The sequence below is a fragment of the Arvicola amphibius genome, chromosome 3 (genome assembly GCF_903992535.2).
Source record: "Arvicola amphibius chromosome 3, mArvAmp1.2, whole genome shotgun sequence".
Classification (NCBI taxonomy): Eukaryota; Metazoa; Chordata; class Mammalia; order Rodentia; family Cricetidae; genus Arvicola; species Arvicola amphibius.
Window position 1 is genome coordinate 55,169,422 of NC_052049.1, and position 144,179 is coordinate 55,313,600.

Below are 144,179 nucleotides of genomic sequence, written 5' to 3' on the forward strand. Positions count from 1 at the left end.
ATAGACTGGATGGGAAGAAAGAGGACATAAAGAATTCAGTCTTGTGAATGCTGTGTAGATGTCTCTAGGATCAGCAGGTGGCCTGTCATTTAGTTCAGAGTCTCATCTTTCACTTTGTACAATTTCAGCTGTGGGGACTCTGTTTGTCCTTTTAGGAGATGCTTGGGTGATATGCCTCTGACATTAAGCTTGTAAATCCAGTGGCTCCCTTAGCAAAGGGACAAGCTGTCTGGGACAAATCCCTGCTAACAATCCCCATTGGTAGGAACAACATAATAAAAATGGCAATCTTACCAAAAGCAATCTACAGATTCAATGCAATTCCTATCAAAATCCCAACACAATTCTTCACAGACCTTAAAAGAACAATACTCAACTTCATATGGAAAAATAAAAAACCCAGAATAGCCAAAACACTCCTGTATAATAAAGGAACTTCTGGAGGCATCACTATCCCTGACATTAAGCTCTATTAGAGTTATAGTAATAAAAATAGCTTGGTATTGGCATAAAAACATTTATGGTGGATTAATGGAATTGAAAGACCCTGATATTAATTCACACACTTATAAACACCTGATTTTTGACAAAGAAGCTGAAATTATACAATGGAAAATGGAAAACATCTTCAATAAATGGTGCTAGCATAACTGAGTGTCAACACATAGAAGAACACAAATAGATCCATATCTATCCCATGCACAAAACTCAAGTTCAAATGGATTAAGGAACTCAACATAAATTCATCTACTGAACCTCATAGAAGAGACAGTGGGAAGTAGCCTTGAACTGAAGAAACTAGACATCAAAATACAAAATAATCCAATTAAAAATGGGATATAGATCTAAACAGAGAATTCTCAACAGAATAATCTCAAATGGCTGAAAGACACTTAAGGAATTGTGTAAATGGAGACTGTACTTTTGTTTTCCGGCCACCCAGACCTGAATAATCACACAAAACTATACTAATTAATAACACTGTTTGGCCAATGGCTCAGGCATATTGCTAGCTAGCTCTTGTGTCTTAAATTAACCCATTTCTATCATTTTATATTTTACCATGAGGCTTGTGGTTTGTTACCTCACTTCTTGCTTCTTGGACAGGTACATGCCTGACTATGCCTTTTTTCTCCCTGCATTCCGTTTAGTTTTCCTGCCTAGCTACATTTTGCCCTGCCATAGGCCAAAGCAGTTTCTTTATTAACCAAGAGTAATAAGACATATTCATAGCATACAGAGGGGAATCCCACATTAGAATTGCTCAATATCCTTAGTCATCTGGGAAATGCAAATCAAAATGAGGCTGAGATACTGTCTTATACTAGTCAGAATGACTAAGATAAAAATGCTGGAAAGGTTGCAGAGTAAAGGGAACACTCCTCCATTGCTGGTAAAAGTACAAACTTGTACAGCTGATTTGGAAATCAGTATGGTGGTTTCTCAGAAAATTAGAAATCAATCTACCTCAAGATCCAGCAATACCACTCGGGCATATATCCAAAGGATGCTCAATTGTACCACAAGGACATGTGCTCAACTATGTTCATAGCATCTTTGTTTGTCATAGCCATAACCTGGAAACAACGTAGGTACCCTTCGATCAAAGAATGGATAAAGAAAATGTGGTACATTTATACAATGGAGTACTACTCAGTGGGAAAAAAACAATGACATCCTGAAATTTTCAGGCAAATAGATGGAACTAGAAGAAACCATCCTGAGTGAAGTAACCCAGACCCAAAAAGAAAGCCAAACATGGTACGTACTCACTCATAAGTAGATATTAGACATAAAGTAAAGCGTTACCAGTCTATAATCCATGACCCCAGAGAAGCTTGATAACAAGGAAAACCCTAAGAGAGAAATACATGTATCCCCCTGGGAAGGGGAAATAAGAAGACCTCCTGAGAAAATTAGAGCATGGCTGGGGTGGAGGAAGGAGAGGGGAGAAGGGAAGGAGGAAGGAGAACATGAGTTAACGGGATGGCCAAGATGGGGAAAGGACAGAGAGGGAGAAAAAGGAAAGAGATTACTTGATTGAGGAAGCCATTATGGGGCTAGCAAGAAACCTGACACTAGGGAAATTCCCAGGAACCCACAAGGATGACCCCAGCTAAAACCCTCAGCAATAATGGGGAGGGTACCTAAACTGGCCTTGCCCTGTAATCAGACTGATGACTAAATTGTCATCATAGAAACTTCATCCAGCAACTGATGGAAGCAAATGCACAGATCCACAGCTAAGCACTGAGCCCATTCAAAGAGAGGGAGGAGTAATAATATTTGCAAAGGGGTCAAGACCATGATGGGGACACCCACAGAAACAGCTGACCTGAGCTAGTGGGAGCTCACTGACTCTGGACTGACAGCAGGGGAACCTGCATAGGAACAAATTAGGCCCTCTAAATGTGGATGACAGTTGTGTGACTGGGGTAGCCTGTGGGGCCACTGGCAGTGGGACCAGGACTTATTCTAGTGCTTAAGCTGGCTCTTTGGGAGCCCATTCTTCTTGGGGGGGGGACACCTGGTTCAGCCTAAGTGTAGGGGGGAGGCCTTGGTCTTGCTTCAAAGACTTTGTTGTCTCCCCATGGGAAGTCTTACCCTCTCTGAGTAGTGGGGTGGGGGAAGGTGGAGGAGTGGAAGAAGATGAGGGAGTAGGAACTGGAATTGGTATGTAAAATGAGAAAAGATTGTTTTTTTTTTATAGATAATTAATTAATTTAAAAAACCCTGATTGGTTAATGCCTCAGTTTAGCTGTGGGCTGTTCAAGGATCAGCTCTGACACTGAGTGACATCCCAGTTCTCAGAGGCTGATCCTGGTCTCCATCAGTGTGAGGAGGACACATTTAAAGCTACAGTGTGCTTTCCTCAGACTGCCCGTGAGCCCAGATCCCTGCCAAGCCCCTTCCCTGCATCAGATAATTTAATCTTCCTGTGCGGTTGCCCCCAACTGCCTCTGTACAACGATAGCAACTTCTGATATTGTTGGTACTTACTCTTGGTTAAATGTTATTCCCACAAGTCTTATTCCGAGAATAACAAAGCGAGAGTTCTGAACTGAGGAGTTAACTTTGAAGGTCATGCACCACAGCTAGGATCAAAACAAATTGTTGGATTCCAAAGCATATTTTTAAAAATCATTTATACCATAAATCCATGGAATTTCATTTTTCTTTGGGCTTCTGCCAGCCTGAATACAAAATTGGGATAAGGTTGTCATGGCAACTAAACTTTCTGGTTTCATGCTTCTAATTCCTTTTATTATTATGTAGCGCCAGGGTTGGTAGACAAGATGTGACACACTTATACAAGGTGTGCTTGGAAGTCTCACGGAGAAAGGGATGTTGGGATAAAACATCTGGAGAAAGTGGAAAAGGTGGAGTAGTATATTCGAAGCTGAGGGCAGAGCAAATGAAGCCCCTGGTGCTGCAACAAGAGTAAGCTGTGTGCAGCACAGGGAGCCTCCTGGCTTGAGACGAGTTCATCTAGAGACAGGCTGGGCGTTGCACTCAGAGGAGGAGGGCTAAGGGAGCAGATTATATAACACCCAGTAACTCATCCTATGGGAGTTGCAGTGAGAGAGCTCGTCCAGCAGGTCATCATACTGGCGTCACAGTGAGTGGGCGTCATAATGTGAGGGTTAGGGCTGAGGGTTAACAAGATCAAGAAAACCTTCATCGTCTCCGTGTGTGTAGGTTGGCATGGGGGCCACAGTTTTGGGAAAGGCAGCATAGCCCTCAATCCAAAACATAACACTGAACTTTTGATATGGGGTTTCTCTAATGCCTTTGTTTTTCCCACAGGGAGAAATGTTGTTAGATTCCATGCTAAGAACAAAAACACTTAGTTTACGAAGGATAGTAAACGCTGTACATTTATGTTTTAAGTAAGGTTATGTTTGTCTATTAGTTCATAGTCATTGAGTTTCTGTTTTGCAGCAGATACCATGCTAACTCCCATACGCTGTTATTGCGAGAGCTCAAGGCAAAAGAGTGATTTGCTGGACTGGGACTTAGAAGAGGGATCTGGAAACATTAGTATCTGGTGGTAATGGAAGCTTGGAGTGGATGAAGTCATCTGTGTGGAGATGTGAGGAAGAGAATGACTGAGGGCTGACCCATGAGGAGGTCCATCCTTCTGTGTCCCAAAGGAGGAGCAGCTCCCAAAGGGTCATAAAGAGATTCTGAAACTACACTTAACCTCGTGAAACCCCAAGGGACAAAGAGTTTCAAATTCCCTTTCCATCAGGTGCTGAGAAGTCAAGGGAGATGACAGAAGAACACAGATTCCTTCAGCTTCTTGGGGTCACTGTTGGTCTTCGCAGGAAAGCGGGGTAGAAGAGGCAGAACCCATTTGGTAGAAAGTTGGAGATGAATAGAAGGTGAACCAATGGGGTTGGGGAGAGTAGACGTTTCATGAGAATGGACTTGGTGAGGAGACATTGCGGGTGGGGCAAGGTCATTCTCACTTGACTTCATAGATGAGTGTACTCTGGTTGTGTAATCTTTGATGCTATATTCTGGGAGACTGAAGCAGCAGCTTTATTTGAGATTTGTAACTATTTCACTCAGGTTCAAGCTTTTTGGTAAAATATTCCTATATTTTTTTTTTACAAGAGAGCTCCCTAGGGCACTGTGGTTCTAAAAGAGCATGTGAGAAGCCATTATTTCCTCCTGGTGTGTGTGTGTATGTATGTATGTATGTATGTATGTATACATATATATATATATACATACATACATACATATTTTCCTACCAGAATTTTTCAACTGGGCTGAGGCCCTCCTAAAATAAATACAATTCCAAAGTATGACAGTTAACTGGTGCAGTGACCCGATGTCTCATGCTCTCTGATTGCCGACTGGCACAGTGACCTGATGCCCCACGCTCTCTGATTGCCGACTGGCACAGTGACCCGATGCCCCTCTCTCTCTGATTACCAACTGGCACAGTGACTAGATGCTCCATGCTTCTCCCACCATTTACCACCACTTCTTTTTTGCCATGATGCCACTTTGAAGGAGAACAAGCATTGTTTAAAACACACTTTTTGATTGGCTGAGGTTTTTCACAAAATCTAACCTTTAAAAATACAGAAAAAAATACAAACACCCAAAATAAACCTGCCCTGTGATAGAAACAAGAAACCACTCCTGAAATAAAAGCTCATTCAAAGTTAGGAGAAAATTTGACTTATGAGCAGTACACTGTCAAAGGCTAGAGATCCTGCCCAAGTGTCCTTGTAGAAGGAAGAAAATAGGCATGGAAGTGACCTTAGTTGGAAGAAATGGCAGTATGGTCCCACATCATCCAGTCCCATTATCCACCAGTAGCCCACCACGGCAGACTCTCTGGCAAAGCCTACTCAAGATGTTAGCAGAGGCAGGCGATGCTTCTTTTCCATATTTAGTCTGTACTTTTCTTTAAGGTGTTAGACCATTAGACTTGGCTCTCCTGTGTAAAGGTAAGAAGAGCAACCACAGCTCGAGTTCATCGTTGCTGGTATCTGCACAGCCAGTTAAGCGCAGTTTGAGCTTGAGTTTCATCAGATATCATTATCGATGTGACTAGCCAGTAGAGTGTTCAATCTCATTCCTCTGGTTTAAGTTTTACTTCTCTCTCTAGCTCCTGTTTGCATGCTACTGGCAGTAGAATTAGGTGGCCAAATGGTGGCTCTTCTCTGATTGAATGCCTGGTGATACCAATCCCATCTAGCATTTGAGCTCTGGTGAGTTTCCTTGTGGTAGCTTCTAAACAAGGCTTACACATATGTGCACCAATATGCTGTGTCTATATCTTTGCAACTGTGTATAGAAATTATGACTGTCCTTGAATATAAAATAATATAAAAATAATTAACGGGGGCCGAGTATGGTGACTGAAACCTTTGATCCCCACCCTTAGGAGGAGAGGCAGTTGGAACTCTGTAAGTTAGAGGCCAGCCTGGTCTATATAGCAAGTTCTAGATCATCCATTGCTACGTACCAAACTCCCCCCACAATACACACACACTCAGCAGTTTTGAAAAGGATTCTCATACAGCTTTATGAATTCTAGAAAAGTAAGAAAGCAGAAACCTAACATTAGAGTTATAACTAACTTATAAATTTATTTAAATTTAATTATGATTCTTTTGAACATTTTAATAATTTCCAAAGTTTGTAGCAAAGGATATTATAGTTTTTTTATAGTATCAAACATTCAGAATGGGAAAAAAATATGGTGAAAATTCTTAGATATGTTTACAAAAGTACAAAATCTTGATAAGCAATTTAGCATTATAGATTAGATACACATTTAATTTTTATTTATTATTATGTCTATGTATGTGTATCTATATAAGGTACCTGTAAAGGTCAAAGAGCATCTGATCCTCTGGAACTGGAGGTTCCAGAAGGTTGTGAGCCACCTTGAAGTGTATGCTGGGAACTGAACCTGGGTCCTCCATAAGAACTATAAGTGTTCTTAGCTATTAAGCCATCTCCCCAGCCCACTTTTTTGTGTAAGAGTCTATATACATATAAATATGTACATATACATATTTAAACCAATTACTACACCATTGGTCTTTTACTTTTTAATTAATTAATTAATTATTTTAGTCCAGGATTAAAGGCCTTGAAGTCTATATAGCTATGACTTTGAACTTCCAATCCTTTCTTCTCCACCTCTCAAGTGTTAGACCTTGCTTGGTTTATGTGGTTTTGGGACTCTCAGCTAATGGATCCATATCCCCAGCATGGGTCTTTTTCAGAGGACAAAAGAGAAGACACTTCCTCTTCTGAAACTCTTGGTCAGCAGTTAAGCTTTTCTTCCCCTTCCTATATGAACTCCATTTCTAGAAAACCAAGCAAGTATTGAGGGAGTAAACATGAGTAATGGTGTTGCACACAGGAGTTGTTTTTGCACTGTTATTTCTACTCTGAAAGTTGTCTACCTTTTAACTTTATATTTTAAAAATCTAGCAATGAAAAGATCTGAGAAATGAGACTTGACAATGCTTACACAGCCTATGTGAGCCCTAGACTAGATTCCCAACAACACCCTCAATGAGGGGGGGGGCTATGGGATAGAGATAAAAATGAGATCTATGACCATGAGCTATATGTTGTTGGCACTGAGTGGCAAATACATTGTTATCCAAGTTCATTAAAATAACTATAAAATAACACAAAGTAGAATTTTATCTCTTATTGTGGTACATGCCTATAATCCAAGTACTCAGGATGTAGAGCCAGGTACATCTCTGTGAGTTCAAGACTGGATTGGGTCTACAGAATGAGTTCCAGGACAGCCAGGGCTACACAGAGAAACCCTCTCTCAAAAACAAAAACAAACAAACAAACAAACAAACAAAACATTTCACAGTTCTAGATGCTAGGAGATCCAAGATCAAGGTGTTGGCAGATCTCATGTCTGGAAAGGCCCCTTTCCTTCACAGAGAATCCTCATTGGGTGTTCCCATGATGGAAGGTACTGACTTTTTTTTGAAGGCGAAGCCTTTCTGATCTCACAATGTCATAAAGCTTTCATACCCTAATACCATCAGCCTGGGAAGTAGTACTTCAACATATGAATTGTGAGGGGATCATTCAGAACATAGCATATTTTGACATTTTCTACATGTTTCTATATATGATTAACATATTTACAATAAAATAATTTACCTGTCCCCCTGAGGCATTTCTTTATGATGAAATATATTTGATAAATCATAATGTTTAAAGTATGGAATAATTTACTAGCAGTGGGAAAAAAATCACACCAGTAAACAGTGTTCGCATGCTCTCATGGAGACACTATTATCACACCAGTAAACAGTGTTCACACGCTCTCATGGAGACACTCTCTATCACACCAGTAAACAGTGTTCACATGGTCTCACGGAGACACTATCACACCAGTAAACAGTGTTCACATGCTCTTATGGAGACACTATCTCAGCATAGCCTTCTGAATAGCCACCCACAAGTCTCAGGGAATGCCCCAAAGGTTTAGCTGCTCGCTCCTCTGGGAACATCTAAGCTAAATGTCTGCCATTCAGTGTTTCCCACAGTCCCCGTGGCACAGGACAACAGGCTTGTTTCTTGTGGCAGAGATGCTCTGTTCATCTGGCTCCTGAGGATGCAGCCACAGCGGCTCTCAGCAGCTGTGGGGCTAGAGGGAAAGTAGGTTCTTGATGACTAACTTTGCTGAGTTAACAATACAGCCTAGAAAAGGCACCCAGAATCCTGCTCACAGTTGACTTGTCTGGATCGGTCTTGTGTGTCCTACATAGTCCCAACGGGGCAGGAAGTATGCTGTCATTGCACACCTAGAAGACAGGTCAATCGAAAGCATTTGGCAAAGAACTCCAATGATTTCCTTACTAAGAAGCCCTGTGTCCTGGTGTTGGAGCTGTGTCTTAAGCCTTGGGGGTGACTATGCCTTGTTGCTACCCCTAAGATAGTCATGAGTGCTCTTCCATCCTGTCGGGCTATGTCCTCTGACTCACAGTCATGCAATCACCACTGTCAGAGACTGCGAAACAAACGTGAGGCTTCTGGTAACTTAATTATGAATTCAATAAAGTTCTTTGAATTTCTCTGTTCCTGGGGACTAAATCCAGGGCTGCTTGCATGTGCTTCATCCTTAGTTCTTAGCAATACTTTTTAGAAGTTAATGTTGAAGGCTGAAAGACGGTTTAATGGATAAAGTTCTCACCACACAAACGTGGAGTTCAGATCCTCATAATCCATATTAAAGCCTGGCAGGTATGGTAGCTGTGTTTAATCCCAGCACTTGAGAGACAGTAGATTTCCAAGGCAAGCTGGCTAGATGTGGCAGAATTAGTGAGCTTAGGTTCAGTGGGAGAGCCTGCTCAATAAGTGAAATGGAGAGCAATTGAGGAAGTTATCCAACATAAACTTAGGGCCTCTATACACATTCACTGACTTATGCACAAGCACCTGCACACACATGTGCACCCAAACAAACTTAAACATGCGCACACACACATACATCACATATACATATAGACTTGGTTTAATTAAAAAAGATAGCGTTCCATTGTTAAAATATTAGGCCCCCATTGTAAAGGAAATTAGAAATATGGAAAATTAGAAAAAAAATTGGAAAGTAATGACTCAAGAATTCATCATGCAAAGACAAACACATTTCATATGTCAGTGAATTTCCTTTTAAAACTTCCTATACATCTTTAAAACTTAACTCTCATGGTTGCCAAAATGATAAGTACTTTTGCATTAATAACTGTGGCAGGGGACGAAAAGTATGATTCCTTTCTTGGCCGTCAGAAGGTCCGTGATGGACACCTCTGTAACAAAAGACAGACAATTAGCAAGTGTGTACCACTACACCTGGCTAAAGGTATTAATTTCTTTATGGTCAGCTCCTAGATAGAAAGTCAGAGAAAGTTAGCGTTCCAATTCTCACCTTTACTGTTGGCTTTTGTGATTGTATTGGTTACCTTTCTATTGCTGTGATGAAGCAACATAACCAAGGCAATTTAGGAAGAAAAGCTTATTTGGGCTTGTGGTTGCGGAAGCTTACAGCCCTCAAGGGTGGGGACAGCACTTGGGAGTCTGAGACAGTAGATTTCCAAGGCAAGCTGGCTAGATGTGGCAGAATTAGAATAGCAGCAAGCATGGCAATTGGTGCAACAAGCTGAGAGCTCACATCTTAAACTGCAAGGACAAAGCAGAGAGAACAAGGACTAGAAATGGCATCAGGCTTTGAAACCTCACAACTCATCCCCGTGATATATTTCCTCCAGCAAGGCCATACCTTCTCTGTCTCCTCAAACAGCACCACTGACTAGGGATCACAAAAAGACACTTGATGTGGGATTCCCCTCTGTATGCTGTGAATACCATTGATTAATAAAGAAACTGTCTTGGGCCTGCACAGAAAATAGAGGTAGGCACGGAAAACTAAACTGAATGCTGGGAGAAAGAAGGCACAGTCAGAGAGAAGCCATGTAGCCCCACTGGAGACAGACACTGGAACTTTACCTGGTACACCACAACCATGTGGCAATACACAGCTTACTAGAAATGGGTTAAATTAATATGTAAGAGTTAGCCAATAAAAAGCTAGAGCTAATGGGCTAAGCAGTGATTTAAATAATATGATTTCTCTGTGATTTCAGGGACGAGCAGCTGGAAATGACCAAGCAGCCTTTCCTCCAACAAATTGGCACCAACATGGTTGACTAAATCCACGTAAAACCTAAGAAAGCTTGGAAAGGAATTCTAGACACTAAAAAAACAAAGCTTAGCTGCATCCCCCTAACCTCCGCCCAAATGAGCTTTGCTTGCTGGCAGCATGCTGTAGCTCCTTTAAAAAGAGGTTTTTCTGTTTCAGCAGTAGCAGAAAAACAGCCATGTGCCTTTAAAACAGAGGCTTGACACCCACAGGTTGTGCTGCTGGGACAAACTCCATCTCTTTCAGGGTTGAGCATTTAAATGGGATTTGTGGGCAGAGTGTTACAACTTGCTTAATGGAGACATAGACCCACTGTGTGCCTAAGAAAGGGGGCTGTGAGCAACTGGACATGCAGGTCCCACAGAGAAATTATTGCTGAACTTGCCTAAAGGTGAGATGATCCTTCAGGGTTCCTGCTTCATGAAAGAGTCTCCCAGACATTCTACAGGACACAGAAAAAAGTGACTGACAAACTGCCAATATAGGTGGAACTGTCTTTAAAATTTTCTGCTTCATGGAAAAGTCTGCTGGATACTATGGACCTGTAGGCTGAAGATGGATGACCCAATGATACAGAACTTTGGGTGACTGTCCAGGCAGTGAGATGTCTCTGTCAATTCTAGAGTTTTGGAAGTTGCTTACAATGCACTTTCTGTTTACTTAGATAATATTATATCCTGTGGTCTTTGCTAGAATTGAAGAATTGATAGTTATCCTTAGTTATGATAAAAAGATAAAGTAGGCTGTAACTATAATTCTTGGTTGATACCTGTCTTGTTATATGTAATTTTAATAAATCTTCCTTTTCATTTAAACAGAAAAGGGGAGATGATGTGGGATTCCCCGCTGTATGCTGTGAATACCATTGGTGAATAAAGAAACTGCCTTGGCCTCTTGATAGGGCAGAACTTAGGTAGGTGGGAAAAGCTAAACTGAATTCTGGGAGAAAAAAGGTGGAGTCAGAGGAGAAGCCATGTAGCCCCACTGGAGACAGACACCAGAACTTTAGCCAGTAAGCCACAACCATGTGGCAATACACAGATTAAAAGAGATGGGTTAAGTTAATATGTAAGAGTTAGCCAATAAGAAGCTAGAGCTAATGGGCCAAGCAGTGATTTAAATAATATGGTTTCTGTGTGATTATTTCAGGCTGAGCAGCCAGAAATGACCAAGCGACCTTTCCTCCAACAGGCACTGGGGGACATTCCCATTCAAAGCAACACAAGAATTCACTCCTGGGGAAGAGGAGATGTGAGAGACAAAAGCAAGGAGAAAGTCAGAAAGTTGCTTCTGAGTCCTTGACCTTGGAAAATATCTTCTAGGTTGTAGCACTATCTTACTCCTTTGGTGCTATTATGACAGAATGCATAGAGACTGGATAATTTATAAATAACAGAAATTTATTTTCTCAGTAGGGTGCAGTAATACATACCTGTAATCCCAACACTTGGGAGGCTGAGGCAGGAGGAACACAAGTTCAAGACATACCTAGATCCCACAGCAAAAACCAGTTTCACAACCATAGTTTGAATCCAAACTTACCATAAATACTTTTCAAATGATGTTTTATTTAATGTTGCATTTCATGTGTTAGGTTTCCTTTTCCTTTTAATTAATGAAGTCACAAAAAATTTGACTGACCATAGTGAGAGGCTGTCTAAAGACAAGATGCTAGCAGGTTCAGTTTTTGGTGAAGGCCTTCTTCTCAGAAGTGACGCTATCTTGATGTACTTACATGGCAGAAGGAAGAAGAGAATGAACTCAAGCATTAAAAGCAATGTGTGTGTACAGGCTAACTTTACCCATGAGATCTGTCTTCATGACTCAATCATATTGTGACACTCCTACTTTTTAATGCTATTACTAAATTATAACACACGCACACTTTTGCCATACTAACATACACAGTGCCTATCAACAGATGAATAGCTATATAGAAAATGGATACATAGAGATAGTTCAGAAAATTAAAGCTTCTTCCACCAAGGCTGATAACTTGAGTTTAATCCATGGAATCCCCATGGGAGAAGCAGAGAGCAGGGTGCACAAGTTGTCCTCTGACATGCATGTCTTCTTCTAACATGCCTGCCATGTCACACATGCTTACACATACACAAAAATATACAAAATAAATAAACATAATAAAAATTTTAAAGGAAAATGGATGTGTAGAAAATGTGGTACCTTGACAAGATGGGAATTTTAGTCAGTCATGAAAAAAGAACAAAATTCTGCCACTTTCAGAAAAATTCATGGAACTAAAAATTAACATGTTAAGCTCAAAAAAAGCCAGACTCAGAGAGAGAAGTTTTACATTTTGAAATGTAAATCTAATTAATCTTTATCAATAAAAATCAGGAGTCAGATAGCAGGGTAAAAACCTGAAGGATCAGAGAAGCAGCAGAGCAGCCACCAGTAACTGGCTACATCTTCCATTCCTCCATCCAAAAGGGCAAGATCCTGTCTCTCTCCCACCTTGTCACTTCCTGTCTCCTCTCTATATAGACCTCCAGACCTCTAAGGTTAGCTAGTGGCTTGTTCTGCCCTCTGACTTCAAACAAGCTTTATTTTACAACACAAACAAAATATCACACAATGTTTCCCTCTTTTTGTCTAAATGAAAAGTAAATGATTAACTAACATAGAAAAACTATATATAATGAGTACAATAACTATATACAAATATAAACTGGCAAGAATTACATTAACAATGCCCAGTTCATTTGCATTTGACAAATGCAGAGAAAATACTCCGTTATCTATCCTATCTTGGCGAGTCCAAAGTGTTGTACCTAATTCAATCTTTATCTGAACTTGTATTGTCAAGACAAAATGATCTTTTTTAAATATTTATTTATTTGTTTATTATATATACAATAGTCTCTTAACCTTATACATTATACACCACTTTTGTGAGTTGCTTTTCTGAATTTTTTGACAAGGAGAACAATAACTAAAATTATCTAGTCTTCAACTCCATCAGAGACCTGAGGAGGTTATAATATTACCTGAGTAAACAAAAAAGCAGAGCAAACTTCCAAAACTAAGAAATGACAGAAACACCTGGCTGCCTAGACTCAATGTTCCTCTGTAACATTAGGGCATCCATTTTGAGCCCACAGGCCTTGAATAGCTGATAGACTTTTTATGAAGCAGAATTTTTGAAGGACTGTCCTTCTTGTCTTGGCAAAGTTCAGCAGTCACTTTCTTTTGTGTCCAGTTTGGACAGCATACTGTCAACAGTCAACACAAGAACATTTTCTTGCCCAGTGTCTAACTTTTGCCACAAAGAAAGAAAACTCTATATGGAATTTATTTGATGCCCATCATCTCCAAAGTAGCTTGATGCTGCTACAAGAGCAGACATGTCTCATTGTCATAAGAAAAACCTTATGTTATTAAAACATCTTTAATGCCATATTCTGTAGATCTCTTAAGTGTTTGAGGTCTGCCTGTCTACCTAATATAAATCTGTTTGACCTTGAAAACATACCTAACATAACTACAAGTTTGATTGTAATAAGTGACTGAGTAATTTATATTTCTTTATTGTCCTAAATAGTTTGTAATAATAACTTTCAAGGACTAGAAATTTTAATTACATGTTAAATGAGCTGTATAGGCACAATACCTTTAACAAGAATAGAAATGTGTGTACAGTATGTTCTAACAAAAATAATCTCATATTTCAATATACAAAAATATCTTAAACAAGAGTAGAAACATATCCAGTATAACAAAAATAACCTCAAATTTGTAACAATATACAAAAATCCATAGCAATATAAAATGTTTAAGAGTAGTAGTTGCTTTTTTTGGTTTAAAAATAGATTCAATAACCTACCCTTTTATCCTAGCATCTCTATCATCTCTATTACCCCTTTTTTTCTTTTCAGAACAAGATCCCTGAATCTAATCTCCTTTGATCATTTTTTTCTGACCATTACTACTAACAACTTGTAACCAACCCTCCAAAAGATGACAAACATTCATAACCCACTGAATAACCAAAAATCACCCACTCTACCTCTTGGGAATATGGACATCACGTTCTTAAAATTACTTCCTACTGTCTGGAGGTGACAATATTTTTAGGGGGCCCCGAAAAAATGGGGTAAGTGTCAAGTCCTGGAAGAGCTAACTGTATCATTTGTTGTCCAGTCTCTGTGTAATGGGAAAATGCAGGGCTTCTCCCAAGTCCTGGCTAGGCTGTAAGGCTGGACCATCTTAGCTGGCCACCTTGAAATTGTCCTGAGCAATTGTAACATGAGGGGTCAGGCCTGTTTGTTTGTTGGTTTCTGTCCAGCCCAGTACCTCACAACCAGCAATCCCCAAAGAAATAACACAGAGATCTCTATAAGTTACAAAGCTGATTGGCCCATTAGCTCTAGCCTCTCACTGGCTAACTCTCACATCTTGATTAACCCATTTTTCTGATCTATGTTAGCCATGTGGCTCAGTACCATTTTTCAGTGGTGCAGATCACATCCTTCTGCTTCGGTGATCTGGACAGGAGTGGGAGGAATCAACTTCCTCCTTTCCAGAGTTCTCCTGTTCTCATTACATCATTTCTACTTCCTGTCTGGTTTTTCTACCTATACTTTCTGCTTGGCCAATCAGCGTTTTATTTAAAACATGATTGACAGATTACAGACAATTCTCCCACACCAAGCAATTAGTAGTCCAAAGCCAATCTTTGGGTGGTGTTTGACAGTTTAGTGGCATTACCATAGTCCCAGTGGAATCATTGTGGGTCCCCATCTTCCTTTTGGAAACTTCAAAGGTCTGTGTTAAGCATGGTCATGGTTCACTATAGAGGCAAAGTTTCTCTGTAGCTTTGGTGCCTGTCCTGGAACTAGATCTTGTAGACCAGGCTGTCCTCAAACTCACAGAGATTCACCTGCCTCTGCCTCCTCCAAGTGCTGGAATTAAAGGCATGTGCCACTACTGCCCTAGAATACTTAAATATTTTTAAATGTCATAGGCAGCAAATCTCAAAGATGTTAAAGGACTGCAATTCATGATGTACATCCAGAGTGCAAAAACTTAATTCCTAGTTATCTGATAGAGACTCAACCCCAAAATCATGTACAGGAAGCTAGATGAAGTCTTTTCTGGAATTAATTAGAACTCTGTATGGTCACTAATATCATGACAAAAAGGTTAAAATTGTGTTCAATGTCTAGGTTAAAAAATTAAAAATAGAGGGGACTGTTTGGTGAGAGGAAGGGAGCCAATGGGAAGGGGTGAGAAGGTGGATAAGAGAAGGCAGTTGGGAAATAAATATAATAAAAATGAATTATACACATGCAGTGTACATGAATTATTCACATGCATGTTTACATGAATTATAGCCATCTTAAATAAAACATTACTGTCCATGCCCCACATTGGCTGAAACTTGTGCTACAGCTAACATAAGCTAACAGAAGTGAATGGGATGCTGACAGTAGCTGCTCTCTGATTGGATTTGAGACCTACTCTGGATGTGAGAGCTATCTGGTGCTGTAATCCTGCCGGAAAGTCTGTGACTTAGGGCTCATAGGCCCTAGCATAGAGCCTGCTGTTATAATTTTGCTAAATGGCCATGCTGTCAAACTGCCCTCTAAATCTTTATGTTGATACCCACAGACCTAGGCTGTGCTCAGCTTTGGTCAGAAAAGCTCCTTTTGCAGCAGGTGACAGCCAATGACAAAATGCACAAGTGGCTGAAGGGCAGAGAACGAGAGGCCGAGTGCTCAGCTCTAAATGAGATATTTTTCTCACTCTCCCCCCCCCCTCCACCACCACCAAGGCTCAGGGAGCACTGAAGGAGAAAGGAAGAATGGAAGAGCGAGGTGATGGTAAGGGATGCTGTCAAATGCAAACTTCTGGCGCAACATGGATGCTGCATTCATGATCTCACAGCAGCTGTGACTACCTGTGTAAGACCAGCAGAAGATCAGTCTAACCAGACTTCCAGCATGGACTGCAGAGGTGTTGCCCAGCCCTGTCTCGTACTGAGGAGCTATTGGTAGCTGGGATCGGCTTGGGGAGGGAGAATCATGCATGTTTGAAAGTGTTGCACCCATGCTCATCCTGGCGATACTTTCTTTCTTTCTTTCTTTCTTTCTTTCTTTCTTTCTTTCTTTCTTTCTTTCTTTCCTTCCTTCCTTCCTTCCTTCCTCCTTCCTTCCTTCCTTCCTTCCTTCCTTCCTTCCTTCCTTCCTTCCTTCTTTCCTTCCTCCTCCTCCTCCTCCTTCTCTTCTTCTTCTTCTTCTTCTTCTTCTTCTTCTTCTTCTTCTTCTTCTTCTTCTTCTTCTTCCTCTTCCTCTTCTTCTTCTTCTTCTTCCTCTTCTTCCTCCTCCTCCTCCTTTCCTCCTCCTCCTCCTCCTCCTCCTCCTTCTCCTCCTCCTCCTCCTCCTTCTTTTGTGACAAGGTTTCTCTGTGTAATAGCTCTGGCCGCCCTGGAACTCACTTTGTAGACCAGGCTTGCCTCAAACTCACAGTTTGCCTGCCTCTGCCTCTTGAGTGCTGGGATTAAAAGTGTGCACCACTCCCATACAGAGTATTATTTTCTAAAAGAGAATATGGTGTTGGGAGGGCCATGTAGGAGGCCGAGTTGAGAAGAGTTGACTAGAGAAAGTTGGGGATGGATTTGATCATGTTTCATGTATACATGTATGAGAGTCTCAAGAATAAAGACAAAATTAATATCACAAAATTAGGAACTGTTAATAAAGCATTCTAAAACTAACAAATAAAATACTAGGTTCATTAAAAAAATATGATGGGTGTTTGTGGGACACACCTTTAATCCCAGCACTTGAGAGGCAGAGCCAGGTTGATCTCTGAGTTTGAAACCAGCCTGATCTACATCTTGAGTTCAGGGCAGTCAGGGCTACAGAGAGAAATCCTGTCTCAGAAAAAAAAGAAATGGCATTGGCAGTAATATTAATGTAGAATGTTGCTCTCCCTGCTCTTCTTCATTATAGAGTTTCTGTTTGTCTCCCAAATGACTATGCTGGTAAGTAAAAGAATGGCAGGGTGGATTGTGAACTTCTTCCATGTTAAAGTCATGATCAGTCATGTTTGTAATTCTTGTAACTTCTATAATAATGTACTACACAGAGAAAATACCTAAGAGCAAAAAGTGATACAAAGTACAACTGCACTTGTATGGGAATGGCCTTTAAGTTTTTCATAACATGTGTGCTTTCCTTATTATTCTGGAAGTCACAAGTTAACAAAGCTGTCAATTTTGACCTTAATGTTTTAGAACACTATGACTGGGCAAACAAAAACAGAGCCACATGTTACATAACAACTGAAGCCACAAAGTACCATTGCCATGGTCTTCTTTAAAACTTTGCCGTTAACAAAGTAAGACAATCTATTATAAAATATATTTGTTTTATTTAAGTAAGTCGTTCTGGGCCCAAAATCACTACTTAAAAAAATCTAAGGTATATGTCTAATCATTTGTTTTAGTTTACTTAGTACATATGTAGGAACTGAGGAGACTAGGATATCTAAATAAACTGCCATTTAATAAACTAGGTAAAGAAATCACTTCTTTAGTATAATACAACATGACAGATTATAAAGAAACCCATACAAGTTTCTCTTCCTTTGTCATTTAAAAAGCACTACAAAAGTTGGGTGTGGTGGTACCTATCAGTAACCCTAGCACTTGCATGTGCTTGGTTCTGTTTTACTCTCTGCTCTGTGTGGGCCTGCCTCCCAGCTCCCAAATAAATACAGAGTCTTATTCTTACTTATGAATGCCTTGTCTTAGCTTGGCTTACTTCTAGCCACCTTTTCTTAAACTATCCCATCTATCTTTTGCCTTTGGGCTTTTGCCTTTCTATGTACCTTTCTTTACTTCTTACTCCGTGGCTTTCTGTGTAGCTGGGTGACGGATTCCTGGAGATCCCACCCATTTTGATCGTTTCTTCTCTATTTTATTCTCTCTGTATGCCAGTCCTGCCTAACTGTTTTCCTGCCTAGCTACTAGCTCTTTATTAGACCATCAGGTGTTTTAGACAGGCACAGTGACACAGCTTCACAGAGTTAAACAAATGCAACATAGAGAATGCAGCACATTTTTGCATCATTAACTATTCCGTAGGAGAAACAAAATGTAGCACACCTTCAACTAATATTCCACAGCACTTGGGAGGCTGAGGCAGAAGTATCGTTAGTCTAGACTACATAGTGCTGACCTTGTCAAAACATAAACAAATCATTCAGTCAATAAATAGATAATAACAGCACTGAAGGATTTTCTAATGAGTCTGTCATTGATAGGAAATATAGTGTAATTATGGCAAACAAGCAAGAATTTGTGTTGATGTCAAAAATACAGATGTTTTTATCAGCAAATCTTCATGTTATTCTTACTCATTTCTTTGTTGATTTCAAAGCACACGCAAAGGAAATTTTGGATGTTTGAATTGTCTTGTAGGTGTAATAATTATACTTTTCCCTTCAAGAATTGAAAAGCTGTTTTCCCAATAGTTAATGCTCTAGCATAAAGAAAGACAGATTGTTATCGGAGGGGGGGGGGGTTCAGTGAGTTGCAAAGATAAAGGCCTCTGCAGGTGAGTTCTGCTGTGCACAGCTGAGCATTTCCAACACCAGGGAGGATTCTAGAACTCTAGTCTATTTTACAGAGGAGCCAAACTGTTTATCCTAGGGAATGTTTGTCTCACTCATTAGGTAAGGGCTAAAGAGCAGTTGGGGGTCAATAAATGGCGCCTGTTTGTAAAGCATTCTTGATAAGTGACTGTAGGCTGCCTCCTGGGATGAAGCAGTAGGTGTGAAAGTTGCTCTGTGTGCTCTGTAAACAGCTGCTCTAGACTTCTCTCTCCTTAACTGCCTGCATATCGCTGCTTGGTACAAAGTTTAGTCTGCCTTGGTGAAGAAACTCTGAACTCAGATCTGTGCTTGCAGTCACCAGAGAAAAAGGGACTATTGAGCAGAAATTGGAAGTACTGGTTTTAAACTAGCTGGTTACATCAACCCTGGCGCTATAGATATTTTAGATCAGGCCTTGAAAAAACAGCAACAACAAAAAGAACCAAAACAAAACAAGAAACCCAGGTCTTTCTGAGGTGGCAGTCACAGATATTCACTGTTAAGACTTGTTCTTGGTTAAGAGAGTTGGTGTTTTAAACATTCATTTTTTTTTTAAATATGTATGTTGCCTGTATATATGTCTGTGAACCACTTGTGTGCCCAAGGTGTTGCCCCCATCCCCAGAACTGGCAAGTGTTATTCTTTTGGTCCCTGCCCCTTTGCAAGCCACGCCCACTCCTGCTACCTCTAACCTCTGGTCACCATCTTGGTTCTCCCTCGTCTCACTGTCCCTTTGGCCTGTGCACACGTGTCTTTTTCTCTCCCCCCCCCCTTCTCTCTTTTCCTCTCTTCTTTAATAAAGCTTTATGCCTATTTTGTGCTTATGTGCCTTTAACCTGCCGCCACCGCCTGGTCACATGTGCCTTTAAACTGCCACCGGCTTGGCCACCCGCCAGCCCGGGATGGGCTACCGCCCGCTACCGCCTGGGCCGCCAACGGGAACATTTTGGCCGCTAGGGCCCCGCGAGTCGCTCGCTTGGCTCTCCCAGCAGGCGCCCACCCGCTGATGGGAACCCAAGGCCGCTTGGCCCGGCCCTCCAGGCTGCTTTGGGGACTGGCCGCTCGGGATCCGCGAGTCTCTGCGTGGCTCCGCCAGCCCGCCACCACCCGCTACCGCCCGGGGATCTTGCAGGGACCCACAACCGTCTCTGCTGGGCTGACAGCTGCCCCGCTGCCACAGGAGTGCTGGACATTGAATTTGGGTCCTCTGAAAGAGCTGACAGTGCTGCTAACTAATGAGCCATCTCTCCAGCCCCAGAAAGTCAGTTTTGAAATCTGTTTGAAGACGTTGATGTGCCATAATCTTAGGGCATGACTAGAATCCAACAACTCACAGAAAGAATAAAGTCACCGGGAACAGGGATGATTCATTTGAGTTCCCCATTTAAATGGTGCTACGTGGATATTTCACGCTATGCATTATTTCTATCACAATCTGACTAAGTCACAGTCTGACTAATTTCTGTCACACAGCTAATGAGTGATAGGACTAGAATTCAAATTCAGGCGTGAAAAGGAGAGGAGGGATTAGGGGCTGGAGTCTTAGTTTCTGTGATCGAGAACACACTCCTACTCATGAGAGTGAGGCAGGAGAGAAAGAGGAAAAATGGTGGGGGCCGGGGACCCGGAAAGCATCCTGGCCTATGAGTGTCTCAAGTTCTCCTGTCTTCATCTCCTTTCTCCTTACAGGTTAAGGATTAAACCTGTGCCACTGCACCTGGCTACTAAGCCGGTTCTGAGGATTCAAACTTAGGTCTCAGATTTGCATGGCAAACACTTAAGTCCACTGTGCCATCTCATTAGTCCTCTTGTCAATTAAAAAGCTACGGTAAGTATTTTTTGCATACAAATATCTCTGTTCTAAAGTACATCTTTAGATATTTTCAAATGGGAGATCATTTAATTAGGTCATATGAAAATTGTAAGGTCCTTGATAGGATTTGACAACTTCCAAAAGATCTACTTTATATCCGAAATTTTTCTTAACTTATATCCACACCAGTGTATGAGAGTATCTGCATCATTTTCACCAATGGAATTCATCCATAAGTTAAGCAAATTGGCAAATCAGATTTATAGAGAATACACTACTTCTGTCTTTGTTATTATTGAGTTTGAGTATGAATAAAATGTGGTAGCAATTTATGCAATTTTGTGAATTGATGTACATACACTATTAAGTCCTGATGTTTTATTTATTTTTTAAATGTCTCTTATTGGTCTTTACGTTATTACTATATACTTTGTCCCTAATATGAATTTGTATAAATGGGTTCCTGATTCTGAATTGAGGTTCCGAAAAGGCGAGGGACCCATTTTATCCGTGAACAGTGTTCAAAGTAGAGAATTAGAGAAAAGTCATACTGAAATGGATTAATTAAAATACTGCGGATCCCCGAAGGCTGCAGCTGCAGAAATGTTACAGGTCCCGCCCGAGTGGCGGCAGGCAGTGGAGGAATAGGCAGGCCACGAGACCATGGTGGGAGGGAAGGAGGGAGACGGAAAAGGGGGTGAGACTCAGGCTGCATGCAGGTAGGAAGATCTGCCTGCCTCAGCAGAAGGGAGTGGGCGTGGCATGTCTCTTAAGAGACAGAACACACTGTATTTTGTGGAATTATTCTTAAAATTAATTAGGTAATGTAAGCAAAACATCTCTTATGCATTATCAGTCATAGAACATATCACGCAACCAAAAGATTTACTGGAGCTAAAATCACACAATTCCATCTCAAGAGTTTAGGAAAATGAAAACTGGAGAATCAAAATCTCTGAAGGATCAAAGACTATAGCTGCAAATCGCCGACTGAGGATGTAGAGTCTCTGAGAGCATATCGCAGCGGAAAGGCAATCTTGAAAGCAGAGGCTCGCCAGCTGTCCCCGAGAAGGTCCGGATCCCAGTTTTCTCTTCTTCCGCTTTGAACTTTAGAAAACTTGGGGTGAAAATAACGAAGGCCGAAGCAGGCAGTAGTGTCAGCTTCTCCTTCGGAGATGTCAGCTGGTCTGTTTTTTTAGACAGCAGCCGCTCTAAAGGCCACAACCGGATGGCAAGGCAGAAGTACAGCCAAAGGGCAGGGCGCGGTCAGAGGCGCCGGCCGAGTCCACTCGGTCTCGGGGACGACTTCTGGGAGCCCCCGGGGGTGAGACACGGTGTGAGCCGCTGGTGTGGCGGTGTAAACCGGAGCTAGGCTGTGGATCGAGTCGCCTCCGAGCCCAGGGGCACACAGTCCTGTGGACCACGACACAGCGACGAAATCCCAGCCTGCAGCAGAGCCACTCAGCCACTTCCGGCGCGCCAGCTCGGACCCCAGCAGCGCGCATGCGCAGACGCCTAGCCTCCCAGAGGGGGCGTGGCAGCTGGGAACCTTCTCCGCGCCTGCGCGCCGCTGTGCTGGGTCGGCAGGGGACGGGCACTGGGTCGGCGTCGCGCAGCCCCGGGTGTCCTGATCGGGTCTCTCTTCACGCCTCACTGCGGCGTCGCGACGAGTCCCCGAGAGCTCGGCGGGGTGTGGGGAGGTAAGCGCCCCGGAGCCGCCGCCGGCCTCTCCTCAGCGTCCTGCGGGCGGAGGGGCGGGGTGGCCGCGGGCTCGCCGGGCTCCGACGGCCGGGCCTTGCCTTCCTCGGGGACCCGCCGGCCGCCCTGGGCGCTGTGCAGCCGGGATACCCGACCCCACCGCAGGCCCGGCCCGGAGTGCACTGGCCCCCGCGAGTCCGCCGCCGGTTGTCGCCGCCGCCGCCTCCGTGGCCTCTGCCGCAGGGATGCACCAGTGTCCGCTCCCGCTGCCCTTTCTTTAGTGCCTCTGAAGTCAGAGATGGCCTGACTTTTAGCCGTTAGCCTGTTTGTACGACCGTGATTGCAAATGACTACATTTTAGACTCACGTTCTTGGTTGGACAGGTCAGAAAGCCGGCCCGTGAATTTAACATTACGTTCATCTTTTTGTTCAGTGAATAATTTAGTGATGTCATGTCATCCGGTTCAGTCGTTTACTTATCTGAGTTTGGCATTTCGTGAGTTGGCAAAAGTTTAGTGGTTTGATTCAGCAGAGCTCTGATTTTTCACCTAACTTCTTTCTTTCTCTCTCTCTCTTGGGTATTAAACTACATATTTAGTTGTAAGCTATTTTAAAATTACAGCAAGGAATAAGGAATGAGAGCGTTCTAGCATGCAAAAGTAACCAGCCGCTGAACATTTTGACATTTTTCTTTGTCCTTTTTGCCTTCGTTGCATTTGAGACTTAAGAATCAGATTGCTTGGCCTTCCCATGTTTTTAAAAGCATTCCACATATACCGATCACCCTTTTACTATACACATATAAGCAAAAGCATCTTTTGAAGTTGCTACCTCGCAGATAAAACTAAACTTTTATCCCCAGTCATAATATTGTGTTACACATAGTACCCTATGATTGAGAGTGATAACAATTGAAAAATGTTAAGGAAAAAATAATTGTTCATGCAGTATAGTTGCCATTTGGAAATTAAAACTCAGAAAATTCTTTCTTTTACATATTCACCTAAAAATAGTATTATAATGAAGCATGTGGATCATGACTATAATCCCAGCAAGTAACTGTAGAGAGGCAGGAGGATTGAGCTACAGACTATCCTGGTGTACACAGTAAATTACTGTCTCAAAAATAAAGGTAGATATAAGTAAGAACATTATTGTACTTGCTAAGTATCTCTATTAAAAATCAACTATCTTTCCAAAACTAAGTTTAGGGGCCAGGTGGTATCGTTTTACCTGGAGGCGTTACTTTAATATCTGGCTTCATAGAAGACAGCTGAATCTTGTATTTCTTAGTTTGTCCTGGTGTGCTGACTTGTTTAGATTAAGGTACAGGAAGAAAATCTGTCTTCGTGTAGTTACATGATTAGAAAAGAGACGATCTGGAAGCATGAGAAAACTGGTTTAAGATTTCTTCTATTAAATAACCTATTATCTTGTGCTTCTCACCTGCAAACTCTGCAGCATTCAAAGTTTCTTGTGTTCGGGGCACAGGTGCTGGTGTTTTTCTGCAGGTTGAATGGCTAGGTCATAGACTCCTCCCCGCCGCTGCCCCCCCCCACCCCCTTTGTATTGTGATAGACATAGTAATTAATTTGGATGATTTTCAAAATTTTCTGTTGTGTTCCCATGTCATTTATTTGAATGATTTCACCTAATGATTGACAAAGTGTGCATATTTTTCAGTAGTTTTGAGTTATTTTCTTGAATTTAAAGAGAGAATTGGGATTTCCCCCCCCCGACTGTTTCTACATATTGTTGCATCTTTTGCCTGAGAGCAATATCACTTTCTGTCAGTAGCAGTTGAGATTCTTTCTTAAACCTCACACCTCGCCAACATCAAGTATTTTATTATATTAATGAAACTTCGTTTCAACTTAGTAAGCAACCAATGGTGTTTTTAAATCTTAATTATTTAATGTACATTAAACTTTTTTATGATATTACTGTTTTCCATATAATTTGTTTTACCCACTTACAGTCTAGTGTTCAAGTGCCTTCTAACAGATGTTTTATATTGTAAGGCTGCATTATATCACTTTTAAGGAAAATAAATTTTATCTTTTTCTACCTTGTTTACAAAAGTGTATGCCTTTTTCTTTTTAGAAACTCTTTATCCCTGAAAGACTCACATAAATACCTGTGCTAGATTTTGTTTGGTGTTTATTTCTCCATATTCCTCTTAACTACTTATTTGTAGAGAATAGTTTTATATTGTACAGAGTTTTGTAATTTTTTTTCCTCCAACACTGCATATTGGATATTTTCTACAGAAGCATGTGTAACCCAGGGCATAGTTTTATCCAGGTAGGTCTGGGGGATCATTAGTTGTCTGAGTCAGACTCCTATAGTCTCATATTCTTTTCCTAGGTCACTTCCTTTAGCAGCTGTATTTGCCAGTTTTCAAATCTCTGTCTCAGACTCTTCTCTACATTCACCAGCCTCGGGACATCTCCCCAGGATGTTCTCAAGGTACTTGACACGGTAGTCCAAAGTGTCTCCAAAGTGTCTCGAGTCTTCTGCTTGTCTTGAATTACCTGTGATAGTCAGTGCATCTCCATTGGTCTACCCAGTCACTCACAGTGGGCGCCTCTTGTTAGTTCCAGCCTTCTCCTTTGCTTCAGTCTCCAAAGGTTCAGATCCTTTAGCTGTTTTCTGTTCTTTTCGTCATCATGTCCTTGTCGTGTCTCACATTAGCAATTTTAGTGTTACTTTTTTCTTATTACTCTTCCCTGTTACTACCAATTTTTTGTATACAGTGGTTTTTTGTGTGTGTGTGTGTGGTTTTTTTTTTTTGGTTTTTTTTTTTGGTTTTTCGAGACAGGGTTTCTCTGCAGCCTTTTTTAGAGCCCGTCCTGGACCTAGTTCTTGTAGACCAGGCTGGCCTCAAACTCACAGAGATCCGCCTGCCTCTGCCTCCCGAGTGCTGGGATTAAAGGCGTGCTCCACCACCGCCCGGCTACTACCAATTTTATAAAACCATGAAGAGACTTTTAAAACCATTTTTAAAAGTGAGTATTATAAATTTGTTTTTGGAAATCTGAGAGTATATAAATGGGTAAGTTAATGAAATATCTCAAGTCATTGTTGGACAGGCAAAATGGCCTAGTGGGTAAAGGTTTGTGCAGCCACAGCCTGACAGCCTGAGGCGTTTGCTTCCAGGACACATGATGGAAGAACAGAATTATTCTGCTTCTTAAAGTTTTCATCTGACTTCCACACCCACACAAATAAATAAAAAAGAGTAAACAAGCAGCTTGTTCTCATGTACAGGAGATTTAAAAATAGTCTTGTCAGTGCTTCTACACATAAACTTTAAAATATAGAGCATATTGTACATTTTGTTTCTTCTAGTTATATTAGATTGCTAGACCAGAAGTACCTTCTGTTTGGTTGAAATGAGTAAATCCACACTTCAGTAGTACTTCGTGTTAAAAAGTATCAATGTAAAGTATTTGCATTGTCATACTTTTTACAAATTGTTGAATTATATTGTTTCCTGTACTTTTTCACTTTAAATAATATAATGCTTAGCAGTGTGTTACTATGTTGAGATGCTCTGTAAATAGATGTTCTTTAATGCAGTCTTTGTTTCGTTTTGTTTTGTTTTTTTAAACCCTCTGGATTTTACTAGTGAGAAACTGTTTTTAGAACTTTTGGTGATAGTTTTTATTTGTTTGTTTGGTTTTGATGTTTGAGACAGGGTTTTACTGAGTAGCCCTGGCTGTCCTGGACTCACTCTGTAGGCCAGGCTGGCCTCAAACTCAGATTCCCTGCCTATGCCTCTCAAGTGCTAGGTGTGTGCCACCACCACCCAGCTGGTAGTAGTTTTTTGTTTGTTTTTTTGTTTTTTAATACATTCTGTATTCAGAGATCCTTTACTCTTTTAAATATGTATGTACTTATTCACTTTGGTTTGTGACACATTGTATAACTCTGCAGTGCTGGCTGGACTAGAATTTACTATGTAGATTAGATTGGCTGCTCTCAAATTTATGACAATCCTCCTGTTTCTGTTTCCTAAGTGCTGGCATTACAAGCATATGTCACCACTCCTGGCCTATTTTTTAACCACTATGTTTAATTTTAATTTTTCAATTTTTGTTAAAGGGATAATTGGCATGATGCATTTACCTTTAATCCTACTACTCAAGAGGCAGAGGCAGACAGTTCTCTATAAGTCAAGGCTAGCCTGGTCTACATAGCAAGGCTAGCTAGAGCTACATAGTGAGATCCTATCTCAGAAAGGGGGTAGGGTAACCATACCCTACTTAAAGATTTAGATGATACTAAAGATGTATAATGAAAAGCCCAGTTACCCTTTCTTGTTCTTCTTACCCAGAATTCTACTCTCCAGAGAAACCATCTTAGTCTAGGCTCCCTCCGTGAATCATAGAACATAGAAAATGGTTTCAGCAACTATTTCCCAATCCTTCCATGGATAATACAAATAATAATAATACTTTACATGCCCATGAATGGAGTTAATTTGTTACTAGATGTAGATACCTTAGGGCAGTAAAGACCAATTCTCTCACAAAACCGAGACAGGTTGCTTGAGTGCCAATGACTTCAGATTTTTTTTTTTTAGCTGCCAGATGTTTAAGTAGCATATTCAGCTACCTAGTTATCTCCCCTCCTCACTCCCACCCTATTCTAGTTTAGGAACCATTTTGTGTCATAGTTTATAGGAGTTAGATTTGCTGCTTCCACTCTTCTTTTTGAACACTGCAATACAACATTCTTTCCCTGGTATTCTCTAGCTAGTTACTTGTTAACTTTGAGCTACTTTGTGTTTATATCACTATGTAATTACTGCTTTCCTAGAGTTACAAGTGACCTTATTTTTTTGTATCTACCTCTCATCCTCTCATGCATCTCATGAATGTATTTTATATACACTTTAACCCTGTGTAACTCTGACTGTCCTGGAACTTACTCTGTTGATCAGTCTGGCTTTGAATTCAGAGCTCTACGTGCCTCTGCTTCCTGAGTGCTGGAAGTAAAAGTGTGTGCCACCATGCATTATATTTTTTTAATGTGTAGTTTATATTCTTTGGGATTTTAACCCCTCAGACAAGATATGATATTCCCCTATGAGTAGGTTCCAGTGTATTCAATAATGTCTTTACTTTGCAGTCTCTCTCATCAGAGGTTGGGTGCTTAGCTTCTGTCTCTGGTCCTCAATATAGCAGTTTTCCTAGGCTACCGTCTATGTCTCGTATGAGTTCCATTTCTCTCTCTCACATGGAATAGCTTGTTTCCTAGACTCAAGCTTTTATCTTTCTTGGAGTCTCCATCATATTTGTAGACCATACGTTTAGGTATATCTAATCGATAGTCCAACCATCACACTTGGTTGATAGCGTCAGTTGTTACTTCTAGAATTTTAGAGGCATGGCTCCAGTGTTCTTTGTTCTGTTGTTACTGTTGAGAAGTATAATGCCAAATGAGAACCAATTCTGTTACTTCTCTCTAGAAACTTTTATATTTACTTCACAACACACTTTATATGATGGGTACTGATAACAACACTGAATATCGGGCTAGAGAGATGACTCATCAGTTAAGAGTGCTGGATACTCTTTAAGAGGACCTGGGTTCAATTCCCAGCACATGTGTGGCTCACAACTGCCTATAACTCCAATTCCAGGGGATCTGATACCTCTTCAGTTATTCATGTGTAATACTCATAGGCAAATCACCTATATATGTAAAATAACAAAAAAATGTGAAAAAAGACACTGAATATATGTGTGAACAAAGTACCAGACCCTATCCTTTGTATGTTTAAATTTCAGGGGAAAGTTACTCCAGATGGTAACAACAAATGTAGTAACTTCTATAATGCCCTACAGTGGCATAAAGTGAGTAGTTGCTATAGGAAATGGAAGAGTCCCGTGCTTGTGTTCCTTTTGCTGTTAAACACTTCCACAAGTCAGTACCTTTCCCCTTTCCCTCTGTTCCAGGTAGTGGCATCAGCATTTCATTCTGGGATCCCTTACCTTAAAGATCTTTTGGTTTTTGTCAGGTCTTACTCTCTAGCCCTGGCCTAGAACTTACTGTGCATCCTAGCCAGACCTTGAATATGCTGCAATCCTCCTGCTATAATTCAGTCCCTAGCGCTAGGATTATAGGCGTGAGCCACTATTCCTGGCTAGTAAATGTTGTCATTATGTGCATTGCGGTGTGTTCTTTGTGGTGTAAAGTTCTATGGGTATGTCCAGTTAGCCATTGCCGTATCACACAATAGCTTTATTCCCATGAAACATCTACTGGATCCACCCCTCTCTAGCCCTCCAGACCATTGGCACTCACTGGCATGTTCATTATCTCTGTAGTCTCACTTTCCCAGAATGATATGTGATGGGATCATAGAGTAAGTATAGATTCTTCTATTTAGCAGTATGTGTTTAGAGATAATTCCTATGCTTTTGTGGCTTGGTTAGCACATTTCATTAATATTATTCGTGTGGCAATCAAAGACATATGGTTGTGGTTGCTTCCACCTTTTGGTAGTTGTGAATGAAGTCACTCAATACATTCTCTTCCAAATGGTGATGTACACCTGTAGCAGAAGCACTGGAGAAGTGGCGGCAAGAGGGTCAGGAGTTCCAGGTCATCCTTGGGAAATATGACCTTGGTATATATCTATGTCTATGTCTCTGTCTCTGTCTGTCTGTCTGTCTGTCTGTCTGTCTGTCTATCTACCTGTCTATCTATCTACCTGTCTGTCTGTCTATCTATCTATCTATCTATCTATCTATCTATCTATCTATCTATCTATCTATCTATCTATCTATCTATCTATCTGTCGTGTTAAAGGCATGCTGGGCTAGATGAGACCCTGTCAAAAACCTAAAAAAATATAAACAATTTTTAGAAAGAGCAAAGCACTTGTGAGTACACCACAATGCATACACGAGTGCAGGTTGGGTGGTCTATACCTTAGACCCAGCACTCTTTAGTTTTCATTTTTCTTCTCATTTAGGGTAAGCTGGTTTTCCAATATAGTTTCCCAAATTGGAAGTTTAAACTGTTGATTTCAAATTTTGCTTTCTTTTTAATAAGTTCAGTTAATCCTGTTACTGTGTCTGATGAAAGAGCTGTTTTTCCTGGGTCCCTCCAGCCCCTAAGATTTCTGCCGTTGACTTATGATCAGCTGTTGTTCCCCTTATGTTCCTTCCTTATGGTTTTGTGTTCCTGTTTCACAGTTGTGTGGATGCTTCTTTCTCTCAGAATATGCTTTGCTGTTTTCTTAGTTCCTGCATTGTTTCTTCCCCCTCCCCCCTTTTATTGGCTTAATATCTGTGTTTTAGTGTACATTTCTGTGTATATTGGAAACAAGAGCTAACGGGCTTTATTGAATTGGGATGTGTCATATGTTTTTTGTTTTTTGTTTTTTGAGACAAGGTTTCTCTGTAGCTTTGGTGCCAGTCCTAGAACTAGCTCTTGTAGACCAGGCTGGCCTCAAACTCAGAGATTCGCCTGCCTCTGCTTCCCGAGTGCTGGGATTAAAGGCATGCGCCACCACCGCCCGGCTTATTGAAAATACTTCTGAAGTGTACCTTGCTTTAAGCTTGTGAGGATACTTGCAACTCTGAAATGACCATTTCTGTTTGGAATTTTGTTGTTTCCCTGTAATGTGCTTAAAAGTGTAAATTTCTGTTTTATTGTGATATAAAGTATTATTTTTTTATCTGTTCGATTTTTCATGAACTCTGAAAAAAATTCCTGGCATTTGCCTTCAAAGGCAATGTTCCCGTACTGCCCTCCCCTATGGAACGCTGTTCTCATCCTGATGTTGGATTTCTGAGCTTCTGTTTTATATTCATCTGTTTCTCGTTTCTCTGGGCTTCGTTTAGGCGAAATCTCTCATTGTGCTCTGCACTTCTGAATCATTTGAGGCTTAGTTTGTCTTTCAGTCATAACCAGTTCTCAAAAACCCTTATCTCACTCCTGTTCATTCTCTATTCCGGCAACATTTGAATGTTTTTAATTATCCTATACCTTTGTTTATATGTATTCTTAAAAATTTTGCATAGCTTTACTTTGTTTTACAAAAATGATAGTTGGCAACACTTTGGAAGTTTTTTTTGGTTTTTTTGTTTGTTTGTTTTTTAAAACAAACTAGTCATACATGATAGACAGCTTGAAGAACATAGTCTTCTACTTTCTGGGTTGATTTACATAGTTGCTTTTTAAAAATGTCATTTAGCTGTCTTTAGATGATTGGATTTCCTGCAGACAGTTAGCTTTCAATTTTGATTAGATCCAGACCCATGTTCTGTGTGCTGGTGTTCTTCCACACGATTGACGGTAAGCTGATGACTGGTTGCAGTTGCTGACCCGGTCCTAGCATCATGAGTTCCCATCAGACTTTTCCTCTAAAGTTCTAACATTTGTTGGTAACAATTGCTTAGTCCACTTATTGCGCTAGGAGCTATGAAAAGATTTTTTTTTTTTTTTTTTGGTTTTTTGAGACAGGGTTTCTCTGTGACTTTGGAGCCTGTCCTGGAACTAGCTCTTGTAGACCAGGCTGGTCTCGAACTCACAGAGATCCGCCTGCCTCTGCCTCCCGAGTGCTGGGATTAAAGGCGTGCGCCACCACCGCCCGGCCGAAAAGATTTTTTTTAAAGTTTAAATCCTTCTGCACATTTTTTACTGGAATTCTTACATAAAGAGCGTTCTCTTGGTAACTACTCTATTACCTGGAAGTGTATTCTGTAAATAAGTTAAGGATTAATTCTCCGCTAATTCTCCTTAATTCACTAATTTTCAGATTACTATTACCCTAGCAGCCCTCCCGAAGGTGGGGTTCTTTGGTTTTGAGCTTAATGTAATGTTCTGATTGCTTGGTTTTTAAGTTTTATTTGATTTGTTTTCAGTTCTGTGTGTTCTTCATTGTTTTGATGTTCACTCATCCCATTTAAGTGAGAAAGAACCCCTTAGCTTGGGTTCTTTCCTTCTGATGTTGGTCACTGGTAGAGTCTTGTCATGTCTTAAGCTCATTTGGTTTCTGCATCAGCTACTCACAGATCTTTTCATAAAGCCCATTCTAGTTTGCTGTGCTATATTTTTGTTTGTATATAGTATATATTACTTGACTTTTAACATTTAAGTATTTGTACCGTTTCATTGTTAATTATTCTTTGACTTGTGAATTATTTAGATAAGTGTTTTAAAATTCATAATACTAGATTGGAGAGAAGTCCAGTCAGTGAGAAAGATTGCATGTCATGCAGGGTTAGGACTTGAGTTTGAAGTTATTGAAGTCATAGTAAAGCCAGACATGGCTATGTATACCCGTGACCCCAATATTTTGGGACAGGTAGCTCCTCAGAGCTCGCTGGCCAGCCCACTTGGCTGAAATGATGGACTTCTAGTCAGCGAGAGACCTGTCTTAAGTCAGTGACGAGAGCGTGACGGAGGAAGATGTGCACGGTCCCCCTGGTCTCCGCTTGTATACTTATGTGCATGCAAGACACTCTCATGCAGTAGCTTATGTGCAGAGGTTGTGTGTAGAAGTTGGCTTTCTTTTTTTTTTTTTTTTTTTGGTTTTTCGAGACAGGGTTTCTCTGCAGCTTTTTTAGAGCCTGTCCTGGAACTAGCTCTTGTAGACCAGGCTGGCCTCGAACTCACAGAGATCCGCCTGCCTCTGCCTCCCGAGTGCTGGGATTAAAGGCGTGCGCCACCACTGCCCGGCAGAAGTTGGCTTTCTTGTCACTTTCATGAAGAGAGCATTTCCTACCTGTGTTATGGAAAAGAAGTAATTTCATTTAATTTTAGTAAATTAATTATTTTAAAATTAAATTACTTTAATTTTACTTATTTTAACTAATTAATTAATTAATTAGGTTTTTCAAGGCAGGGTTTCTCTGTATAACAGTCCTGGCTGTCCTGGAACACACTTTGTAGACCAGACTGACTTCAAACAGAGATCTGCCTACCTCCACCTTCTGAGTGCTAGGATTAAAGGTGTGAGCCACAGCGCTCAGCTTTAATTTTATTTTTTGTTTCTACTTGGATAGTTGTATTGGCGCAGAATAGATAGCATAATATTTGCCTGGTAGAAAATTAAATATAATATTGTACGTTTTATTTTCTAGACATACAAGAATTAAATTCTGAGTAAGCCTACAGGTAGAATGGACAGTTACTTTAAAGCAGCTGTCAGTGACCTGGACAAACTTCTTGATGATTTTGAGCAGAACCCAGGTTTGTTGGTTTTTCTACTTTTCCACTAAAATCTAAAATGTCCCTTTAACAAAATTTTATTTCAATCTTGGTCACATTGTTGTATTCTTTAAAAAGTTTGTCTATTTCATTATAACATATTAGTTTATTCTTATACCAGTAGGATTAATAGCCAGAAATAAAAGTTATTGTGTAGATACAAACTTAGAAGAAAACCTCTATAAGGAAGATCAAAGCAATTTGGTAGAACTCTGTAAGTTATGATGTCATTACTGTAAGAGATATTTCCTTAGAATGAAGTTAGGAAACGGGAGAGCTATACTAGCCAGATTTCTGTTGCTTTGATAAACACCATGACCAAAAGTGACTTGAGGGGGAAAGGGTTTGCTTCACCTTACAGTATATAGTCCACCATGAAGGGAAGTCAGGGTAGGAACTCAAGGCAGGAACTGAAGCAGAGCCCATGGAAGAGTGCCACCTAATGACTTGTTCCTTAGGGCTTGTGCCTTGCTCCTTTATACAGCCCAGAACCACCTGGCCAGGAGTCGCCCCACCACAGTGGGCTGAACCCCCTCACATCTACCCATTAATCAAGGTAATGCTCCACAGACTGGCCTATAGGCCACATGGTGGAAGCATTTTCTTAATTGAGGTTCCTCTTCCCAGATGACTCTGGCTGGTGCCAAGTTTACAAAAAGCCAATCAGGACAATGACAGAACAAAAGTAGCTAAAGATAAGATACCTCATCAGCCTTTCCGGTTTGGTTTATAACGTAGCTAAGTTATTGACAGCATTTCTGTCAACTTTTTTTTTCCTGAGACAGGGTTTTTCTGTGTAGCTTTAGAGCCTGTCCTGGAACTCACTGTGTAGACCAGGCTGGCCTCAAACTCACAGAGATCTGCCTGCCTCTGCCTCTCAAGTGCTGGGATTAAAGGTGTGTGCCACCACCACCCAGTACATTTCTGTTGTCTTACGACTGTATTAAGTAAAAACTAGAACAGTTCAGGGCAAATAAAAAGTTGATTGAAAGTCCTAGATAGCATATTTTTGTAATCTTTACTTGATTTGGGTCTTCTGAATAACCTTGTGTTTCTATTTTTCACTAGATAAACAAGATTATCTCCAAGATGCACAGAATGTATATATTTCTAACCACTGTACGGTTTCTTCAGAGTTGGCCTCTCCACAGTTAGCTTTCCTCTTGCCAAAGGACCAAAGATGTGTTGGTAGTTGTATCTCATCAGAAACGTGCTATGAAACAAATGAGACTTTCCTCAGCGAGAAAGCACACGAGGGGTTAACTTCTAGACAGAATGAAAAAAATGTAACAGGACTCGATCTTCTTTCTTCTGTAGATGCTAGTGCTTCAGATGAAATCCAGCCTTCATGTATGAGAAGATGTAGTAAGCCTGTCTGTGACCTGATAAGTGACACGGGTAACTTAGTACATGCCACCAACAGTGAAGAAGACATTAAAACGTTATTGCCAGACGATTCTAAGTCTAGTGTAGATGCTTTAATTGCATTGGATTCGTCTTCAGTTTCAGATATTCTCACTGTTTCTTCAGCCGACCATGGTAGCAATGCTGTTGGAGAAAAACAGAATGTCTCCAGCCCACAAAGCAGAGATTGTAGTAGGATTAAAGAATTGGATGTGAAGGTAGACACAGCACTTTCTGATTCTTGTAAATATAGTGGAACAGAAAATTTAAAGGATGAAAAGATCCCTAATGAGTTAGAAACAATTGATTTTGACATGTCATTTGCTTTGACTGAACAAAATTCTGAAACATCTAATGCCAAAGATAACCCACAGTATAAGAGGCTACCATGTGAGTCTTTAAAAGGTGATGGCTCTTTAGCAGAAGAGGGAGTAGGTGTGGCAGTCATAAATACAGAGTGTTCAGAAGAAGGAGGTAAGACAATTGCTTTGCCTTGTAATCTTCCAAAAAATGAAGGGATATGTCTAAGTGACACAGATTCAAAAGATGAAAATTTCAGGTTACCTGGCCCTCCCTTTCTGGAAAACAAGACTGCTGTATTCATGAAACAGTCTATAAACGAAGACTCAAGAAATGCAGGCCTTAAAGATAATAATGATATAGTCCAGGTTTCCTCTCCATCTTCACATGTTTCAGAGGAAGGTGCACCCTCTTCCCTGTCCTGTCTCTCATCATCTGGGTTTTTGTGTGGACCGTCAATTGACGATGATATGCATGGTGATTGTTTACCTCCTGATGAGTCTGAAGATCAGAAAGATGATGTGATGACTGTACATGAAGAAATACAGAAGAGTGCTGTTTTAGATGGGGAACTCTTTAGGGAGACAGAGCTTTCGAAAAAGGAGAAGTGTAAGGGCATATTTCTTCAGCCAGTAACTGAAAAGAAAGTGAATGGGAAGTTTGAACCTGAGCAGATGGTAATCAGTGGTGAATCTTTGGAATACCCTGAGGATACCAGCTCTTCCTCAGCTGCAGAGTCTCAAATGGCACTCTGTGCTTCAAATGCTCCAGAGTCTCCTGATGGATGTGAAGGTCTCACCTTTGCCAGCAGTGACATGGATGGGCAGGAGTTAGATTACTTTAATATTGATGGAAGCATGAGAAGTGGCACACTAATTAGTGATGCTGAACTTGATGCTTTCCTGAATGAACAGTGTCTTCAGAACTCTAACACAATGTCTTTTGAAGAAAGCGTAAGTGATTCACAGTCTCAGCTGAATCAGACAGATGTTAAAGGGTTAAAGGATGAAAATGCAGGCAATACATATTTCAATGCTGAAGCAGGAGCTGCTGGGGAAAATGGACGTGCTGTGATTTGTGAAACAGTTGATAAAGAAAACACCGAAGTGAATGGTGGTCTTTCTGTAGAAGGAAGCACAGTTCCAACTGAAAGAGGAATATCTACCAGTAAGTCTGACGTAGTGAATGAATTCCCAGTGCCCAGTATTAACACCCAAGCTGTTGGAGGGGCCAGACCTAAGCAGCTGCTTAGCCTTCCACCAGGACCAAGGAGTTCAAAGGAACTGAATAAGCCAGATGTTCCAGATGTTCCAGATGTTCCAGAAAGTGAGGCAAGCGTAGCAAATGCTATTGCTGCATCTGTTTGCTCTGCCGACCATATACCTGATTCTCAGGTTAGCTTCAATTCCAATTACATTGACATAGAAAGTAATTTTGAAGGTGGATCCAGCTTTGTAACTGCAAACAAGGATTCTCTGCCTGAAAACATTTGCAAAGAAGGCTTGGTTTTGGGCCAGAAACAACCTACTTGGGTTCCTGATTCAGAAGCTCCAAACTGTATGAATTGCCAAGTCAAATTCACTTTCACAAAACGGCGACACCACTGCCGAGCATGTGGGAAAGTAAGTTATAAAAATGTTGGCTTTTTATTATTCTTCCATGGTCCTGTGGATTAAAACTAGGTCTTCTCACATAAGGCAAATTCTGAGTTACTTCTCTGCCCTGTTAAGTCAGTGATTCAAAGTCAACCATCATAGTGCTGTGATCCTTTAATACAGTTCCTTATGCTGTGGTGACCCTCAGTCACTAAATTATTTTATTGTTACTTCATAGCTATAATTTTGTACTGTTAATGACTGTAATGTAGCTATCTGATATGTAGGTTGTCTGATAATGTGACCCCAGAGGTTCACAACCTACAGTTGAGAACTGCTACTCCAAGTGTTTATGCTCTCTAATATTCATAAATCAGGTGCTCTAAGCTTAGTGGATCCTCCTTTGTCCTCAAATACTTAATTTTAAGACCATTATGTAGCCAGTTTCCTGATCACTGCCTAAGAGAACACCAGAAAGCCAGTTGGCTTGTATAAAATGCCATACCTGACCTTGTTTGTGTTCTTATTGATGATAAAGGTGCTGTCTGCACACTCCAAGGAAACTGTCTTTAAACACTAGTGTGCTTTTTATTTAGCACTTTGTAGTAATATGTTGGGTTCAGATCAAACTACTATATCGTAGCAAAATAAAATATAAAAATCAGGTCTGTGTGAATTGTAGGCAAGCTCATTATCACTAGGATATATATTTAACTGCTACAGGAAGCTTTTTAAATCGTAGACATATTTATTAAAGTTTTATTGCCTTTTAGTGAACATAATGGATTCAAAAATATTAGAAATTTGATTATAAAATATAAAGTATTTCTTGTATTAGAGTTCTTTAGAAAAACAATTATATCTCTATATTCATTGATAAATATGTATATATGTGTATAATTATAAAGGGATTTATTAGATTTGATGATAGGAGGCTCATTAGTCCAACAGTGGTTATCTGTTGGATAGAGGCAGATAGTACAGTCACTGCCTCGTTCAAGACACCAGAAGCCCCTGAGAAAAAGCGGTGTGAAGGCCTGGGGTCTCTGGAGAACCGTCAGTGTGGCTGAAGAAGTTGGAGTCTGTTGTCCACCAATGATGGCAGCAGCGTAGACTCAGGAGGAATGCAGTTTGTCCTCCCTGCTGCCTTGCCCTTCCACCCTTACGCTTGCCAGGCCTCAAGTCTGTCAGGCAGTGCTGCTCACGTCCAGAGTTTGTCTGTCCCTCTGAGTTATCATTGTACTTGCCGATCATGTCTGAAAACACCCTTGCAGACATACCCACAGCTCCTGGATGTCTCTCACTCCACCTAATAGCGACAGTCAAGATTAACTATCATTTAAGTTAAAGAACGTTAAATAATTCTATTTATGATTATGGGGATTAGGAAAATGAATCATATAATAAAGAAAGTAGGTTTTGGCTTATTAGGTTTTGAGCTTCTATCCCTCTGCTTCTAATAAATATATTTGAGACAAAAACAAATTTAATATTTTGTATTTTATAGGTATTTTGTGGTGTCTGTTGTAACAGGAAATGTAAGCTTCAGTATCTAGAAAAGGAAGCAAGAGTGTGTGTAATCTGCTATGAGACTATCAATAAAGGTGAGTACTGACCTGGCATGTTGTCTTCCACTAAATGAATTATTACTAAGAGTAACTGGATTGTGACAGAGATAAACTTCTTTATTTTCTTAAGGCAAGGACCTAGTGTTGACTTATCTGGCTTAGGTGGGACATCCCAAGGCTTGGTTTCTCTTTTTGTTCCACTCTCACAATTAACACTACCAGTCTGGAAAGGAAGCGTTCAGGTTCTGGAGTGGCATTCATTACCTTTAACAGGTACCAAGTCCTTCGTGCCACATTTCACCCGCCTGCTGTCTCGTCGTCACTGTCATCCTCATCACCTTAGTTGAAACATTCATACAGGTCGTGCCAGTGCTATATTAATGTCATAAGGCAAGGTAGTAGTTCTTGTTCTTTAGACAATTGCTTGAAATGAGAGTGAAAGATAAGATATCATATATGATTTTATAAACTCATAGGGCCCCCATTCTGTTTGCACATTTTGGTCTCATCTTTTTCCATTCTTAGTTTTAGAATGTTACATGTGTGTGTTTCCCATTGTTTCTTGACTCTCTAGCTAGTTTCCATTTTCAGCAATGGTCTTGGTGTTCTTCTTTGAATTCCCACAGGTTTTGTGTGTGTGTATGTGTGCTTATATGTGTGTGTGTGTGTGTGTGTGTGTGTGTGTGTATGTGTGTGTTATGCTGTGCTTTTACCCCTAGATACATGTCTGATCTTTTGAGTAGTTCTTCATTTTCAAAGATTTGTTGATCATTTCATTCCCAACAAAATACTTGACCCTTTTTTGACCAGGCCAATGAACTAGCTCCTATTAGCCAGGAGAATAAATACCTGATAATAATTTGTTTTTCTCTTTTGAATGAAGATAAATTTTTTCAGCAATTCTCCAAAAAGCTCTGATGTGAGTCTGTTAGCCTCAGGTAAGCTGTTCTACTCCCTGCTGTTGACCTATACTCTGGAAGATAATAGAATATAATTAAAAGAAATATTTTTATGTTATCACCATTGTTTATGAAGAAGCTACATGCTTATAATTGTTTTTCTTCTTGCAGTGTATCTATAGCCTAGACAACAACTGCCGGGGCATTAGCCCAAGTAGTTTACAGAATTCAAATTAGAGCGAGTTCCCACATGAAAGCTCCTAATTAAAAAGCCATGGAAATTTGAGTTGATAGGTCAGATTTTGGAAAGACTATAGAGAAAGAAAGATATGCTCATTAAAGAGACTTAATAGAATAATGAGATAAAATTTTGGTCTATCAAAGATACAATGTAGAGGGATAGAAATGTAGATCAATGTTAGAGTTTTTGTCTCACATGTACAAAACCATGAGTTTAATTCTCATCAACACACACACACACGCACACACACACAAATGTGTTCTGGGATGAATTTATTTAGATGCCTGTTTTTGTTCTGTTTCAGTATCTTACGTAGTTTTGTTTAGGGAGCTATTAATGGTTTTATATATATTACAATAAAATATCAACTATAAGCTAGAAAATCATGGAAGTAATCATTTAAGCAATGTTATCAGATAAAAAGATGGCTCAAAGACTGTGAGGTAAATTCAGTGAAGGCCTGGAAGAATAGGTTGAATAGAGATGTTAGAAAGCTGCTGAGATCGTGTGCATTTCAGCATTGTGTGAATGCTGTCAGGTAGATTTGGAGTCTAGAATGTAGTAAGCACGTGCTGATTTTCCTGGTTAGCCGAAGCAGTTTCCAAGAGCGCTGTCATTTGGTGATATTAAGAAGACTGTAGCAGTGATAACCACTTATGAGCATTCAGTTTGCAGAAGTGCTGAAGATATCATTGTCTGAAAAAGTGTTCAGTGCTATTCAGACTCTATTCTGTATTCTGGAGCTCCAGCAGAGAACAAAATAGATGTTCTGCTGATGTGGAGTTTTGAATGTGGAGATAAGGAATAGTAAACAGAGAAGCCATCAGATGGTACAAGACAGACAGAAACAGGACAGTGGCCATAATGCTTTATGATAGTATGATAGGGACTTCAGTGGGAACTTGAAGGAAATAGACTGGATCTGTGTGAGAACAGTCTAGGCAGAGGGCAGCATAGACTTGCTTAACCTGAAGAACAAGAAGGCACAGGTCCCTGGCTCATGATGAGTCAGTGGGTTGTACTGAGAGATGAGGCCAGGGGTGTAGAGCCCACGTGGTCTGTCATTCAGACAACTTAAAGTTTTACTCCAATTAGAAAGCCATAAAGGATTTAAACTGAGTATTAAGGAAATATTACTTAGGACTTAAAGAATAACTCTGGAGTATGTTGCTAGTAGAGCCTAGGAGTAAAAGGGCCACTCATACTCAATGAAGATGATTTTTCTGTAGTAGATATCAGTATACACTAATTAAAAACATTGAAATACTTCGTCTGCTACTTACCAGAGTGGAGTGCTGCTACCTAGAGGAGCCTGTGCTAGTCACTCGACATCTTTGCCAAGTACACTTTCTCTTGATTGGCCATTTATTTCTTTACCTTACAACTTAAAAAATCAAATATTTATTATAGCTTACCTGGAAATTTAAAAACATGAGTTTTTAATACTCTTCTTTCCCCTTTATAGCTCAGGCATTTGAAAGGATGATGAGTCCAGTTGGTTCTTGTCTTAAGTCTAATCATTCTAATGATTGTGCCACCACCCAGCCACTTCAGGAGACCCAGACAACCAGTATTCTTTCACCTACAACTGTGCCCACCTCAGCACTGAAACAGCCGAATGCTGAAGGTAACCAGAGCAAACTGCTGTACTTTACACCTAAGATAAGTTATTCTAATGGAAATGCTCTCGCAGTCAGGGTCTAGACAGGAAAGAGAAACCAGCTCAGCATCAGGAGGGATTTATACAGGGGATTGGCTAAACATGTATGGGTGGAGGCTGGAAACTTGCTCAGGAGTCTACCAGACAAGTAACTACAGGAAGCAGCTGCCACCACTAGAACTGGGGGGACAAAAGGGGAGAAGGCAGTAAGTAGTAGCTCTCAGAGAAGGGGTGCCTGGTGGAGCCTAGCTCTCAGACCTGGGGGTTGGGAGTTAAAGCACCATGTGACAATCTGTGATCTCTGGGAAAATGCCATATGATAAATACTGGAAGCATCAAGGGGGTCTCTTATGTCTAGTTCTCTGGCAACAGAGAGAGTCTAGATTTGATGTTCAGTGTGATAAAGTTACGGGATATGCAACATTTCTTCTTTTTCTCCTCCTCCTACTGCTTCTACTGCTACTGCAGGGATACTGCAACAAGGAAACAGGACAGAACGAATCCCTTCCCTTCCCTTCCTTCCCTTCCCACATTTGCTCTCCCTCTCCCACCACTCCCTGCCTCTGGCAGTGATCCCAGCCGGTTAGCAAGCAGACCAAGAAGGCTAGGATTTCTGCTTGCCTCACTTCCAAGCATAGCACCCAAGAGCTCAGTGTAGTATGGGGGACTTGAGGTCTAGGGATAACAAATGAATAGCTCTTTAAAAACTTCTCCTTAATTGTATATCTTACGGCAATAGCAAGCTATTATCTATTTATTGTCTTTAGTTTTTAAGACTCAAGCTAGTGTCAAGGTTCTGAACTCAAGCAACCTTCCATGAGTCATAGGTTACAGACATGCACTACCACAAAAATATATTTAAAACCTTTGAATTATCTGCTATTGTTCTAGCTGTGTCCATTTTCAGTCTTATATAGGGCCAGTATATATTTACAGACATTTGTTTTGGAAGCAAAGGCTGTGACATTTTATAAAGTACCAGAAATATCAGTTAAAGATAAATTTGATTCTTTTTGACATTGTGTGTGTTGGGGGGAGGTTAGATTATCATTCAATCGCTATTTTTTATTTATAATCATATCTGAGCAGAGATATAGTTATGAAATTGTGTATTTTAACCCTAAAGATAATAAATTTGTGTTTAAAATGATTTGTATGTTCTCAAATCAACAACCTAAATTATCAAACTTTCATAAATGTAAGAAAGGTATCTTGTTTAATACACCCATTAATTTAATAAACTCATGTTGCAAATACATATACATAATTCCAACTTTTTCCATGTTTTCTCCATTTTGAAAAGTAGACATAAAACTACTTGTGTTTTTATATTGTTCTAAAATCATCTGACTTTAATTCTCTTAACCTTTCTGTCTGGATACTTTCTAACGACAACAAAAACAAGTATTCCTGCTTATAATAGACATTTTTCCCAGATTTGAGAAGAAGCAGTAATGAGTGTTAGGAAGGCTTTTAGTTAGTTCTAAGAACTAGCTTTTGGCCTATATTCTAAGAACTACAGTGTTACTGTTTGCATATTAAGTGAAATACAAAAGTCTCTTGAATACCTAAGTGGTCCACTTTCCTTTCCTTCGCTTTTCTTTTTGTTATCTGTATGATTTTCTTTGCTTATCTGTTATGCTCTGATACCTGCTTTTCATCCCTGCACCTTACTCAGCCCTTAAGTTGTCTTCAGTCACTGCTTGCTATGGTATGGATGTGACATGTCCCCAAAGATGATGTGTTGAGGGCTTGGTCCCCCAGTACATTGTTTAGATGCCAGGCATTAGGGAAGTGATTGGGTTCTAGGGTTCCGAGCTAATCAGTGAGTGGGACTAAAGGTGGGGCTTCGCTGGAGGAAGTAGAGCACTAGGGGTACCTCTGGGAAATCCGCATCTTGTCCTTTCCTTGTTTTGTGTCTTTCTCTGCTTCCTGGCCACCAGGGTGGGACCAGCTCTGCTCTGCTGCATCTTTTCCACCATGGTATTCTACCTTGTCAAAAGCCCATGGAAACAGAGCTAAGCCACCTTGGACTAAAACTTTGAAACTACGAGTCAGAAAACTCCCTGTTAAGTCATTTTCTCAGTGGTTTCTTTTGTCGGTGGAAAGCTGAGTTAGCATGCTATGCCATGCATCCCTTCAATAATAGAGGGCTTGTGTCTGCCCCACTGTCCATAAAGTATAATACTTCTCCTTTCCTTTCAGAGCAGGTGACTTCCGGGGCCACAGCTGGTCTAGGGCTCTTTCTTGAAGTGAATTAGATAGGCATGGACTTTGCTCAGGGTCCATGAATTATGGAATCTATTTTTTGTAGGATTCTGCAACCCTGAGAATATAGGACTTGTCATGAATAGCAGAAGGATTCTGAAAACACTAACTGACCTGTCTGGAAACGTGTCACTGCAGTGTTGCCAAACTAAAACAGTTCATCTTTCCAACTCATTTTAGGACCGTGTTCCAAAGAGCAGAAGCGAGTGTGGTTCGCAGACGGCATACTGCCTAATGGTGAGGTTGCTGACACAACCAAACTGTCATCTGGAAGTACAAGATGTCCTGATGACTGTAGTCCTGTGTTACCTGGTGTACCCACAGTAAGGATCTAAATAGCTTATGCTACATAAATTTTATTTTGTAGATGCTTTCTCGTGTGATTATTAGTGTGCTTATCCTCTGGATGCCTTGAATTTGCCTAGAGATCTGTGTGCGCATGTTTTGGTGTATTGTGCTTCCCACATAGCACTTTGCAAACGGCATTAGTTATGAGCTGAAGACTGTGGGCAGTGTTGATGGAGCAGGCCTGTCAGCCTCATTTATCCAACAGCTCAAAGTGGTCATTAGCCTTTTTTAGGAGTAAAGTGTTTCTAATGCTTTTCTTTAGATACTGTGTTATTGCATACCTAGTAAATTACGCTACAGTGTAAACATAACTTATGTACTCAGACTTGCTTTACTATGGAACCTGGATTCCCTAAGTCTGAGATATGCTTGGATTAATGTTGTTAATAGAGTTTTTACCCTTTGAAATACTTATTTTAGTTTTAAATTATGTGTCTGTGTGGGTATGTACATGTATGTACAGGCGCCCACAGAGGCCAGAAGAGGTTATCAGATTCCCTGGAGCTGGGGCTACAGATGGTTGTGAACCACCCAGTGTGGGTGCTGGTAATCAAACTCTGGTCCTCCTCAAGAATAGCAAGCTCTCTTGACTGCTAGCGATTTCTCCAGTCCCGGTTTTACCCTTTTTAATATTGTTTTGGCAGTGATTCTCAATTTTTAAACAAAAATCTCAGAACCTCTTTGTAAGCTTTAAATGTTACAGAGAACCTCCAAGATTATAAAATTATGTAGGTTATATGTAATTATAATTATTGTTTTTAAAACTAAGATGGAGAAAACTAAAATATTTATTAATTAAACATAATAGACCTATTTATAAATTATATAATATATAAGCCAATAGGATATACTATTTTAAGAAAAAGAATATTTTAAAAGCCAGATCCCTTCAGTAGGGAGTGGCACTGTTTCAGTTTGTACTCTTCCTGTGTAGTGTAATGTAGTGTAGTGTAGTGTAGTGTAGTGTAGTGTACTCTTCCCTGTGTAGTGTAGTGTACTCTTCCCTGTGTAGTGTAGGGTAGTGTACTCTTCCCTGTGTAGTGTAGTGTAGTGTACTCTTCCCTGTGTAGTGTAGTGTAGTGTAGTGTAGTGTAGTGTACTCTTTGGGTTCTGTCTCTCTGAAGGATGTTGTGGACTTCAGCAGTCCCTGGACTGCACTTTGAGAGTCATAATTTATTTTAGATTGATACTAATTTAATGTTTTCCGTTCATACAAGAAAGTGTTTGTTGGTGATAGTTCTGCTTCCATTCGCACTCTGTACCAGGTGTAGTAGAAGGTAGACACCATCTGCAAGTAACAGTTCTTCAGCAGACACAGCTAGTTACCAAAGATGTGTATTCTCAATCTTGTTCCAACAGAATGGAAGTTTGAAACAGACTATAAATGTCACTCAAGTCCATGACCTCTTAATACTTATTTTGCAAGGTTTAAAAGAGGAAGAGGTTCTGGTGAAGATGACCAGCAGCTTTTTCTGGGTGGTTGCTAGTGTGGACTCTGCTTCCCAGCCATTCCTCTGTGGGCCCCCTCCATCCCTCCAGGCTGTTTTAACTGCTACAAGAGGGAGGAAGCCTTGAGCTGAGCTAAGTTAGTCACTATGTAAGGGGGCACAGCCAATTAACTAAGCCCTGTGCTCCTTAATGTGGTATACCCCTGAACTCAATCAAGGAAGCCAAATGGAAATTTAACTTAAGAATTTGGGAGCCTATATTAGTTTCTTTTATTTTTATTAAAATATGTTTGGGTATAGAGGTCAACCTTGCACTCTTGAACAGAGAATATGGACTGATTTCTTTTCCCCCCTATTTTACAGGTTGTAAATAAAGTGGATCATACCCATTCTGTGGTGGAAAAGCCGAACAATGAAATAGGAGATCTCACGAGAACTGAGATAACCCACAGTCCTGTTTCTCAGGTTGTACCTGTGGAAAAACTGCCTCTGAGAACAGGCACTGAAGGCTTGCCTATGCCTGGCCCTTTCACACTAGAAGATGATGTTTTTGTGGACAGCGAGGAGCCATCTACTTCTGCTGCTGTGCCTGCTCACCCTGGTTCGCCTGTGGCTAATGTCTCAGATTACAGATTACTGTGTAGCATTGCCACGCACGTCTGCACTAAGATTAGTCTTCTACCTGAAGACGAGGTTGGTCTGCCACCCCTTCTGACCACATCTGGAGAAGAGGGACCAGGTAGGATAGTGGCTGCTTAAAACTGGGCAGGAATCCTTGGTTTTGGTTTGTCGAGAAAAGGTCTGTGTAGCTGTGGCTGTTGTGAAATTTGCTGTGTAGCCCAGGCCTGTGAGAGGACAGGGAGCTACTATATCCATCCTGGGGAAATAACCTTTCTCAAAGAACACATTAATTCTGTTTGTAGTACAAGAAATGCATTTTAAAACTTTTTTTATGATATATAAAAGGGTGATAACTTTAGTTTATAGAAAGTCTTATTTATACAAAACAAATAGAAAACTTTTTATTGCATATGGGTCTCTGACTTAGGATGAATTAAAATCTAATACAGTGGGTAAACTCATCAGAAATGTTTCTCTTTGGGGTTTTAACTCTAGCTTGTGTGTGTGTGTGTGTGTGTGTGTGTGTGTGTGTGTGTGTGTGTGTGAGTGTGTGTGTGTGTGTGTGTGTGTGTTAAGAAGGATTGTTTCCAAAGAAATAGCATTAAATTCAATGGCAAAAATAGGAATTTTAGGCCATCATTTGCTACCTATTTCATGTATGACTTTAAGCATGTTATTTAGTTTCATTGGGTCTCCATTTTTCTTGTAAGAAGAGAAATGAGCTGAGCTGAAGATACTGTGGTTAACTCCCACCTCAGAGTCGCTCCCTAGGGAGATGCCCGTTGCCTCAAGCTTTATATGACATTTGAAACACAAGCTTGTGGGTTGTTGTTCACAAGCTAATGTAGAGAGATGAAGCTTGCTAGTGTTGTGTTGCCTGTAAGAGACATTCTGTAAGCTGACCTCTGCAGAGACAAGAGTGTTTTAAGCTCTGTTTTTGAAATACTGTGCATGTTTTCTGGTGGCTGTCGTTTTGTTTAGCTATGGCTACCTGTCACTGATATCATGCATATGGCAGCAAGCAGCATATGAAACACGAGTGTAGACTCTTCAGAAATTAGAATCCACTGTGATGTGTGATGTGTGTGAGTGCCAGTGTAGGCCACAGCATGTGTGCAGAGTCTGAGGACAACTTGGTGGGCGAGGCTGTCTCCTCCGCCGAAGGTTCTAGGGAATCAAACTTGCATAGCCAAGAAATTCAACCTACTACGCACTTTGGCAGGCCCTAGAATCCAGTTTTGATAAAGATGTTTTATTTTATCTTGAAAGTACACAAAAAGTATATGCATATATATCTGAGGTATAGCTATTTGTTATGTTAGGAAGGTAAAATGAGTATGTAATTATGGAACAGAGTGGTAATTGGTTTCAAGAAACATGTTTGTTTTGTTTAAATTTAATCAGTCTTTTATAGATTTATATACTTTTCATCATACGCATATTTGAGAGAATAATTATCCTGATTAATATATGTCTGCTGTTTAGTGCCTGTGATACAAGAACATCCATCTCATGAGCAGATCATTTTGCTTCTTGAAGGTGAAGGATTTCCTCCTGCCACATTTGTTCTCAATGCTAACCTACTTGTGAATGTCAAGTTCGTATTTTGTAAGTAGAAATTCAGTTTTCTGATTATTTTTCAGTAAAGATATCTAAAGTAATTATATTTTCATGTTACATTTTTATTGACAATAGTGAAAAATAAATAGATTGAATTTTTTTCCAGTCAAATGTGACTATATATAATTTTAGCTAATGGTGTTTGGCCTCCAACTTGAGGCTCTTCTGACTCTACCTCTGGAGTGCTGGGATTACAGGCATGCTCAGCTTAGTCGAGGCGTTTTGTTTTGTTCATTTCCTTCTCCCTCTCTCCCTATTATACCTCTCTCCCTTCCCCTCTCCCCATCTCCCATGGTTAGTCAGCCTAGGGCATCATGTATGGGAGCTAAGCATTCTGCTGCTCTGTTGCCTCTGCAGTCTAGCTGAAGGGCATTTGGATGTTTACTGTTAGCTGTTATCCTTTTAAATAAATTCCACTATGGTAAATGGAATCATGGCTTGGTAGCAATAAAGACTTTTTCCTCTTTTCTTCTCGACACAGAGAATCTCTACATATCCCTGACTGGCCTGGAATTCACTGTATTGATCAGGCAGGCCTTAGACTTAACAGCAATCTTCTTTCCTCTGTCTCTCAAATGCTGGGCCACCACATTTAAGGCATTTTAAAGTCAATGATGTGACTTAATTAAAATAAGTTAAGTAAATAAATTATCCTCAATAATAAATAATTTTTACTACTCAATAATGCATTAATCTATTTTTCCCTCTGAAACAAATACAACTCTGGCATTTTAGTGCATCTTTTACATTAAAGTTTCTTACTGTTATTTCTTGACTCCTACAATAATCTTTGGTCTTTTCTTACATGGATCCTAAAACACTTAAAGTTTTTATCAAGAGAATTTTAAAAATTTGATAAATTGTATGTTTTCAAAAGTTTTAATTTTTAAATTTAAATATGATGTTTATAATCGTATGTCATTTTTCCTCAAGATGCCTCAGATAAATATTGGTACTTCTCAACCAATGGATTGCACGGCTTGGGACAGGCAGAAATTATTATCCTGTTGCTATGTTTGCCAAACGAGGATACAGTTCCTAAGGACATCTTTAGACTGTTCATCACCATATACAAGGATGCTTTAAAAGGTACACTGTTTTATTTTGAACTGCTGAGACTAGGGGATGGAGGAAGTAGTTAAAGGCATTTATATTTCAGTTATGCTAATTGTACCAAAGATGTATTTTGTGAAGAAATTAAAGAGCTTAATCCCCATTAATTTCCTTAAATCTAGACTTTTATGTGATTAATGTCTCCACATAGATTTTTTTTCATTTTAAAAATGGAAATACCTTTTGCTTCCTTGATTTTTTTAATGTATCTATATTCTTATCATCTGTACTAGATGTAGGGGATGATTTTTCTCATTGCTGTGCACAAAGGAGAAAAACAATTAGGAATGGAAACATTTTCAAATTTTTAATTACAGCCCCCAACCCAATCTCCAGGAGTGGCTCAACTCTGTGCATAGGTTTCACCAGGTTCTTCTCTTCCTCCCACTCCTTTTTAATGTTTTCATGGTGCCATATATTAAATCTCTAGGGCCTTGAGGTAAGTCATTCTACCAAAGAGCTATACCCCAATCTAAATACAGGCTTTATGAGTAAAAATACAAACAAAACAAAAGCATATTGCTTTTACTTAAGATTTATATTAGGGCATTCAATCTCAGAATGTTTCATCAAAATAATAATTTAACAATTTAAAATATTTTTATTAATAATATTATTTCCAGGAAAGTACATAGAAAACTTGGACAACCTGACCTTTACTGAGAGTTTTCTCAATAGTAAGGATCATGGAGGGTTCCTGTTTATTACACCTACCTTTCAGAAACTTGATGATCTCCCAGTACCAAGGAGTCCTTTTCTCTGCGGCATTCTCATCCAGAAACTGGAGATTCCTTGGGCAAAGGTTTTTCCTATGCGCTTAATGTTGAGACTGGGAGCAGAATACAAAGGTAAGTTTGAGAATAATAAGATATCATATCTTCAGATATACTGATGATGAAACAATAGATTCAGGAAAATTATTGAAGTAATTTTTACTAAATTACTAGAACTACTTTGACTTGGTGGATTTTTAAATTTTCAAGACAGTCTGGCTGTATCAGGTTAGTGCGATAAAGCCTGTGTGCTGTGAGCTTTCAGGATGCTCATAAATTTTATGTAACTTAGCTCACAATTTAGATTTTTTCAGGATGCTCATAATTTATATATAACTTAGCTCACAATTTAGATTTTTTTCAGGATGCTCATAAATTATATATAACCTAGCTCACAATTTAGATCTAATTTTTTTGAGACAGTCTCATTTAGATGAGGCCGCTCTAGGCCCTCAGACCACTTGAAGGTGATAATGCTCTTGAACTCCTGATTCTTCAGCTTCTCTTCCCAAGTGCTGAGGCCACAGGCCCACACCGGCATGCTTGATTGTACTTTTCTATTTCAAAAGAAAGCAAAGTTCTTTACATTGTTACCTTTGTTGAAGTTTTCTTAAGACCATATATTATTGAGAGTTTATCTATGCATTAGGTAAATTAGTGTGTGTGTTGTTGTCGTTGTTGTCTGTCGCGCCCCCCCCCCATGTCTGCATCATCAGTACAAGCAGTGTTTCTTAGATGGAGTACTGTTGTGTACTTGCTGATGTAGTCAAAGGTTTCAGAGATAGTGGTTAGAGATGGTGGCTGCCTTTTCCTCTCTTGATTTTTATATTCCCAATGGTTAGCTAATTATTCAAAAGTGCTATAGAATATATCACTTAAATACATGCTTTTGTGTGTATTTACATGCCTGCTTTTGAAATAACTACAGACTTTTGTATATGGTTATTTTTGTAATTTCCAAATTGTTTCTAATGTTAAACTTTAAACATTCCTTTGTTTCTTTATTTCTGGATTTTCTAAAGAAGTAATTTTTGTTAATCTACAACATATTATATCTAACTACGAGGCATGTGATTTAAATAATTTAGTAGTTTTATATTGGAGACAATTTTGTTTTGGGAAAAATAAAAGTTATTTCTATTTCAGAATGGGCAGTTCTGAAAGATAATTTGTTTTAATCCTCTGTTTGAAAAACTGTTAAATTCTAACTTTGATGATAGGCATTTCTTATTATTTATTTAAGAGTTAAGCATTTGATTCTGTTATGAAGAAAGTTAGCTTTAATCTCAGGTTTTGAATATAATTCCAAGAATTTGCAGCATTTTACTGAGCCAGCATTTTCTTCATCCGGTTCAGTTTTTGTTGCTGATAAAAGTATTTGGATGCTGTCTTTTTTGAAGATTAGGGCAATATACTAGTTAATCATCAGTCTGTAGGCTTGGCCAGTAGCTTGGCCAGTAGCACTGAAAAATGGTAAGACTAGTTTCCCTACAGCGATGTTTATTGTGTGGTAACATGAGGAACTTCTCAAAAGATCACAGCGCTAAAACTCAAAGCTGTGTGATAGTGAAGGGAAGAATTGTCAGTGGAGATTAACTAGCCTCAACAGTGCCCTGTATGTGTTCTGTTGTCCTAGACCTTAGGGAGACTGACACCGAGGCTAATGAAGCTAATGCCTGTTTACATATGACTTGGAATTTTTTAATGGAATATATATGTGGGAAATTCAGTAACAAAAGTTAAAGTCCCAAGATTAAGGATGAAAATCGCTTTCTCTGATCAGTGACTACCTGTTTAAACATTATTCGTAAGACGGTAACACGGATAGCATGTCATTCTAAGCAATAACCTATTCAGTGTCTCAAGTAAAATGACCTCTAATCATTACAGGATGCACCTCATTCATGAAAAGATAGGTGAAATCGAAGCACTTTTATTAGTCATGTCTTTTAACACTAATCATGTTTTTACAAGTCTAGACCTTCTATTGTCCAAATAACTTTGGAGTTTTTTTTTAAAGATTACAAAATATATTTGTACTAGCAAGGATGTGGTGCTCTGACTCAAGGTTATAAAATAGTGCCAGATGTGCAGTGTCTCTTAGAAGTTGAAGGAAGAATGTTTGTACAGTAGATATCAGAAATATTAGATCTTATATCAGAAATATTAGATTGCTTATCTTAAAAGCTGAGAGCCTAATGTTAAAAACGTGTCAATTCTTTGTCATCATAGAAAAAGTCTACCCCTTTTGTCAGCGTAAGGGTCCTTCTGTGTTGGCTGCAAGATGTCTTCTTTTTAGTCTTCTTTGTTTATAGTGTGCACCCTAACGAGAGAGTAGACATTCAACAAGGTGCTTGTTTGCTTCCTTCTTCTGCCCTGGATCCTTTGACTATTTATGTTCTTTTTATCATCGTGACCTAAGAACTATAAAAATATATGATCATTTTTTGAATTACCACAAAATAATATCGACTGTAATTATCTTTAAAGTCTCTAATTTGGGCACTAGGATTATAATTGAGTGGTGTAGTGCTGACCTAGTATGTATAAGACTCAGGATTCAGTCCCCAACATTACAGAAGAAAACATCAAAATGCCAAGTTTTTTCAATTTCTCATTAAATTAGAAAAATTTTATAGAGGTCAAAGCAATTATTGTACTTTTTTCCATTGAAAAGTTTATGGAAATAAAGCATTAAATGCCTCAGAATCAGAAAAGCATACTTTCAAGTCTTTTTCCACAGTTAAATGAGCATGTTTCTTTGTCTCAATTTTCTTACCTGTAAGTAGGTGTCAACACCCATGTTGTAGGATTTGAGTCAGGCAGTCCATGAAAGGTTACCAGTAAGTGTAACATCTAGCAGATGCACAGGCATCTTTTACTTTTCTCTGATAACTGACTGAGTGGTATTTATATGTATTGTTTGTTTGAAATTAAAAATAAAATAAGTGGAGGACTTTCTGTTATTGTTGATAGTGACCAACTATTCTTTGTTATGTGCAGCATATCCTGCTCCTCTAACAAGTGTCAGAGGCAGGAAGCCTCTTTTTGGAGAAATAGGACACACTATTATGAACTTACTTGTTGTAAGTAACTGAACTATTGTGTTGTTTTTAAATACTGTTTCTTTAAACTTTTATTTAGAATATTTCACCTAGTTTTATTTGTTCATTTTAATTTGGAGCATTTGGTATTTGAAGACTTAACTATAATAAGAACACATAATGGAAAGGAACTCTGCTTCATTTTAGAATACAGTGTCTCGTGATCTATGTGTCCCTAATTCTGAGTGCTCTTTGCTTAGCTCTGCTGCTGTTCTTATGTACTGGGGGCAATGGGAAACTTCTATATACACCTCTGAAATTGATGGAGCTTTAGGGGAAGTGTTAGAAAAGTAAATCAGCTTTGTGAGTGTGAACAGTTTATGACCTTGGTGTCTTCATTTGTAGTAGGAAAACCTGGATAAGGTGATATCTGAGGCTCCCTTCTACCCAGAACTTTGTCATTTTATATTTGCTGAAGTATTTAGCAAACCTACTTTTATTTTTTTAAAATATTTATTTATTATGTATACAATATTCTGTCTGTGTGTATGACTGCAGGCCAGAAGAGGGCACCAGACCTCATCACAAATGGTTGTGAGCCACCATGTGGTTGCTGGGAATTGAACTCAGGACCTTTGGAAGAGCAGGCAATGCTCTTAACCTCTGAGCCATCTCTCCAGCCCCAGCAAACCTACTTTTAATTTCCCATCTCTAGCTTGAAGGCTCTCAGTTTTCTGTTACATTTTCAAAATATGGGTGATAATCTTTGTAAAGAGAGTAGTTTACTGTTGCTTATGACTTCAGAAGATTTAGTCCAGGGTCACTTGGCTCTGTTGTTTTGGGCATGTGGCAGCATCACAAGGAGTACTTGATGGAGGAAGCCATTCGTCTTATAGTGCCTGGGCAGCAAAGAAAGATATAGAAGGGACTTAAATCCTACTATTCTCTGCAGAGGCATGCCTCCAGAACCCTAGGCCTCACCCCATCCCAGTAGCACCACAAGATATGAGCAAGCCTTTAAACATATGAGCCTTTGAGAACACTTGTAAAAGTAACTTTGCTGTTTGGGAAGAACTGTGAAAGGAGAGGAGAGTGTTCTTCAAACACTGTAGCCCCTCTTTCTGAGAATATTCTTTATTATTTTGAGTTGTGGTTTTTTTTTATGGGTGGGCATTTTGTTTTTCAAGTTGGGACTGATTCTGGGTAACATTTTGATAGAATTGTGTCAGAAGGCTTAAACTGCAGTTACGGATGAAAATGTTTAGTGGATGGGCAAATGTTGATGGAACTGTGATCATTCTATGTAGGATCTTCGGAATTACCAGTATACCTTGCATAACATTGATCAGCTGTTGATTCATATGGAAATGGGAAAAAGCTGTATAAAAATACCTCGGAAAAAGTACAGTGATGTAAGTATACTCGCTCAGTCCAGATCTAAAGATAGTAGAAGAGCGGAGTTCCTGAGACTAGACTTTTTGTTGTTGTTTTGAATGAAGATACCTTTTGAATAGCAATGTTTTTACATTTTTACAATTGGTTTGTTAATAGAGAATTTGCTTGATCCAGCTATTCAACCCTTTATTGTTTTATCTGTTAATTGAGATTTTTTTTTGTATTGTTTGTCACATTCCCAAGAAGTTGTTCAGACCAAAGCTTGGTAATTATGAAGCTGATCAATAATATGACTTCCAGACTAGATACAAATGTTGAAAATGTTTCTTAACAAATATGGTGGTTTTTGTTCCTTAGGTAATGAAGGTAATAAATTCTTCTAACGAGCATGTCATCAGCATTGGAGCTAGTTTTAGTACAGAAGCAGATTCTCATCTGGTATGTGTACAGAGTGATGGAGTTTATCAAACTCAGGCCAATAGTGCCACTGGCCAGCCCAGAAAAGGTAATTTATGAAACCCCACTTAAGAGATCCCTCCAGAAAGAAATAAATACCTTAACATATTTCCTGAATTAATGATAGAGTGGTATGCTTAAAATTTCTGTTTTATAAAGAACAGATTAAAAATATTGTTTTATTTTGTGTTTTTATTTCTGGCTACATTAGATGTAAAGATTTGGAAGTCTATTCTTTAGTGTATCCCATAGTGTGAGAAACCTATTTTCCGTAGTTTCTTTTTGAATGGGATGCTTTTCATTTGTTCAGTCTCTACTCAGCTCCTGTTACTTAGGAGGGCACAAGGTAGGCAAGGGTGAAGGATAATGGACAAATGAAGACAGTGGAGTGGGCAGCCTCTGTGACATCGTCCTCAGCTCTGCCTGCTGCCATTGCTAGACTCGCAGTGACAGGGTGACAGACGAACAGTGCAGTGGAAGTGAAGTGGTTCGTGAGATTAACACACTGTCGCAGGGTGGCACTGAAGTAGCCTGATGCTTTCACTACTCATATTTGTTCTTTCAGTTGTAAAGATAATGTTTTGAAAAGCAGTGAAAAAGTGGGGGCAAGAGAAATGGCTTGTAGTTAAGAATGTGCATTGCTCTTATAGAGGACTGAGTTTGGTTCTCAGCACCCACATGCTTACAATCACGTGTAACTACAACTCCATGGGATCTGATGCTTTCTTTTCCTTCTGTGGGCAACTACATTCATGTGCACATATACCTAATTAGATATGAATAAATCTTTTAGGGCTGGAAAGGGACTTCATCAGTTAAGAATGTGTACTGTTCTTGCAGAGGACCCAGTTTGGTTACCAGTACACATGTCAGGCCACTTGTAACTGCCTATCACTCCAGCTTCAGGTTATGTGATGCCCTCTTCTGGATTCTGAGGGTATCTGCATCACACATATAACACACACATGCACATACAAAAACACACACTCAACAGAGAGAGCCCAAAATAAGGCCATCGTTGACATTTTACTGTATTTTTATGTTTCTTAATACATAGGTTGAATAGATAGTTTTATACTTGATGTTTATACTTTTATACTTTGCTTTTTTACTTACCATTAACTGACATTTTTGTCATTGCAATTTAAGAATGTATGCATGTGGAGGACAGAGATTGACATAGATGTTTTCAACTCTCGCCAACTAGCTAGGTTCTTGCTGAACCTGAGCCATTTAGACTTACCTATAATAGTAGTAGTTTCTCATTGGCCACCAGCCTCTCTTCCATCTTGTACCTCCTGTTTCCTCTTTGTATCTCCTGGCATTCCTGTGCTCCTAGATTCCTCCTCCTCTTCCTTTCTTTCCCCAGAAATGGTGCCTCTACATCCTGCCTAGCTAATGGTTGTCCAGCTTTTTATTACACCAATCACAGCAATACACCTTCACACATGTACAAATATCCCATAACATTTCCCTCTTTTGTCTAAATAAAAAGGAAAGGTTATAATTCTATATAGTAGAGTTTAACATAGTAAAACTATATATTGTAAGAACAATTATCAGGTAAGAATTACATTCACAATGTCCAGTCCATTTGTATTTGGCAATTTTGGAGAAAGTACTTTATTATCTGTCCTATCTTACTGAGTCCATAGTTTTATACCTAAACCTCTTTTATCATAACTTGTATTACCATCAAAAAAATATCATTTTAGATCCTAAAATATCTTAGATAAACAACTTAAGTTTCTATGTCTTAAAGGGTTAATAAACCTCACATCTCTCATGTTCATTTCATTTTTGAATTTGGTATCAAGGAAAACTGTAATTATAACTATCTAGTCTTTAACCCCATTAAAGATCTGAGGAGCATATAATATTACCTGAATAAACCGGAAGAGCAGAGCAAACAACTTCTAAAACTATAGAAATGACATAGACAACTGGCTACCTGGACAGTCACCCAGGATTTCTCTGTAACTGCGGAGCATCCGTCTTTTGCATGCATGAGTAGAATATCTGATAGGTTTTTCTGTGAAGCAGCAATTTTGAAAGACTGTCCTATCTTGTCTTGACAAAGTTTGACACTTTTTTGTGTGTTCTGCTTGTCCAGTTTGGACAATATACTGTCAGCAGTCGAGCCAAGGGCAGTTTCTTGCCCAGATGACTAGCTTTTGACATAAAGCAAACTCCATACTGGAAGTTCTTCGATGCCTATCATCTTTTTTGAAGTAGATTGGTGATGCCATGAGCAGACACATCTCACTGTCATGAAAAGCCGTATGTTATTAAAACATTTTAAATGCCATATTCTGTAGGTCTTTGAAGTGTTTGAAGATCATCCATCTATTTAAAATACATCTCAGTTTGATCTTGAAAACATACCTAACATGACTACAAGTTTGATTGTTACATGACTTAACTACTAAACTACATTTTGTAATTATCCTAAACAGTTTGTAATCATAGCCTTTAAGGACTAGAACTTTACATTGTGCTTTGAAATGAGCTGTTTAGGTAAAATAAACACTTAAACAAAAGTAGAACATATATACAGTATAAATAACCTTGAATTTGTATCAGTATACAAAAATCTACACCAATGTAAAATATTTAAGACTAGTTGGTTTTCTTTAGTTTAAAAGTAGAGTCAATAATCTACCCTTTTATCCTATCATTCCTATATCCTCTTTTTTTCCTTCCTGTAACCAGGAACAACTTGTAACGAACCCCCCTAAACAATGGCAAACATCTATAACCCACTGAATGACTAAAACCCACTCACCCTGCCTCTATGGGTGTTGTATTCTATAAACTGCTTCTTGTTGTTTGGAGATGACAGCATCTTTAGGGAACCTTAAGAAAACTGGGATAATGGTCGTGTCTTGGAAGAGCTAGCTGTATTTTTGTTTGTTTGTTTAGTCTCTGTGTGATGGGAAAGTGTAGAGCTTATCTGAAGTCTTGGCTGGAGTAGTATGTGAAACTGGGCCATCTCAGCTAGAATCTTTGAAGTTGTTCTGGGTGCAAAATTTTGAGGAAACTGCAGCAGAGGCACTTGGAGAGGCTGGATCCCTTGGGGGTACTTTATTGTTGTCTAGTCCTTTTTTTCTGAAAATACGCCAGCTTTTAAAGTTAACATGTCAGTATTAACTCAGGTATTGGATATGTGGTGTGTCCAAGTCAACTGAAGATGATATTTTGTTTTATGTTTGAGCAGGTAAAAGGCATCTGCCAGCTTTATAAGTCCATTTGTGCTACCTAACCAAGCATAATATAAATCTCTATCCATGCCATGTGAAAGGATGGCATGTAATAATGAGTCCTGTCTCATCTGGTGTCAGCGCTGTTCCCAAGCAGAGGGATCCGCATATCCATCACCTGTCTTGTAGTCTGTCTGTCCTCAGCACAGTCCGCTTAGCACATGGCAATGGCAGCTGGCTCAAGCATGAGTCCACCTAAGAAACTGTGGACCAGGAAGTCACATCAACTCCTTGTCCAAAACTTTTCTTAGCTTCCTCAGGCCCTATGTTTGGATATTCAGACCTTTATGTTGGATACCATATGTAGCATTAGTTTCTCGTCGGCTGGCTACCTCTCTTCCATCTTGCATGTTTCCTCTCGTGTCTCCTGGCATCCCTGTGTGCCTAGATTCCTTCCCTTCCTCCCTTTTCTCCCCAGAAATCTTGCCTTTACCACCTGCCTAGCTGTTGGCCGTTCAGCTTTTTATTATACCAGTTACAACAATGCACCTTCACACAGTGTACAAATATCTCACAACACTTACTGACTAGCAAGCTCCCAGGGTCCTCCTTTCTCCACCTCCACAATGCTGGGATTATAGTCGCGGCCACCACATTCCATCTTTTACCTGAAGGCTGCGGAACCTGAACTCATGTTCTGATTCCTCTACAGCAAGAACTTCACTGACTAAACTATCTTCATGATCCCTAAAATGATGGAGTTTTAAGTATTTTTTTAAGTATTTATTTGTTAATCGGGACATGTATATGTGGTAAGATTCAGACTATTTGTATTCATATTGTGGTGAAAGGTATTCTCTTAAGCATCTAGCCATTCTCTTACAGAGCAACAAATCAGTTTACTTTCTTGTGTATCTCTCCAGAGACTAGTTTTAATGTATGTAATCAAGCATGTGAATGGGCATGCATACACTCAGGACATGTCTTTCTCCCATGATCAGCTTGTAACATGTTTCATTGTGCACCTTGTTTTTAACACTCTTTGTAGATTATTCTATATTAGTAAAGAATTTTGTAATTGTTCATTTAACTGTCTATTAGTGTCATAAATGACTTTTATTCCTCAGATATTTGTAAAAATGCTGTTATGAATAACCTTATATACATACATGTTTTTATTCCTAGAAGTAAAATTAGTATCAAAGGTTGTATTTGTTTTTTCTTTTTTCTTCTCATTTGTGTGTGGTGTTGATGTTTATGTGCATGTATGTTTTTACATGTCTTTAGGTGCACATGTGTAGCTGTGCTTGTGGAGACCTGAGTTTGATTTTGGGAATCGTGCTTCATTGCTCTTCCACTCTACTCTTTGAGGCAGGGTCTCTCAGTAAAACTCAGAGCTCGTTGATATGGCTAGTCTTTCCAGCCAGCTTGATCTGAAGAGTCCACCTCTTCATGCTGCACAGACTGGCATCCAGGCAGGCCACCACCCCGCCCCCAGGGCCACCACCCCGCCCCCAGGATTTACATGCGCCCTAGGGATCTTAGCTTTGGCGCTGAATGGGAAAGCACTTCACACTCCCCCAGCCCCTAAGGTTACGTTCGGTTTAACTTTGTCAAGTGGGGGTTCCACAGAGACTTTCACACTGTGTGTTCACCTTCAGTGAGTTTGATTCATGGCACCCTCATTAACAAAAGCACAAACATCATTAGTTATAAATACTATTTTATACAATATTTTAATCTTTTTTATCATATTTCAGATGTATTATGAGCATAAAATTTATTGACTACTTAAAATGTGCAACCTCAACATTTTGAGTAATAAATATAGCATAAGATAAACAGATTAAAATATAATTTATTATACATTATCAGTGACAGGAGCAAGTTTCGTGGTATTCAACGGTGCTCTGAAAACATCTTCAGGATTTCTTGCCAAGTCCAGCATAGTTGAAGGTATGACTTTATCTTTGATTGTTTTAATGTAAAGTTATTTTTCCTTTGCCTTTAAGAAATATATTTTCAAAATATTGCACCTGGGAGGCAAAGGTGGGCTGATTTCTGTGAGTTAGAGGGCAGCATGGTCTACATAGTGAGACCTCAGAAAAACAAAACAGAAACCAACCAACCAAAAAATGAAATGACCAAAGAATATATTTGATTCTGACAAAAAAATAGTGAAAGTTGTTAAGAACAGTCAGAATCACAAATTTATGTAAAATAATCCCCAGCCAAGCACGCTCTAACGTGACATTATTGGCTCTACTTACGTCTTCTTTCTCCTCTCCTCAAGAGTTAGCTACTAGACTGACTGCTGTGAGTATTATTGTCTTAGAGTATAATTACACAATATATTACATAGTTATGCTCTTAAGAATAGAGTTACAGCTAGGCGGTGGGAGCGCACACCTTTAATCCCAGCACTCAGGAGGCAGAGGCAGAGGCAGGCGGATCTCTGAGTTCGAGGCCAACCTAGTCTAAAGAGCTAGTTCCAGGACAGGTTCCAAAGCTACAGAGAAACTTTGTCTTGAAAACAAAGCAAAAGAATAATATATACATATGCACATTGTTTATGTTTCTGGTTTATGCATATTGGCAACTATAATTTGCTCAGCTTCGGTGCTATTAAATACTTGTGAATACGTAATAATTTATGAACTTCTAGATTGTTCATTTCTGTTATGACAACCAGTAGTGCTAATACATATCTAAGATTGGAATTCCTTAATCAATTATATTGGTAAATGTATATTTGCCAGAATATTTCCAAATTGTTTTGCAAAGTGATTGTACCAATCCTTATTGCCATTAGGCTGTTAAGTTCCTCTCTAATCTACATATTCTCCACACATGGTGTTATTAGTCTACTTATTTTTGTTAATCTTTCAATTGTTTCTGAATATGGTCATTGTTATATGCATATTTCTTATTTATTATTGAATAGAATGTCCTATTTCATATTTATAGAACACGTTATTTTATTTGTGAGATATTCATTTACAGCTTTTGCCTATTTTCTATTGGTTGTCTTATTTTAAACTGCTTTGTAGTTTTTATGTTGCATATTACACATTTCCCCCTTCTTCATGTTTAGCAAATAATAGTTTAGAATGTATAGTGATCAAATCAGAGTAATTACCATTTCACTCTGTTTAAACCCTTATTTCTTTGTGTTGACAAATTCCAAATTCCTCTGCATGTTCTTTATAAAGTGTAAATTGTGAGTTTTAGTTGCCTTTCTGAATTTGTAACGTTCTTGATACGTAGCTGCATTATGGAAACCATCATACAGTCTCTTTTTCTGTCCTACATTTATGCTCCCTAACTTGCAGGAACCACTATTTTATTTTTTATATGACTGAAACAGAGTGGTGTTCGACTCTGTGACTGTGCACGTAATCTCATGTCTGACCTCCAGTGCCATCCATGTTGCTGTAAAAGACAGGGTTTCAGTTTTTCATCTGGCTGAGTAATATTCCATTATGTCTTTATGCCACATTTTAATTCATTCCTCTGTTGATAAGCACCTCTTGATTTAATATTGTGGCTATTAGCAATAGTGCTACAATAAGAGGATGAGGAAGTCTCTTTTTTCTTTGTTTGTATTATTTCTTTTGCTGGGGAACATCAGAGGGCATTCTTGCTATCTTAGGCTCCCTTGGGCTCACTGTGTAGCTCTGGCTGAGTTTAAATTCTCAACTCTCCTGCCTATGCCTCCTAGTGCTTGGGTCACAGACCTTAACTGTCATGCCTAGCTTATCTCTGATTAATTATTTAATTTCATTTGAGGTACACCCAGTAGGCGAATAGTTGGATCATAAAGTAGTTGTAATTTTGGCTTACTGAGGACTCCTGTACTGTTTTCCGTCATGACTGCACTAAGTTATTTTCCTGTCAGCAGTGTCTAAGTCTCCCTGTGTCTGGTTGGGAATGTAGCTCAGTGCTAGAGCACTGGCTTGGCTGTGCTCAGCCCTGGCCCATACCCAGCACCACAGCGTAAATGAGAAAGTGAATAAATAAATAGAATGGTTACATAAGTACAGGACAAATTCCCGTTTCTCTGCCTCCTTAATATCATTGATTTTAATATGTAGTTAAGATTTATTTACTTATATATATATTGATGTTTTGCCTGCATGTGTCTGTCCACCACAGGCATGCAGTGTCCATGGAGGCCAGAAGAGGGTATAGGATCCCCTGGAACTGGAGTTGCAGAGGGTTGTGAACAGCCATGTGGGTGCTGGGACTTGAGCCTGGGTCTTCTGGAAGACCAGCCTACTGGTCTAAATGTCTCTCTGGTCCCTGTGTTTTTTATTATTACAGCATTCTGACTAGAAGGAGAAAAATAATGGTGGTTAGATTTGCATTTCACTGTAGTGATATTAAGTATTTTTTCTCATATATTTCTTGGACATTTATAAAACCTCTTTAAAGAAATGTCTTGAGAACGTCTGTGAATTTATTAGCCAGATTTTGATTTTGTGAGACAAAGTCTCAGTCTATAGTCCAAGCTAGCCTAAAGCTTGTTATTCCCCAGTATTTCCTCCAGAATGCTGGGATTAATTGCTTCCATCATCGGGGGCTGGATTTGTTGTTGTTACTGTTTTCACTTTTGTTTTTAAACAAACTAACCCAGTGTCAAACTGTTGAGATTTCTCCGTTCCCATCTACTCCTTGTCGGAAAATATTTATTTTCCAATGTTTTCTCCTGTTCTCCATGTTTCAGTCTGCACTCTTCTTTCCTTTGTTATATAGGAGAGGCTTAATTTGATGGACATTTTGAACCAAAGATGCTTTGGGTTCATCTTTTTACATTTATTTTCCCTTTCTGTCCCTAGGATTACAGGCATAAGTGGCCACACCCAGCTGTGCTTTCATTTCTTATAAGAAATGCAAAAAGAAAGATCTATCTATGCATACATTTTAAATACTTTTCCTGCGTTTTTTTCCGTAGTAGGCTTATATTTTCAGGTCTTTTTTAAAGATTAATTATTAATTATGTATACAGTGTTCTGCCTGCATGTATGCCTGCAGACCAGAAGAGGGCACCAGATCTTATTACAGATGGTTGTGAGCCACTATGTGGTTGCTGGGAATTGAACTCAGGACCTCTGGAGGGACAGTAAGTGCTCTTAACCTCAACCATCTCTTCAGCCCATATTTTCAGGTCGTGCATTTGGCCTTTGTTTCATTTTGAGGAGATTTTGTTCATGGTGAGAGATAGGGATGTAGTGTTCATTCTTCTTTGTACTGACTGGGTAATCATTTTCTAGTACCATTTATTGAGACTTGTTTTTTCTACAGTTAATGTTTTGACCCTTTTGTTGAAAATCAAGTGGCCTAAATGGGTGAATTTATTTTGGGGTTTTCTCTTCTGCTGTTGGTTGTGGTGTGTGTGTGTGTGTGTGTGTGTGTGTGTGTGTGTGTCTTATGGTATGTGTATGTGGTATGTGTGTGGGGTGTGTGTGTGTGTGGTGGTGGTTAATGTTCATATTGTGCTGTTCAGATTACCATAGTTTCGTAGTGTGTAGGGGGTAATGAGGTAGTAAGATGCCTCAGCCTCCCTCCTCCAGGGTGTTGTTTTTGTGCTTTCCTGAGAGTTTTAGAATTGGTAATTTGTTTTCCTTTGTGAAGAATGCCCTTGTTATCTAGATTAAGCATATTTTGAATATGTAATTTCTCTGGATAGCATCACTGTTTTGACCATATTAGTCCTTCTAATTCATGAATATGGCATGTCCGCAAGTCGTTCATGGGGTTTTGTCATGTTCACTGTAGAAATCATCTGGTTTCCTCCATTAAGTTTACTCCTTTTTGTTGTTGTTATGAGAGAGATTGCAGTCTTGATTTCTTTGAAAGCATGTTATCTACATAAGCATGTTCCTTGATTTGTATTCAGTTTTAACCAATTTCTGCCAGACTCATACAATTGTAAACAAGAGCAGTTTTACTTCCCTTTTCTCTGCTTGAATGCCCATTCTTGCTTCTGTCCAACTCAGCGTCTGGGTAGCTATAGTAGTGTGTTCAGAATAGGCTGTTCCTTGTCTTGTTCCCCTTTTATTGTGATATTAGCCATGTGTTTGTCCTATATTGCCTTTTTTTTTATTTTAAGGCATGTTCCTTCTAAACTTAATTTATTGCGTTTTTTTTTAATGAACAGATGTTTTTTTCCAGTGTTTTCTTCTGTAAGATGATTGATGCATAATTTTTGTACTTCAGTTGGCGTGATGTTTATTGATTTGTGTATGTCAAATCATCTTTGCATCCTAGGATGAATCCTACTTAACTATGGTGCATGATATTTTTGTTGTGCTGTAAGAAGCATAACTTACTGTCTTTACATAACCTTAAAAATAATTCACAACAAAATGGTTTGATTTTCCTAGTGAAAACTAAACATTTAAATGATTAACAGGTGACTATTTAAAACTTGTATCTTTAATAATAAATTCTGTTACTTGGCACACATACTGAAATTTGGCAAACTCAATATGAAGTATAACTGATTTCTAGATGGGTTAATGGTACAAATAACTCCAGAGACCATGGATGGCTTACGGCTGGCTTTACGAGAACAAAAGGACTTTAAAATCCCTTGTGGGAAAGCTGATGCAGTAGACCTGAGAGAGTATGTGGACATCTGCTGGGTGGACTCGGAAGAAAAGAAGAATAAAGGGTAGGTATTTCTTGTTACTAAAGTGCATTTGATTTGATGGCGGGAGCGGGAGTATAAAACATCCCTTTAATACAATGAAATATTTTTGAATGAATACAGATTTATGCCAATAATTTAAATATTTCTATCCCAATTAATACAATATTTTTCTCAAACATAACTAACCAGACCGTAAGTTTTCCTGAGCAAGAAGCAATAATGAATAGTCAGCTGGGGAGATACTAATTATAAAACATCAATTAGGTAGTTTTCTGCAAGGGCTAAGAAAAGGCAAAATGAGGCCGTGCGGTGGTGGCAAACGCCTTTAATCTCAGCACTTGGGAGGCAGAGGCAGGCGAATCTCTGTGAGTTTGAAGCCAGCCTGGTCTACAAGAGCTAGTTCCAGGACAGGCACCAAAGCTACAGAGAAACCCTGTCTCAAAAAAAAAAAGAAAGAAAGAAAGGAAAAAAAGAAAGAGAAAGAAAGAAAGAAAGAAAGAAAGAAAGAAAGAAAGAAAGAAAGAAAGAAGGAAAGGGCAAAATGCCTTTTCTGATATATGGTATACATTTTTGTTAAGTAAATAAGGGTTTCCTTTTGATTATTGAATTTTATTAATTCCCTGTTAGTATAAGCTCAATTTAATGATGTATGTTAGAGGCCCCACCAGTTACCACTGCAAGCCATTCTTTTCAGTTGTCCATCCCCTCTCTTTTCTGGAGATGGGTTAAACAGTCTAGAAGAAAGAAAGAGGAAAGGATTCCAAAGTAGACTTTTAAAATAAGGTCTTGCCATATAGACCAGGTTGGACTTGAACTTAGTATGTGATCCAGCATGGCTTTAGACTTGAAATCCTCCTGTTTTGGCTTCCTGAGTGCTAGGGTTAAAGGCCCTTAGTGTTGGGGATCAGACTCAGAGCTGCCTGTATGCTAGGCAGGCTCTCTATCCAATGAGCTACATCCCCAACCCCAGAAAATAATTCTTTTAATTTGTGATAAACTTTACTGTTAAGAAACTAAAGTAATTGAAACCTGTGTCTGAATTGGATATATGAAAAAGGAGATATAATTTATTAAACAAAAGTTTGTTACACAATGAAGAAATCATGATTAATGATTATTTATATACAAATGATATTTGTTGCTGCTTTAAATGTAAAACTTTGAGTTTTCTCATCTCATTTTCCAAATTCAGTAATCATAGAAAGCACTGTGATACTAACATATTGTGTTCTACTTTATTGCATAGTGTCATCAGTTCAGTAGATGGAATATCATTAGAAGAATTTCCAAGTGAAAAAATAAAACTGGAAGCAGACTTTGAAACTGAAGAGAAAACCTTGAAGTGCACTGAGGTATGGAGAAAGGTCTTTTTCCTTCACATGCTGTGTTTGGATAGTCTTTGTGTGTGTACTTGGGAATACTGCATACTTAGCCTATGAATATTTAGGTATACTATGCCTTCCACTTTCCACACTGAAACAGATTCCCATTCAGAATCTCTCACACTCCAGATTTGAATTTGCATATACTTATTTTAAGCCCTCATCTTGATAGTACTTCCTGACAGCTAATAGTTACATTTTGAAAGATTGCCCTTTTATACTCTTATTTTACTATACTGTTTTATGTTATAATAAAAGAGTTTATTAACACCAGCTTATAATCATCACCCATGTGAAAACCATTTTTACACAGCTACGCTTTTTAAAATAAGAGACTGTGAAGGTACAAAGCCACAGCGTCCCAACCCAGCAGTCCCATGTCCTCTTTTCAGTCAGTTAGGAAGTTCTATGTCATCTTGGTGGTTTCACTTGTGCAGAATGAGCAGATTGTAGAGGATGTAGCAACCACAGAACACTGTTCTTTGTCTGAGCTGATTCCATACAGATGGTCCTGTAGTATGGGCTCTGAACTGAGTTAACAAGGAATTCACTGATACAAGTGCAAAAATAGCTGAGCCATTCCCATAATCTGATCTTTGGTTTTAAACTTTGGTTTATCATACAAATTTAGGCTATCGATACAGAATGCTCTCAACTAGAGATTTCAAAGATCTAATGTTGGAATTTTATTAAAGTTGATTTGAAAGCAGTAATTGTTGCCTTTGTAATCATAACCATGATTTCTTTTTTAATTTAACTTATTTTCCAGGTGTTCTACTTCCTAAAGAACCAAGATATATCTGTTTTATCAACTAGTTATCAGTTTGCAAAAGAAATAGCCACGGCTTGTAGTGCCGCCCTGTGCCCTCACCTGAGGACGCTGAAGAGTAAGAGGATGAGCAGAATTGGACTCCGAGTTTCCGTCGACACTGACATGGTGAGACACATCTTTGTGATATACTTCTGGAATTTATCTGAGTATAAAGATGTCTACGTGTGGGGCACGTGTGCCAGGGTGCATATGTAGAGGTTAAAAATAACTCCTAGGAGTCAGTTCTCTCTCCAAGCATGTGAGGCCTTGGGACTAAGCTCAGATTTTCAGACTTGTCCACAGCACTTCTACTCACTGAGCCAAATTGCTGGTCCTGAAATTGATAGAATTTATACTTAAAATATCAAGATTTTTATCTAACCCTTTGAGAAAATCTTCTGTTTTGGTTGTTGCTTTTTTGTTGTTGTTGGTGGTGGTGGTGGTGGTTTTTAGTGCTGGTAACGGAACCCAAGGCTCCCCGCTAGACAAGTATTCTACCACTGAGCTAGCCTCCCAGCCCTGAGCCAGAAACTGCTGCACCCGTCACCTGCAGCACCTCTGATAGCTCCAGCTGAAGTCAGGCTTCTGTGTAAAAGGTCAGAGGGTAAAAGGTCAGAGGGTGGCTGCTTTGGGCACTGCAGTCTGTAGGGTTTCCCCCACAATTCACCTGTCACAGTGTGAAGCTGCGGGTGTGACTGAATGAGGGTGGCTCTGATGTAGCGAACATGGTGGCCTGCAGACTGGAGTCTGCTGATCTCTAATTGTCCCATTTGATAGGCTTTGAAATTTCGTCTAATTAGATTTACATGACTCAAAAATTAAAAAAATCAAAAAGTGTGTGTGTGCGTGCATACACACACACACACACACACACACACACACACATTTCATGAAATGTTTCCAAGGAGCAGCTGTCGTGCTGTATAATAGGAATGGGTGGGCCTTGGAGATGTCAGCTCTAGACTGCAAAGTTAATGTTTCCCAGCAGAGCTAGGCCATCGCCCCGGAAAGATGTCCTCTTATCCTTACCTTCCAAGCACTACTTCATCCAGATTCTCCTTAATTTTCATTTCCCTCATCAGGCAATTAGTAGTCTATATTTCTTGTGATTGTATGTGTGTACAAGCAAGTGTGTGTGTGTGTGTATGTGTGTGTGTGTGTGTGTGTGTCATAGAAACCTTTATCCTCTTCAAAATGTTTTGACATGCTTTTTTAATATATTAGAGATTGTATATTAGTATATATTCTTTTTAAGACTTATTTATTTTTTGCATATGAGTGCTCTATCTACATTTATGCCGTTATGAAAGAAGAGGGCATCAGATCCTACTAGAGATGGTTGTGAGCCACCATGTGGTTGCTAGGAATTGAACTCAGGACCCCTGGAAGAGCAGCCAGTGCTCTTAACTACTAAGTCTTCTCTCTAGCCCCAGTACATATTCTTTTTAATTGTTGTATATTAGTCATATTTGATTAAATAAGTGGGTGACAATTAGATATTATTTGGTATATTTTGATGGAAATTTAGTTTGACAGTATTTTGCATTTGCATATGTATGTATGTATGTATAAAAATGAGTTCCTAGATATAGTGTCTATATCCAAGTACACATTCAATGGATATCAACATATTGCCCCAAATATGCACTGAGAACGTGAACCCAGGTCCCATATATGCAGGGCAGATATTCCATCTTAGAGCTGTCTTTTTCTAGCCTGTCGTTTTCTATTTGAAGGCAGAGTCTGACCTTGACCTCACCCTGCAGCCCAGATGAACCTTGCAGTTATGATCCTTTTGTCTCCGCCTAAGTAACTGGATTACAGGCCTGTTTCCACCAGGCCTGGCTACTGTCAGCCAATTCTGAGACAGTTTATTATTCACACCCTTGTACTTAGTGTGTGATCAAAGCTAGGCTTTACATGCTAGGCAAGTGCTCTGCTAGTCTGCCGTACCTCAAGCCCAGTTGAACATTTGAACTTTGACAGTTTGATAGGTGCAGTATGAAGCCCAGTGTTGCCTCAATATACATCTTTACTGGCAATGAATAGTGCTCTTCTTACATGGGAAAAGCCATTTATTTTTCCCCAAAGTGACTAGTGTATATCTGTTGGGTATATTGATTTTGTAACTCTTGCCAAAACATTCAGTAGAGTATTTCAAGGCAGATTCTTCACTAGAATCTGGCTTTCTAAACAGCATTCATAGGTTAGTTTGCTTCTCCAGCAAGATGTGTTTTCTCATGCTTCCTAGTGGGAAGAGGAGTTTTGTTTTCATGACTTTATAGTAAGATCCCTTTTCAAGGAAGCTCCTGATGAGTATTGGGTGAACAAGCACTGTATCCTTTTATAGTTAAATATATAAAACAAAAATTTCATCAATAATATTAAATCTTAAGTAGTGTTGCAGGGCCTGAGGGATGGCTCAGTGGGTAAAGTACATGCCGTACAAACATGACAACCTGAGTGTGGACCCCCAACACCTGCATCAAAGCTGGGTCTGATGGCACAGCCTATAGCCCTAGTGCTGTGGGGACAGAAGCAAGAAGATCCTGGGGCTTGCTGATTAGTCAGTCTAGCTGAGACAGTGAGAGACCCTGTATAAGTAAGGTGGAGAGCCATCGTGGAAGATACGCAAGTCAGCCTCTGAACTTGACTTGTACACACAGATGAATGCAGCTGCACCACTGCACACACACGCATGTGCAAACAGACAGTGCACATACACCTCACACAGAACACAGTATTACAACTTGAAACATGGTAAATTGATTTTTCAGTTAATTTTTAATTTAAGTTACACTGCTAATTATTAAAAAAGCTTCATACTTTTTTATTTTATTCAATTGAAATAAAGTATAAAGCAGTGACAATATTTAATACATGTTATAATTTATTTAGTAAAGAGATGAAAGAAATGGGAGAATATACTTTTGAAACTAACATTATTATATTAATATCATTAAGCTGAATACTCAAATATTCTGTATAGTCATCTACTGAGCAACACAAGAGGGCTAATTTTCTAGGATTACCTTATCAAGATTTCTTTTTTTCCAGGTTGAATTTCAGGCAGGCTGTGAAGGCCAACTTCTGCCTCAGCATTACCTAAACGACCTCGATAGTGCTCTGATACCTGTGATCCACGGTGGGACCTCCAACTCTAGTGTGCCCTTAGAAATAGAGCTAGCGTTTTTCATTTTAGAGAACCTTTCTGAGTGAAAGAATGTGCTATGTTATATGTTGCAAACTGACCTGTTAAAATAAATCCCAGCACTAAAACTGAAATGTTACAAACACTAAATGTTTGATAATTGAAATACATAATTTTGCTTTTTAGGCAGGAATGATTTTTCAAAATCATTAGCACAATATTTAAATGTCTAAAAATTTAAGGAATCCATCATTTTATAGCTTTATGTTTAATGTAAGAACTAAGAAGAAAAATAGATCTTCTGACTTAAAATTTATAGTATTTACTGTGTGACTTAAATGTTAAGCCAAAGTATCTGCGCTTACTTATACCTCTTTCTGCCAAGGATGGTTTATGAAGGACACCTGTTTTGTGTGTACACTAGTGAGAGCATGATTTGGAGTCTTTCAAATGTATTTCAGTAGTAAAGACCAGTAAGACTCTAGACTTCTAGTTCTTTAAATAAAGCCGATAACTTATTTGTATAAATGGAATGGAGCCCTACCTCCATGATGAGATAAACTGATTAAACTAGAATTTTGCCTTTATTTCTTCCCAAATTACTATATATATACATACATACATAAATTATATATATATATAATTTTTCCTGATTAAAATAATTGTGGGTGCTTCAGGACTTTGTGCTTCTCTATTTAAGTCTGTTGTTTCCATAGCAACATATGATTTGAAATGTGTTTTATAAATCTTTGCTAATATACATAGGTAATATTTTTGTATCACAGTGCTTTTGCTTTCTCCTTCTTTACAAAATTACACCACTGTATTTGACACTCTTCAGAGGACAACAGGCCAGATGACCCATGAGGTGGTGATTGTGTAGCAATAACTGAAGCCTGAAACAGGTTTCTATTATTCCATGTTAATCCTTAAGTATTTCTTGATTGGCTTCAATGTATGAAGTATAAATTTTAACAAACTTTTGCATATTTTTAATTCTTTCTATGGCAGTTATTTTTTTAATGGGATATTTAACATAAAGTTAAAGGTTGTGATAGAGCTTTCTTGTTTAATTCAAATAGCAGGAGAAAGAAAAGTGTTTCGTTTAACTTATATAAAATGTAATCATTGTTTTGATGCTTTTTTATTATGTGGAATATATTTTTTGTATCAAAAACACTCACTGTATATATAAAGAAAAAGAAACCACACTAAATAACCCTGTTTTAAGAAGGATATTTATAAAGCCGTGCAACTTAGAGATCCAGTCATGTCTGTAACTCAGGAGCGAAGGTCTTAGGACCAGAGCTTTCATCTGAGTCACACTTGGACCAGCCAAAGACATATTTGAGGATAATCTCCACAAACAATGTGAAGTGTTACAAATAGTAAATAAAATGTCAACATAAAACTCTCAACATTTATTGAAATGATGTGATATAAAGATAATATAAAAGTGACTGCTTATCAAGCTCATTTTGTTTTCTTTACATAATGCGTTTATTTTTCAGGATATTATATACTTACTTTGTTGTGTAACTGCACAATTTATGAATATTGAATTTACAAAATAGTGGAAAGCTCTTCTCTGATGAAGTAACTTTGAATTTGTTTTCAAGCTGTCTACAATTGGTGAAAACGGGAATTCTAACCTAAATGTTAGGGCACATTGTACAGCATTTGGAGATGGATTTTCTAAATGCATTTGCCACCTGCTTGGTCATAGTCTTCACATTGGCACTTAAGTCAGTGGCTCCTTGTAGTCAGTCCACAGCATTTGTTTATGGTCTTAAGACTTAATGCAACTGGGTCTCTGCATTTTGAAACATGAGGTAAAATATCTTGCTTTATGCAACAAGCTGTGTGCCTGTGTGTGCTACATATAAAAATATACCATATCGAGTTTCATCAGTTGAAAAGTTATTTCTCTTTTGGAACTAGACATATGGAACAGGTAATTAACATAGGAAGGCTTTCATTGCCGCAGTGAAGAAATGACTCTAGAGCGGTGCAGGGAGCAGACTGGAGGACGCCATGATACTCAGAGGAGCTTGCAGCATACTGGGTGTTTGAGCTAGAAGTCGGAAACATCCAGATTGCTGTAGAGAGACTGAATATTGCACCTTATAATTGATAATAAGTCTTACTCAGATGGTTGTGTAGGTTCCTGACAGCTTAGCTTTCTGTATTGTTTCATAAAATAAAGCACAGAAGTTTTTTAATAGGAAGAATAATTTTGATAATGTAATTCAAGTTTCAAAAGACTGTCTTGGAATAAAACAGAAACTTCTGACTTATTCTAGGTTTTATATATTTTGTTGAGTGACTTTATAATGTTTGACAATATATACAATATGCACAACTCAGCAAAAAGAAACATGAAAACTTAACAGTGTTAACTTTGCCTCCCACCTGCACGTCTCCCCATTCTTCCACCACATCCTCTCAACAGACGGTCCTATTTTCTTGTGTACCATTCCAAGGCGCAGAAGTCATAACAGTAGTGGCCCTATTTTCTGTTTCTTCAAGTGCACGATATATTGGGATTTTTATAGTTATTGTAGTTGTACAAGAGAACACTTGAATTTATTTTACCTACCTGAAATTTTGTGTCCTGACCAACATCTCCCCAGCGTCTTCCTTTCCTCTGCCAGCTCTGCCTCTTCAGCCTCAGCACTCACCATGCAGCATTGGTCTTCCTGTGCCGGGCTGGCTTCACCTGGCATCTGTCAGTTCACCCTTGTTAAAATGATGGTATCTCCTGTATGGACCCTGACTTCATTGTGTGCCTACGCCACATATCCATCCCTTGGTGGACCTTACGTTGGTTTTGTGTCTTGCTTTTGTTAATAAAGCTGCAGTGAGCACACAGTCCAGCTGCTTGTTTGACAGGGACTTCCTTTACACACACGCCCAGTAGTAGATTAGTGACTCATAATTTTTAATTTGCCAGAGCCGAGCACACTATTTTTCATAGTGACATTTCTTACATAAAATGTAGCACATTAAGTTTTCCCACTTCAGTTCCCTGGGCTATGTAGCTTTATACCTAGGGCCATAAAGGTTTCGTTGCTTCTGTCAGAACACTTTTTACTCAGTGACTTTGTTCCGTTCTTAATTGCAGAACAGAACAAAAAAATCCTTTAGAAATCTAGCCTGTGTTCTTAGTATTCTCATCATAACAATTTTATTACACACCTACATGCAGATTTTTATTTGAATTTTTTTCTGCTGGGCACTAAGCCTTACCATCTAAATTTATCTTTTTCCACTTAATTTATACATTAGTCTTCCACATTTATGTTAATGTATATTAACTGTAAAAACTAATGGTTGGCTTCTTTTTAAGACAAGGTCTAGCTGTGTGGCTTAGGCTGGCCTCCATCTCAACCTCCCAACTGCTGGAATTCCAGGTGTGTATGACCAGACCCAGAAAAAGAATAGATTTCATTGCGACATTTTCATGGATGCCTATTAAGTACTTTGGTAATATTCATCCCCATTACTCTCTCTTACTTTTTGCACTCCAGGATTTTTGGTAGTTTAAAACTGTGTTCTTAATATTCTATTTTGGCTTAGAATGGAATGCCATTTCATATGAATGCCTTTGGGCAAGTATTTTTTTTTTTGCATCGGTAGAAACAAAATTCAGCTTTATTCCCATGCTTATACAGGTAAGTTGTAGTTCAGGTGCTCCAATAAAGGTCCTTTAAAAAATAGTGTTAAACATCTATTAATTTTTCATAAGATTAAAAATAAGCTGAAGTATCTGTTCTTAACCTGGAGGTCATGACTTCTTTGGGGTCAAGCCATTCTTTCACAGGAGTTGCCTAAGACCACTGGAAAACACAGACATTTACATTGCGATTTATAACAATAGCAACATTACAGCTATGAAGTAGCAATGAACTAATTTTACAGCTAATTTACAGCTGTGTTGAGGGCCACAGCACTGCTCTAGAGGTACAGCGGTCCCCACCCCCTTCCCTCCCTTCTGCTGTTCCTGCTATCCACTGATGACAACAGACTGTGGCCGAAGGGAGAACCCGAGAGACTCTTCACCACCAACACACATTTCCCTCCTCTGTTACCCCTCTCTGCTCCTCTCTCAGGGTTCTCAACCGTCCTAATGCTGTGACCCTTTACTACAGTTCTCATGCTTAGTGACACCCCCGTCCACACAATTCCTTTCATTGCTACTTCATAACTGTAATTTTGTTGCTGTTATGAGTCATCATGCAAATATCTGACATGCATGATGGTTGGTATGTGACCCTTATGAAATGGTCCTGACCCACATGTGGACAACTGCCATTCTATCCAGTACTAGTGTTGGGGGAACCACTTGCAGTCTTTGGCTACTGCAAAAACATCTATTTGATAAGTACCTGAAGCTTCCTGACAACACAGCTTGAATGGAAAGTGGATCGAAGCCCAGCCAAACTTTTAAACCAGCCTCTGAAGCAGCTTGGACTGGGCTCACCTTCAGAGACTTGCCCTCTGAAGCTTCTGACAACTGACCCTCACGGGTAAAGCCAGCTCATACAAGACTCTTCTGTAAGCTTAAGTTTCGAGGGATTTGTTCTTTGTAGCATCTAGTATCTCATGATCGACACACACTAATGTTTTCAGGAGTCAGTAAAAAGAGCTACAGGCTTTTCTAGTAAAATTATACAGTTCAAGATTTGTGGAGTCCTTGCCACAAGTAGTAAGTGTGAAATGCGAAGAGTACACAAATGTGCAAATACAAGAAGCTGTGTTTCTGGAAAATGCACGATAGGATCCATGTTTGTGCTGAAAACAAAGCTGACTAAATGGCAGCTTCATCCTAAAACATCACAACAATTTAAGAAGGGTTGCCTAGTTACAAGATAAAAGCCAGCGGTACCTCTTGGGGCAATCACCCGCATGTATGGGGCAGCAATCAGTTCAGGCTCCACATAAGGCGGTATGCAGAACTGAAGGCCCTTGCTTAAGTAGGCAAACTCTGAGGGTTTCACCTTTATTGGGGTGAAACACCACAAGGAAAAACCTAAGGGGAATAGCTACATTATCCGGAAAAACCTCACATACTGAAAGTGTAAAAATCCTGTCTGTTGTCGGACTCGGGCAAGCTGCTATCATCTCCTAACAGTACAAAATAAGTAGATACACAAGGAAACTATATTTCAGCAACAGGGAATAAAAGCAGAATCATGTAGATGTGCTAACTAAAGGTAAGTGGTAAAGGCAGCTGTGATAAAAAGGTCCTGCAATGCTGAGGTCAGAACTTCCCAGTTGTGGAGCGTTGGTATGTTGACGATCCAGAGACAACCATCTTTCGCTATTATGCTCCCTTAACAGCCTTGGCCACTTTTGTCCTGACATCCTTGTGACTAAGGGAAACCTTTTGGAGTGTGTTAACAGCACACCACTAATCTCCATCAGCCTAAAAGCTAAGAATCCTCTGATAGCAACTGAACCCTGACAACATAAACCGAGATGTCCTCATTTGCTGCAAACCGTACGCCTAATGTTTCCACCCGAGTATTTGGGAAATTCCACGATGGGTGACTTTCTTAAACAGCAAAAACTCCATGAAACCGCAAGATATTTGGGGCAGCTAATTTGGTGTTCTTGGACCATGGGCACTCACACTTGGTCCTATAATAAATTCGGGGTGTGTGGTTTGTGCTTTCTGTAAAGAAGTAATTAAATGTGTAAAAAGGAAAACTAAATTTAAATGCCAAGATACAGGCAGAAACGAAAAACTATAAAGCGGTAGGGCTAATGTGTTTTCTGAGATGGAAAATTCTGGCTGAGCTGGAAAGAGACTACGGAGGTCTGGTTGAGGCTAAAAATAATTGTCATTTTAGTCAAAGCGACTTTCAAATCATTACCCTCTGAAGGGCTGAGCCAGAACCGAGGCCACTCGTGCTGTTACGTGATGTCTTCTAGCTTTGCAGCCCGCAGCCCCCTGGGACAAGTAGTTCAGCGATGCAACTGGACGTAGCGTCCCTGCCAACCCAGCTGCTACAATGCGCGTGCGCACCAATTCCGCACGGCGCCGAGGTTCCGGTCATCTGGCTTCCGCCACCCGAGACCACGCCCACATGTGCCAACCCTCAGCGCCTGCGCAGACAGTGGCGTCCGTCCATCACCATGGCAGCATGCGCTGGGGGCCCAGGTAAGCGCAGAGAGCTGGGCGGGTGCCGCCTACTCCTTTCCCTGTTCTAGTATTCCGGAACTAAACGCCTGTGTCAGCTGGATGTGGAAGGTTCGAGAATGCTAAACGCGTGAAGGAGGCGTGGTGGCGGATTTTATAGAGACCGGAGTGAGTGTCTTCATATCACAAGGGGCTTTAGGAACAATTTAGGGTAACTGAGTTGTTTCAAATACAAACTGAAAATTCATTCTTGATATAAAAAGCTCAAAATAGTCCCGGAAGGGCTATGCTCCCTGTCTTTCAACCCGTTTTCCCCTCAAGCTTCTGCTGTTGGTTCCTTGGTGGATCCTTCCGGAGACAGCTTACTTACCACATTTTAACGTGCATATACATGTTAGATAGTATTTTATATTAACCCTTTGAGGATCTTTATACAATGTATTTTGATCCTATTCACCCTTGCCCTTCCCACATCTCCTCTCAGCCAATCTAACCTCCCTACAACTTCATTTCCTTTTTGTCTGTTCCTCTTTCTGTCAAACTCCGAAGAGAAAATAAGACTGGGTTTTCCCCAGGTTGAAGGCCTCCCTCTGGTTTGGGGCTGTGGATTTTAAGGAAGTCTTTGTGGATGTTTATGATACATATATATGGGTTAAGGTGACCCTTTTCACCTTCCAAACCCTAGTGAACCTGATATCTCTTAGGTGTGTTGTCTCATGGTCCCCACAAGAGAGAGGGGTATCAAAATCCCAGTGGAGGTGCTGGAGAGAGATCTCATTTGATAAACTACTTGCTTTGCAAGTGGGAAGAGCAGAGTTTCATCCACAGAACACATGTGAAAACCAGTTACCCCAGTACAGGTCACTCTGGAGAGGTGGAAACAGCTCCCCGGGGGTAGCTAGCAAGCCAACCAGACTTATCTATTTAGTGCACCCCAGGCAAGCAAGCCTCTTCTTCTCAAAACACAAGGTGGAGGCTTTCAAAGAATACCTATTCTTCATGAGCATGTGACATGCACACACAGGCACATACTTATTCTTCAGGAGCATGTGACATGCACACACAGGCACACACCTATTCTTCAGGAGCATGTGACATGCACACACAGGCACACACCTATCCTTCAGGAGCATGTGACATGCACACAAAGGCACCCACTTTACAACATGATGACAATGGGTCTTTTGAGCCTGCAGATCCTTAGAGCACAGTGTGGAGAAGATGCCTTAGTTTCTGATCAAGCGGGAACAGCCTAACTGTGCCCTAAGGACATTTAACCACAGAGGGGCATTATGACAGGAGACGCAGCTCCCACCACGCAGCTGCAGTTTTCCAGTTCCCTTGTGTCCAACGCTTTGCCCAAGTGGTATCGGAAGTCTGAGCCAGTGTTATCAGGAGTGCTCTTCTCCAAGAGGTGTGGGGTGGCAGTGTTCTTGCCTTTCTGGCTCCTTGGCTCATAGGAGCTGTTCCTGCATTTCTCAAGCCAGAAAGGACTGGTGGGCTTCCCCTCACTCCATCACCTCAGCTTTCACTGGCCTTCCCCCCTCTAGACTTAAGAGGACTCTGTTGTTGACATTTATACACTCAAACATCCTCCCATTTCAGAGGCATCTGAATAGCAACCCAATGCCATTTGGAACTAAAATGTCTCATGCCCTCACTTACACGAAATAAAACAAAAATCCTGAATTCACATAGGCACCTGGCTGGCAGCCGTAACTACTTCTTTACTGTGTAACATATTGGTTGGTACCCATTTTTTTCTCCTGCACCATTGCTCCTAACACTTTCTTTACTGCTGTCCTGGGAATCCTTTTGTACATAGATAGTTGCCTTGTTCATTTGAAGGGCTGCAGAATGGTCCAAATTTAGTGCCAGCACACTTTCGAAGTTTCACTCTCTTGCTATTCTGAACAGTTTATTAAGTTTCCTGAATGAAATGCATCCTCCCAAATGAATTATCTGTCTATGGAATAAATCCAAAGAGTAGAATTTATCAAAGAACAGATATAAGAATTGCCCCCCCATGGAGTCCTGTGTTCCAGTGCTAGGTCCCTAGTTGGAACTGTTTGGGAGGGATCAGGAGGTGTGGCCTGTTGGAGGAGGTGTGTCACCAGGGTGGGCTTTGTTTCAAAAAACTTCATGACAGGCTCAACCCCACCTTGCCTTCAACTTTCAAATAAGATATAAGCTTTTAGCTATGGCTCCAGCACCTTGCCTGCCTGCCAGCTGCCATTCTGCGAGTGTTGTGGACTCACCCTCTCAAACTGTCAGCAAGCCCCCAACTAAGTGGCTTCTAAAGTTACCTTGGTCACTTCTAAGAGACCAAATTCACATGTTTCAAACATTTTAAAATAGACTGAGCTGAGCTGTGATGCTCAGTAGGTACGTTGAATGTCTTTTGAGTTAGGATATTCTAACCCAACAATTAGTTTATCTGGACATCACCCCATCGTAAGTCCCTGAGTACAGAGCAGCAATCTACCCAAAGAAAAGGCATTCGACTTACAAGTCCTGCATCATTGTGTCTTGTTGCTGATTTGTAAGGTGCCTTTATAAAAACTCCACATGCAGTATAAATGGCTTTGTTTGTTCTGGCACCCTGTGTGCCAGGAAAGAATGACCAACGTTCTTAGTCAATCGATCTCTATCTGTCCCTCCTCACCTCATTTTAGGCAGTTCTACTGTGTAGTCCAGGCTAGCTTTGAACTCATAATCTTCCTGTCTTAGGCTTCTGAGCTGTGGGATTCAAGTGTCCAGTACCATACCTATTATGTTTCTATTATGGTATATACTGTGATGTAATTGTTTTCTTCTTTGTTGGTATTTGTCACAACTAAGAATTAATGTGCTTTCTAAAATGACTAACTCAGATATTTAAAAAAAATGATGGTCATGCGTACTCTTGCATTTGTGAACAGGGCCCTGTGTTTGAGGGGACTGCTGGGAGCAGTACAGGCTGCTGGAGGTAGTTGGGGGAGCTGTTGGGGCAGTGGGGGGAACTCTGGGGGCAGTGGGGGAACTCTGGGGGCAGTGGGAGAACTCTGGGGGCAGTGGGGGAATTCTGGGGCAGTGGGGGAACTCTGGGGGCAGTGGGGGGATTCTGGGGCAGTGGGGGGACTCTGGGGGCTGTGGGGGGATTCTGGGGCAGTGGGGGATTCTGGGGCAGTGGGGGGAACTCTGGGGGCAGTGGGGGGCCACTAGGGACAATGGGGGGCACTGGGGAATCCCCATTTTTTTCCAGAGTGCTTGCTAAGCCACAGGCTGGCAGGTGCTATCTTTCCAACTCCTCAGTTTTAGGACTAAAGGAGTGGTTTGTAATTTGGTATGTAAAAGTCTCACATGCTGGAGCTGGGAAGAAAACCACTGGCTGCTGTGGCGGAGGACCTGGGTTCAGTTCCCAGCACATGTGTGCACATGCACCAACAACAAAATTTAAACACAGTTGCTAGGGAGAAGATGGGCATGCTTATTCGCCTCAGCATAGAAACTATTTTACTTGACACGTGTATCTCACGACATCATGTTGTCTACCTTAAATATATACCCCATCAAAAACAATATTCTTTTTCCTGTAAATGTTATTTCAGGATCCTGGAGTGAAAATATACTGGATTATTTTCTCAGAAACAATCAGATCACAACAAAAGATGGCGCTGAGATCGTCTGGTGTCACGCAGCCAACCACAAGTCCCAGATGCATGAGGCATTGAGGAGTAAGTGGCTTCTGCTATTTCTGCTAAAAAATATTTTCTTATTCCTATTTTTTTGAAGCAGTCTTTGGTATGCAACCCAGGCTGGCCTTAAACTTGTGATCCTCCTGCCTCAGCATTCCAAGTCCTGGGCATCCAAGTGAAATGTCTTGAGCTGGGAGTTCTCTGGATTGGGAGCCAGTCTGCCAGAATCAGTGGACAGGAGAGTGCACAGCTCCCCTGAACAGTGGGCAGCAGCCATGTGCCAGGCAGTGGGCAAGAGAGTGTGCGGCTCCCCTGGAGAGTGGGCAGCAGCTGTGTGGCCGCAGGTGGACTTGGCTCTGGAGACAGACTCCCTTCCAGAATTTGAGCACAGGTCGATTGCTGCAGTTAGACATTGTCAGGCTCATCCCCCTCAACTAGGTTGTGCCCTTTGTCCTAGCGTCACGGTGATACCCATCTGCTAACCTGCTGCCTCGTCTCCTGCCGTCCGTGTAGAGGATGCTTTCTGTTTACTGGTGCTCCATACCATCACAGTCACCTGAAAACCCTGCACAAGCTAGACTTCAGATCTGCCTGCTGTGGTTCCTCTATTCCCTCTTTGCTGGCCTTCCATATCCTCGCATGGCTGAGCCCCTGCTGTCCTCATAGCGGCTGCTTTCTTTCCAGGAACATGTGCTTTGTGATACTGATGTTGACCCCAGACCCTGGAACACCCTGGGCAAGCACTACCACTAATCTATGCCCTAGAATTCCTTTTCCTTTTCTTGCTTGTCTGTGTTTTTCAGTTTATTTGTTTTATGTATCTGGGTGTTTTGCTTGCATGTATGTCTGTGCACCGTGAGTGTACCTTGTGCTCAGAGGCCAGAAGACTGCATCAAACTCCCTGGGACTGGAGCTACAGATGATCATGAGCCACCATGTGGGTGCTTGGAATTGAACTCAAACTGCTGAATGGTCTCTCTAGCTGCTCTTTTTATTCTTCATTGAACGTTCTCTGTAGTCTAGGCAGGGCTTGATTGAACTCTATCTCACCCCCAGTGGGAGTTACAGAACTCTATCACCCCGCTGGGCCTGTTCCTGAACCCCGACTTGAACACTCCCCTCCACTAAGGTTCTTCCGCATCTTCTTGCCTTGTACCTTCCTTGTTGCTCCTTAGTGAGTGTGTTTTTGAGGTTTGCTCAGGTCCTGGCGTGGGTTGCTGATGGATTCCTTTTTGCACACAAAGGAGTACATTGTATCCACAGAGCATGTTTTATCACTCCACAATTAAAATGCAAACTATTGTTTGCATTTTAGGCTGCTACAAACCCTGTTACTGTCTGCCCTGTGTACTGTATATAGGAGGCCAGCAGCACACATGCTAAAAAGAAGTCAGCAGATGTGGACACAGAGAAATGGTGTTAAAATACACTGAAGAGAAGCAGTAGTGAATTCCCAGAAATGGGATGGCACTCCCGGAAGGGAGGGGATAAAAATCCTCCTTGCAAGAGAGACCAGGAGACAGTCTCACTGTGGGATGCCCAACAGGCTTGAACCTGATGGCACAGTCTCCCATAATCTTGTTAAGGAGTTAATTTTGCTATGTAAGTTGTTTTTCTCGAGACTGACCATCTGTGCAAGGTTCCTTGGGCTGAGAAGTTAGACATGGGTTACTAGAAGCCAGGCTACAGGTGCTCATGGCTTCAATGATTGTACCTCTTTTCTCTTCCTACTAGTAGTGAGGAGAGGGTTTAAATCTTCACATCTTTGGCCAGCACCCCAGTCTGTACAAATTGGTATATGTCACTGCAATTTAGATTTGTGTTTCCTAAAAGCTTAAATACCCTTGATGGGCTGGCAAAGGCGGTTGCCCCCAGTCCTGACAGCACGAGTGGAATCCCAGAGACACACATGGCAATGGCAGGAGGGAACCAACTCTCACACGCTGTTCTCTGCCCTCCACAGCACAGCATGGCATGTGTGTGACTCCATAAACAAATGCAATATGTAATAATTTTTTGTTTTGTTTTGTTTTGTTTTGTTTTGTTTTGTTTTGTTTTGTGTATTGAGACAGAGTTTCTCTGTAGCTTTGAAGCTGTCCTGGAACTGGGTCTTGTAGACCAGGCTAGGCTCGAACTCACAGAGATCTGCCTGCCTCTGCCTCCCGGGTGCTGGGATTAAAGGCATGTGCCACCACCACCTGGTTCAAAATATGTAATAATTTTTTAAAAAGAGAAATACCCTGGAGCCTCTGGTGGTGTCTTTGGGGAAGTTGTCCCATCTGCTACTGACTGCTCAGACCTGATTGTGAACTTTGGGAACCCACAAACTTTCATTTTAATCTCTATTTGAACTATCACTCTTCATTTTGATTCAATTGTATGTATCTCCTATAACCATGTGAGCTTTAGTTTTAAGATTTATTTACTAAGTCTCTGTGTCTGAGTGTTTTGTCTGCATGTATGTCTGTCTACCATGCATGAATATTGTCTGTAGAGGACAGGAGATGGCATTAGATCCCTGGAACTGGAGTTACAGACAGTTGTGAGTTATCATGTAGATGCTGGGAACTGAACCCAGGTCCTCTGCAAGAGTAGCCAGGGTGGCAACCACTGAGCCATCTCTCTAGCCCCAGCTTGTGGGTTTATTACACTCCTCTAGTCAAAAGCCACATACCCAGATTGCTTTGTGGTGGTCTTCACTCTGACTTGGTTGGTCTGCAGGTTTGGTTACTATGGACAGATACTCTTAGTATTCTAAATTCTCTTCATCCACTTGTGTGGGAGTGGGTGCTGTCCTGAGGTTTATAAAGGCCTTGCAGCTGCCCTCTTGGCTGTGTTGGCACTGGGATTATATTTTATTGTAGTGCTCTGATTTGAAGGTTTTTCTCCAAACTCATCTAATTTAATTAATGTAATTGCCAGTGGAATTGTATGGAAGATGGAAGTCTCTAGAAAGATATTTGGGGCTAAGTTGGAAATCCTTCCTTAGTATACTACTAAAAATCCCAACAATTAACTATTTATCTTCTTTCTTCTCATTATTAATGTAAGTTGTTCAAAGAAATCAGTTGACACTTGAAGTGTCTCCTGGAAACCACGTACATCAGCTCCACAAATTCACTGGTGTCCTCTCCTCTCCATCTTCTGCCGTGACTACAAATGATGGTGTTGCCAAGTTTACTGTTGTCTAAAACAGATAGCTCAGTAGGTAAAGATGCTCACTACCAAGCCTGTCAACTTCAGTTCAATACCCAAACCCTCAGGATAGAAGAACACCAGCTCTTGTACATTGTCTTCTGACTTCCATGTGCATACTGCGTGTACGTGCATGCACACAGACACATATATACACAAAATAAAGAAATAACTCTAAAAATTAAGACAGATGTCTGTTCTCAAGTCAGTTTCCATGAACTATTCCTTCCTTACCTGCTAAGGCTTCCCCGGGTCCCAGGGCTGGTACTTTATGTCAGGGTTTTGTTCGGACAGCAGCCGCTTTCAGATGTCTGTTCTGTTAATCTCCTGATAGCAGGCATCCAGAACTAGGGTGGTGGCAAATGCCTGCAATCCCAGCATTTGGGAGGATAGAGTAGCACAGCGACAAGTTTGAGGCCAGTTTGAACTATGTGGTGATAGTCTGTCCCACCTAACAGGCCACTTTGAAAAAGTAGCTAAGTTTTAAATCAAAGACAATAATTTTTGTGTAGCATTTCAGGTATGAACAATGAATGTCCTTAGATTCTAATTTGAATATCAAGAAGATAATACATGCAGCTGTCTATGTATCTGTGTGTATATGTGTGTCTGTGTATTTGTATGTGTGCATGCATGTGTGTATATCTCTGTGTATCTCTGTGTGTAAATGTGAATGTATATGTCTGTATCTATGTGTATGTGCATATGTGTGCATTTTTATATGTATGTGAGGGTGTGTATGTGTGCGTCTATATATCTCTGTGTATGTGCAGGTATGTGTGTATGCATGTGTCTGTATCTGTGTATATACAGGTGTTTATGCATGTGTCTGTATCTGTGTGTACATGTGTCTGTCTATGTGCTTGTATGCATGTGTCTGCATATTTGTGTGTGTGCGTGTCTCTGTATTTGTGTGGTGTGCAGGTTTGTATAGGTCTGTGTGGTACCAGAGGTAGAACCAGAGTCTTGCTCATACTATTAGGCAAGCAGCACCTTTGAGGGATACTCTCAACTCAAATAAACTATCTTTGCTACTAAAAACTCCAACAATACTTAACAGGCTTCCCTTCCCTTCTGTACTCCCTTTACCAGAAAGGATTCGTAGGTAGGGTTATTCCTTCCCTTCTTCCTCTCTTTACCAGAAAGGATTTGTAGGTAGGGTGATTCCTTCCCTCTTCCTTCCATGGGTACTGACATGCTGCTTCTGTAGTTTCCTCCTACATAGCTCAGCAGTAACATAGCTCTCTTACTTGGGCAGGTGCTGCCCACATGATAGAGGCTGATGTCCTTCTTCCTAGTGATGGATCAGAGCATGGCCAGCCAATCATGGCCCATCCTCCTGAGACATACAGTGATAACACTCTGCAGGAGTGGCTGGCTGAGGTCATCAAGAGCAACAAGGGCATCAAGCTTGATTTCAAGAGGTATTTGTACAAACATGCTTCTTACTGTTACAGAATTCGCTTGCAAGAAAAACCAACACATGCATCTCTGTCTTTGATGTACCTAAGGTATACCTATCTTTACACCTTAGTCAACTGAAAATGAAATTTTAGGTCTTTATGTGTTTCCAGAATAGACTTAAAAATGTTGATTGGTAAGATTGTTTTTTTTAAGACTGAAGTCAGTTTTTATATAGGAATGTCTTCCTTTCCTCTGTAGATGGAAAACAAAGTGCTTTTCTCTACCAGTTTGACTGCTTTGCATTAGTAGAGAGGCTTTTCTGAAGTCTTCAGTAATCACGGTACCCTTTACAATACTATTTTTCAGGAATTGTTCTCATTTCCCTCCCAATGGCCATCACAGGAGATTTGCCGTCTATTGTTTTTGGCAGAAATTTTTAATTTTAATTTTGACAGAAACTTTAATGCCCGGAGTTGCTGGGAGGCAGAGTGGCTTCCCACAAGCCCCCAGCAGCCACTGTCATTCAAATGCAGAAATGATGGCAACCCGACCTGTCTCTGAATCATACATACCTCAAGTTATCTCTGGGCTGGTGAGGCAGCTCAGCAGTTAGGAGCACTTGCTGATCTTCCAGAGGACCCAAGTACGTCTCCCAGCATCCGTGTCTGGCAGCTCAGAGCAGCCTGTAACTCCAGCCTGGGGATCCAACACCCTCTTCTGACTTCTGCAGGCACCTGCACCCGCGTGTCACACTCATAAATATAAAAAATTTTAAAAATCTGTAAAATCAAATTATCTCAGGATGTGAGTAAGGATTTGAAAAGCTTGTTGGGTTGTTAAGATGACTGTCACCGTTTGTGAGTGAATGCCCAGCAAACCTTGCCACTCTGTTGTAGCGAGTAGCTGTATAGATGGACAGGAGTCGGGATTGACAGGGATGGGTGAGTTAAATAAACATCTGGGAACCAGAGAGATTTGTGGGCGGTTTTGGTCCATCAGCTTTATGGGCAGTCTTAGTCCCGGCGGGCATCACTGAGGGAGTCACCTGAGGACGAGCGTTGAGCCGACCTCAGATCCCAGGGCCAGTCAGTAGCACTGGGCAGTTTAAACACTTAGCCTGCTCCTCTTCCACGTGTACAGTGTTTCAAGTGTTTGCTGTTGTCTGTGAGGCCATCGTTGGTGCCCATAGATTAGCTTGTGCGCTTGTGAGTTTTAGCTGCTATTTTAGTGGCCCACAGAAGGGCCAAGCCACTAACATAAATGAATGAATGAATGAATGAATAAATAAATAAATGTAAATTTAAAAATGTATCTTGTAAGCTTTATTTTATTTTAAATTGTGTATATGTGTGTGTACATACAATATTTTATTTTAAATTAAGTGTGTATATGTCTGTGTGTGTGTGTACATACATGGCAGCTCCTTCAGAGGCAGTTTGAGGACATCAGTCTCCCTGGACCTTGCTTACAAGTGATTGTGAGCCCCCAGCATGGGTGCTGGGAACCAAACTTGGATCCTCTGCAAGAGCAGCATACAGCATGCTGATCAGGGCTGCAGAGGTGGCTCAGCAACTCCGAGTGTGTGCTGCTCTACAGAGTAAGAGAAGAAACAAGTGTTACATGGTTCTGAAAGCTGTGTGTGTTTTATATACGGTCCCCATAAAAATCCCAAGAGCTTCTATTCTCACCTGCATAAGAAGAAGTGGAGGCTGAGGGGTAAATACTCTACTTCTGCCTAGATGCTTGGTAGTGAAGAGCATCAGCCTGGGTAGACATGGGGAGCTCACTTCTCTGTTCCTGTCTGTGGTGCTGGGGACCAAGTATAGGGCCTTGTGTATGCTAAGTGCATGCTCCAGAGCACACGTTCTTCTTTTCGTGTGTGTGTGTGTGTGTGTGTGTATACACTCCACAGCAGGCTCGTGGGGGTCCAAGGACACAATCGGGTCCATCCTTCCACAATCAGGTCATTAGACTTAGCACCTTTACCAGATGAACCCTGCAGCCAGCCTGAGTGTTAAGCAAACCCCTGAACTATCTCTGGAAGTGGAGCTGAATAGTATTTTAGTGGATCTTGCTTTATGCTTCTAGGTTATTTTATATAGCGTACAAATGCTATTACATGATTACAATATGGCATTATGATTGCCGTGTAGTAATATATGGTGATGTTTTGATTTCATTTGGAGTTTTAGCTGGCTCTGGGGTTTTAAAAGATTTTCATCTAAAATACAATGTTAAGTTCCTTCTTATAAATTAGGGATGGTTTTTATTCTGTTGCCTTAGATTTGTAAGAAGGCCAGGTAAGGTAAGATGCTCGGCGTTATCAGTTTACTTTCGCATCACTGTGACCGAACTGTTTGGCAGAGACAGCAGTAGAATCTTGGCTCGGGGTTTCAGAGGCGTTTCGGTTGGTCCACTTTCCTGGAGAGGGCAGGTGCCATCTGGGGCAAGGCTCTTGTGAGATGAATCGGTTCCCTTGGCGGCAGACCAAGAAGCAAGCTGGGACCAGGTGCAGGGAGATCTCCCAGGCCTGCCCCTTGAGGTCTATTCTAGCAGCCTAAAGAAAGCCTTCCACGGCCTCTGAAATAGTACCACAGGCTGGGATCTGAGTGCTTAGCGCGTCTCAGAAGCGGGTCAGAGTCCGAATGTATGCTGCTGTGTTTACTAGAGCTTTGCTGCGTCTTGTTATTATCTGGTTAGTTGGTTGGTTTTGTTTTGGGAGTTAAGATCTTAAACTTTAACCTTGAACTGTCTCCATAGTCGAGGCAGCCCCCGTCACCCACCACCTCAGCCTCTGGTGCACCTAGCTTTGTTATCTTGTTTTGTTTTTTGGACAGGGTTTCTCTGTGTAGCCCTGGCTGTCCTGGAACTCACTCTGTAGGCCATACTGGCCTTGAATTTAAAGATCCAGCTGCCTCTGCCTCCCAAGTGTAGGATTAAAGGTGTATGCCACCATGACCCGCTAGTTTTGCTGTTTTTTGTTGGATTTTCTGCTGATTTGGGGTCTTCTGTGGTTCCCTGTGGATTTTAGAATTTGGGTTTCAACAGACATCCATGTAATAGAAGTCAGGAACCATTACAGATAAATAAAATCATCTAAATTAGGACCTACAAGGTCCTGCCTAAGACTTACTTATTAATCCACTAAAATCTAGGGTGTCCATTTCAAAGACAGTGGGGAGACTATGAAAGGTACAGGAGCCTGAGGCTGAGTGTCACATGTCTCCAGCTTTAGCACACGATTTAATAAAATTTCTCTCCTTAAAGAGTAGGAGTGACAGAACAAAAATGCAGATGGACATGCCTGTCCTCAGGAAGAGTGGCTGTCTCTCCAGCCATAGGGTCTCAGCCTTCACCGCAGTGGCACGGGAGCCGTTTCTCCTGGGAAACCTTTCGAAAGGCTCAGGAGGGGTCATCTTTAAGGTTGGAAGAACTTTTAGAGGTAGTGAGGTTTCCCAGCTAAGTTGGTTTGTGTGTGGATTTGAGAACAGTAAGACACACACACACAGTAAAGTAAATGTGATAAACTAACCTTACCATTTTGTAAGCTGAGTGTGGTGGCATACACCTTTAATTCCAGGACTTGGAAGCAGAGGCAGGCAATCTCTGAGTTTGAGGTCAGCCTGATCTACAGAGTGAGTTCCGGGCCAGCCAGAGCTACGTAGTGAGACCTTGTCTCAAAAACCAACAGATAAAGAAGTCAAAACAACAGCAAGAGCTGATGTGAAGTCTGTGAGCATAGCCATGAAGTGGGAGAAGACAGGCATTGTTGACTTGGCACTGACACCTCCTCTCTCGTTTCCACAGAAGGTGCTCAGAGCACAGAAGAGCCGTATTAGCTTCAGGAAATGCTTTCCAGGCATTTTATAAAATGTGTTCATGTATCCAGACTCACCCAATCATGCATGATGGAGAAACCTTGTCTCCCGCAGGATGTCAGCTGTCAAGAGTTGCTCTTACCAGAGACTGAGATGTGGCGTGGACCACTCTCAGAGCATGCCCAGCTGTAACTGGCATTCCCTGGGGTGACTGGAATGTGAACATGTCTATCTTTTCTTATATAATTTCACATTTAGTGACATGAATGGGAATTTTGAAGCCCCCATTTGGGTCATAGGTACTGGTATCAGTCATATAGCGGTAAAATCTATAAGTCCCTTTCATGAAATAGAAGCATAAGTATTTTGAGGTAAGTTGTATGGGTTACTCTTCCTCTCTTGTCCCATAGGACATTTTACATTTGCATTTTGAACCTGAGAGAAGTTAGACATTCTCAGAGCAGGGCGATTCACTGGTCACCAACTCTCTTTGTCAGTCTGACAGCCGTCAGAGCGTCCATGCTGATCCTGGAGAATGTGAAGCATCTCCTTCAGCGTCCCGTGTGGATTAATGCAGATATTCTTCCTGGGCCAAATGGAAGCAGCAAAGTCGTGGATGCCAAAGCCTTTCTAGACACCGTGACGTCTTCCTTTCCAGATGTGACCTTCTCTTTGGGTTGGACAACAGGCTGGCATCCTGAGAAAGTCAATGAAGGTGGTAATTCTGATCAGGTGTTTTGTGTTGGTTGAGTTAAAGTATCCTCCAGTTGTAAAAGCAGCACACGCTTTCATACAGAGCTAAAAAGTCCATCCCACACAGCCTGAGGGCCTAAAGGAAAGATGTGACCCTGTGGGGGAGGGAGGAGGGCGCCGGGTATGTGTGTGTGTGTCCTCCCTTCAGTTACCCCTCATAGGCCCTGATGACATCTGTTCACACGCTTCCCTGGGAACGTTTATTTGTGAGCTGTAGTAGAACAAAGATGTGTCTGCACCCTCTGTGAGCAATCCCACGTCGGTCTGCAGATGAGTAACGGCCTCTGCGCTCGTTTTCCCACGCCGTGTATAGCAAACTCAGTGTCAGCTGAAGTTCACACATGCTGCTTTCCAGGCAGTTGGGGCCAGAAGAGAGTGGCTGAGGACACAGCTCTGGCCCTGAACATTTCCCTGTTGTTGGGCGGCTTAATGATGGAGGACTTGATTAGCAAGAGCCAGGGCTTCACCCAGCACCATTAGAATCATAAATAAAAGCAATCTTTTCCTTGCATTGCTATGTTTTAATTTACTGTGAAGTCAGTGGAGACTTCATGAACTTTCTAGGATCTCATCTATAAATTAGTGACAGAGTGGTCTTTTTCTGAGTAATTTGGTCTTTTAGTTAATTGACTTCCAAGATTCCAATCCGAAACTTACCATTCCTTCCTTCTCACTTCAGGCTACAGCTGGACAATGGTGAAAGAGATGGCCTACATATGCCGTGGACTGACCCAGCCTGTCACGTTTCCTGTCAGGGCAGCTTTGGTCCGGCAGTCTTGTTCTCAGTTGCTGTGGCTGTTGAAGAAATCAAACAGGTATGAATTATCATCATACCAGCCTGAGGTGTGGGTATGAATTACTATCATACCAGCCTCAGGTGTGGGTATGAATTATCATCATACCAGCCTGAGGTGTGGGTATGAATTACCATCATACCAGCCTCAGGTGTGGGTATGAATTACCATCATACCAGCCTGAGGTGTGGGTGTGCAGAAACTAAAGCTAGAGGAGTGTGCTAGTACATGCCTGCAATCCCAGCCCTTGAGCACTGGAAGCAGAAGGATTAGGAATTCAAGGTAATGATCAACTGCAGAGGGAACTGGAGGCTAACCCAATACAGAGCCTCTATCTAAAAGGAAAAAACCATGACATAATAAATATTAAAGGACAGTGTGTAAGAAAGTGAAGGAATGAAAACTGGTGCGCTCAGCACACAGTTTCCCTTCTCAGCAGACCTGAAGAGCAGGCTTTACCCCACTGTTTCTGCATGTAGTACTTCCAGATAAATGTCACCTTTTAGTTATAAGCTAAAAATGTAGTTTGTCTTTGAATATTAACATTACATAAATATTTTTCATACAAAACTTTAATCTTTTGATATACAATGAAAAAAATTAGTTGGGGCTGGCAATATGGCTCAGCAAGTACACGTTTGCTACAAAGGCCTGTTGACCTGATTTCATTCCCTGGGACCCATGTAATGTAGAAAGGGAACTGACTCCACAGTGTGGTCTTCTGACCTTCATACATGAGCACATTCATGAGTGTACACACACACACACACACACACACACACAAATAATAATATAATAAAATACAACAATAATAATGATATAAATATACATTTTGAGGACCGGCGAGATGGCTCAGTGGTTAAGAGCCAGTGCTGCTCTTACAGACTGAGTACAGTCCCAGGCCCTGCGTCAGATGACTCTCAGCTGTCTGTGGCCCCAGCACTAGTGAGATCCTGCCTCCAAAGGGCACCTACACTCACCTGCACAAACTTACACACAGACATGCATACGTATACATAATTAAAAATAAAGTCTTAAAGAAATATAATAAATAAATAAATTTAACTTAACTGTACCATATATTAAATGTTAAAGTATACTCTAAAGGTACAAATATTAAAACAGCATGGATACTACTTTTTTTGGGCCAGTAGAAACCCAGAAGTCAACCCAAAGCTGTCCCAGAACTTAGTGTGGTTATTTGATGGCAATGCAGCCATCAAAGCAATGGTCTAATAATTAGGATAGTATCAGTTAACTATCTAGAAAAAGCTATGTTTACAGTATTCCTTAGTCTTTTTGTGAAATATATCCCCATTGAATTAACACTTGAATATTAAATTGACAGCGCATGAAGAATAGACAAGGATGGCTTTAAAGAAGATTTACTTATTTTATGTGTGTGTTTCACTTGTGTGTCTGTGTGTGTGCTGTGTGCCGGCCTGATGCTCACAGAAGCCATTAAAGAGCATCAGGTCCCCTGGAACTGGAGTTACATGGTGTGAGCCTCCTGTAGGTGCTGGGAACTAAACTCGGGGCTTTACAAGAGCAGCAAACGTTCTTTACCACTGAGCCATTTCCCTCCAGCCCCAAGGTCAGCTTCTTAGTGTAGTTTCAGATGGCGTTAGAGGAACCAAGTGCAGAAACCATGAAATAAAATTTTGAACACATAAAGAGTAAGAAACTCTAGAAAAAAATGGTATTGTAATACATGTCAGTCAGAGAGCTTATAGCTAACACATAAAAAAATTACAACTATCTAGCAAAAGACTCAATTTAATAGCTCACCATGTCGAAGAGAGTAGAGGAATCAGGCATACATTTATCATAGATGTAATCTGATCAATTTCTTTGAAGAATAATTTGGCATGTACTGTGGATTTAATCAATAAGGACGTATCTTCCTAGAAGTTTATGCACACACAGAGGAGGTACTAGCACATTTCAAAGCATTGCTTGTAATTATAAAGGATGTGAAACATTCCGACTGTCCTCCAGGCAGATACTGGCTGAGTATGCTGTGGTGGACCCTCATGGTGGAGTAGGAAATGCTTGCTGTAGGCCATGCCGTAGGCTCCTGTTTTACTATGAATGAATCTCTAAGATAATTCTGTTAAGTGAAAAACATTAAAGTTCAAAATGACCTGGGTATTATGAGTCCACTTGCATAGAAAAACTGAATTATAAAATATTTATAGATGACTTAAAGTTCAAATTGTCTGAGCAGCGGTAGCCAACACTATGGTGGAAGAGAAACGTTAGTTGTTACCAGACAACAGACTAACCGGGGTCTTCACTGCAAACAACTGGAACCAAGGCTGACTGACTAGTAGAAGAGATATGTATTGAGTGAATGAGGAGTTTGTTATTTTAATAGTCTGCAATGCTTTAGACATCCTCTTGGGACAAGCATGTCATTTATTAACTCTTATTATTATTAACTCTGCTTCTAGTTTAGTTTTGATTGGTGTTGGATAATTACTCTAAAGTCAGCTAGCATACTATATTAATTTTTAAATATTACTATTTAAATTATGGTGCTCAATTAAATTATAAAACTTAGATTCTCCTACAGAACTCTAATATCTGTCTCCACATAGTCCTGTTTGAGAAACCTTCCCAGGATAAAGAGATTATTTTCATGGATACAGAGTACTTAGTGGTCATGCGTAAGCACCTGAGGTTAGAGCTCAGCTGGGAGCACCCGGCAAAGGCCGCACTCCAATCGTGTGCCGTGTGCAGCATTTCCACTGAATGCTCACGATGATTTTGAAAGGCCATGTCTGATCCTGAAAATTTTGTGGCTCACAGAGGCACCTGCTAGTCTAAGAGCCCTTAATCAGAAACAATTCTTTCAAATATAATCCTGATGGGCCTCATAAAAATGCAGAAGGCAACCGCCAGCAGACATAGCTGGGCTGGGGGCTGTGGCCAAGTCTAGGAGCTAGAAGGGTTGGTTTTCTGTGAGGCAGAAATTGCACATTTTTAGATATCTGCTCTCAGGCCTTTCAGACTGAAAGTGGTGGACTATACCTAATGATTTTTCTATGGTTTTACACGTGGGGGAGATGACGACAGGAAGCTATTTCAGTGACCGTTCTGTGCAGTAAGTTAACAGTAATTTTTTATAGCTTTGCTCTCTTTTCCTTAGTAAACAGTCTCACAAAATATAGAGAGATGACTGATTATTTTTATCCTTTGTTCTGAATTTGTATAGCAATGTTAGTGAATTATTAGTAGCTAATTAATCCATGAGTCATTTTTTTTCACAAGAAGGATGTTTGAGAAATATTTTTTAAAGCAATGAGTTCTAGTGTCACAAACAGTATAAATTACCAACATTTAAAATATTGCTCTCAACTCATATGTAAATATGCATATGAACACACACTCCTCTAGAGATCATAGGGAAGTGTCGGGACCACATTACACCTTAGGTTGTCGTTAAAGATACCAGTTGTTGTGACACCATGCCTCATGAATCACACTGTATTTCATTTTTGTTCATATTTATGAACTAAACGCTGTTTTCATTATGACATTTTTATTAAGACATTGTCTTGATTTTGCATGTGTATGTGTGTGCAGTGCACACATGTGTGTGGGAAACCCTTTTCTGAATGCCAGTGCTATGTATGAAGTTGCCTGAGGCTTAAAAGATTGGGAGCTAAGCCTCTTTTTATTATTCTGATACAAACAGTCTTTCTTCTTCAATTTATCCCCTAAATACATGTCAAAGGAAGTAGTTGAAAATGAGTAGCTAAACGGACACTAATCATTAGTAAAAAAAGACAATTTAGAATTCATTTCAGTATCATTTTATTAATGTATAAAGACAAACATGTTTTCATTTTAATACTTCACCTCTTAAGTTGGTATTAAAATATATACTTCAGCCTCACAATAGTAGCAGATACTTAATGTTAGGTATATATGTGCACACACACACGCACACACACATACATACACACACACACGAATGTGTTTGCATGAAAGGGGAGCGCTGGGTATTTCATCAATGCCAGACAAAGCACTTCTCCAATGAACTGTATTCTCGGGCCTTGAAGTTTTCTGTTTTGAAAAATGAATAGCTATGGAAGGGCATATTTTCTTCAGTAGCCATAATGAAAGTCTAATACAAAATAAGTTTAATTAAACTTTAGATATATGTAGCAAACTGTCATTGTATTAGACCCAAAATAAGTACGGTTAAACTTTGGAGCAGTGGTTTTCAACCTTCCTAATACTGTGGCCTTTTAACGCAATTCCTCATATCGTGGTGGCCCCTGCCTGCCATTAAATAATTTGGCTGTTATCTCATCACTGTGACTCTGCTACTGCTGTGATAAACATCTGATGTCTGATGTGCCGCCCACAGTTGAGATCCCTGCTTTAGACACAGCAGTGGCTGTCATTGTACCAGCTAATAGAACTGTTACAAAACTTAAGAGTTTTGTTTTTAATTCTTCTGTAGAAAAAAACACCCTTATAAACCCCATTGTCCTTATAGCTCTAATGCCTTACACTGCTTGAGATAGGAAGAAGTCAGGGGTTTATTATGTATTTTAAATTAAAGCAAAAGCCCTAAGATGTTTATCTAAGTTGACTGACAGAAACAAATCTGATCAAGATTCTACCTTAGAAGACTAAAGTTTGGGCTGGGAATGCAGTCAGTGGGAAGGGTTGACCAGCATGCGGGGCCCTTAGCGCACTGGCCAGCACCAAATAAATGATGACAACAAGCCCCATCGCTAGTTAGATGCACATTGCTCATGGTCTGTGTGGCTACACTGTATTCATGATGTATTGCTATTTTTAAAGATTTTTTTAAAAGTTTTAAGTGTGTGCGCGTGTGCATGCGTGTGTGTTTGTGTGTTTGTTCATACAGGCACACATGTCAGCACATACCTGTCACTTCAGCCGCTTGAGTTACTATTGTGAATTAGTTCTTTATACCCTGAATTGGTTGATATGCATATTATCTATATATAATATGCACATGTAATGTTCACATGCTATGTGTATGAAGGTCACTTTTTTTACTCACTTACATTATGTTCAAATCTTCTAATAATTTTATCATTTTAAATGGTTTTCAGTTGATTTTTGAGTCTTTGAAGCAAAATCTTTTTAAACAATGATATTTTTATCTTTTGAAATTTGATAGCTTTCACCACTTTTCCCTTTTTCAGGTTTGTTGGTTAGTGTTTCCAGAACAAGGGTTCACAGCTAGGGTAGCCTGGCTCTCTGGCAGATAATGCCTGAGGACATTTTGGTTCTGGGACCTTCTGTGTGTGGCAGGGATCCTGGTGACTCATGTGCCAGAATCCATGAGTATGTTCTAGGACACCACCCCCTCCCCACCGGGGAAGAATTCTCTCACATGGATGTCATAATGTCCTTATAGAGAATTCTAGAAAAGTGTCCAATTGTTGGTAATTATGGGCATTGTCAGTGTGAAAGCTTTTCAGAGCTTGCAAAGATGCCAGTATAAACAAGCGTTTAAATTCCTATGTGTGTTCAGTTTACCCAAATGCTTTTTCTGTTCCCATGAAAGCCATCTTGGCTGGGTGTGGTGGGCACACATTTAATCCCAGCGGACCAGCAAAGGCAGGTGAATCTCTGAGACCAGCCTGGTCTATATTGCAAGTTCTATCCAGGTCAGCCAAAAAGAGAATCCCCCCCCATGCCTATTTATTGTGCTGTTTTGCAGCCTTTCACCCACCCCTCATTTCTCTATTGTATTTGTCTTGTGCTTCTCACTTCTGATTCTATGTCGATCTGCATGATTTTCCTTCACAATTTGAGGTCTGAGCATTTCGTACAATGACCTGCACTTTCTTATGTACTCGAGGACATCAGAAATGACATTTCAGTGGCCTACATGTGAAACCTTTTAAAGTGGAGGCTTTGGGGAAAGCTGAACTTGAACAACCTTTCTGTTTATGATTTAATAAATGATTTATTTCTTTTTAATGGCCTTAGAAGCCAAGTCTCATAAATTATATTTTCTTAGAAAATTGTTCAATCCATGTTTTTAAATTTATTTAGATATAGCTGACTAAAGTAGTTTATTACTATCTTATTTTCTTACAAGCCTTTAGTTCCTTGATGTACCTTTTCCATTAATTTTTGACTAAATATTTTGTATGCATGGTGTATGGATGTGTATATGTTCATATTGTATACATGTGCATGCAGATGCACTCACAACCCAGAGACTGGTGTCAGGTGTGCTCCTCAATCACCCTTCTGTGGACATAAGTTTCTGTCCTGCCCGGTCCCACAACTGTTCAGTCCCAACAAAATACATAAAGGCTTATATTAATTATAAACTGTTGGCCTATTAGCTCAGACTTATTATTAACTAGTTCTTACAACTTAAGTTAACCCATAATTCTTATCTATGTTTAATCATGTGGTTTGGTACTTTTTACCACTGAGGCATTCTCATCTTGCTTTCTCTGAGTCTAGCTGGCAACTACAGACTGAGCCTTTCCTCTTCCGAGAATTTTCCTAGTCTGATTGCCCCACCTATACTTCCTGCCTGGCTACTGGACAATCAGTGTTTTATTAAACCATTAGAAGTGACAAATCTTTACAGGGTACAGGAGCATTGTCACACAGCACTTTCCCTTTTTTTCTTTTTAAAACTAGAACTCTGAATCTAATCTCCTTTGTTTAGCCTTTTCTTAACCATTATCCATAACAACTTGTAACCAACATTCTAAACAAAGACAAACATTCATAATCCATTTTTGCGGGAATGTGGGTGTAGTTTTTTAGTCTACTTCCTGCTGGTTCGGGGGTGCTGATAATCTTATGAGGACCCAAAGAAAATTTAGGATTGTGCCAAGTTCTGACAAAAGTATTCATTGAGGCTGGATCATCTCAGCAGCAGTCTTGTGGCTCTTCTGGATGTAGAACTCAGAGAACTGCATCAGAGGTCCTCTGAAACATTGGATCATCAGGGCCATCCATTCCTATCAGAGATTTTTCAGGGGGGTCATCCTCTAACAAACCTTATTTTTCTTAACCCAGAATGAATTCACAACTTCTCGTTTCCTGTGGAAACAAAAGCAAAACCTCTTCTCCAAAATAACATATTTTTTACTTAAATTTTGAAGTCAAGACATTTTTAAAATATATATGTTGGATTAATCCAGCAGCATTAATAATCAAATGTCTTTTAGCAACTGTTGCTCTTTCCTCAGCAGTCAAACAATTCAAAGACAACACAGTAACATACAGTATCCAGCAACCATATGGTGGCTCACAACCATCTATAATTTGATTGGGTTCCCTCTTCTGGCATGCAGAGAAAATACTGTATACCTAATAAATAAATAAGTAATAAATAAGCAAGCGAACATTATCTCACAGTGCACGCCACCATAGTTTTTATCCCCTACCCCATGTGGAAGGTACAGATGTGTGCTCATGCCATCACACCCTTCTTTGTGAGCCCTGGGCATCCCTACTCAGGTCTTAGTTCCAGGACAGCCATTACTCAGGCAAACCCTGTCTCAAAAAACAAAACAAAACAAAAAGTATTACCCACAGGCGCATCTCCCTGCTCCTAGACTAGATGATGATTCTTTAGTAAGCTCTTGGGTTGGATTTATTTTTCTAGATTATGACTTAGTGATTCCTTCCCTTTCTTCCTTGGGATATTGATTTCCTTTCATTGCTCTGGTTGGATTCTTCACTGCTGGTTTTCACCTTTGCATAAGCCAAGGACAATGGTTCTGGGCTCTGATTCTTCTGCATGGACGGGCTCTGTGGGAGCCTTCTCAGCTTGGTCGATCACCTTCCTGGACCTGGGGGGAGTTGGGAGGACCTTGGTCTTAACATAGAGTAGGGAACCCTGATGGCTCCTTGGCCTGGAGAGGGAGGGGGGTTTTTGGGTGGAGAGGAGGGAGGGAAGGGGGAGGAGGAGGGAAGGAGATGGAAATTTTTAAATATAAAAAAATAAACCATAAAAAAGATAGCTTTGAATTACTTATACTAATATAGATTTTGGAGACTGCTCCCTTTCTCTGCCCTGTGCTTGAAATGTATCCTGTCGGTCTTCCAGAGCTTCTGACACTGCTGATCTGAACTAGTCTGCAGCTGTTAGTCATCCAAGTGGTGGATTTTGTTTTGTTTTGTTTTTACCAGTTTGACTTTAATAATATTTTCAGCCTTTATTGACATGTAAACGGATAATGACTGTATTTCTACTTTGTGGGTTTATAATTGAAAAACATTTGATGGTAAATCTGTTGACTTATTTCTAGGTGATCTGTTCTGTTTCATGGTTCTGTGTGTCTGTTTTTATGCCAATACCATGTGGTTTTTTATTACTATGGTTTTGTAATTTGACTTTACAAATGTGATACTTCCAATATTTTTCTTCCTTCTCAAGAGTCTTTAGATATTTAAATTTTCCATAGTTCCATATCAACTTCAGGATATGATTTCTATTAAAAATCCCATTCTTGTTATGGTGGTTTGAAAGAGAATGTCCCTTATAGCCTCAGGTATTAGAACACTTGGTTTCCATTGGTGGTGCTGTTTGGTGAGGTTTAGGCGGTGCGGCCTTGCTGGAAGTATGTCTCTGGAGTTGGGCATCGATAGTACTCTCAGCTTCCTGTTCCTGTCACCATGCCTGCCCCTTGCTGCCATGCCTTCCCACCATGCACTTTTGTCCCTCTGGAACTGTAAGCTAAATAGACATACTTTCCATAAATTACTGTTGGCCATGGTATTTTATCACAGCAACATAAAAGGAACTAACTCATGAGTAGGTACTCAAACTAGACTGTTGCTCTGAAGAACCTGAGCATCCCCTCCCCTAAGGAGTATGGAAGGCTCTGGAATTTAGGACTAGAAAAGTGGTTGAATGCTGAGAGCAGAGCCTGACGGGCCAGCCTGGCAGGGTCCTGAATGACAGCAGTGCTGGAGCTAGGCCAGCTGTGAAGGGCACCTGATTCAAGAGGTTTAGAGGAAAGCAGGGACTTTAACGGCAGCTTGGACTGAAACCATTCCTGGGATATTTTAGCAAAGACTGGTTGCCTTTTGTCCCTGTAAGAACTTGCTTGAGGCTAAATTAAAAAATAAAGGAGTAATTTCTTTAGTGGAAGAAATTTCAAGACTACCTAATGTTGAGTTTATGGTTTGGTTATTATTGACAACACTTCTGCAAGTGTACGGTGGAAAGAGCAAGGGGGCAAAAGGAAATGCAGAGGTCCTGCTCGGAGAGAAAACGAGCTCCAGCAAGTTCATGCTTTTATAATATTAATTACGTCAGTGCCTAGCGCGACTCCAAGTATAGTTCTGAGTTGTTGAAGAACTTGATCCTTTATGAGGTGACTGACCATTAACTTGCTTGTCTTAATTATCTTTACCAGTTTGCAATGTTAGTAGTTTTTATAAGATTAGGATTTGCAGCTTTATCTCTGTTAAGTTTGGCCCTTAAAAAATAACAATTTCTGAACGGAAGCTTTTAGTATCAAGATGAAACTTCAAATAATGAATACGGTCCACAGAGAGACTAGCAACTTTACCTTCCTGCCTCCTTCATGATGCATCCCTACAGAATATCACAGTTTCTTGTTTGACTCGGTGACCACAAGAGGAGGCTAGACATACATTCTTCAGCCTGAATAGACGTAAGGTGAGGCGAGACATTCTCTCAGCCAGTGGTTCTCCACCTTCCTAATGCTGTGATCCTTCATCACAGTTCCCCATGTTGTGGTGATCCCCAACCATAAAATTCTTTCATTGCTACTTCATAACTGCAATTTTGCCACTGTTATGAATTGTAATACAAACATCTACTTGCAGACGGCCCTAGGGCACCCCTGTGAAAGGGTCTTTGACCCCTAAGGGATAGCAACCTTGTTGATCTTTGAGAACCATGCTCCAAGCTCTTTGCTGGTCTGCTTTAGTCTTTGTCTTGCTACATCGTAAGATAGGAATTCCCCAGTTTCTTGTGTTTCACATTTGGTACTCAGTGCCGTGGCCCTGGCTCCGTAGCCTTTTATTTATTTTTATTATATTAATAATATAAAATGTTTTATGAACTTAAAATGTCCCATAGCCTTATAAATTTAAACATTTTCAAAGCTGTTCTTTTTTTAAAAAAAAAACTAGTTTTTTTTTAATTTTTCTGTAAAACTACAAAATTTTCTCTTAAGAAAGTTTAAAATCTCTCAACTGTGTGCTCTTGCAATATCAAAAAATAAAGAATCATTTTACTTCAGGAGGGAGCAAACATAATCTGCATAGGCAAAACCAAGCTCGAGAAATGCAAGCTTTGACTGTTTTATTTGTTTAAATTAGCATATATTGTTATAGATTTATTTTGTTATGGTGTTTTGTGCATTCTTTTGTTGGTCACTTCCTAGGTCTTAAGAAGCTGTCTTGGGAGACAGAATGCTTCAATTCAGAGAAAATTATCTTTCTGACCATGAGATAATTTATTATAATTTTCAGCTCCTTTTTCCTACTAATATGATTTCATTTTTGTTTATGGCTGAATAAAAAAATCCCATTGTGTATATGCTCCGCGTTTTCTTTAGGCATCTGGTAGTGGGCTTTTAGGATGGCTCCACTCCTTGCTGTTGTGAATAGTGTCGCAGTGAACATGCATGCTAGGACTTGGAAGCCTTCGGGCGTTTGCCCAGGAGTGTCATAGCTAGGCCTTATGGTAGTTTTATCTTCAGTCATGGGAGCAGTCTCTACACTAGCTTCCTTAGTGGCTGTGCGGTTTTACATTCCCACCAATGATTTATCTCTTATTACATCCTCTTCAGAATTTGTTATTTGTTTTCTGTGGTAAGATGGAACCTCAAAAATTTTATGTGCATTTCTTTGCTGACTAAAAATGTTGAAGTGTTTTAAAAGTAGTATTGGCTGTTTATGTTCTTTTGAGAAATCTCTATTGAGTTCATTAGCCCATTTATTGATTGGAAGATTTAGGGCTTGAGTGTTTATTTATTTATTTTTGCAGTTCTTTCTGTATTTTAAATGTTAACTTTGAAATGCAGGTGGCTCAGACTTCCTCACATCCTGTGGGCTATGTGTTCACTCTGTTGGTGGTTTCTTTTGCTGGGTAGGAACTTTCTAATTTCATGTAATCCATTGTCAGTTCTTGGAGGCTTTTCCTGTGCTATTAGAGCTCTTTTTAAAGGTCCTTGCCTGTTTCTGTATCCCCTGTGTTTTTCTCTGGCAGTTTTAGAGGCAGCTTTCCTGTTAGAACTGCCTTAACTATAGCCCAGGGTTCAGTGAATTGTGCTGTCTTCTCATTTGACTCTAGGAATTTTAAGAATCCCCTTTCTGCTTTATTCAGTGGCTCACTGTTGATTGAAAAGTGCTTTCAGGGGCTATGTATGTTGGTAGAGTGCTGGACTGCTACACAAAACCCCTGGGTTTCTTTCTCAGAAATAAATAATTAAGTAACAAGTGCATCATCATTCGGGCTTTGGATACTGGCTTAGTTCTGTGGTTTCTCTTGCTGTTGACTTATAGTTTTAGCTCAGTACAGGTAATATGATACATTATTAGGAAGTATTTCAGTTTTATTAAGGCTTGTTTTGTGGCCTGCAATTTAATTGATTTTAGAGATTTTATCTGCCACTGAGAAGTATTTGTTCCCTGCCAGTTGGCTGAGATGTTCTGCAGCTGTGACTGATCTGAAGTCCCCCTACTAGTATGGTTAGGGTGATTATGATCTTGCATGCCCTTTAGTGTTTGTTACGTAAAACTGGGAGTCCTAAATTCGGTGCATAGACACTTCCGATCCTTTTCTCCCTTCTCGGTGAGTTGTTCCTTTGTGAATATGTAGGCTTTTCCACCTGCTTTGGTGAGGTTTGGTTTCCATGGGCAGGCAAGGCTGGGGACTGTTGGGCAGTGTTGCAGTAACATGTCTTCCTTTGTAGTCACCTACTGTCACAGTCTGTGCCTGCTCTCAGCAGCAGGGAAGTCCGGGAAGTGTGGCTCTTGTTTGTGTAACTGTGTAGACAGAATGAAGAGGTTTGTTACATAAGAAAAGCAGGAATTTAAACAGAGCCAGCGCTGTCTGTCATGCAGTCTCATGTAGTGTTTAACTCCTGCTTTCTATTTTCCCCTGGGTGACTTTAAATTTAATTTCTCAATCATTAATGCATGAGTTAAAAAACTAGATAGAACCAAAGGGTTGCTGTGAAAAGTCCACCCGTCTACACCTCCCTACCCACAGTCACCAACGTCTCCCCGTCTACACAGTCCTCCCTAACCACAGTCTCTAACGTCTCCCCGTCTACACAGTCCTCCCTAACCACCACCACTAATATCTCACTATCAGCTCTCGGCTTCTGTGTGGAAACATGAGTAAAGATAAATATGCATTCTTCCTCTTCCTCCTCTCAAAGCATCTGCCTTATGTACCTTGGTCGTGAAGTAGAGCGGGTAGAGGAGGGGTCTGAGGACAGGTGTGATAGAGCAGGGACGCACAGGTACCCTGAGGTACTGCCCACCCTGTGTCTTGCTTTGTGCTGGTTACACTGACATTCCCTTCATAACGAGTGGTTTAAACAACATTTGAGATTTACACACCATCTTACGGTTTTCCACAGTGAGAATGTTTTAAAATGGATCCTGAGAATCGGTTTAGGTGAATCATTTAAGATAACCTCTAACAGTTTTTTGTTTATCCCATTTCTGCTTTAATAAAATGCAGAGCTATTTAATGAGGCAGAAATGGCCTGGAAAGTTCTTTTCTTAACCTAAACGATCATATCTGTGTCTCCTTGTAAGGTCCATTACCATGATTCTCAGATAAATTAATAGATTCCATCTCAGAAAGAATATATAGAGTTAAAAGCTAATGTTCACTGTTGTCTTTTTTTGTGGCCTATACTGTAATTCAGAATTCTTTTCAGTGTGTCACATATCACTTCTAGTAACTAAATCTGAGCTGTTTCTCGCTGTTTCTTTACTCTCGTTTCTCATCAGGACGGCAGCCTAACAAAAGCGTGCTCCTCACTAACCTTGTGTCTTCGTTAGTAGCAGGAGCGCTTTGGAGGTCTCTATGGATTTCGATGAGTTTTATGGGGGGAGGGGAATGTGGCTACTGAAGAGTGTGGTGTCCCAAAGCATGGCGCAGCAGCCACATCAATAGAAAAGAAAACAGAGCAAAGAATACCCAGACTCTGGCATGTCTTCATATGTAAAATTTTACATTAGCTCTTATTTTAAAAAAAATTGTTATTTTTCCACTTTATTTATGTGTTTAATGTGTGATGGGGGACACACGTGTCTCACAGTGTGCATGCGGAGGTCAGAGGACAATTTGCAGGACCTGGTTCTCTCCTTCCACCAGCTGGGTCTCCAGGGTTGAGCTCAGGTCAGCCGGCTTGGCAGTAGCCTTTTCCCCGACACGTTTGCTCTGTTAACAGCTTCACCCTTAAGAAAACCTCGGAGGCAATCATTAGTGACTGAGTGTTGGGGTGACAGTGACACTTGATCACTTCACAGTCTCTTCCATCGGGCTTTCTATTTCATGACCAGACAACTGAGCAGACCCAGGTATCCAGTTGTAATTTCGTTTGAACAGTAGAGTCTTTGATCTGCTCCTCTTACAGAATGAGGCTCATTTCCAGCGCGACTGTGTGGTTTCCAAGCCACGGAGCAGTCTCGTGATTGAAACTCAGAAGCTGCATGATGTATGCGGAGCAGTGGGGGTCTGCTCGCCTCGGGCCGCCCTTCTGCTGATGAAGGAATGAAGCTGGGCGGGGATTAGACTGGGAGACTGGGGAAATTTTCACCAGTTTCTTATCTTCTACTTTATCTGTACACTCTGTTTTAATACAGGTACAGCCTGACTGTTTGGACTGGAAAAGATGACAATTATTCCACTGAAGATTTACTTTATATTCGAGACTACTTTAATAAAGCCCAAGTTTTCTATGATATTTTGGATCCACAAAACCAGGAATTTAAACAAGCCATTGGGATCCGAGTCCCTCTTTAAGAATACAAGAATTTACTTCTTGTAAATCATTTTCTCTTTTGGCTTCATCGTCCTTCTCTGCTTTGTCAAAAGTAATTACTGTATTGTGATTATTGGTTTGTGCTAAATTTATCCAATCAAAATGTTTATTGTGTACTTACTCTACCTTTATAATGTCATAGGGCTGTGCATATGAAAGATTTCCCAACTGCAGTAAAACTGTTTTAAAATTATAGCAAAAAATGTCCAAGCTGAGTGTGGTAGAACATGCTTTTAACCCTAGGACTTGGGGGACTGAGGCAGGAAAATCAAGAGTTCAAGGCCAGCCTGGACAACATTGTGATACCCTATCTCAAAAACAATTTTTATAAATTCTCCGTAATCACCAGACAGTAATTTTGTAAAATAAAATTAAATTAATGAATTGACTACTTTTTGATGAAATTAGAAGCACGATATATTTGTCCAGAATGAAACACTTCCTATCTAGCCCTTAACAATTTTCTTGAAAGGTTTTCCTATGTTTATTTATTTATTTATTGTATGCATTTGTGTGTGTGTCATGGTGCATATGTAGCAGTCAGAGGAAAGTCTCTAGGCACAGGTTCTCTTCTTCACCTGTGTGTTCCTGGAGATGACACTCAGGTTGCTAGGCTCGGCAGCAAGCACCTTTACTGCTGAGCTATATGTCTGGCCTTATAGTCTGAAGACAATAGTATATTCTGACTAAGTGACATTCAGAAAGCCCACTTAGATTTAGATATAAAGGAATTAAGCTGTTCTAAGAAACAAAAGTGCTTAGAAAGAATCATGAGATTTATTCTACTGTAAAGTAGATTCTGAATGTTACTTGTGGGGTAAATACCTGCGCTCGGGTCTTCACACCACACACGACTGAAGGGCACCTTTGGCCTAAACACAAAGCCAAGCTTAGAAGGCATTTGGCAGTGAGTGTAAAGACCTCCTGGCTTCTGAGGCAGGCAGAAAGCACTAACTCTAAAAGAAAATACAGATAAATGGATTTGAACAAGTGTCTTATCAAAAGATACCATTGAGACGGCTCAGTAGTTAAAGGCATTGGCAGCTTTTCCACAAGACTCGAAGTTCAGTTCTTAACACCCACATGGTGTCTTACCACCATCTGAAACTCCAAATCTACAGGATGGAATGTCCCCTGCTGGTCTCCTTGAGTACTGCACAGACACACATGCAGGCAAAATACCTAAACACATAAAATAAAATTAAATCCTTAAAAAAAAACAGCACTGGGGCGTATCTGACAAAAGACTGCTATTTTATGTCATGTACACCTATGAAGTGGTAAAAAGTCAAAATCTTGAATTAAAAATGAGGAAAAATTAACAGCTACATCATGAAATAATATATCCACACTCCCAAAGAAAGTTTTGCAGAAAAGGTTCTGAACAGTATTACCATTCATCCAGGAAAGGCAGTTTAGGCCACAGTGAGATACCAGTGCATACATCCCAGAACAGCTAACACTAGAAGAACTGGCAGCTTGTAGGGGGCAAAGGAAACATTCCTACAGTTTTCAATAAAGATAATATCTCTGACTAGGATCCAACCATTGTATCCATAAGCATGAAGTCAGGGGAGTTCCCATGCTCACAGAGAAGATTTGTGATAGAATGCTGGTAGCCGTTGTATTCTGAGCCCTAGTTAGAAACAACACATTTTCACCAACAAGATGTAGACAGGGGTTTCTGTCTCATCCGGTCCTGCAGCCGTTTGGTCCCAAAGAAATACATAGAGGTCTACTACATTAATTATAAACTGGTTGACCTATTAGCTCAGGCCTCTTGTTAACTAATTCTTACATCTTACTTACATTAACCCATTATTCTTGTCTATGTTAGCCACATGGCTTGGTACCTTTGTCAGCAAGGCATTCTCATGTTGCTTCCTCTGTGACTGGGTGACGCCTGCTGACTGAATCTTTCCTCTTTTCCGAATTCTCCTGTTCTCATCGCCCCACCTCTACTTCCTGCCTGGTCTCCCTGCCTATACTTCCTGCCTGGCTACTGGCCAAGCAGAGTTTTATTAAAAATAATACAAGTGACAGGATAAAAGACCATTGTCCCACAGCAGCAAGACAACTGCTAAATATAATTAACTTACTACACAGTGTTAAAAAAGAAGTCTGAACTGCTCAATTCATGTTGTATGGATAATAGTAAACAGTGCAGAAGGACTGGGGACAACTGAGTACATATTATATGGATCCACTTGTACAAAGTCAAGGACACTGTCTTAGTTAGGGTTTCTATTGTGAAGACACACAATGACCACAGCTACTCTTATAAAGAAAAATATTTAATTTGGTGGACTACAGTTTCAGAGATTATCATCATGGTAGGAAGCAGGCTAGTGTACAGGCAGACATGATGCTGGAGGTACCTGAGAGTTCTACAACTTGATCTGTAGGCAACAGGAAGTGAACTATATGCCCCACTAAGTATAGCTTGAGCATAGGAGACCTCAAAGCCCACCCCGACAGGGACACACTTTCTCCAACAAGGCCACACCTCCTCCAACAAAGCCACATCTCCCAATAGTGCCACTCCCTATGGGGGCCATTTTCTTTCAAATCACCATATGCACCCAAAAGTAATTTATAGCAACAGAGGTGCGAATGGTGGTTACTCATAGGATTAGGCAGAGTATTGGATGGGCAGTAGAACAATTTGAAGAAGAGATGAAAATGTCTGTAACTGTGCCAACATTTTTTAAAAGAATATTTGGGAAGAAATTACCGAGATGTACATTTTACTATGTTGTAAGTAATACATATCAATCTTTTATAGTATTTTCACAGACCTTGATGTATATAAATTCATAGAATGCTAACAGACACTGAAAAGCCAGCTTCTGTTAATGTGGAAAGATATTGTAGTTGCAAAACAGCACTACGGGATGGTTGTATATGCAAAGCTGATGTATTCACAAGTACAGAGAATTTTTAAAAGAAGCTCAAACACAAAATACTTGACGCTTCCACATTCCCAAGCCTAAGGTGTTGGTGTTGTCATCCCATAGCATTTGAATTTTGCTCCCGTGACTCACAAGATCTTCCCGCCTCAGAAGAGACACTGGTAAGAGATTTGATTGTTCCGAATTTCAGAGCCTTCCAGATGTACAATTACTTTTGGTACCATGAGAATGGCGTGGCTCTCATTAGATATTATGTGTTGACTTCTCTGTGGGAAATTATTAAAATAATTCAGAACAGTTAGTTGATTTGCTTGGATCTTAGTTCTCTGGGCATTTCACCCCCCTGTAATTTGAACGGTCGCATGATTTTTTGAAGAACCCCATTAAGTTTCCTGAGGCTCAGGGGGTAGGAAACGGAGCAGACATTCCCTGTGCTGAGACTCTGCAAGTGTGTCTCTGGGACCCTATGCTGGGACTCCATCCAGGCTGAGGTGACGGTCACGGACGCCAGAGAGGAAGCTTTGAGATACTGATAAGGTGTTCGGCTGCTCCAGGGACCATGACCCACCATAAGAAGGGGAGGACTGTGGGAATCCAGGGACCACAACCCCCACCATAGGCAGAGAAACCTCCATCCACTCAATTCTGGACCTAGTTTCCTCTCCAAGAAAGACGTTCTTTCCCTCAAGTCATCCTGTTTCCTAAGGACTCCACCTCATCCTACTCCCACAGTGATTTTGACTTTACTCCATATTTAAATTATTTCATAACATAGACAATAAAACTTCCCACACAGTTCAGTTACAATAGCAAGAGAGCAGGGACTGTGGGAGGCTGGCCAGTCTCCTGGCTTCTCCCCATTGCTTTGTCCCAGTGCCTAGGAGGCTCACTGGAGCACCGGTCCAGTGACATCTGGTGCCTGAGCCATCTGGGTTTCATTGCTGCTGTATTCACTCTCTTTCTTTCTTTGGAGTGAAAGAACATAACAAAAGTCCAAATTTTTAATTAAGGTATTTGGCTGTGAAAGTCTTGCTTCTTTGTCAGCCCAAGGGCTAATTACGAAAGCACAGAAACTCTGAGGCTCAGAGCAGAGCGCTCTTCTAATGTGCACTGGTTACGCATCTGCGGCTGTGATTAGGCACCATGAATGAAGGTAGTTTTAGGAAGGGTCTATTTTGGCTTATCATTCCAGAGGGATAAGAGTCCATCACGGTGATGCTGAGGCATGGGGGCAGAGCCGGAGCAGGAAGCCGGGAGCTCGTATCTTCAATGGCAAATGTGAAGCAGACACAGCAAAGGAGAAGCGAGAAGCGGGGTCAAGGCTATGTAATCTCAAAGAACCCTGCAGTGACAGGCTTCCACCAGCAAGGCTACAGCATCTAACCACTCCCAAACAGAACCACCAGCCAGGAGGAAAGTGCTCAAATACTGTGCCTAGGGGGTATTTCTCGTTAAACTACCGGAGTATGTAAAAAGCTCTGGGTTCAATCCCTGCCCCCCCTCACACATACACACACACACACACACACACACACACACACACACAGAGTTCCTGTTGTACCCTCAACATTGTACTCTCAAGGGTTTGGAGGCCTTGGTGGTCCCACCTGCTGTATGGGACTATAACCACTTACTTTTATTACTGACCATGGTAACTTAAGAGCTTTGCCCAGTGAGGTCCTTGTGTTTAGCTGATTTTGTATTTCTGAGACTTGCTCCATCATGGCTACATGCTGTAGCCATGTTAAAGTGCCACCTCAGCTTCCACTTGGTAAGGCGTTTCCATGTGTCTCTCGGTGGAAGTGATTTCTTCCCTTTGTTCCAGGTTCTTGATCCCAGTAAGGAGCATCATTGCAGGAGTCAGCTAGTAAGTGGTTTTCAATTTGAGAAAATTGATTTGAATCGAAATGTTTTGCTCAGCAATTAAAATCTGCGCCATCATAACCAACACTGGGTGAACATGAAAACAACGCAGAATGCTGTGTGCGTGTGAGATTCCAAACCTGCTCTTGACTTTTCCTACTTAGTTCATAAGTGATAACAAAGACATTTCAAAGAACCTTCTGGGGGGGGGGGGGCTGGAGAGATGGCTCAGTGGTTAAGAGCACTGGCTATTCTTCCAGAAGACCTGGGTTCAATTCTCAGCACCCACATGGCAGTTCACAGCTGTCTGTAACTCCAGTTCCAGGGGATCTGACACCTTCGCACATAAGATAAATATGTTAAATAAACTTTTTTTTAAAAAAAAGAACCTTCTGGCTGAAACAGTTTCAGAGATCATTAAGTGAGAGGCACCCTTCTCGAATATCTGATCACAGCCAACTCCTATGTGTGTTTCCAGGAATGGTACCCTATGTCCCCCTAATGCAAGCTTCTCCCTGGACTGGCAGCCCTAGTGCAAATATTCCAGCAGCTTCATTTTCTAGTCATGTTTGACTTCATTTGAAAGACTCTGGGCTCAGTCATTTCATCATTCCTTTCAATATTTAAGGCCCGCCATCTAAGCTCAGTTGAGTCTATCTGAACTAAACACTACCTACTTTTAAATATTTTCCAAACTCGATTATCTTTTCCATCTTCTTGCATTGGTTAATTTTGAGTCATTGTGACAGAATCACCTACAGAACACCTTAAGGAACCAGTTTTAGTCTGTCATGGTGGGACGCATGGCCTTGAAAGCATGTGGCAGGGTCTGCTCACTGTACAGTAGAGAGGGTGCAGAAAGTGACTCAGAGCCCTGCAAAAATACACCCCAGGTGTCTTCTCTGCCAGCCAGGCTCCACCTCCAAAAAGTTCCAGTCTCACAAAATAGTGCCACCAGCCTGGGGAACAAGTGCTCAGAACGGGAGGCCATGGGAGACATTTTCAATACAAACCACAACTTTTCTCCTGTGTAATCCTGACGTCAATGGCTTCCCCAGACTCGGATCTTCCACAGTTGATTAAGGAGGGCTGGATCAGTAGTGGACACAGATTAATCTTCCAGCAGCGTGATCTGGCCCCGTTGGCAGTTCCAGCACACACAGATGCCCCTAGACCGGTGATTAACCAAAGCTGCCCATTTCCCTCACCAGCCATTGTTCGTCCTAACCCCGTGCCGCTGAACCCACGGCCTCACAACTGCTAAGCTTCTCACTCCGGGTTTGATCCTGCAGCCCGGCAGACTGGAGTCCTTGCGCAGTTCCCGATATCTGCAGGACATCCTTCCTAGCCTTCTTTTTTCTTTCCCTTCCCTTTAATTGTAGACTCTGAGAGAAGGTTTGCAGAGATAGGTTGTCCACTTGGGAGGCAGGCAGGTGAGTCTCCTGTATCTGACAGATTTGCTATGCTCTGACTCTCCTAGGAACGTGGACTTGCGATCCAAGAGTCTGCTGTGGGTAGATGATATACATTGTGTATATGCATGAAATTACCAAAGAATAAATAATAGCCAGGTATGGTGGTACTTGCCCATAATTCCATCATTCAGAAGCCAAGGCAAGAGCATTTTCAGTTCAAGGCCAGCCTGAACTATATAGTGACACTCAATCGCAACAAAACAAGAAAATATGACCCAGAGAACACTGCAACTAGACAAGACTTTATAAACACAATTTTTAATCTACTAAGAATTATGGCTTCCGATTGAATTAAGCCTTGTGTTAAAATAGATTTCAAGGCAAGCACAGAGGTGTTGCCTACAATTCCAGCTCCTAGCCTAGGTAGGCGCCTCACATAAATCCTGTGGGCCCAGAAGTTCTAGGTCAGTCTGGAAAATGTAGACAGACTCACAGGAAGTGTGGGGGAAAAGAAGGAGAGATGGAGAAAGAGAAAAAAAAGATAGATAGGGGATAGGAATGAAAAGTTGATTTTGAAATCTACTGTTGGGCAATGGTGGCACACCCCTTTAATCCCAGTATTCAGAAGACAGAGGCAGCCATATCTCTGAGTTCAAAGCCAGCCTGGTCTACAGAGCTAGTTCCAGGACAGCCAGGGATATACAGAGAAACCGTATCTCAAAACAAAACAAACAAAACAAAAAAGGGAAAAAAGCAAAACTAAAAACCAAAACTGCCGTTTCCTAAAAGAATATGATGTAGCCCATACCATTATCACCACCCAGGGCAACGTCAGGTTCCCTGGAGACAGAAAGAGCAAGGGGGAAGAGGAATGAGAGATGCTCTTAAAATTTTAAATAATTAATTAGCATATATTCATCATACAAAATGAATGTCATAATGTAACAGGCCCTGAGATCTTAGCACAACTGACACGATGTTAGAGGTGTCATTCTGACCTTACAACCCAGCACATAAACCCCTACAACTGCCAAGATGGGAACAAAGACCTAATTCATCAACAATAGACCAGAGTTTCAGAATCCAGCAAAGCCCCTAACTGTGTTAACCTTGCTTTTTGACTTCTGTAGTTTCACTTCTCACTAACTGTTCTGGCTGACCAAAGTGTGCCAACCAGGATGTGGTTTTTGTGCATAAAATGCAAAGAATGGTGTGGCTTGGGGCTGCATGATTTGGGCAAGTTCCCCGTGCAGTTGCCAGCTGGCAATACAGACTTTCTGTTTGGCTTTACAAGTGTAGATGTGTTTCTTGGTGGAATTACCTTACAGTTGTGACATCCATGTGTTGTATGCACAGGTGTGTGTGTGTCTGTAAAAATGTGTGTGTGTGTGTGTGTGTGTGTGTGTGTATGTGTGTGTAAGCCAGAGGTCAACCTTGGGTGTCTTTCTTTATTGTTCTCTATTTTGTTTTCTGAGACGTGGTCTCTTACTAAGCCTGGAACTTGTGTGATTGGTTAGCCACAACCCCCTCCCCCGACTCCTGCCTCTGCCTCCTGGGGTTAGGCAAGCTCATAGCCATAGTTAGTTTATGTGAATCCTGAAGATCTGAACTCATGTCTCCATGCTTCCATAGTAACTTCACCCCCCGAACTATCTCTGTAGCTTCATTTTAATATATTCATGCAGATAACATCATACGTTGTGTTCATATCTAACCGCCGCACCTCCTCTTGTTCCCCTTCCACCTGTTTCCTTTCCTCCCCCAAATAGTTTCCATATCATAGCCATATTTAATTCTATATATTTAAAATAGTTTCCATATGACAAAATACATGTAGTTACCCAAGTCTGGCATGTTTTGCTTAACATGATGGTAGCTATTTCTATCCATTTTCCTGCAAGTGATGTCATCGTGTTCTTTATGACTGACTGACCTGCCTGTACTTGGCAAAGCTGGTGAGCAAGTCCATTGCCACCGGCTGATTTGCTATCTCTGGCACTCCTAGAAACCTCACCGTCACCCTCAAAAGTGCCATCTCTCTTTTAAGTGAATAATTAGAGAGCAGAACGAGATTTGCCAAGGGTTCTGTGACTAGATGCCTGGCCTGTGCATCTCTACTGAGGATACACTACGCAGGTGTAGATGCCTTCTTTGGATAGGCCGTGTCAAGCTCGTCTTAGTAACAAGGCCTGCCCTGTCCCCTCTGAATGACTGTTTCCCTGGGTCTGTATTAGTTATGATCCAGGAAATTCTGCACACCCGGAACTAAGAATGGTGCCTGCAACGCCAGTGTGTGAAGTGTTATTTGACCTCTAAGTTAAATCCAACTCTACATGAAATTCAAATATAAACATAAAATAAATATATATGTGCATGTGCGTGCGCACACACACACACAGATTCTTGTAGGAGACATTGGTGACTCATCATGGGCTCCCAGTGATAACCATTTAGTGCAGTAAAAAGCCTCATGAAATGGCTTTAGAACCAGACGCTTACAGCCTGAGTATTTACAATGTTCTTAGGAGCGCTAGAAGGCTAAAACTCTGATGATGGTCAACCACATTCTCATGTTATTCTTATCTTTTTGCTGTTTAAGTTACATGTGTGGCACAATTTCTCTTGAAATCATGTTGCAGTGTTTACTATTAGTATTTGATGGAGAAATAAAACTTGGTCAGAATGCTATTTTAAGCCTTTATTGATAGCATCTTGATAATGAATTACCCTATTTACATTCTCTCCCGAACTGCGTCCTTGCAGTGTGAGCTTAAGTGCTTTCTGCGATAATAAAACTCATGAAAGGAATCCAGCTACTTAGAAACATCAGTACAATTTTGATTTCTGAATAAAAATATTTTCTAATGTAATTAATATTTTCTTTAAAACATTAAATGGAAAAACCTGCAATTAGTTTTTAAAATAAAAGCCACCGATAATTACATAATTTTTATGTACATTTCAAATTGCTGATATCAAATTACCAAGAAAGGCATCGTGCCACCTGTTGGGCGAGGAACTGAAGCTGTAGATGATGTCATCGGACTCACACCCCTGGGTTTCTGTTTCTGTCAGTCTTTGCTTCAGAACTGCTGCAAGGAAGAAGACTTTGAACACCAGACTTTGAAGTCATGTAGGTAATACTGTCATTTTTAGAATATCTTATAATAATGTGTATTTTGTTAAAAGTTCTTCATCGATCCTAAGATACTAGATGATCCAAATGTCACACCAAGGGCATTATATATCTTTATATGACTGTCTAATATCTACATATTAGAAATAAAGATACTGCTTAGTAGTGACCCAGTAGTATGTTTTATGATTAAAGTTCTACTTGGCTTTTGTACTTTTAGCTAAAAAACTAATCTGTTAATCAGCTTTTCTGTTTTTAGAATGAAGCAAGCTTTTAATTTCCATTTATGCTCAATCCCAATTTTGCAGCCCACCCCCATCCCTGCCCTGTTTTGGGTGTTTCTTTTGGAAAGACAAGGATAATGTAAGTCAAGGGGAATCCTATTTCTTTTGGGAAGAAAAGAATAATGCAAATCAAGGGAACCAAATATTATCTTTGTGTTGGAAACCTATGGGCAAGAGACTCAAAAAAACACACGAGGAATAATACCATAAGATAACATGATTGGTAAGTTCGTTTGAAAGCAATACACAGTGCAAAGACAACAGAATTTGGCATATGGCTTGCTGCCCTGCCTTGCCAGTGTGGGGGGAGGGGTGTGTGGCTGTCAGAGGACTACCTTGGGGGGTCAGTCATCCCTTGTCCCCTTGTTTGAGGCAGGGTCTCACCACCTCAGAGTCAGTCAGATTAACTGAGCCATGAGCCTCTGGGGATTCTCCTGGCTCTGCCCAACGCCGGGATTGCGCAAACTTGCACTACTGGGTCTAGCAGTTCTGTGGATTCTAGGAATCCCCACTCAGGACATCAGGCTTGCACTGCCAGTGAGCTGTCTCCTCGGCCCCCTTGCCTGCCATTCTGATGCAGGTATAGCAGAGCAGCCATTATGAGCAGTGGTTGCTCTCTCTAACTAGTTTTTCATGTTTACCTTTTTAAGTAAGACTTTTACCTGTCTGAGTCAACATTTTTAAAGAATCTGTTTATCCTTCCCTTATAGTTTAGCTTCACTGATGTCAGGGTTTCTTTGGTGATTTTGACATCATGGAAAATTACAACCTTGTGACTTGAACACATTGTTTCATAATAGAACATGAAGCCAATCTGAAACTTTAAAAATGGTTTCTAGCATAGGTGCCTATCTTTCTTGGAGCACTTTTGTTTACATGGAAAACTTGGACCACATGAAAGTCGATAAACACTGGAGGTTTTGAGAAAAAACGGCTTTCATTTTGTTAGAATTTCCTCGGAAGCTATATATTATGGTGTGCTCACTGTACCTAACACAAAATACACTATATTTTGATCTGCCTAGCCGTGGTGCACTAGCTAAAACTTGAAAGGATACAGTTAAGATTTCTTCTCTAAGTCTATGTTTTTCTGATACAGACGTTTGAACATGATGTGTTTTCTAGCCATCTCTTAAAAATTTACTAACTGCTTAATTTGTTCTGTCTGCAGAGACTGTCGTCTTAACAACATCTTTTTGTTTTTGAATTCCTTCGGGAAACTAGGAACAGTTGGCATAAGCGCTTTTTGGCCACAAGAAAGCAGGCTGCAGATCTTGCTGTTGACACCGACGTCTGTTATAGGAGGGTGAGGATTTACATTTAAGGGCGGCAGAAAGCCGGGTCTACTCTGCCCGAGGCTGTGATCCATGGGGAACGCTCCAGAACCCCGCCTTTCTAAAACCGCGTGGTTCCTCCTGCTCAGGGGGCCCGGAGGGCCAGTCTCCATTAATTCTTTGGGCAAGGAAGGAGATGGCGCAAAGATCTTTTTCTTTCCAGCTTTGCCTTCCTCTGTGTTCGGAGGCGGAACACCGTCTGAGAGCTGAGAATCGGAGCTGTAGTGACTGGCCCCCGAGTTTCGCTTTTGAACTATACTTCTTAAAGTGGAGGCGAAGAGGGTCTGGTTAGGGTCTGGGTCCTGGTCCGCGGGAACTTCCGTGCATGGCTGGTTTCCTTCCGGAAACAAAGAGTGGTAATTTAGTTCATCATATGACGTCTTCCTTGAGTTGACCTGGTCAAAGGCCCTGAGCAAGTGTGCGGTGTCTTTAACATCGATGCTCTGATGCCTGGTGATAAAGCGCTTGGACAGCGCCAGCGCGTTGGTCTTGTAAGCTATTTCTTCCTCTGGTGTGATATCTTGGAGCTCCTCTTGCAAGGAGGCCACTCGGGCCTGGTGCTTTAATGATGGGGGATTCTTGATCCAGGCTGGCCCAACTTGGGATAGCTTGGGCCCGTTAGGGGTCATCACAGACTTCCGTCGAGGAGAGTCCGGGTCCCAGGTATTATCACTGTTTCCAGAAAACTCCTTATCTTTAAAACCAAAAAGTGTCAGGTCTGTCTCCGAAGAATATGAGAGTGGCATCGAGGCAGTTTTGATGTCAATTTCTGATGGTGTGACTGGCGGATGGCTCCCATCCATGTCTGCAGGAGGCATGTTGAGGTACTGCTGAGTGGTGTGCCTCCCAGAGGGTGACTTTGCTGTCGTTATGATGATGACCTCTTTCCCTTTAGCCTGGCAAGCACTAAGAAGGACTTTCAGGGTATCTCTGTCTTCTGCATTTATAGCATAAACCAGAGCTGAAAAACCAGAATGGTCCTGCAAGCTGAGGTCCGCCCCACTCTTGAGGAGCAAGGAAACCACCTCCGGGCCAGCTCTTTCTAAGCATGCGTGCATCAGAGCGCTTTTCCCAGATTTGTCCTGGATGTTGGGGTCAGCACTGTTCTCTAGAAGGTATTTAACCATCTTGGCTCTACCGACGCTCTGCTGGTCGATGTGCTTGGTCTTACAAGCAATCATTAAAGGTGTTTCTCCACGGTCATTGCTCTCATTGATGTAGGCACCTCCTTCTAGCAAAAGTCTGGTGAGGCGAAGCCGGCTCTGATGCACAGCCTTGATCAAGGAATTTCCATCAGTCGAAACTTCTGTGCCTTCATCCATCTTCAAAAGTCAGAAATCGATACCTGGTTATCAAAGAAGTTGAAGATTAATCAGACTCGATGTCCAATTCATTTTGCCTATTTCTGAAGTATGTATGCAGGGGACATAGATGGGATTGTGTTGTTAATGGAAGCAGAGCAGAATCACGAACTGGGACCAGGGCAATGAGTGAGCTGTGCAAGCCCGAGGGCTCGAGTTTGACTCTCGAGCACCCCACTTAGACTCCAAGAATGGCCACGTGACCCTGTGACTCAAGCATTGGGGTCGGAGAAAACAGTAGATTATAGGATCTCCCTCACCAGCTAGCCCCGCTGCAAAGGTGGGTTTTAGGTCTAGTGAGAGACCCTGTCTCAAGGGTCTAAGACAGAATAGCAGAGACCCTCCTCTGTCCCTCATGTGATTGCACTAGTCCAAGCACATGGGTGTGTGTACATCGCCCCACCCCAGTGCGTACACCTCACACATGCACGCACATCTAAATAAAAGTAAATTGTTTCAGAGCATCCAGGTTCCATTCCCAACAGCCACATGGTAGCTCAAAACTGTAGCACCAGTTTCAGTGGGTCTGATACCTTCTTCTGCCCCCACCCCCGCACCAGGTAGACAAGCCGTACTCAGACATACATGCAGGCAAAACTAGCATATAGATAATACATAAAATAAGAATAATGAAGTTAAAAGAAACTTTAAAAGGAGCCACGCAGGCTTTATAAACATTTGATTTTTTCTATTGACACTAAAAATACATGTTCAATTTATTTAAATGCCTCCGACCCCTCAATAGGTAATTTCATTATGGGGGTAATGATGGTCACTTTATATTGAGCTAAGAGAAAATTTGTCTTTCAGTTGTGCTCACAGTAGGAGACAAAGGTCAGATTGTTCTATAAATGTGATATGTAGAACATGTAGACATAATCTGAATGATTGTTTGAAAAATATTCTTTCTACTAGTCACTGGCTTTTTTCATTAGTTAGAGCATATTTTATTAATTGTTGTAATCAAACCCACATAGATAAGACTATCCCTATTTCACACAGTGCATTATCCTTGTAAAGATGAAAACTAGGAACATTTCTAGGCAAATATGGCTGTTCATTTCTATACAGTGTCAACCTAGCACAGTAAACTGACCAATCGCTCATTTTTAAATGTAAGATTATGACTACCAGCATGGTGGAGCACTCTTGTAATCCTGGTATTTGAGAGGCTTAGGCAGGAGGATCACCGTGAGTTTGAGATCAACCTGGTCTACATATGTTTAAGGTCGGTGTGGAAACTACAGAGAGACCCTATCTCAAAAATAAACAAGTGAGGATTAAGATTATAGGACATGAATTTCCGTTTGATGATAAACAAGCAATTAACACACTTGTCTCTTACCAGAAGGAAGAGAGCAGAAAGTGGAGGGAACAAGATGAAGTAAGCATGCACAGAAATGAATTCAATGCAGACATCTGTCAGTTCCTCATAGACACTGGGCAGAGCCACAGGGACACCAGCCCATCCCTGGGAGTTCCTGAGGGCTGCACATGGAGACTGCAGAAAATGCTGCACAGGGCTGGTCTCAGTAAGATTCATGAGATGTAAACAGCGGTAGGAATTTAGGGACACGAATGGGCTTCGCAGAAACCAGACACCCGAGCTTCTTTTTGTAGACTGTGTAAGAATTTAGCAGGGTGGACTAGGAATGTAGTTAAAGCACTGAAAGGCTTCAGCTCTGTCCCCATCACCAATCAATCAATCAATCAATCAATCAATTGATAAAAGAAGGGGGGCTGGAGAGATGGCTCAGAGGTTAAGAGCATTGCCTGCTCTACCAAAGGTCCTGAGTTCAATTCCCAGCAACCACATGGTGGCTCACAACCATCTGAAATGGGGTCTGGTGCCCTCTTCTGGCCTGCAGGCATACACACAGACAGAATATTGTATATATAATAAATAAACATTAAAAAAAGGGGGCCAGTGAGAAGGCTTAGTAGGTAAACGTGCTTGCTGTGTAAGCTTGATGACCTGGGTTCAATCCCAGAACCTACAGAAATGGAGAGAGAGAGAACCGACTCCAGAAAGTTGTCCTCTGACCTCCACATCTGCATCTTGCCTTGTGTCTACTCACATATCATACACACAATGATAGCAAATACGTTTTAAATTAACAGTAAGTTTTTAAGAAGGAGACTTTTGCAGGCAGACAGAGGCGAAAGGGAGATGCCAAAGCCTTAACTGCAATTATCCGTGACGCCAGACTCTGCTTACAGGGGCAGAACCAAACTCAGGAAATATTGTTGAAGATGCTAGGGTAAGGGCTAACATAGAAACGTGCTCACAACCCATTTGGCTCCCTCCTGAAACTTCCCAAAACAAACTAGTTTTTCCAAAGATGCACACTCACAGAGCCAGAGAGAAGACAAAGGAAAACAACAACATCATGGAAGCCCGAAAGAAGAAGGGCCAGCCCGAGAAAGCTAAGACCTTAGCCCAGGACAACACAGATTCTTTAAAGCAGGGAGGTTTAGAACTGGGATTCCCGGATAAGGAGGGGCGGGTCAAAAGATGTTCACTGGTTGGACAGCAGCCTTCCCACCACATATTCTGATATTCCATCCCCAGTCAGTCCCGCCCTCACCCAGATCCCTGAGCGATGGTGGCATGCGAAAGCTTGGGAAATGCAGACAATGGGTAGTGCCTCTAACTCCAGACTACCAGGGATAGTCCAGCACCCTGCTTCCACCCTGGGGCCATCCAGAGGTCTGTTCTCTGAAAATGGTAAAGCACTGGGTCTTTAGACTGAAGACAAGTGAGTGATTGTTTAATGACCACTGTTTGAAAAGAGCTGGTCCATCCCGCCCTCCTGATGAGCTAATGGTCGGTCGGCAGCACCCGATCCCTCAGGAGAAAACCGCTCAAGTCTGCATTCAACAGCTGGACTTGCCTGAGCCAATACCATGGGATTTCACATGCCGCCAGCATTCCACAGTGAGGCTCACAGTTGGCAAGTGTCACCTCTATGCTCAAGCTTCTCACTGGTCTTTCCTTCTAGCCCTTCAGTCATGAGAAAATAATTAGGAGACAGAGGCCAGGACAAACTGGAGGGAAAAGACAGTAGTCAGGAAAATTCAAACTTCAAAAACTCAGTATCCTCGAAGAAATAAGAGACGTCCTAAGTATGAGGTAAGTCTGTGAAGAATAGTTGGCGATCATGAAATCACTAAAGAACACAAAAGAAGCCTGCCAAAGTCAATAGAAGCGGGCTCGAGAGATGGCTCAGTAGTTAAGAGCACTGACTGCTCTTCCATAGGATTGGGTTCAATTCCCAGAACCCACATGGCAGCTAACAACTGTCTGTAACTCCAAGATCTCATACCCTCACACCCTCACACAGACATACGTGCAGGCAAAACACCAATACACATTTTTTTAAAGGCAATAAAAATGTGGATGGCAGCTGTGGTAAGAATCTCAAACACGGTGAAGTGAAAAGAAAAGAAAAAGGTTGGGCTTTCATGGCACCCGCCTGTAATCCCAGCACTTGGGAAGTAGAAGCAGGAGGGTTGGGAATGGCCTCACAGAGAGACTCCATCTCACGAAACAAAAAACAACAAACAAAACAGGAAAAGAAAGAAAAAGAGAACAAAAAAACTAGCAAAACAAAAAATAAAATGAGAAAAACAAATAATATTTGTACCAAGAAAAAGTGGTGGAATAGTGTCCTAGTTAGCATCAGCTTGACAACCTAGAGTCGCCTGGGAAGAAAGACTTGATTTAGGACCTGTCTAGGTCAGTCCGGCCTGTGGGCATGTCTCTGGGTAAATGTCTTGATTAGTAACTGACGCAGAAGGTCCTAGCCCTCTGTGGACCACACCATTGCTAAGAAGCTGGTCCTGGGATGTAGGAGAAAGCTACCCTACATGAACCTGCGAGCCAACCAGAGAGGGAGCCAGCAGGTCATTCCTCCACACTTCCTGCCTTCCTTGAGTCCCTGCCCTGACTGCTCTCAATGACTAGGAGCTGGAACTGGAAGCCAAACAAAGCCTCTCCTCTCAGCTTGCTTTTGGTAGGAGCATTCTTTCCACAGCATCAGCAAGGAAACAATCAAAAGGGGACCAAGAGGAGACATCATAAACAGAGGTGGGGAGAATAATAAAGACTTAACAAATAAGACAAATAAAAAAGACCTAATCAGAGCATTGCCCCTTGAATGAAACAGTGCACACCCATAACATGTGTGTGTGAACTTCCAGAGCACAGACTAGAAGGTTCTATAGTCTTGATGGCAGGGGAAGGGAAGGGCCCTTGGGCGTGGAGATAAGTCACGCACTGCATTTAGATTCAGGTACATCAACAATAGCAATGAGACCCAATGCAGAAATATCTTTAAATATCTGAAGGAGAAATGACCCTCTGCTTAGAATTCTATATTTAGTCAAACCTCCAGGCAAGAATTGGGACATACTCTCAAGAATTAACCGAAGGATAGAATCCACCAAGATGAAATGGTAAACAAGAAAAAAATAGCACACATAGAATCCAAAAGCTGAAGATCATGGAAGAGAGGTACCCCAAGCTCCCAGAAAATGCTGGAGGGACCTGCCAGTTTTGATGGATGTACGCAGACATCCTCAACGGTCACCTCTCCATGTTCCATCTGTCAGCTGAGGCCCAAAGCACACAGCAGCTTGGCTTCGGTTCTTGTCTCTATTTGCTGTGTCCTGATGCTTCTGTGTCCCCTCCTGTCCTGCTTCTGTGCTCCTTTTCTAAGTCCTGGTGGGCTTATCTGGGGAAAGGCTGAGCAACCCCACACCCCTTGGACACATAATCACTGTGCTGCATCATGCCTAGGCTGGAGACCATGCCCCATGGATCCTAGGACTCACTCCTGACCCTGCCTAGAGGGGTTCCCGTAAGCACTCATGAATCCTGAGGCAGCTTGTCTTCTGAGACCCAGCACATACAGCCACTGTCACTCAATTCATCAAGTGTCGTGCTTGCTAACTAGTTAAAGTTATTCTTCTTAGAAGTCACGGGACAGCAACGAATGCATAGAGGATAACTATGACTAGCATCCAAAGGGAAAGTGGCTATTGGTGCAGTGAGGAAAACAGTGTGATCCGGCAGGGTTGCCCAGAGGCCTCTCAAGGCCCAGTAATGCTCCATTGCTCAGCACGGGTGTGGTATTTAGAGGAGTCTGTCTGGTCTTTAAACAGGACTACTCTCGGTGTTATAGGAGCCTGCACACAGAAATGGTCAGTATATGCAAAGGCAGGTCATACGAGGCCTTCCTGCACAACACAGTCCAGTTCTCACGGTATTATTAACGGTATTTGCTGCCCAGTGTTCCATTGGCGTTGCCGTGAATAAGCTCATAAAAGACAATACTAACTGAACTGCCTCCATTTTGAGATCATTCATGATGCACAGCCAAGCACTCAGGGAGTGGGTGCATAACCCGAAGGGAAGCAAATGCTTTGGTTTTATGCCCCTATCATCACAGTCTAGAAAAGCGATTCTACCATCAAAACATACCTGAAGCTTGGGGTGCAGGACTTCAGATGGCAGTGTGGGTCCCAACTCGTGCGTCTATTCTGGAAGCGTAAGCATTCGAAAGTTCACATGAGAACACCAAAGAAACCACTTCCTTGCAGTTTTCATATACAAGTGGGTTTAATATGCAGAGAAAATAGAGGCATCGGAACATAATATCAAATACAGAAACCACTTAGTAACTCCTAGCAAAGAAATGATACAGTAGCAATAAAAAAAAAAAAGAAAGTTTTAAAAAAAATCCTTAAGCCAAAGTCATGCTTGAGAAACACCCTGAAATAAAAACAGGTTGTTATGTCTTTGTTGTTGATGCTTTCCAGACAAGGTCTCACTATGTAGCTTTGGCTGTCCTGGAACTCACTATGTGCACTATGGAGACCAGGCTGGACCTCGAACTCACAGAGCGCTGGGATTCGAGATGTGTACCACCATGCCTTGGCTCAGACTTTCAATATTACACTTTCCTAGAGTTTCTAAAATTTGGACTCTTATCTGGTTGTTCTCATTTTTCTGAACCTTTAAGTGTGGAAAGATGGAAAGACTTTACTTACACACACACACACACACACACACACACACACGCACGCACGCACGCACGCACGCACGCACACACACCCCTCATGTAAAGCCCTCCTCTACAACACTAACCCTAAGCACTTAGCAGGAGGCTCTAAGAGAGGAAGTCATAACAAACTGGAGGCTGGGATATCCGAGAGGGGCAGCAGCCTCTTCTCCATCCTACAGAAATGGGGGTGTTGTGAGCTGCAGGGGAGTTGACTACCAAATGGCTGCCTTCTCTATCTGTTATGCAGATGATGTCAAGCCTTCTCTCCTGTGGCCTAGAGACGTATTAAGCAAGGAGTCCAGGCGAATTCTGCCTGCACATCATCGTTAGGTGTGGATGTAGGCATGCTCACTGGTGGTGGGGCATGCCTGTGTGCAGCCCAACTCACTCTCCAGTGTCTTTCAGGAGCTCCACACCTTGCTATTTGAGATAAGGTCTCTCACCAGGACCCAGGGGTCTTGGATAAGGCTCTTTGGCTGGCTAGACAGTCCGTGGGTCTGGCTGACTCTGCTTCCCCAGTGCTGAGATTACAAGTGTGCCCCATTTACATGGATGCTGGAGACAAAACTCAGGTCCTCACATTTGCATGGCAAGTGCTTAACTGACTGAGCTAGCTCCCCAGCCCTGGACCTTATGCTAGGATGTTCAGACTGGCCTGAATCCCTGGGCTCCGGCAATCCTCTGCTTCAGTCTCCAGAGTGTTTACACCATGGGTCTGTGCTTCCATGTGTTCTAATGGCTTCTCGCTCATAATTTAATAGTGGGGCCATTCTGTTACGGTTAAAACTTCAACTTTTGTAGAAGATTGTCAGATACTTCATTCCCCAGAGGTTATGACTAGGCTTCCGGCACCTCATTCTGTAGTCAGTGCCTTATTTGGGCAGCCCTGTCTTTAGGCCTTAACCCTCTTTCAGGGAGTTCTTTCATCTTGCCAGATCAATCTGTAGACCACAAATCCTGACATTTGAATCTGATTTGCTTTTCACAGAGTGTTTGATGAAGACCACTTCTCTTGCCTAGAATGATCTTTCCTCCTGTGGGAGGAAGCCCCACCCTGAGAACCCAGGGCCAACAGCATGTGGACAGTCAGCCCCTTTGCCGTTCTACTATCTTGACCCTTTCCCCACTGACAGTGTGGCTTCCATGCAAGTTACAGTTCAGAGCAGATTCAGAACAGAGAGATGCAGAATTTGAGCCAAACTTTCCTGTTAGCTGTATGTCCAGGCAAGCCTTGGCCAGTTGGAATGTAGGCTTCATCATCTGCTGTTGCAGAATAATCCTTTATACTGTGTGAAGATGTATCGCTGTGATTGGTTTACTAAAGAGCTGCATGGCCAACAGTTAGGCAGGAAGAGGTTAGGTGGGACTTGTGGAGACAGAGAGGAAGAGAGGCAGGGTATTAACCCGATGCAAAGGGAGCAGGATGCAGGGGGAGAGGTGAAAGCCATGAGTCGTGTGGCAGCACATAGATTAATAGAAATAAGTTAACTGAAGTGACAAGAACTAGTTAGGAACAAGTCTAAGCCAAGGCCGAGCTTTCATAATTAATACGAAGTCCCTCTGTGTCGTTATTTGGGAGCTGGCTGGCATGACAACCTTATAATATTTACGCTGTGTGGACATGAAACCAAGAGGCAGCACTAGAAGGAGGGTCTCCTGCTTCACCTTCTACTTGATTCAGTCTTCTTTTTAAGAAGTTTATCTCAGAATTTAACCTCTTTTTGTCATATTCCAAATCCAAAGTCTTTTAAAATGACAAGACATGGGAAGATGGTTTGGCAGATAAAGCACTTGTGCTGAGAGCCTGAGGAACCGAGTTTGACGTCCAGAACTGAAGCTCAAAGAAATATGGACATGGGGGTGCAGGCTTGTTACCCCAGCGCTTGAGAAGCAGAAGTAGATACATCCCTGGGCCTCACTGAGCAGTAGACTAGCCCACCTGGTGTTGAGCTCCCTGTTAGGTGTCATCCATACACCACTTGCCATGCAAGCATAGGACTAGAGGTCAGGTCCCCAGCATCCACATAGTGTAGGATGGATATCGTAGCTGGCCTGTAATCCCAACATACGGAAAGTGAAGACAGGAGACCCCAGAGCATGCTGGGTAACTAGACTAGCTGAATCAGTGAGCTCTAAGTTTAGTGAGAGCCTTCATTAAAAAAAAAAAGGAGACAGCAGCTGAGGAAGACACCATCTACCCTCAACTTCTGGCCACCACACGTGCATGTGCATGCACACACACACACACACACACACACACACAGGTGTACATACCTATGTACTCCTGCACATGTTCACACATGAGCAGTGTGAACCCACGTATGTACCCACACACACCATGCACACACACAGGTGTACATGCACCTGCACATGTTCACACATGAGCAGTGTGCACCCATGTATACATACATACACCATGCACACATGCAGAGGTACACATACACCTGTACACCTGCACATGGGCACACATGAGCAGTGTGCACCCGTGTGTGCACACATACCATGCACACATGAACATGCACCTGGACACCTGCATGTGGGCACACACGGGCAGTGTGCACCCATGTATGTGCACACACACCACACACACACCATGCACACATGCCACAAAACAGACAGTGCCTGATAAATGAAACAAGACTATTGGACTATTGGAAATGACCTTTTTACTATGTCAGTAATGTTTCGTCGGACTGAGTGGAATCTAGTAGGAACTCGCTAGATTTTCCACATAGGTTCCTACATTATTAGAAGGTCTTAATTATGAAATAGTTGTGTAAACCCCTTCTCTATTTTATTTCTTTTTTAATTTTTACTTTATGTGTATGAATGCTTGCCTGCCTGCATGTCTATGTTGGTTCTCTCAGGTGCCAGAAAAGGGCATCAGATCCCCTGGAACTAGGGTTATAGGTGGTTGTAAGGGGTCATGTGGGTTCTGGGGATTGAATCTAGGTCCTTTGAAAGAGCGGCTAGTGCCCTTAACTGTTGGGTCATTGCTCCAGCCCAACTCCTTGTTCTAACTAGAAGTCTTTAACTTTAGTTAGAACAATCACTGTATGCTTGGTACATTGTTTCACTATCTTTCTCTACTGGTAAACTTCCACTCAAAATGTATTTACCTTTTTTTTTTCAAGGCTAAAAGGCATATACTTCCAAGAATAAAGACAACAGGAAGAAAGGTATTATCAAGTGAAAATTTTGAAATAAGCTTAGCAAAGAGAGGAGAGCTCGCAGAATCGTAAATATTGTCATGTGACTGGTACACATGACCCTCCCCGGCACCACACAAGGTCGCAATGAGGCAAAGCGTGAAAAAAAAAGGTGGGGACAGAGTGTCTGGACTTGCAGATGCCGCCCCCACCTCAAGCAGCCTACAAGCAGTTTCTGGGGCAGGAAACCAAAGATTAACCCTCTGAGCAAATCAGAAAGACCACAGCTAATGGAGGCAGCAGATAGTGAGGATAAAGGGTATTTTCAGGCTCAATGCTGGGATCCCCAGCTCGCTCCCCTGCTACTAGGAAACTAGAAGAGAGAAGCGAAGCCTGGCATCTTAGAATCTGGAGCCCTTGGAAAAAAATATCTGTGGATAAAGGGAGCAATTCAAACCAGAACTACACTCACCCTCCCAGACACCCACTCCGAATGGAAATAGAAAGTTACCTGAAAACATTATTCCTAATTCCACACTTGATTTTTGTCTCCTCTCTCCCTGGGCGAGCTTTCTGTCAGCCAGCTGTCAGCTCCTACCGAAGGAAATCAGAGCTATTCAGAGGCACATAAACACTAACGATTTGTTGCCCGAATCTCTTCCATTTGGAGTCGAGTTCTTTAATTCCTTGTTTAGAAATCCCTCCAGTGTTCGGTTTATCACATTTCACCGACTATGAGTTTGTAAATGAGTCTGGAAAGGATCCCACGCACAGCAGCCTAGCTCAAGTCCCTTTGCAGGCAAGCCCACCACACAAGGTCTGCTAGAGCTGGTGGGGCCTCGGCGCTCGCCCGGTCCAGTTCACGATCAGCGCACCTTCCCAAGGTCATTCCTATTACCTGCCTGCCTGAGTTAAATACTAGCTTCTGGGTACTGTTTCTCAATATCTCCCTGCCTCTTTGATGACAGACTTCCCAAGGCAGGACCTGGTTTGGTGTACCTGATTTGTGTGGTACCCAACATGGCAGTGCCAAAAGACTGGCATGCTTGGAGAGGCATCATAGAGATAAATTTTCCGGTTGCCTGTGTCCTCCCACCATCCCCAGCTTTCTACTCATTTGGACAGGACAGTGGTTTGCTTTTGTGTGCTCTCTTATTAAACAGTAGTCTGGCTATGGCGCTGTAAAACGGGCAAATAGCTCCAAAGCTCAAAAAGCTCCTTTCCATTGTCCTAGTTCCTGCCCTGATGTGGAAGAGGTGGCAGGGTATCATTTCTAAGGTGTGTGTGTGGGGGGGGGGTCAATATCTTCATTACATTTAGCAGGTGATTGTGAGGAGTTTAACATTCCGAATGCATTTACTGCTTAGGAGTTCAGTAGGTGCTAGGTTCCGAATATGCATCACCCAGTACAGGTCCTGCATATGTGAGTCCCCTGGGCTGGTGGGACCTGACAAGGAGAGGACAAGTATTATATACCCCAGTAGCATCTCCATTTTTTCTTAGTCCCAGAATCATGCGGGCCTTTAAAAAAAGATTCCTCATTCCTGTTTGTTTCCTGATTGCTTCCAAATCCCGCATCTGCTCACACAGGGATGCCTCGATCATCATTCCCAAGAGGTTTGACAACCGATTTTCTTGCTGGCTTGAAGGACAGAGGTGCTGCCACAACCCAGAGGGGGATTAGGGAGTCCGCAGGTCCCAGAGAAGAGTACAACCCAGAGTTTGAGCCAATTATGGCTGGAGGTTTGCAGCCTTTCCTTTCAATCAGGTATTAAAAACCACAGTCCTAATGACAGCCCAAGGCCGAGCCGCGATTGGACCGAGGCCAGCCAGAGGTCATAAGCAAACTGTGTCTCTTCCCAGAAGGAGAGAGTCAGAGCCAAGCTAAGGGTGCAATAATTGGCCAGTAAAGTCGGCTTCCTTGGGTCTCCAGTCTTCTAAGAAATATTCAGAAACTGTCCAAGGGAAGGAGTTAGTTGATAAGGTTTGTTTCCCTTACAAAGCTACAAAGCTACAAAGCTAGGATGTCATTTAGTTACCTATGAGCTGCCCCTTGGGCTCTGGGGCTAGGTTACAGGGTACCTAAATCCCAACTTCTCTCAGAAGATTCCCTTCCTCAGCAGAGATAGACGGGGGATGGGATAGGGATGGGGATAGAAATGGCAAACCTGCCCCTCCGAAGTGTCTGGGAAGCAGCGAGGAGGTACCAAGGTGACTGGATTTCCAGGCTGTTGAAAATGCAGGTGGCGTCTCCAAGGTCCCTGCTTGGTTTCCTCAGATTTTCCCCAGTTCAGGAGGGAGCAAGTCCAAGGTGCTGTAGGAGAAGGGCAAAGGAAGGTGACTGGGGCGACAGCGCTGGGGCGCGGATGGGGGCGGGGTGCTTATTTCGTCGCCTCCACTCCAAGCCAGGGCAGGCGGTTGTCCACGAAAAGGGCTTGTGCCAGGAGGTCCTGGGCAGTGGTCCCTGTGCAGCCCGCCAGCCTAGCACCCCGCCCTCGCTGGGGAGATGGCGTGTCAGAGCGGGCAGCACTGGTCCTCCTCCCGGGCACCGCCGTTCTGCAGCCCGCCTCCCGCTGAGGGGGTCTGGATGCCGGGTGCCAAGGATGTGCACGCTCTGGGAGCTGCGGGGACAGGACTGCCCACCCAGCGACCCTGGTTTCTGTAGCCTGAGGTTGCAATCGGCTCCGCGGCCCCAGCCCGCGCTCGGCACCTCTGCCCAGCGGCCACGGGCACCTGCGGCCACGCGCTCCAGCTGGACCCCGCGACCCGCGCGCTCCACTGGCCGAGCGCGCGCCGTTCCCGCCGCGGGGCCGTCACCCCGCAGCCTTGGGCCCCGGGCCACTCGGCCAGCACCCCGAGGCCGGGAGAAGGCGGAATCCGCAGCCCTGCGGGGTCCGGGCGCGAGCCGCCAACGGGAGCTGGGGACCCGCGGGGACCCGGAGGCGCGCGGCAGTGCGCGGGCAAGCCGGAGGCTCCCGGAAGGCCCCCGAAGCCCGCTAGCCCTCGGTGGCCCGCAGTAGTCGCGGCAGCAGGGTCTCGGTCCCCGCCCCGGCAGCTGCGGTGTCAGATGTGTGGCAGGTACCGGTTCGCAGGGTGTACCGGGGCCATGCGGCCTCTCAACCCTCAGTGCCCTCTTCTCGCAGCCGTCACCGCATCCCAAAGTTTCCCCAAGTGCAGCGGACTGACTGACCTGGGACGCGCTGTCGGATCCGCAGTGGTCCTTCACCTTCTCGATCTGCTCCCGCCCCGAAGCGCCTTCTGAACTGAACTGGGTGACTGTCTACGATTCCGCCGTATCTCAATCTCAGGACTTCGATCTCAGTCCCCAGTCCGTGGCCCCGGGCCCCCGTGCTCGGGCCCCCACCCCTGCTCTGCAGACATAGGCGGGCCACGAAGCGCTGGAACGGGAGCCGCGAAGCGCGCACCTCGCCAGACGCGGGGCTGGCGCTTCCGCTGGGAGTGACGCGCCCGCGCTCCACCGCGCTGCAGGTGGGGGCGGCGGGCCAGTACTGGCCTCGGGGGCCCAAAGATGCTCTCCGAGGCCCCGCCTTCGCTCCTAAGCCCTGCCCTGTTCCCCCTCCAGGCAACGGAGCTTTGAGAGCTGCGACTGGTGGGTGAGCAAAGGGGTACAGTGTGGACCAATGAAGATGACCCCTGGGTGCCCCTGGTCCGGGTCTGCGTCCACGTTCCCTTCCATCTCATATCCATTTTGTGGGTCTGAGATTCAGCTTTCGCGGGTCGCTTTCCTCACTCTCTTCCCCCACTTCAGGTAAAAATCAGAGACTCCCTTCAAGGCTGTTTGTGGGAGCAACCGTCTTGTTTTTATTTTTATGAATTTATGACTTCATTATACTCTAATTAAGGCTTAATAGAACAGCTAACAAAATTTTGCAAAAATAAAATTGAGGTATTCAACTCCACAGAAACATCAAGAAAAAAAGGAAATTAAGTGGATGAAAAGGTTTCAGCTCTTCGTATATCTTGAAGCAGCCAGTGAAGGAAAAGATAGATCTTTTTTGACCAGGTAATGTCAATCAAAGAGTTTCCTGGAGCCAGGTTGATGGTCTCCTCTGCCATTTTAGCGCTGGGAAAGAGACCAGAAGACAGAAGGCATGAGTTCCCCCAAAGGGAAAGATAATATACCTCTAGATAGATATTCTTTATTTAAACAAAATCCGGGTGAAATGGTTCTTTAACTGAGCACTTGGCGCACACTCAAGGACAAGTTGCATCAGAGGAATGTTCTAAGAATGTGGACTACCTGGGTGGTTCACTCTTCGCTGTCACACATTCATTTGGACAATCCCAGAAAGGACATTAACAAACTTGATAAAAGTTTAAAGGCATGGGTCATCTCCCATTTCTCCCTCCCTCCCTCCCTCCCCCCCCCTCAGCATTTTTACTTATGTATATATAGCACATATATTAAAAGGTATAGACCACGAGTCCAGTGATTTCACATGAACAGAAGCATCATGCAGGTCAAGAAACAGAACACATTAACATGAAAAGAGCTGCTTTGCTCTTTGTGTGTTTTCTAACATTATAGAGAATACGTCCTGTTGCCTGGCTTTCCCCGCTTGGTGTTACGTTTCAGACCATATACAATGCACAGCTGTGGTTTTCTCACTCTTTTAGAAGTGTGGTATCCCATTGTGTCTGTATATCTCGATTTATTCTGCTCCTGGTAGACATCTGGGCTATTCTTGAGCTTGGGAAAGTTCAAAGATGCTGCTATGAACCCAGCAGGTGATATCTCCTGCCCACCTGTATACACATTTCTGTGGGGGGCGTAGCTGGAAGTGGAGTTATGACTCACGAAGCTGGCATGTGTTCAGCTTCTGTGGATATTGCCAGTCTTCAAAGTTGATCCAATTTCACTCCTACATTATTAGTTCCTTATCGATTATTATCACAACCAAATCACATCGGTATCTTAAAATAGTGCCGATCTATTTACTCGCTTACAGATCTAGCAGTCAGAAGTCCAAACTTGGCTTTAACATGACTAAAATCAGCAGTTGTGGGGCTGTGCTGGTTCTGGAGGGTTGTGGGGGAAAATCTGTTTTCCCTGCCTCTTGTGACTTTCAAAGGCTGCCTCGAATTCCTTGGTTAGTAGTCTCTTCCTCCATATCATGTTCAGATCTCTCTCTCCCATCCCCCTGCCTCGTGTGTGTGTGTGTGTGTGTGTGTGTGTGTGTGTCTGTCTGTCTGTCTGTCCATCCGTCTGTGTCATCTCTCTTCCTCTCTCCGTTCTTTCCCCTCACTCCTCTGCCCTGGCTTGTCTTTTTCTCCCCCGAACCCTCTGCATCCTTCTCACCTCTGACTTTCCTGCCTTGCTCTTGGTAATTACCTTCGTAATTGCACTGGGCTCACTTGGATAATCTGCCATCTCGAGATTCATAATTTAATCACACCTACAAAGTTCCTCTCCCCACATAACGTAACATATTCATAGGTTCCAGAAATGAGGCTGTGAACTTCTTTGGCAGGCTATCATCTGGCTTGCTACACCCACCACTGAGGCATTGGGAGATGTTTGCTGCAGACGAGAGACGACTGGGAGGTGGATAATGAAGCGTGGAGGATTTTCCCGTGGATCCTGTGCTGTGCCGGGACAGGAGACAGGAGGGTGGAAGGTCGTTTCTGCCCGCTCCCCTGAGGAGCTCACAGAACGAGAGTCCAGGATGCTTTTGGCTAGAAACACCTATGCTGAGTGAAAGGTTAGAGAAGGTGGGCTGGCTTTATCTGATGTATGGGATGCTGTGGTCTGGATGTCCTCCTCCCAGTGATATGTTGAAATGCACATGCAGTGTGGTGCTGTTTATAGATAGTATTGAGGAGGTGATGAGTCCTGAGAGCATGGCCCTTCTGGTACATCACAGCCCTGGAGAAATGACCCGAGGGGGTAGGTTGGTGTCTCTGCACTCCCCACTCTGTGAAGGGCAGTGTTCATTCTCTCCCAAGGATGTTGCCACAGAACCATTTGAAACCACAAGAGCAGCCCTGTCCAGATGCCAAACCTTTGTACTTCCTAGAGTCCAGAACCCTGAAAAGTCCTTTTTAATAGCAAGGTCCTGTGGTCAAAGGAAAGTGTCCCTAAACCAGACTGTGTCCCTTCTCATTCTCCAGCTCTTGGGACTTATCTGTCTCAAAACTCATATAGGAATCATGAGGACTGACTTACCACAGGAGCCAAGGTGAGGCAAGGACAAGAAAGGAGGACCTCTGTAAGGCTGGTCCCCAAAGAGGTTCCAAGACACACAGCTTAAGTTCCTAGATTAAGCCCATCTTAGTCCAGCAACCATATCTGAGAGGAGACAGGTTTGATGTTATACCATATTTTGCCAGTAAGACCACCTTGGCTCCAAGGTCCACTTAGGAGGGGAGCCAGGAACAGCAAGAGCTTTGTGACTCTTCCCAGTGATCTTTGAGCCTGGTAAGGGGGCTCCCCAAGACCTGCAGAAGGGAGAGCAGAGGAGGCAGAACAAGGCAGGGGCTACAAAGCTTCTTGAAGGTATCCTATGTCCTACACTGAAGGTAAAGGTAGATGCCTGGCTTCTTCGATGAGCATCTTTATCATAAACCCCGCAATCTGCTTTCCATCTTCTGGAGGAAAATTGGGAATTGGCTGATAAAAGGACTGCCACAGGCTTGTGGGAAGTCTGGGCTACACAGCAAGACTGTCTCATAGCGGAATAAAACCCCAAAACCAAACAAGCAAAAACTAAATGGAGCAAAAGTGCTAGAATAATTAGCAAGGAGAGCTAATGGCTCCTTCCAAAGATTGTGCTTGAAATCAGAGCCTGGTGGGGGGATTTATCTCATTAACAAAGCATCTACCAGGTGTGCATAAGGCCTTGGAGTCCATGCCCAGCACAGATTCCATGCACCCACCCATGAACCCTAATCCAGTATGTGCTCTGTCTCACCAAGCCACAGCTTCCTATGTATCTGCCGAGACAGTCCACAACTCTTGAAAAGATCCCCAGAAAAACTGGCCTCCTAACAGCCTATGGGATTTTCCTACAAAGCAATGAGATACAAATTGTACGTCTAAGCCTTGGTCCATGAACCAAGGATTGGTCAAATCAGGTGTTCCTCTGGGCTGGGGGCTGGGCCTCTGTAACTCAATGTGCCCAGCAGGTAAGTGGTATTGTGGCTCTTAGGGCTTGAAAACTGTCCTTCAGAAGTGAGAGACCAATTTTTTTTCCCATACATTGACACATTTGACTTTATTAAAAGGCTATAATTTTCCAAAGTTTGGATCCCAATGCTTTGTTTCTTGGCCTTTATAACTGGCTTAGTATATAACCTGTTGTGGAGATGGTGAGATGAGGTTATCCAGTTTCGCGAATGTCAGTGACTGGGTGAACGTCCTGTCCTGGAACAAAGAGACTCAAAGTTGATGCTTAGGCTGCTGTGCATCAGGATGGAGAAGTTGGTTCTGGGTCTGATGCCTTAAGGGAGTTCTGGATAGGACGAGACAGGCCTAAGGAGGGAGAGGTGACTGCTAACGCCTTGAACAAGGACAAGTGTCCTATGAACTTTGGAATGACCAAGAGCAGAATCTGCATTTAAATATCAGTTAAAATAGCTTTGGATCAACTTTAGTGTTTTAATTTAGTATGCCTACATTTCCCCACAAAAGCCTGGGGCAGGTGGAACTGGCTTCTTTTTCAATCATATTTATTAGCTTTGGTCTCATGTTCACAAAATGACTGCTTAGCTTTTTTGATGTATCCACAGTGCAGGCCTGAAGGGTCAGGGTCAAAATGAGGAAAATGAATAGCAGCTGTGTGTCCTTTGTTTGATTGGAAAAGCAGTGTGTTTCCTTGGTTCCTGTCTGACCTGTGGCTTCTGCTCACAGGCACTGGACTGAGCTGGATCACAGCTGGTCTCTGTCTTTAACAGAAGCAAAAATCGTTTCAATTCCTCTTCTTTCCTTCCTTTTTTTTTATCTCACTGAAATGTCCCTGGAGTCGGGGGTCCATCAGTAAAAATGGCAGAAGATCATATGTCTCCTTCTATAATGTAGGACGGCTGGCTGTCTAACTACTCTTTGCTGCTTAACTACCTGAGCAATGAACCTCACAGGCTGTAGGATCTCCTAAACCAGAGGGTTGCTTTGAAATATTGATGAGTTCATTTTCACAAAGCAGAATAGCACCAGAGAAGTATTTGCTAAGGCCATCAGTAACGGGGAGCTTGTGTCCATGGTTCTGCAGTGAGTAGGGCCAGTCCCCAAGCATGACTATTTCGATGGTGCTTCTCTCTGGCAAGAGTGCTCCCTTAAACACTATAATCTGATATTCGCCATGCCTATGAGAATTTGGAACACGGTTGGGGCTTTCCGGTGAAACCTGGGACTGATTCCCACAATGGCCTGTGATTGGTCTGGGGTCAAGCAACCTCTTCCAGGCAGCACTAAGAGCAGGAAGAGAGCGAAGCTGGGCTATGGCCATATTTCCCAGTGTTCCTAACACCAGTGTGCTGTATGACTAAGTTTTTATCCATAGATGACCGTGACTAGGGAAATATTGAACCTTTTCCCCTTCGCTCCTCTAACAGCATGAGAGGTGGCAACAGAAGGTTCTCTGTGACAAAGGCAGAGTGTCAGAGAGGCCTGACTCCTGAATGGCTTCATGGCATGGAGCTGAGCGCTGGGCTAACACACCTACCCTAGACTTAGAGGAGAAAGAGCTTCCTATTTTCATGTGAGGTCTTTACATTCTGGAACTTTCCATTCTATTATTTTATCTCAACTAATATAACCATTTTCATAGTTTAAAATAGTATCTTTAAAAGCACATTTGCTTAAAACATGTGTGAAGTATTTCTGGAAAGATACAGAGAAATTTTAATTACAAGCTCTATATGGACATGGGAGCCAAGACAATGGGAGACAGTGATGGGAAGGCGGCATGTTTTGTTTTGTTTAAACTCATTGAGGTTGGAGCCCTGTAAATAGAAGTGGTGACGATTTGAGGTGTTGATCTAGCTCCATGCAGTTTGTACATCTTCACATTGATCAGCAGCCGGACTGCACTGGAGCCCCCATATCTCCCAATCCTATGACCAGCAGTAGGAGAAAGGGGATGGAGAAAGCCAGAAGATGGGGAGCAGCCTGGCGCAGGGCTGAATGGCACGGGGCTGCGGTGTTCTGTCCAATCCAGCTCCTCTGGGCACCGGCATCTGGATGGCTCATCTCCCATCAGACTCCGGTGTCCGCTTGCAGGAGATGATTGCTGCATGCAGATTAATGTCCCTCCTATTTCCTGAGCATCCTGTGTTCCAAGATGCTATCTTTTAATATAACGCACCCTGAGCAATTCATCCTGAATGTTTGATTGAGCAACACAGCGTTCTGCATCTACCTGATGGAAAATTCAGTGTCCGTCCTTGGAGCACGAGCAGATGTCCTTGCCCCTTATATTTTATGTTCAAATGAGTGATTTATTATTTTCCTATTCATGATTTTCAAAAAAAAGAGTTCCACTTCAAGGCCAAACGTATAATCTCCAGTCATTTTCTTCCAAAGCTCAAAATGGAGGTTTCTTATTTAATGTAGACCGAGGGAGGCATTGTGAGGTGGTTAGGAGTCCCACATCTAATGAATATTTGACAGGATTATTTTATTCTCGCCTTCATGCGCTAGCTTGTTTGTAAGCCATGGCTCCTGGGAAGCACCGACTCCCCTGACTGGAGCACACCACGGCACATGCCCCTCTGAGAAGTCCTTGGACTCCATTATCTTCCCCCGGGTGGATTGTTTCATAAGTTAGAAAACCAAAAAGACCCTGAATGTTCCAGAAACTACCTTTTAGCGATTTCCAAATTGAGTCATTCAGGAAGTGATGCATTGCATACAATCTTTTGTGTACTGATGACATCAAAGCAGAAACATAACTGGGGAGCAAAGGGGCAGAGGGGAGGGGCAGGGAGAAGGAGGAAGGGGTGGGCTATGAAGCAAGATGTTCCAAGCACACTCTATTCTTGTATGAAGATGCTGTGTGTAACACCGTGCAGTAATAATGAGAAACATATCGTTGCCATTGCTCATCTGCTATCCGTGTGGTCTTGGCTGCCCACCACACTGGAATTAATGCTGGCACTAGAGGGCTCTGCTACAGGCTGGCCAGGCCTTCCTAGCCATTCCATGACCCTGTGACATTCATCCTAGGCTACTGCCAGACTAGATGTTGCTAATTCCTGGGTATGTTCAGCATTTGACATGTTTCATGCCTCCAGATATGAACTATATCCTTGTCTCCTAACCCAGGGGCCACCACTGCAGTGTGCTCATTTCCTAAGGAGCTCATCACCACCAACCAGCCCTGCATTGACGTTGTGTGAGCCTATGTCACAGGAACCATGGCTTGGCTGTCTCTCTCATCTGGCACAGCGCTGTCACACAGTGGGTTCTTGTGGTTTGAAATTGCATCAAATATACAGAATAAATAAATAAATGATAGAAAGATGGGGATCCGTGTCTGAAAAAAAAAGAAAATTGGCTCTCTGACAGAGATTGGCAAACCTTAGTCTGTGAGCAAAGGTTAGCCCATGAGCCAAGGTTAGCCTATGGACCAAATTCAGCTTAGTTTTTTAAGGTACATCACCAAGTATGCACTTGCATAATAAATAATTGGGGAAAAATAAAAAATAAGGGTAATATGGCATATGAAATTTTACAAAGTTGAAATTTCAGTGCCTGTCAGTAAACTGAAACAGCCCATACCTATTCGTTTGCATAAGTTTATTGTTGCTTTTGCATCCTCATGCAGAGTTGAGTAACAAAATCTTTTTCTCTATTCACCCCCTTTATTTGAGACTGCCTGCGTAGTCCAACATTGAAATCTCTGCCTCACTCTTGCAAATACTGAGATTACGAGTGTGTCACCCACTATCTCTAGGGCAAAATGTTTGCTATTTTTGTGACTTATTTATTTATTTATTTATTTATTTATTTATTTATTTATTTTGTGTACAATATTCTGTCTGCATGTATGCCTGCAGGCCAGAAGAGGGCACAAGACCTCATTACAGATGGTTGGGAGCCACCATGTGGTTGCTGGGAATTGAACTCAGGACCTTTGGAAGAGCAGGCAATGCTCTTAACCACTGAGCCATCTCTCCAGCCCCTATTTTTGTGACTTCACAGAAAGAAATGTTGTTGACCCCTCCCTATCAGCTGAGTCCCTCCCGATGATGTTTGTCCTTGTTCAGTTCTGGAAGTTAATGGCATGAAAGACCATCCTTTCTCTGTGTTGCTTTGTACTCAGTCTGGTCTCCGAGCAGCAGCTGTCTGTGTGATAGACACACATGTTCAAGTCCTGCTACTCGTGAGCGCACTCAACAGAGGAGTGTACCTATGCCATGCCAGTGAGAGGGATGTTGTCTGGACCATGGTGTGGAGAAGGAACACAAAAAGGCCACTACTCCATGTGCTAATTCTGATGCAGGGGAATAAGGACCCCAGAGGAATGTGAAGCGGCCCAGGGCAGAGCAGGGTTAGCTTCTTTGGCTGGCATCAGGGAAGACTTCTCATCAGGGCTGGAGTTTTTAGTGACATATGAAGGACAATAAGTGTCCTAGCAGGGACAGATGGGGAGATATTTACATGCAGCAAATCACACTTCTGTAATAGGAGTGCAGGCCGTGTCCCGCCACCCAGCTAGCTGAAGCCCCCAAAATATCCACACAGAAATTGTATTAATTAAATCACTGCCTGACCCATTATCTCTAGCCTGTTATTGGCTAACTCTCACATATTAGTTTAACCCATCTCCGTTAATGTGTATCACCACGTGACTGTGGCTTACCGGCATGACTCTAACCAGCATCCATCTCGGGCAGGAGAACCATGGTGTCTGCTTGTCTCTGCTTTCTTCCTCCCAGAATTCTGTTCTGTCTACCCAGCCTATCTAAGTTCTGCCCTATCAAAAGGCCAAGGCAGTTTCTTTATTCAGCCAATGAAAGCAACACAAATATAGAAGGACCTCCTACACCACACTTCCATCTTCACTGTGTTGTTGGAGAGTGTTACATACAATCCAACCTGTGTCATCAATAATAATATAAAAACATAGTGTGTTCTTAGCAGGAAAACAGCATGTTTCCCTCCACTTTTGGAGGGAGCTGGGCGCAGGGTCACTGAGGACACTGTTAAGAGGAGCTGGAGCCAGAGATAGAGGACCGAAGCACACTTTTCTGTTTGGTGGATACTTGAATTTCTGAGGAACCACAATAGGCCTTCCAGGTGAGGCTGCCAAGGCAGTTCAGGCAAGTTCCTCTGTCAGGCTAACTTCTATGGAAGATCTCTTCAATAAGACAGACTTGGCTCCGGTGTCTTTTCAGACACTTCCAAGCTAACTCTAAGGTAAGTTAGACTTTCTGTCTCATGTCACATAATACCCTATGGCTACCTCTGAACAGCAGAGAGGCCATCTCCCAATGCAGCCCCTTGACTAAGGCCAGAACGGTGATGCAGATAAACCTCTTTGTTTTATAATTAAAAAAAGCAGAAGAAGTCTAGGTAGCTTGACTGCCTAATTGTATGAGTCAGGACCATAAGCAATAGGATATGTGTTACAAATAGGCAGAGTGATGCCTCAGTTGTAGTGACGGGAGCGGCGGGCTGCTTCCCGCCACCCGGCTAGCTTTACCTGAAATAATTACACGGAGACTGTATTCATTTAAACATTGCCTGGCCCATTAGTTTAGCCTCTTATTGGCTAATTCTCTCATCTTGTTTTAATCCATATTTAGTAATCTGTGTAGCACCACGAGGGGTGGCTTACCAGGAGAGATCTTAACCTGCATCCATCTCAGAGAGGAGAGGCATGGCATCTGCCTGAGGCATCTGCCTGACTCTGCTTTCCTTCTCCCACAATTCTGTTCTGTCTACTCTGCCTACCTAATTTTCTGTCCTATTAAAGGGCCAAGGCAATTTCTTTATTAACCAATAAAAGTAACACATAGACAGATAACCCTCCTACATCACTCAGTGGTTAAGTGTGCCTGCTGATCTTTCAGAAGCCCCAGATTTGATTCCTTGCACTCATATGGTAGGGAGCTGGTAACCTTCTGTTAATTCCAGTTAGAGGGGATCTGATTCCTTCTATGATTTCTTTGGGCACCAGACATACATGTGGTATACAGGTATACGAACAGATAAAATACCCATATACATAAAGCAAAATTTTCTAAAACTTAAAAAAAAAACAAATGAGTAGAGAATAAATATTTATTGTGAGTATATGTTTATAACATATGGAAGCCCATGTTTCAACATGTGTGTAATAAGAACCATCTCACTGGCTCTTCATGTTAGATTGGCTTACATGCTAAGAAATGGACCTGACAATGGCTGTCTGCAAACTAGAGAGACTGAGGACCAAGAGTCCTCAGTTCATCATTTGGATGCCTCAGTAGGGGATTTCTGGGCAGTCAGTGTTAAGTCCATGTTGGACGGCTGGAGTGTAGCATGAATTCTAATTGGTCTTAATAATGAAAACTCAGAGTCAGTTATAGGTGTTAAAACTGAAGGATCCGAGAAGTGAAGTAGCAGCCACTAGAGTTCTTACCTTTACTAATGCTCAGACCAAAGGGGCGATCCTGTCCTCAGACTGCCATCTCAGACTGCAAAAGGCTCCTGTTTCCTCCTGCCTTATATTCCTCTCTCGGCCCAGCCATATCACTCCTGTCTCCACCTCCCTAGTGCTGGGACTAAAGGCCTGTGATCCCAAGTGCTGGGATCACCTTTGTGTAAGCTGTTTCTCTTTTAGACAGATTCAATCTCGTTTAGCCCAGGGTGTCCTTGGACTCACAGAGATCATCTGCCTCTGTCTCCCAAGTCCTGGGATTAAAGGTGTGAGCCGCCACTGCCTGGCCTCTAGTGGCTTAGCTCTTGCATTCTGATCTTCAGGCAAGTTTTATTTGTTGAAACAAGAACAAAGTATCACCACACTGGAGAAGTGGGTTCTGTGTTCAGGGAAGGATGACAGCAGCAACAGAAGCAGCAATGGGATCAATGCGCTCAGCAGCAAGGAGCGGAAGCAGGCAGGCTGTCCTGCTTCTCCTTCGCACCACTTCACATCTGGACCTCACCAGATGAGGCTGCCCATTCTTGGGGTGTGAGGGAGCTTCCCCTCAGTTAATTCTTTCTGGAAATGTCCATGAGGCATGTCTCTTGTCCCTTGGACCAATCAAACTGCCAATCAAGATAAGCCACTGCAGTTATAGATTTCTAAAGCACAATGCACCGTCACGGGACACATAACATCAGCTTTGTTCAGACTTTTCAACCAGGATTGAGTACCAGGAGATACAAGGGCAGCCTGTGCTAAGGAGATGTCCCCCACAACTCCTCTAGCGACTCATTATTGATTCTAAATATTCATTTTTGTCATGCAGTGGAGCCATGTAAATGCTGGCCTGATAAATGAGTCACTGTACTGATGAATATGATTTCATTAACCAGGGAACCTAGTGATTCGTGTGAATCATGATGAGACGAAGGGACACGAGGGTAACTGTTCAGCCACAAAGCCTGCTCGTGCTGTGATTCCAGCTGTGTGCTGAGCCTGGAACCATAAGTGAGGAAGCTGTGAAGAGAGCAGTTGTCATGTTTGGCTGTCCAGCACCCAAACATCTTTTCTGTTTTGGCAGATTCAAGATGAGGGGGGAGCCAGGATCTTGCCTCTGCAAGAACATGCTATTCCAAAGGCTGGTGGGTTGCCGTGGTTTTGTGAGTTAAGGGAGAATGCAAGGCCTTGAAAGCAAACCTTCCTCCCAGCTCTCCCTCTCCTGTCTCTCCCAGAGCAGGTCACAGAAAACAGAATTTCTCTTTCTCAAGATGATCAAGAGAAACCAAGAACACTTCTCCACCAAACCGAGCCAGAAGACCCAGGAAGACCCTCGCCTCTGTCCTGAAGACCCTCACTCCATACAGGTCCTGCGCCATATCCGGAGGAAGAGAAGCCACACAGAGAGGATCAGAACAGGCGGACTCTGCTGGCTTCTCCCCAGTCTAGTTCTGGTAGGTTTCAGCTCTTTCTTTCTTTTTCCATTTGCATGTGCGTGCGTGCGTGCGTGCGTGCGTGCGTGCGTGTGTGTGTGTGTGTGTGTGTGTGCGCGCGCGCGCGCTCGCGCGTGTTGTGGATGCATGGTTTTGCTTCTTGGAGATTGGGGAAAATAAGAACTAGAAAATTAACCAATAATTAGTGTAACTTGCAATTTTTTTGCCCCCAAGCATAAAGGAATTCATTTTATGCATTTTACCCTAACACAAAAGAAATCATTTAATGCAATTATTATTGCATTATAAGGACTTCATACTGCTGGGCTGTGGTGGCACATGCCTTTAATCCCAGCACTCGGGAGGCAGAGACAGGCGGATCTCTGTGAATTCAAGGACAGCCTGGTCTACCAAGCAAGTTCCAGGACAGCCAGGGTTGTTACATACAGAAACCCTGTCTTGAATAAGCAAAGGGGGGAAAAGGGACTTCATACTAATGTAAGACGATAGGTGCTTCTAAATTTTGTGAAAATACCGTGTGACCGTTTCTTTGAACAAACAAAATCAACCCTTTTGCCCCTTGACCTAATAGCAACCCTTGCTGGTGGCTGCCCTCACCTGGTTTTTGAACTTGCTGGAGACTGATGACGGTCCCCCACAGAATGTATAGTTTTCATAACCTTCCGGCTAGGACTTGACCTGACAGGACAGACACATAGACAGGACAGACACACAGACATGTGTACAGAAAAGTTAAGGTGCTTTGTGCTTTGCTAGAGCAGCACCCTGATGGCCAGAACCTCAGCATGTTTATTCCATACCATACCAGAAGGAGGGGTTAGTCTTGGTGGGAGGGCTCTGCAGGGATCGGTCTCAGGTTACAGCTATCTGGGAGGAGGAAGCTGAGGTTCCTAGTGTTTGCACACACTGTCAACATTTGCATCCCTCTGAGTCACTTCCCAAGGGTCTGAGGCATTGGGGTCCTTGACATGGTTGTGCTCGTGTCAAGAGAACATACTCATTCGGGACTTCACCTGTTCTGTACATAGTCACTCAGGGCTCCTCTGCATCTGAGGCCCATGTGAAGGCAGGTGATGCGCATAGGGAAGCTTAGAAAGAGGGAGGCATTTCCAACATCCAAGTGGATTCTGGATTGCCATGTTGGCCAGCGGTATGTGGGAAGCTTAAAAGTGTGGGTGGAGCCACAGATTACGTCATCTCCTGCCCTAGAAATGGATAGACACAGCCCTTCCTTGAATCCTCCCCTGTTTTGATTCTCTGAGCTCTCCTGTCCTATCTTCTCTCTCTGCTTTTCTAGCTCGAAAACTTCCTGGGAAAGCCTGCTCAAGCCCCCCATCAACCTTTGCAAACCATCCTAATCACTGCCACTCACTCCTGCATGGGGGCAGCCATTTGGTGTATGTGAGTGTGTATACATTTCCTTGTCTTTTTAGGAAAATCCTCAGCTCCATAGATCCAGAATCATGTTATCTACATCAGAATTGCAGTAGAACCCTTCTCTCCTAGACATAAAATAGCAATTCCTGTCTTGAAATCAGAGCTATTCTGCTTAATGGCATGAGACCCTTAGAGCTTGGCCGACCACATTCTTTCCTGGATGGGGAGGAGGGCACTGAAGGCTCGCACAAGACAAAGCACAAGGTTGCTTTTTCCCCAGGGAAATCAAAGGTTAACAGCTGCTGGCAGAGGCTGCTGCGTCTTCGGTGGTGGAGCTGGTAACTTGTGCATGTTCTTTTAAGTGCCCATCTCCACCCATCGATAGGTACAGTTAAACTTACTGTTTCACCAACTGGATTTGAGTAGGAAAATTTCCTTGGTGTGTCAGTTCCACGTCTGGGGTAAACAGACATTTGTTTACCACACCCTGACCCTGGATGTCACACAACAGCGTCTCAGGATGAGTAGTGAGTGTCCGCAGCTCATTGACAGTCCCCGTTAAAGCTGGAGCAGGGGACAGAGTCTCCAGCCTCAGGAAGGAGCTAATGTAGATGTATTACTGGGGATGTGGGACACACTGCATCCTAAAAGAACTCAAGCACTACCAGCTGGTTGATTTGCAGAACCACATTCGTGGTAGCAATGGGTAAAATATCATAATGTCCAAACACACATTCTGTTTCGAATTCACATGAGTAATCACAGCACTCAGGGGAACAGAGACTCAACGCCTGCCTGGACTACAGAGTGAGTCCTAGGCTGCAGGGTTCTCTGGAAAGGCTGGGGGCAGAGCCGGAAGTGACTCTCCCTGGGGCTGAACAGGATGATGAGTGTCGAACCCAGCTGCCCTCCCTGCCTTGGCCACTGGGGAGAAACACAGCCACTGAGTCCTGAGTCTGTCAAAGCAGGATCTCGTTTAGTGGTATCAGGCGGGAACTTATATAGGGTTGTGATGGGGGTGGAGAAGCTTGGGATGGGTTGAGGTAGAGCAAGGAACAAGGGTCAATGATATTCTGCTACGCTAGCTGTGGCTGGGCAGAGATGGGTGTAGGTAGAGTAGCCAGAGACAGGTCTCCAAACTCAAGCTAGGCTCAGGAAGTTACACTGGGCCTCATGCCTGGGCCTCATGGGGCTCAACACTAGGCCAGTCTGGAACTTTAGCAAGACCATGTCTCAAAATAAAAAAGAAAACCCTGGGAGAATAGAACTTAATATTGAAGTGCTTGCCTAACATGATGAGACTCCAAGTTCAACCTTCAGTGATGTGGGATTCCCCTCTATATGCTGTAAATATGTTTTATTGCCATTGGCTAATAAAGAAGCTGCTTTTGGCCAATGGCTTAACAGAATATATCAAGGCTGGAAAAGATATATAGAGTAGGCAGAGTCAATGAGAAGCCGTGTAGCCACCACAGGAGACAGACATCGGATGCTGGACAGAACCTGACCAGTAGGCCACAACCTACAGATTAATAGTAATGGGTTAATTTAAGATGTAAGAGCTAGCTAGGAATACACTAGAGTCATTGGCCAAACAGTGTTGCAATTAATATAGTTGCAGTGTGATTATTTGGGGTGTGGGTGGCCGGAAAACAAACAAGCAGCCTCTGACTACACTCCAATATGGCAACAACAGATCCCAGGAACCCAAAGGTCACAGTCAATCTATCACTTTGAGCACGCAGAAGCAATGTGGTCAGCCAGCTTCACCATCCTATCTGTATCCTTCAGACATCATCTATGTTTCTGCGTATTTTCTGGAGAGGGAGTCCAAGGCCCTTCTACCTGCTCTTGTCTAGTGACCCCACATTCATCCTCCATACCTCAGCTCTTCTGCTCTTGCTTTCTCTTTCTCCCTTCCCCCCTCTCTGTACCCTTTCTCAGGATTATCACAAGCTGCCATCCTGATCATCACAGCCTCCAAGTGCAGCATTAGACAGGATGCAGGATGCAGGGGTGTTTCTGGTACCACGAACCCAACTCAAAACAGCTTAGGCAGGAATGAGGACAGGATGCAAATGGCCGTCTGGGGTGTCTGTACCAAGCAACTGCATTTTCCCTCTGCCTTTCTCATTCCTCTTTCCTGTAGCATGATGACTCTTGAAAAACAGAAAGAAGAAACCATGAAGAGAAGGGGCACTTTCAGATTTCTACATTCAGATCCAGCCTGAGGCTCACTTCTAAATTCCTAAAGATAATGTCAGGGCTTCCAAAACTAACTCCTTAGTTTATGTTGGTATGTGATGTCATAGGATGCAAGGGCACACACAAAATGAGATGAGGCCTTGGGTGTAATTAGAATAGGAAAGTGGCAACTATTTCTTGATATCACAAATGGGGCCTGCGGCTTGAAGGCTACTGGTTGAGTCACATGGCTCAGGAAGCTTTTTCTAAGAGTCTCTAAATGGAAGGAGATTCTAAGATGAAGAGTCTTATGCTAATTCCCTTTACATCTGGTTTCAGCCAGTTTACTATGACCTAGCAGCCATTTTAAGAACATACCCTTTAGAAGGTCCTTTCCTTCTCCTCTGCTTTTCTCCACTGGTATTCTGCATCCCAGAATAGCATCCCAAATAAATTACCTATTTCATGACCTTGTCTTGGCCTTGTCTGGAGGGAACCTCAAGCTAAGAGACAAATTCTGCAAAAGATATAATGTTTTCCCACAAGGAACTAATGCATCTACAGAGTATTGGACAAATATTTTTGGAAGTCAGTAAGATGAAAATAAAAAGTAGATTCTAGTTAATCCAAACATGAAAAGCACAGGCTCCAGCTGAAATGGATTTGACTACATTTTAGTTTCAAGTCTTGTAGTTTTGATCACTTTAACCGGGAAAATTTGATCCTTCTAAAATTACTATTTCTTCTTCTATTTGATTAATCTCCTATCTCACCGAGGCACCCTGTTCTCTACTAAGCAGGAAGAGGTGAGGCTGAGAACACTCTGTGCCATATCCCTGGTGATCTCTAATTATATCCTGCCATTCAAATGCTGTGCTAGTCAACTCTACACAGTTTAAGCATCCCTTAACATTTTATATCTTCCTGATACTACATGGAAGAGTCAGGTCTTCATAAATCTATCTGATAAAATGTCAAGAGAGTAAACAAAATGAATAAAAGCTGTGATTCTCTTCTTGGGGCTAAGTATCTTAAGAGAAAGATAAACCACCAATAACATTAAAGATTGGAGCAAAGAAAACATCATCAATAGAAACAGATCACCCAAGACTTTAATCTTTATTGTGACTGGCTACCTGATACATTTTCTTGTGTGTAATTATAGACTTGGGCAAAATTTTGTGGTTGCTCCTTTATCAAGGGGAATTTTGAGCTTTAGAAATTCATCATGAAAAATCTGCTAGTTTTATGTAGCATTCTGAAATTATATGCAGTCAGTTGGTACCCTGGCTTAAATGTGCCTCCCCCAGAATGCAGATTCTGTCTAGGTAATGGCATTATGGTTCCAATCCAAAATGTCTCCCACAGGCTCATGTCTTGAGTTCCTGATTTTCAGCTGATGGTGTTATTTTAGGAGGTTCTGGAAATTTTGAGATATGGGGCCAGCCTGATGGGGTGGGCCTTTGATTTCTCTCTTGTAATGATATTTTATTTGCATTTTAATAAATAAAGCTAACCTGAAGGTCAGAAAGCAAAACAGCCAGCCAGTGGCTCTTACCTCTACCTCAGTCCGAAATGGCAAGTCTGCCTCCAGGGATGCTCAGAATGAGATTGTCTGAGAGCTGTCTCCTCCCATCTTACATTCGTCTCTACAACTGGGATTAAAGGCATGCACCACTATTGCCCCATTTCTATGGCAAACTACGGTGGCTACTGGGGTTAAAGGTGTG

General features: G+C 41.8%; 3 protein-coding genes across 6 annotated transcripts; 2 read left to right on the forward strand and 1 right to left on the reverse strand.

Moving 5' to 3' along the window:
• The first annotated feature begins 22,197 nt into the window (after positions 1 to 22,197).
• Zfyve16 (zinc finger FYVE-type containing 16) lies at positions 22,198 to 70,822 on the forward strand. The gene is made up of 18 exons (XM_038321757.1): positions 22,198 to 22,342; positions 32,447 to 32,555; positions 33,642 to 35,899; positions 37,380 to 37,476; positions 40,046 to 40,207; positions 42,689 to 42,831; positions 44,668 to 45,043; positions 46,411 to 46,533; positions 47,479 to 47,634; positions 48,282 to 48,506; positions 51,435 to 51,517; positions 52,783 to 52,887; positions 53,228 to 53,375; positions 58,402 to 58,482; positions 63,040 to 63,202; positions 64,428 to 64,533; positions 65,333 to 65,500; positions 68,432 to 70,822. Exons 2-18 carry the CDS (start codon positions 32,486 to 32,488, stop codon positions 68,591 to 68,593), a joined length of 4,626 nt encoding a protein of 1,541 aa, XP_038177685.1. The 5' UTR covers positions 22,198 to 22,342; positions 32,447 to 32,485; the 3' UTR covers positions 68,594 to 70,822.
• A 3,795-nt stretch (positions 70,823 to 74,617) lies between these two features.
• Fam151b (family with sequence similarity 151 member B) lies at positions 74,618 to 102,710 on the forward strand. Of its 4 annotated transcripts, none has more exons than XM_038324439.2 (7): positions 74,635 to 74,691; positions 77,592 to 77,638; positions 78,261 to 78,386; positions 82,801 to 82,966; positions 87,262 to 87,479; positions 88,197 to 88,332; positions 102,148 to 102,710. In XM_038324439.2, the coding sequence occupies exons 1-7, from the start codon at positions 74,675 to 74,677 to the stop codon at positions 102,305 to 102,307; spliced, it is 870 nt and encodes a 289-aa protein (XP_038180367.1). In that variant the 5' UTR covers positions 74,635 to 74,674; the 3' UTR covers positions 102,308 to 102,710. The 4 variants fall into 4 exon arrangements, with proteins under 4 accessions (XP_038180368.1, XP_038180367.1, XP_038180369.1 ...); XM_038324442.2 differs by lacking the exon at positions 74,635 to 74,691 and adding an exon at positions 74,743 to 74,838; XM_038324440.2 differs by lacking the exon at positions 77,592 to 77,638 and having other exon boundaries at positions 74,618 to 74,691.
• A 10,358-nt stretch (positions 102,711 to 113,068) lies between these two features.
• On the reverse strand, positions 113,069 to 120,155 carry Ankrd34b (ankyrin repeat domain 34B). The gene is made up of 2 exons (XM_038324463.1): positions 120,117 to 120,155; positions 113,069 to 114,615 (listed from the first exon to the last, which is right to left on the reverse strand). The coding sequence occupies exon 2, from the start codon at positions 114,590 to 114,592 to the stop codon at positions 113,069 to 113,071; it is 1,524 nt and encodes a 507-aa protein (XP_038180391.1). The 5' UTR covers positions 114,593 to 114,615; positions 120,117 to 120,155.
• Positions 120,156 to 144,179: the final 24,024 nt, after the last annotated feature.

Excerpts from the sequence above, each read along its gene's own strand:
- Zfyve16 (XM_038321757.1), top strand. The coding sequence starts at position 32,486 with ATGGACAGTTACTTTAAAGCAGCTGTCAGTGACCTGGACAAACTTCTT. Across the intron at positions 53,376-58,401 it reads CACTGGCCAGCCCAGAAAAG|TGACAGGAGCAAGTTTCGTG; the intron begins GTAATTTATGAA and ends ATACATTATCAG. Across the intron at positions 63,203-64,427 it reads GAAGAAAAGAAGAATAAAGG|TGTCATCAGTTCAGTAGATG; the intron begins GTAGGTATTTCT and ends TTTATTGCATAG.
- Fam151b (XM_038324439.2), top strand. Across the intron at positions 78,387-82,800 it reads GATGCATGAGGCATTGAGGA|GTGCTGCCCACATGATAGAG; the intron begins GTAAGTGGCTTC and ends TTACTTGGGCAG. Across the intron at positions 88,333-102,147 it reads CTGTTGAAGAAATCAAACAG|GTACAGCCTGACTGTTTGGA; the intron begins GTATGAATTATC and ends GTTTTAATACAG.
- Ankrd34b (XM_038324463.1), bottom strand. The coding sequence starts at position 114,592 with ATGGATGAAGGCACAGAAGTTTCGACTGATGGAAATTCCTTGATCAAG.